General features: G+C 43.7%; 2 protein-coding genes across 5 annotated transcripts; one reads left to right on the top strand and one right to left on the bottom strand.

Moving 5' to 3' along the window:
- Positions 1-26,728: 26,728 nt before the first annotated feature.
- Positions 26,729-45,612, top strand: LOC147442119 (nucleic acid-binding protein). Of its 2 annotated transcripts, XM_086528411.1 has the most exons (8): positions 26,732-27,372; positions 42,468-42,513; positions 43,477-43,526; positions 43,616-43,654; positions 44,024-44,134; positions 44,829-44,907; positions 44,991-45,062; positions 45,142-45,612. In XM_086528411.1, the coding sequence occupies exons 1-8, from the start codon at positions 26,801-26,803 to the stop codon at positions 45,199-45,201; spliced, it is 1,029 nt and encodes a 342-aa protein (XP_086384537.1). In that variant the 5' UTR covers positions 26,732-26,800; the 3' UTR covers positions 45,202-45,612. The 2 variants fall into 2 exon arrangements, with proteins under 2 accessions (XP_086384538.1, XP_086384537.1); XM_086528412.1 differs by lacking the exons at positions 42,468-42,513; positions 43,477-43,526; positions 43,616-43,654 and having other exon boundaries at positions 26,729-27,372.
- Positions 45,613-48,608: 2,996 nt separating this feature from the next.
- On the bottom strand, positions 48,609-105,326 carry EMB1644 (Small nuclear ribonucleoprotein family protein). 3 transcript variants are annotated; one of them, XM_086528408.1, is made up of 9 exons: positions 105,165-105,326; positions 77,246-77,287; positions 77,053-77,151; positions 76,878-76,955; positions 76,729-76,768; positions 76,487-76,654; positions 50,983-51,158; positions 50,784-50,925; positions 48,609-48,979 (listed from the first exon to the last, which is right to left on the bottom strand). In XM_086528408.1, the coding sequence occupies exons 1-8, from the start codon at positions 105,165-105,167 to the stop codon at positions 50,848-50,850; spliced, it is 684 nt and encodes a 227-aa protein (XP_086384534.1). In that variant the 5' UTR covers positions 105,168-105,326; the 3' UTR covers positions 48,609-48,979; positions 50,784-50,847. The 3 variants fall into 3 exon arrangements, with proteins under 3 accessions (XP_086384534.1, XP_086384536.1, XP_086384535.1); XM_086528410.1 differs by lacking the exons at positions 50,784-50,925; positions 50,983-51,158 and adding an exon at positions 49,068-49,135 and having other exon boundaries at positions 105,165-105,322; XM_086528409.1 differs by lacking the exons at positions 50,784-50,925; positions 50,983-51,158 and having other exon boundaries at positions 105,165-105,321.
- Between the last annotated feature and the right edge of the window lie 38,853 nt (positions 105,327-144,179).

Raw genomic sequence — 144,179 nt, 5'->3', positions numbered from 1 at the left:
TTCTTTAAGGAGGGTCCCAAATGTAATTCACCATCCATACATGAATTATATTATTGATGTTTTTTGTACGACATCCAACTTTAGTACTTTTTTTGTTTCCTCTTATCATGAGTACATTCTTGGCAACCATAAATCATGGTGTTGTTATAGTCTACAAGAAATCATGGAACTTGCAGTTTTCAATCTGTTATATCTTGTACAAGAGAAGCAAAAAGTAGCCTTATAAGGTGAAGGATGTAGCTTAATAAGGCCTATTTCAATAGATATCAAACAACTTGAACTATGGAGGAAAATTTCAAGTGAGATAAAGCTTATAAATTTCAACTAAGAATAAATTTTAAAGAAAAAGAAGAGAGATAAGAATACCTTTGATCTTCTTCTCTTCGCCTTTGTCTTCTTCTTCTTGTAATTTACGGAGACTGTGGAAAAATTTGAGATTGGTGTAGTCGCTAGGGATGAAGAAGTAGTGGAATCTCAAGGCAAGCGAGTAGTGGTCACAAATTCTTAGATAACTTTTATTTGTAATAGTTGCTTGTATACCCACAAAAGCTACTACTATAGATAAGTGTTGGAGGGTTATCCCAAGCATTTAGCCAACGTTTTTCATTGTCCAAAACTTGCAAGAATTAAGAAATAAAGAGATAGCAAAGATCAATAGCAATAAATATTTGTATAGATTCTTTTTCTCATGAGAAATGCATGCCCTCAAAAACACAAAAAACCATATGTGTGTATGGTAGTGAAGAGGCACCATCCTCACCAAGATTTAAAAACTATAGGGAACATGCCCTTCCTTTTCTCCTTAAGTCTTGAAGGGCAATGATATTTTCCTCCTCTAGCATTGGAGGGTCATTATATTCAGTTCACCCAATATTGGGGGTCTCTATTGTTTGGGATCTAGGGGATTAAGAGTCATTAATTGTATGTTTACAAAGCCCCTCTGAGTGGTTTCTCATCGATCACAAGTGCATTTTTCAACTAGCAGCTCAAGCATGAGCTGTCACACTTGTAATCTGTCACACTCTAGTTTTGCCAAATTGTCTTTGTAGGCCCTCTTTTCCTTTTCATCATGTATAGGCTCCACATAGAATATGTATTGATCCATGGGTCAACAGTACGGCATAACTCAAATTTTGTACCAAGGTCTTATTTTTTGAGAGTTATGAAATGATGTAGATTATGGTTAAAAACATCATTTGTAATGAGTAGCTATTCTAGTTGCAGAAGCTGGGGTGCGATGGCACTTCCAAATTGCAAATACAAAGCCATTTGACCCATTGTGCTCTATTTTTGGTTAAACCTATGGTAGCCTTAGTATATAAGGTACCTAGGTCATTTTGTAAAGAGAACTTAATCATAATCAAATTTTGAGCTGCCATTGACTGTGTGTGAGAGAGGAAGAGAGAGAACATGAGCTTCATCCTGACGCAACTCCCTATTCGCTCATCATATTGGAGATCCGACTGCACCATTGTGATAGGCTCGAAGAGAGCTACACAACAACGCCAAGCATTCCACACAAAATGGAGCACACATGCTAACACATCACATGCTATTTGTGGTTATAAGTGTATCAAATGATGTTTATTTTTTGCATGTAAGTAGTCGTTAGAATCGTGGTGACATAAGCTATACATGGGTACTCATAAATTTTGCTTTTGGGCACTTTCAAATTTCTGCTTTGACTTCATACACCTTTTTTTTGCAGATGGGTTTGGAGTGAGGATTTTGAGTGTAGAGGCTTTGGGGAAGGTGTATCCTAGTGAGGGGATGGTGTTCCTTAAGTTTTATACGATTTTGGTATGGTTTGGTGAGTTTCCTTCCGTTTGTGTGTATGTGGGTTGGGTGGTGTAGTTGAGAGCAATGAGATTCTTGATTGTGGTTTAGTTGGCCTTCCAAAGTGTTGTATGTGTGGGATGGTCTTAGCTTGACAAGATAAAGAGATTGCCTCTGTGCACCTATCATGTCATCTGTGTCCTCAGTTGACATTATGTTGATCTAAGTAGTGTTGCATGCACTTTATAGGTGGTGTGATTCACTCCCGCAACATTGGCACCGCTGTCGGGGACACAAGGACTTGAGTAGCTAATCCTACTAGCACTCATGTGATAGTTGTTTGCTTTAGTTTTGACTAAACAAAGCATTTTTCTTAAGTGGCGGAAGAGGATATTTCGAGATCAAGTGGACAGCTAGGAAGTGTGTGTCTTACTGAGGGTCTGCGACTAGATAGATTTAGGATTTGTAGTATTAGTTGCAAATTATAATAGTCGTTGGTGGTTGAGTGATTAGTGAGGTGATAAAAGCGTTTGCTAGTCCGTGTGTGGCAGTGAAACATTTTTCTACTCATAAATGCAAAACCCCATATGATGTGTAGGAGTAGTTTTAGGTAGGTTATGCTTATGATCTAAAGCTATAAATCACCAAATTATTTGCTGAAGTGCTTGTTTGCATTCACGATCTTTGAAAACTTGATTTTGAGGGTAAAGATGCAATAAACAGGTTTCTGTTGACATTTTTTCATGACTGATTGATGTTGTGCATATAAGAGGGCATTTGTAAGAGTTCTGTGTAGAAAAATTGAAATTCTATAAACTTGGACATTATACGTGTATGATATCTCAAGAGGCATCTGGAAACCAAATATGACAAATCTAACTACACCACAGTGTTCAAGAGGGGTGTTTTACCCTAAGTACACCTTGAGACTAGAGTTTTGACCTCCTCTTGGTACCCAAAAGACAAAACTCGGAGTGTCAAAAACGAAAAAATAGGGAACTTGTGATTTTGAGCATATTTTTGCATGAAAATTGGTAAAAGTGCTTGAAAACCAATCCTGGAAACTTATGGATGATTGTGAAATTTATCAGCAGAATGTTGGAATTAGGGTTACAGGATAACACACACAACTTAGAGAAGACGAAGGAAGCTAAAGGCACACAACAAAGTGTATTACTTAGTGTGCAATGGAAAGATAAGTTAGCCCTAGAGTGATGGACGTGTATACAATGCATGGGGGAAAAAACCTCCTAGTGAGGGGAAAAAATGCCCCAAAAGTGCTAAGTGTGTTCACACACATCACTACCACACGTATAGGTAACAAATCCCCCATGGGAGTGATGCGGTGAATGAGACCTGACACATAGAGTATAGGGAAGTGTCAAGCCTTGAGGACATGATTAGTCCACAAAGGGGAGTAAGCCCAAAGATTTGCAGAAAGCTTCAAGCTTCTCACGAGACAATGCCTTTGTGAAAATATATGCAAGGTTGTCCTGTGTTGGTACATAAGCCAAGTTGATCTCTCCTGTTGAGAGCCTCTCCCTAACATAGTGGTAATGCACCTCAATGTGCAATGTGCGAGCATGAAAACTGGGTTTCTTGCAATGGCAATTGTGCTCTGACTAACAATGTAGATAGTGTTGGCAGTGTCCTGTCCACCAACACCCAAATTAGCCATAAGGCATCTGAGCCATACACACTCAACCGTAACTGTGAAGACTGCCATGTACTCAGTCTCACAACTGGAAATGGCCACAATAGGTTTCTTCTTGCTCAACCATGATATGGATGAGTTGCCAAGCATGAAACAAAAAACACTTGTGGACACATGTATCAAAACAACCAACCCAAGTTGAGTCCGAAAAAGCATGTAAGTCTATCGGCAATCCCCCTTGGGATAAACCAAGCCAAGATGTAAAGTGCGACTACAAATTCAATATCCGTCCTCGTGTTGCATACATAAATGAGGCAACCAATAGCAGTTTGGTAAAGAGTGACATTGGCAGGATCATCAAAATCATGAAGACTCAATTTCAAACCTGCTTCCATGGGAGTGGCAATAGGTTTGCAATCCTCAAGTCCAAACTTACATAGTGATGTCTCTATGTAACTTTTCTAACACGAGGCAATACCACAATCACACTGCTTAAACTGTATACCCAAGTAATGATGCAACAACCCCAAATCTTTAATCTTGAAAGTAGCATTCAAATGAGCCTTAAAATTAGCAATATGTCTCTCATTTGGTCTAGTGATTAGCAAATAATTCACATAGAGAACGACAATGAGAAGTACATCACCCTCATGCTTTACATACAATGTGCTTTCTATTGGACTGTTACGAAAGCCTCGTTTGACCAAATGAGTGTCAGCCTTCTCATACTAAGCATGAAGAGATTGCTTTAACCCATACAAAGCTTTCGTACATCATTTGCGCACTTTATCTTCCTGTCCTTTTAATGACAAAACCGCGAGGCTACGTTACATAAACTTCTTCAAATATGTCACCATTCAAGAAAGAAGTAACAATGTCTGAATGGTGTACATCCCAACCAAAATGAGATGCCAATGCACATAGAAAATGCACAATAGTCATATGACAAGTGGGAGCAAAAGTCTCTTCATAATCTATGCCTTTTTGTTGGGCAAAACCTTTTACAACAAGTCAAGCCTTATAGCAATCAATCCCACCATCCGGCTTGCGTTTCAACTTGTAAACCCACTTTGTACCATGTGGACTTTTTTCTAGGAGGCAAATCACATAAAGTCCATGTGTTATTTTCTGTAAGTGAATCATATTCTAATTGCATGGCAACCATCCACTTTTCTAAATTTTGTGCTTCATCAAAAGACAGAGGTTCCTCAACATCATGTAAGCTAGACACAACCAAAGTATAACAATCCGATGCATAAGATGCATGGCAAGAACCTAAATGAGTACAACTAGACAAAGGTGCATCCAATATACTATCACATAAAGTATGCACCATCCATTTTGGCATACCTCTAGCCTGCTCATTGTCAACCCTCTTCTCATTAAGTACATCATGTACATTTGCATCAGTAATAGGCTGATCTGTAACATTTTCAGAAACCCCCATAGGATATACATTTGCCTCATTGGAATTTACATTCGAACTTCAAGCATTGAAAAGAGGCAACAAAGTCCCGTGAGCTTACATTATTGTCTCTAGTACATGACAGCAAGGGTTGAACAGAATCTTCCACAAACACAACATCCCGTGAGACTAAGATACACCTTGTTTGTGGATGATACAACATGTAACCTTCGCTTTCAGCACTATAACCAATAAAAATACATTTGATAGCCTTATGATCCAATTTCCTGCGCTGCGTTTGTGGCACCAAAGCATATGCCAACCAACCAAAAACACGCATGTGCTCAATAGAGGACTTTTTATCATGCCATGATTCATATGGAGTCACAGACTGCAAAGATTTCGTAGGAAACTTGTTGTAATGGAAATGGCCTATTAACTTTGAGAGTAGCGGAAATTAGAGAAGTACTTGTATGAAATTACTTTGTGAGCGTAGCGGGTGAACTTAATTGATGGTAGCAACATAAACATAGCATTTAGTGAACTTGGCATGAACAATAATTTTGCAAGAGAGAGAGTTTAGAGAACATGACAACAATTGAGGACCGGATTTATGTGGAGCCGGTCCCCCCTCCAATAGGCATTTGTATTATAGTTTCTCCCATCAAGAGAGACTTGTTACAAAACAATCTTTGTGTTCCTTGTGACCTAGGTGATGCAATGAAGATGGAAAGCTTCATGCATCATGAGCATAACATAAACTTTGTGGAAAGCATTAACTATCCCAAGCCTCAGTTCCAAGACCTCAAATATCTTCAAATGTGGAGAGAGCTAGCAGGGAATGAGGGTAGGGAAGAGGAAAAAGAAACATTTCATAAGAGAAATACCCCTCAAGAAACCCCCTAGCACGCTTTGGTCGACCCCCTCTTGTAGCTCATGCTTGAAGCGCGTTGGACCCCTCCTGGCCTAGCCTTGGGACAAGTGTCCCCCCTTCCCCTTTGAGAGAGAGGACTTGATAAATGCTAAAGCAATTAATTAAATTCACTAAATTATCATTGGACTCCTTGGAAGGACAACCAATAGGCTTTAGGCACACCATGAGGGTAACCTAGCTAGGGGAGTGACATGTGTCCTACTCGCCTCTTGGGCAAGGGGTGCCCTTTGGGAGAGAGAGTGGTCAAACAACCATCTCCCCTTCTTGCATGGCTCACCCCCTCCTTGTAGATTTGGTTTGACTTTTACGACACCTCAAGCCCCTCAACCTTGGACCTAGTTCTCACCACAAGCTTGACCTAGCATCTCAAGCATGGCAAGCACCTCAAGCATCTCAATCATCAAGCACTTCAAGCATCTCAGTCATCAGGCATGACAAGCACCTCAAGCTTGGGCCGGGTTCCCACCTCAAGTACAACCCTAGCTTAACTAAGGTCAAAGGACTTTTAACACTGACTATTGGAGGTCTTCAATGAAGTTAACCCTAAGGTCTTTAAGATCCATTGGTTAGCCTTGCTCTTTGATAGACCACCTCTCATTTGGGCCCCTTTACCATTGGCCCCGAGTTGAGATAGATCTATAAGAACATGTCTATTTCCTAACCCTTGTTCTCGTTTGGGCCCCTTTACCATTGGCCCCGAGTTGAGATAGATCTATAAGAACATGTCTATATCCTAACCCTTTTTCTCGTTTATTCTCCCACATTAAATGATCAATTTAATGTGAGAAAATCGTTTGGGTTGGTTAGATATTAGATTTTATGACATTACCTCTCTCTTGAAATCAGAGTCGTCCTCGACTTTGAGGTAGAAGAGATAAATCCTTAGTCATTAGTCACTCTTGCATAGCGGGTAGAGGATCCCTTTTTACCCTATGCCATCTTTCCAAGATGGGTGACTAATCCAGTTGGTGCTTGGGAGACATAGCTCCTGCAAGCATGTCTGCTCTTTAGTCCATTTCATTCTCCCAAGTAGAGTGACAAATTCTACTTGGTGTTTGAGAGACGTCATCATCACAAACATGATTCTAAGCATGAACTATTAAATTTGTGCACAATGAAAAGAGAACTAGTTTTATAGACAAAAACATTGGTCATTTAAAAAAAATATTGTACGTTTGCTTACTCTAATGTAGCATTGTAAGCATTGACAAGGTTCATACTATCCTTAAGTTGTATTCCTTGCATCCATCTAGCATCTTCAAAAGGATAATTTCTGAACTTAATAAGATATTGTCTTTCAACAAGCCCTGGGCAATCCATCCCTCCAAGGTGAAGTGCTACAACAATTGGCACCCATGGTATTCTCCAAAATCCCCACCAAGAAGAGAGAGTACCTAGGAAGGCTCTTGGTAAGACTTCCAAAAGAGGACTCTCTCCGATAAGGGAAGAAGAGGAGGATCTGTAGAAAGGGCTCAAAAACTTACTACTCAATGACGCATCTCCCTCTCAAAGGAGAACCCAAGCTTCAACGTTAGAGCCTCCATCGAAAGAACGAGAAAGAAGCATGTCTCTTGCTACCTCGGCGGAGATGGCTCCACGAAGACGACGGGCAAACACTCTCCAACACCCCCTGAAAAACGAAGAAGACCATCACATACTTCTCTTCACCATAATTCAAAGAGGAAAGAGAGAAAACAAGAGAAGAAAAAGGCAAGAAAGAGGTCACCCTCTTCTCCATCTTCCTCATCCTTTTCCTCTTCTGAAGAAAGTGATGGTGCAAAAAAGGAGGAACAAGGGAAGAAAAAGGCGAGAAATAGGTCTCCCTCTTCTCCATCCTCCTCATCCTCTTCCTCTTCTGAAGAAAGTGATGGTGCAGCTCTTGAACCGCCCAAGAGAAGAGGCCATAAGAAATCCTATGCTGCTTAGAAAAGGTCATCCAAGCTCAAAAAGTTCAAAGAGGGAGGAAAGAACATCTCTTTCCTTACCTACAATGGCACCTTGGTACTACCGACAAAGTCTTGGCCTTTATCCAACAATTCGCTGCGGTGTTTGGAGATGAGGGCTTCACGGAGTCCTCTAGCTACGTCATGTAGCTATGCATTTTCAAAAATCCATCAGGCAATGGTGGTCTAGCCTACGAGCAAAAGATGAAGCTCCACGAACATGGAAAGCTTTAAGAACTTCCATCATGAAGCAATTTTTGGCTAGCAACACCAAAGACAAAGTACTCATCAAATGGTGAAGCTTGAAGCTCTCTCCCAACGAATCTATTCACAAATATGTAGACAAGTTTTGGGATTTACATATCTCAAAGCCACTGTCTACAAAAAGATGGATTTTGGAGAGCAAAAACAACAATTTTGTGCGGGGTTATCTAAGGATATGGCGGAGTATGTTAACTCCCAAATGCCTCGCACCATATCCGCAGTCATACACCATACTGTGGTGGTTTCAAGAATCAACTTTCAACAAGGGGCTAAGAGAAATCTTAAGCCCATGGAAAACAAGGATCGTAATGAGCCTAAGGGGAAGGACAACATCCAAAAGTCTCCCAAAGGCAACTCCCAACAACAACAAAGCCAAGGAGAAGGGAGTTTATAAAGGCAAAAATAAACTCTCTCTTGAAGAGCTAGAGCGTTATTGACGAAAAGATAACCGTTGTTTCAAGTGCGGGGAGCAAGGGCATGCCTATCGTGCTTGCAAGAATACACGTAATGAGCCTCCTAGAGCTACCTTGGTTGAAATTCAAGAAGAGACACAAAGGATCTCCTCTATGTCATGCTTGGGGAAAGGTAAGAGAACATGATGCTTTCATTCTCTTTGACCCTAGTTCTACTCACAATTTCATATCCACAGACTTGGCCACCGAGCTAGGCATCCAAGCCTATGAGATGGGAGATGTCCTACCTGTCGATGGTGCTTTCAAGGGACAAGAAGCCTCAGTCACTCCCTTAATTGGGAAATTGAGGCTCCATGTCCAAAGCTATGTGGACAAGGAGGATTTCTTCATCTCTCCTCTCAAACATGAGGATGTAATCCTAGGGACACCATGGTTTGATTGCATGGCTGCCAATGTTAAATTCCCTAAAAGACAAATCTACTTTAGGTACAGGGAAAAAGATATGTACATAGATGCTAAGGAGTTGGGTAGCACCATATCCATTGTACATAAGCAAGCTTTCAATAAGTCAATAAAGAGCTCTATTTCCGTGTATGTGATTTTGTTAAATATTTTCAAAATGAACCTAATTTATAGCAAAAGAAGATATAAGCAATCAAAAGGAATTAGAGTTATCCAATTTCCTCAAGGGATTCCAAGATGTTTTTATCGACGACGTCCCTTGTGAGTTACCTCCCAAACGAGGGGATGTTGACCATGCAATTGAACTTCTTCCAAGAAGCTCACCACCTAATAAACCTCCTTATCGAGTTTGTGAAGCTCAACAAGAGGAGATTATGCGGCAAGTGCATGAGTTGGTTGAGAAAGGCATGGTTAGGCCTACCTCATCTCCATTTTGTTCACCAATGTTATTAGTGCAAAAGAAAGATGGCACATATCGTATGTGTGTCAACTATAGAGCACTAAATAGGATCACTATGAAGAATAGGTTTCCCGTTCCACAGGTAGAAGACCTATTTGATAAGCTACAAGGGTCGACCTACTTCAGTAGGATTGACCTAAAAAGTGGCTACCATCAAATAAGGATAGTTGATCAAGACATTGTGAAGACCGCATTTCGCACTATGTTTGGTCTTTACGAGTATATTGTTTGGCTTGACCAATGCAGCAGCTACATTTAACCGTCTGATGGAGAAGCTATTCAGGCCTCACCGAAGCTTTACTAGAGTGTTCTTTGATGATATAACCATCTACTCTGATTCATTAGACGAACACAAGCAACACCTCCGGGTAATATTTCAAGTTTTACAAGAGAATAGACTTTATATTAATTGAAAGAAAAGTGAATTTCTTACAAGAGATTCAGTATTTGGGTCACATTATCTCTCAAGATGGCATCCAAATGGATCCATCAAAGCTAGAGGTAATAAAAGGATGGCCTAATCCAAGGAATCAGCATGAGCTAAGAAGCTTTATAGGTATGTGTGCATACTATAGACGCTTCATAGAAAAGTTCTCACAAATCACGGGACTACATGACCTAACAAAGAAAAACGTTAGGTATTGTTGGGGTATAGGCGCCTGTGCCTTGCCCGGCCGCCCAGAGTCTGGGCGCCCACTGACTTGTATACCTTATACATAGCATAAGTGTATAGGGGGCTGCTCACTCTTTGAGTCTCCCCACCCACATAGTGTGTGTCTCCTTCTCTCTCTCTCTCTCACTCTCTGTCTGTGGTGCTCCCCAATCCCCTTCAATTGGTATCAGAGCTATGGTGACCGCGGAGAGCACGACGGCTTTGAGAGCTTCGAGGCGATAGCTCGCTCGCTCTCGACGGTGGAGTTCGATCGCGGAGTTTTACGGAGAGCGATTTTAGCTTGAGGAGCATTGTCTTTGGAGCTTAGGAGCTTGGTGTGGTCAAGCTTGGTCGAGGAGGCGGTTGCGGCTTCCTTGGTGAGAGGAGCTTTTGAGCTCAGTGGAGCTCGTTAGAGAAGTGCTCGGCGGAGGAGAGCTTGACATTCGAGTGCTTGGATGCTGTTGTGGCAGAGCTCTTGTGTTGGAGCTTGCATTGAGAGGACATTGCATCACGCAGAGTGGAGCAGGAGCAGGTTCAAGACTGTGTGCAGCTCGTTTTTGCCATTTTCGGGCTCTAAAACGCAATTTTTTGCGTAGCTCCGTCATACAGAGTCAGATCTACATGATCCAGGAGTCTAGGTCAGGGTTTTGGCACGCTCCGGACGCGATGGTGATGTCTATTTGCCGAAATTATGCTTTGAATTACAGCAGGTACAGCAGCAAGTTTATTTGTGCACTTTCGGGTCCCAAAAACACTGTTTTTGGCATAGCTTTCACACCCGGACTCGGATACATGTGATCCAGGAGTCTACCTTGGGGTTTTGGCACGCTCCGGACGCGCTCGTCATATCAGAATTTTAAAATTCTGAACGCTGAATTTTTTGTAGCAGCAGCAGTTGTTTATTGTGTGTCGAGGATTCCACACATGGTTTGCTCTCAGATGTGAGAGTGATATTTGCTGCAAGTTTCCTCACAGGTGGGAGGATACGATGTATGCCTTATGTGGTTTGATGCTCAGGGAGACTAATGTGATTGCATTTTGAGCTCGGCAATGTATGCCTCGAGCATGTTTTTTGGCAGTCAAAGGTAGAGCAGATATTTGTGTACTAGATTTGCAGGTGTTTGCAATGATGTATGCAAAGTGTGGAGATTGGTGCATGCATTTGGAGTGCGGTTTGATGCGCTTTGGTTGCTCATGGTATTGAGCGTGCAGTCAGTTTGGTTACAGGTTTTGTGGCCGTTTTACTGACGAAACTCTGGCGAAATTTTCCCAAGAGTTTTATGCGCATCATTTATGCGATCTAGGTAGAGATCGCGGGTTGCACTCAGCATTTGCGTGCGGTGTTCTCTGCAGGTGGGAGATTTGTGCGTGTGTATGCATCGATACCGCACAATGTGGGCTTGGTGATTAGCTCACAGATTGCAGTGTGATACTAGAGCAGGCGAGGCTTGTATTGACGTTGCGGGAGCTCTATTTTGGAGTGTGTCTCACAGGTTTTACATTGTGTTTCTAGCCATATTGGTAGACAGTTTCCAGGTGTTGTTGGTGAGGTGGTTTTGCTTTCTAGTTTGCTACATTGTGCTCATGGCAGAGACAGGTGATCGATCAGATTGTGACCTCTCACAGATGCGCGTGTTTGATGGGTCAGACTTTGCGGCATGGAGAGAGTGTATGCTTGATGCATTGACACAGCGAGGGTTGCATCGACCATTGAGTGGTGATGCAGGTAGACCTTCAAACATGTCTGACGATCAGTGGCAGGAGCTAGAGGAGATGGCACTATCTACGCTCTCTTTGCACCTTGCCGAATCTGTATATGCTCTTGTTATGTATGAGACTACTTTGAGAGCACTTTGGCACAGATTGCATGATATGTATGATAGATCTGAGTCATCACGGACTCGTGTGAGACATGTACATTCACGAGCACGCCGACAGATGACATGTTGGTATTGTGGTCATTCTGGACACGTTAGACGGCGCTGTTTTCGTCGTATGCGACATCGTAGGAGACATGGCAGTCTCAGAGATGTATGTAGTGATGCCATGGACTCAGTTGCTTTGACAGTTGAGGCACATGTAGTGTCGGAGTATACTAGTGACGGGGATGTCACTTTTACCTCGAGCTATGCACGAGATGTTATACATGTGGATAGTGCACTCCCTTCGTAGTGGTTGCTAGACGCAGATGCTATGTTTCATGTCACGCCGCATCGTGCATGGTTTTGTAGCTATTCTAGCGGGATGCTTGGCAGTGTACGTTTGACCGATGGATCGGTGCATGCGATAGCAGGTGCAGGAGATGTGAGACTGTCATTACCGAGTGGTGCATCTTACTTGTTACGACATGTGCGCTATGTACCAGATTTGACAGTGAGTTTGATCTCGATTGGTCAGCTTAGAGATTGTGGATGTCAGATTTCGCTACGAGAGCGAGATTTTGTGATGCATTTGGGTTCGCTAGTGATTGCGAGAGGTGCCAGGAGTGGTACACGTTACCCATTGCATGTGGATCACACGAGAGACGGTATTGTCTCTGTGATCACGCAGCCAGGTAGAGAGCGAGAGAGCAGGCGAGTCTCTTTTGCTTGTGGGTTGCAGGATGCTTTGCATGGAGTGCAGAGTAGTGAGCTCATTGTGCACACAGTTGGGGCACGACTTGAGCAGTCACACAGAGAGGTGACATAGTCAAACATGCATGCTTTGCTAGTGACTGAGCAAAGCAGAGAGTCAGTTGTGCGAGATACTTCTATGCAGGATAGATAGGTAGAGCGGTCTTGCTCTAGTGAGTCACGACAGGAGGACGTTGTGCAAGAGTCTATGCATACGGAGTTAGAGCATGAGAGCTCTAGTGAGTCACAGCAGATTGAGTGGTCATGTTTGCAATGGATGATTGCAGAGGAGGCTGAGATGTCAGCGATTATGCAGTCATTCCTTTCTATGCTCGACAGTGAGCATGGGGATATAGTTGTGCAGGATATGTCTTCCAGCAGACACCTAGAGCAGCTGGTTTGCTCTGAGGTTGCACGACAGGTTGATGCGTCTTTTGCGGACAGTCAGGAGATGCATGTGGCTGACACGCCTTGTCAGTCAGAGATGCCTATTGCCAGGGACATATATGTTGATGCATGCTCCGTAGAGCTAGCAGGGCCCACTAGCATTGCGTCGGCATTCGGTGGTCTCATGTATGAGATGCTGATCTTGAGACCGGATATCGCAGCTACAGTGGGAGCATATGTAGTTGGGGTTGTCAGTCGTTTGTTGACTGATGATGGCATAGTGCACGAGGGAGATATGCAGGTATTGTGTACATACTTGCAGTACGTGTGCTGTACGTCTGGTGGTGTATGGACTTACACGGGAGCAGGACAGCCGGATGCACACGATCACAGCCAGCCAGTGGGCATCGGTTGAGAGCGGTTTTCTCTCACCTTTTTTAGTCTTTAGACTAGGTTCCCTTGCTTAAAGGCACAGTCGCATTTAAGTGGGAGGTTGTTGGGGTATAGGCGCCTGTGCCTTGCCCGGCCGCCCAGAGTCTGGGCGCCCACTGACTTGTATACCTTATACATAGCATAAGTGTATAGGGGGCTGCTCACTCTTTGAGTCTCCCCACCCACATAGTGTGTGTCTCCTTCTCTCTCTCTCTCTCACTCTCTGTCTGTGGTGCTCCCCGATCCCCTTCAGGTATATATGGTCCACCAAGGAGAACAATGCTTTCAAAAATCTTATCTCTCAACCTGTGCTTTCACTGTCGGATCTCTCAAAGCCATTTGAGGTCCAATGCAACACCTGTGGTGATTGCCTTGGAGCTGTTTTGCTCCAAGAAGGGCACGCCATAGCCTATGAAAGTCGAAGGCTGGACCCTGTTGAGCAAGCTCTAGGTATATTTGAAAAAGAACTCTTAGCGGTTCTACATGCTCTAGATTCGTGGAAGCACTATTTATTGGGGACTCCTTTCATTCTACGAATGGATCACCAAAGCCTTAAGTACTTCATGACGCAGACTAAGCTCTCTGACAAACAAATGAGGTTGGCAAATTTTGTTTCGCAATTTCATTTTCATATTGCTCACATTGCTGATAAGCATAATCAAGTAGCCGATGCACTCTCAAGAAGATCGAGATTGAATGCGGTATCCATAGCAACTCACAATGATCTATTTTCTATGATAGATGAGTACGCTATCGATCTTGATTTCAGCCCTTACACTAGGGAAGAAAGAAGGACCATTTACCTTACAAGATGGTTATCTTCTCTATGGCAACATACTGTGCATTACTAACTCACTACGTGAGAAAGTAATGTATGAATCCCATGCTCCTCCGTATGCGGGGCATAGAGGGATTTAGTCTACCCTAAAAGGGATAGAAACATACTTCTATTGGCTTGCCATGAAAGCAAACATACAAAAGTATGTTTCAAAATGTGTGGTATGCCAAAAGACGAAGTTTGATAGAGGGAAGCAACCTGGATTTCTTCAACCTTTGCCAATCCCTAATTCACCATGGGAGAGCAAATCCATGGACTTTATGTTTGGATTGCCCAAGTCTATCCATGGGAATACAGGAATATGGATGATAGTAGACAGGTTTAGCAAACAAGCACATTTTATACCTATCAAAAAGACTATCAAGGCCCATCAAATGGCAACCCTCTTTATATGAAAAATCCTATGTACCACGGCTTGTCAATATACATAGTGTCGGATAGAGATCCTAGAATGACCGGTAATTTCTAGAAGGGTCTCTTTGAGAATTTAGAAACAAGGCTAAACTTCTCTTCGGCCTATCACCGGCAAACGGATGGCCAAAGTGAATTAGCTAACCTAACAATTCTTGATCTACTAAAAACTTATGTCACAGAAGTAGATCAAAAGTCCCAATGGGAGAAGTACTTACCTTTAGTGGAGTATGCTTACAATAACACTGTACATACTTCCATGGGAAAAACACCTTTTGAGGCAATAGAGGGAAGATAAAAAAGTCCCCTGCTACTCAAGGTACGTAGGAAGATCTTTGCTGCAGATGAATATAGCCAAGACCTACAAGAATCTTTCCAAAAGATTAAGGATGCTATTTCCATCTCTCAGCAAAGGCAAAAAGTTTTTGTTGATAAGCACAGCAGAGCTCTAGCTTTAAACAAAATGATTGGGTCTTGCTTAAGTTTCCCAAGGCTCGATTAAGGCACACAACGGGCAAGAATCCTAGGGGACATCAAAAATACTATGCTAAGTTAGCAAAAAGGTACTATGGTCCCTTTTAGGTTCTTAGGCCAATCAATGAGATGACCTATCAACTCAAGTTGCCCAACCATTGGCTCATACACAATGCTTTCCACGTGAGCCTACTAAAGCCTTACAAAGGAGAGCCACCTCAGGAAGCAACTATTGAAGACCCACCAGAGATTGAGGACCAAGAAGAGGTGTTGCAGCCCGAGTCCATCCTCCAACACAAAGACAAGGTATTGAGAGGCGGTAAGACTATCCGATGATATTTTATCAAGTTTAAACATTATCCTTTTGAAGATGTTAGATGGATGCAATGCATACAATTCAAAGATAACCTAAACCGTGTCAATGCTTACAATGATTCCCTAGAGTAAGCAAGTGTAAATATGTATAAATGAAAAAAGTTTGTCTTATAAGACTCTCTTTTTCTTTATTGTGCACAAATGTTAAAAACTATGCATGTTTAGGATCATGTTTGTGGAGATGACCTCTCCCGAACACCAAGTAGAGCTTGTCACTCTACTATGGAAGATAGATACGGACTAATGTGCAGACATGCTTGCAGAAGCTAAGGCTCTCAAGCACCAAATGGACTATTCATCCATTATGGAACAATGTCGTAGGGTAAAATAGGGATCCTCTACCCACTAGCAAACAGACTAATGACTAGGCTTTATCTTCTCTACCTCATAGTCAAGGACGAGTATGATTTCAAGAGAGAGATAATGTCATAAAAACTAATATCTAATTCTCCCAAATGATTTTCTCATGTTAAAATGATCATTTAATATGGGGAGGTACCAGGGGAGTAAAAGCTAGAATATTGGTAAGGCTGCTAGACCAATCTCAACAGAGATCCAAAGGAGAGAAAATAGGGATCCAAAGGGGGACAGTCTGCAAAAGAGCAATGTGCATCAGTGGAGCTTAAAAGACCTAGTTTCAACTCCATTAAGACTTCCATAGGCTAAAGTTTCTAAATTTAATTAAAAAGTCCAATGGACAAAGGTGGGAAAATTGGATGTTATGGGAAGACTAAAAAGTTCCCACATCCCTAGGAAGGAGGGGGCGAGCCCTAATGATAGGGGATGAGAGACAAACACACACACACACACACACACACACACACACACTCCCAAGCTCTCCCCAAAGGAAAGAATGGACACATGGCAAGCTCCTAGCTTAGTTGCCCCCAATTTCCCCTCAAATCTTATTGGATGGCCATAGAGGTGGACCAATGAAAATTAGGCTAGAGTAAAATTATTCTATCAATTCAAAAATTCTTGATAAAAGAACCAATAGAAATTAAGCTCCCTAGAAGACTATTGGACAGTCTACCAAGGGGTCCAATGAGCATCCAGCGCCCAATGGCTTGCTTGATTCCTATTGACCACAAGACTAAAAGGTCCAATGAGAGTTTAAATAAATTATTTAATTACCTTAAGCTCTCACAAAAGGGGAAAGGGGGATACATGTCAAAAGGCTATCAATTATGCTTCTAAATTGTTATTGACAAGCTCTGTAGGAGCCAATGGGAAGCCATCAAGAGCTTTTTGGAAGTCTAGAGGTGTCGACCAAGTAGAGAGGGAGTTTGCATTTTTAGTCTGACCAACTTTGCTACACACACACACACACACACACACACACACACACACACACACACACACACACACACACACACACAACCAATGTGTTGAGCAAGAACTCCATCTCCTTCTTCAAGCATTGAGAAATAGAGGCCTACACCAACAACGGAATGCAAATCCAACCAAGAGCCAAGCTTCAATGGCATGCTCATCTCCTCTTGTTGCTAATTACTATGCTATTAGAGTGATTATGTGAGGAGAATACTTCTTTCTCGTAAGATACATCTTCTTCCTCAATATTTCCTCATTCCTTGCTAGCTCTCACCATTTTTTGAAGGTGTGTGAGGTCTTGGGACTGAGGCTAGAGACACAAGGTGTGTTTTCAAGCATAATTTGGTGCATGAAGCTTCCATCTTCATTGCACCAACGATTTTTGTCAAGGAACACAAAGTTTTTATTGTGCAAAATTCTCCTTTGATGGGAGAAGCTATAATACAAAGCCTTTTTGGAGGGGGGACCAGCTCAATGTAAATCCCGTCCCCAACTGTTGTAAATTGTTCTATTTCTCTCTCTTTTCAAGTATTGCCTATGCCAAACTAGCTAGGTGTAAATTGCTATGTTGCTTTCCCAAACTAAGTACTCTCTCTATGCTCATTAGGAACTTGTTCTTGATGAAATACTCACTGTGTTATCATTTTCCGCTACACACAAGTTACTAGTGCATTAAATGTTACAACTTTTACGGTCGATCCTACTGAAGTAGGTAGAGTCTTTTAGCTTATCAAATAGATGTTCTACCCGAGGCACGGGAAATTTGTTTTTGATAGTGATATGGTTTAGTGCTTGATAGTCCACACACCAAACAAATCTTCTACCTGAGGCACAAGAAATCATTTTTTAATAGTGATACGGTCTACTTCTCGATAGTCCACACACATACGATATCTACCATCTTTCTTTTGCACTAAAAGGACTGGAGAACAAAAGGGAGAGGAGCTAGGCCTCACCATCCCTTTGTCAACCAATTCTTGTACTTGCCTCGTGATCTCCTCTTGTTGAGCTTGAGAAACTCAATAAGGAGGCTTGTTAGGGGGTGAGCTTCCTGGTAGGAGCTCAATTCGATGGTCATCATCCCCTCGCTTTGGAGGTAATTCCATAGGGATATCATCGATGAACACATCTTGGAATCCTTTTAGAAAATTAGACAAGTCTAACTCTTCTTGATTCCTATCATTTACATTTGATGAAACATTAGGATCTTTTAGGGACTCTTGACAAAAATCATGTACACAGAAACTGAGCTCTTCATTGATTTATCAAAAGCAAGAGGATTTACAAGTGGTATAGTATGACCACACTCACTAGCATCTATATACATGTTCTTTCCCCTGTACGTGAATTAGATTCTCCTTTCAGGGAACTTCATGTTGGCAGCCATGTGATCAAACCATGGCGCCCCTAGGATAGCATCCTCATGTTGGAGAGGGGAGATGAAAAAGTCTTCTTTGTCGTCGACATAGCTTTGGACATGAAGCCTCAACTTCCCAATCAAGGGAGTAACGGAGGCTTGCTGTCCCTTGAAAGCTGTGTCATCCATTACAATATCTCCCATCTTGAAATCTTGAATTCCCAACTTAGTGGCCAACTCCGTTGATATGAAGTTGTAAGTAGAGCTAGGGTCAAACAGGATGAAGGCATCATGCTCCCTTACCTTTTCCCAAGCATAGGAGAGAGATGATCCTTTGCAACAATGAGCATCCTCTTTTGGAGCTTTGATGGTGGAAGCCCTAGGAGTCTCATTGCGAGCATTTTTCTTGGGGCAAGAATGATAGCCATGTCCTTGCTCCCCACTTTAAAACACTTATGGTCCTTGCGAAAAGCTTCAAGCTCTTAAGGAGAGAGTTTGTTTTGGCCTTTGTAAACTCCCTTCTCCTTGGACCGATTGTTGTTGTTGTTACTGTTGGAAGTGCCTTCGAAAGGATTTTGGACATTGGTTTTTCCCTTTGCATCACATTTGTCTTTGTTTTCCATGGGCTTGACATTCCGTCTAGCCCCTTGTTGGAAATTGATGCGTGAAGGAACCATGGTGTGATGGATTACTTCGGTGATAGAACCAAGCCGTTGAGAGTTGACGTATTCAACCATCTCTAAGGTATCCCACACATAATTGTTGCTTTTGCTCGACAAAGTCTATCTTTTGGAAGACAGTAGCCTCGAGATGTAAATCCCAAAACTTATCTACATATTTGTGGATAGACTCATGAGAGAGAAGCTTCAAGCTGCGCCATTCGGTGATCACTTTGTCCTTTGCATCGCTTGCAAGGAATTGCTTCATGATGGAAACTCGTAGAGTTTTCCATGTCTTTGAGGCTTCTTTATTGCCACGAAGGCTAGCCCACCATTGACGAGCCGATTTCTGGAAGTGCATAGTTAAATGGTGTAGTTTGGAGGACTCCCTAAAGCCCTTGTCTCCAAAGGCCGCATCAAATTGTTGGATGAAGGCCTACACTTTGTTGGTAGCACCAAAGGTGCCATCATAGGTGAGAAAAAAGATACTCTTTCCTCCCTCTTTGAACTTCTTTAACTTTTGTGACCTTTGCTATGCAGGGTATGATTTACGATGTCCTCCCCTCTTGTATTCTCTAGGAGAATAGCCATAGCTTTCGTCGGAAGAGGAGGAAGGTGAAGAAGAAGGAGAAAAGGGTGACCTCTTTCTTGCCCTTTTCTTCCTATGTTTCCTCTCTTCCCTTTTAGAATGTTGAGGAGAAGGACTGTGTGTTGATCTTTTCCTCTTGGGAGTAGTTGGCGATCATTTAGACTGCCGTTTACGTGGAGCCACATCTTTAGAGGAACTTAAAGTTTCATTGCTTTCTTGCTCTTTGGATTCCTCTTCTCGTATGGGAGAGAGACTTCTTTTGGGGGTCTCTTCAAGAGGCCTCCTAAGCTTTCTCTCCTCTTGCAGAGGAAGGGAAATCCCATAAGCGGGAAGTTGTTGAGTAACTTCGGCTTGCAAAGCAGGGTTGCCCATAGCTTGCTGCAACCTAGTAACGAGATAATTGACAAACATGGGGGCATCATCATTAGCACCTTCATGTGAAAAATCAAAGCGATCAATGTTCATTCTACTCTCTTGGTTATTGTCAGCCATGTTAACAAAATTTGTGTACTTACTTAGTGTATGCTTTGGCAATTCAAAACCTTAGTTGCTACTCCTCTTAACCTTTGAAAATTGGAATTTAAGTATCTAACCCCGCGGCTCAAAGTGGTTAATTATAGAGAGTAGTGGAGTGGGTCTAATATTGCAAAATTGATGAGGGCTAGCTCCTTTCGGACTTCTTATGGCTCAATAATGTTAAAGCCGTAGGAAAGTTTTAAAAGACCCCATTATTAAGTCCAAAGCTCCCGAGGTGTGCACCATATCCCACATAGTGGGCTCAACAAAACCGATAATAGATCCCAGTCCCACTTACCCTAATATAATTAACAAAATCAACTTTATAGGCTACTTAAGGTCCTCTCTTCTTGAGCAAGAAAAGAGAAACCAAATTCTCTGATACCAATGTAATGGAAATGGCCTATTAACTTTGAGAGTAGCAAAAATTAGAGAAGTACTTTTATGAAATTACTTTGTGAGCATAGCGGGTAAACTTAATTGATGGTAGCAACATAAACATAGCATTTGGTTAACTTGGCATGAACAATACTTTCGCAAGAGACATAATTTAGAGAACATGACAACAATTGAGGACCGGATTTATGTGGAGCCGGTTCCCCCTCCAATAGACATTTGTATTATAGTTTCTTCCATCAAGAGAGACTTGTTACAATACGATCTTTGTGTTCCTTGTGACCTAGGTGGTGATGCAATGAAGATGGAAAGATTCATGCATCACGAGCATAACAAAAACTTTGTGGAAAGCATTAACTATCCCAAGCCTCAGTCCCAAGACCTCAAACACCTTCGAAGGTGGAGAGAGCTAGCAGGGAATGAGGGTAGGGAAGAGGAAGAAGAAACATTTCATAGGAGAAAGAATTAGTTCCTCACTTATCATCACTCTTTTTGCTAGCATACTAATGAAGATAGAGAAGATGGCAAGCTTAAGCATTGAAGCATGGCTCTTGGTTGGATTTGCATTCCATAGCCAAGAGTGTTGGAGTAGGCTCTCAACCTCTCTACTTGCTTGGAGAAGAAGAGGGAGCTCTTGCACTTTGCACAATACACAATGAGAGAGAGAGAGAGAGAGAGAGAGAGAGAGTTGGGGGGGGGGGGGAGTATACCCCTCAAGAAACCCCCTAGCATGCTTTGATCGCCCCCCCTTGTAGATCATGCTTGAAGTTCGTTGGACTCCTCCTGGCCTAGCCAATCACAAGCAAGGGTATATTAAGCAACAAGGTAGCCTTGGGACAAGTGTCCTCCCTTCCCTTTGAGAGAGAGGACTTGATAAATGCTAAAACAATTAATTAAATTCACTAAATTATCATCGTACTCCTCGAAAGGCCAACCAACAGGCTTTAGGCACACCATGAGGGTAACCTAGCTAGGGGCTTGACATGTGTCCTACTTGCCTCTTGGGCAAGGGGTGCCCTTTGGGAGAGAGAGTGGTCAAGCAACCACCTCCCCTTCTTGCATGGCTCGCCCCCTCCTTGTAGGGATTTGGTTTGACTTTTGTGACACCTTAAGCTCCTCAACCTTGAGCCTAGTTCTCACCACAAGCTTGGCCCTTAAGCCCCCAAGGACCTAGCATCTCAAGCATGGCAAGCACCTGAAGCATCTCAATCATCAAGCACTTCAAGCATCTCAGTCATCAGGCATGACAAGCACCTCAAGCTTGGGCCGGGTTCCCACCTCAAGCACAGCCCTAGCTTACCTAAGGTCAAAGGACTTTTAACACTAACTATTGGAGGTCTTCAATGAAGCTAACCCTAAGGTATTTAAGCTCCATTGGTTAGCCTTGCTCTTTGACAAACCATCTCTCATTTGGGCCCCTTTACCATTGGCCCTGTGTTGATAGATCTGTAAGCACATGTCTATATCCTAACTATTGGAGGTCTTCAATGAAGCTAACCCTAAGGTCTTTAAGCTCCATTGGTTAGCCTTGCTCTTTGACATACCATGTCTCATTTGGGCCCCTTTACCATTTGCCCCGTGTTGAGATAGATCTATAAGCACATGTCTATACCCTAACCCTTGTTCCCGTTTATTCTCCCACATTAAATGATCAGTTTAATATGAGAAAATCATTTGGGTTGGTTAGATATTAAATTTTATGAAACCTATTCAATACATAAGTGGCACACATGATGACCTCAAGCCAAAATAAATGCAGCAAAGCTTGACTTTTGACCATACATCATGCCATTTCCATAAGCGACCTGATCTTCCTCTCAACAACACCATTTTGGTGAGGTGTATAAGGCATTGTACATTGGTGTTTTATCCCAGGAGTAGAAAAAAAATGCATTTAAATTATGAGATGTATACCCCCCCCCCCCCCCCCCCCCCCCCTGTCGATCGGAATGGAGGGTGCTCATAGTACATTTTGAGACATTTTCAACCATAGCTAGAAATTGTTTGAAGCACATAAATACTTTGAACTTTGCTTTAAGCAGTTATACCTATGCATGCCTGGAGTAATCATCAATGAAAGTCACAAAGTAAAGGTAATTGCCCAATGATGGAGTTTGCATGGGCCCACAAACATCACTATGCACAAGCTACAACCTGCATGTGGCCCTAACTGAACCATCCTTTGGAAACTTTGAACGTTGCATCTTACCCAAAATACAACCTTTACAAACATGTTTGGCAGGTGCTTCAAGAGGCGGCAAAGAAGCAACCATATCATATTTTTGCAAATGCAGCAAACTGGAAAAATTTAGATGTCCAGAACGTGCATGCCAAAGTTTTGCATCTAAAATAGCCTTAGAATTCACAACTGCATTTGCAAAATTTTGCCCACACTTGTCATACAAAGTGAGCGTATACAGCCCATGACATGATATGCCAGATGCAACAATCTCATCACCGAAACTGATATCATGTATTGTACATATGTCATCCACAAATTTGACAACAAGACCAAGTCTAGCAAGTGCAGATACAAACAAAGGTTCTTTTTTATTCCAGGTACATACAATGTATCAACAAGTGTGAAAGAACTGCCAATTGCAGCAGTAAGCACAATCTTTCCAACTCCCTTGACAAGATAAGAGGCATTGTTGGCACAAGTGACAGAATTCCCATGAGGGACATCCTCCAGAGAGGTAAACAAGTCACACTGAGAGGTAATGTACTTTCAAGAACCACTGCAAAGTACCATACTTGAGCATCTGCAACAACTGACAAACATGCATCATGAACAGAAGGATCATAAGTGCACTCTGCACTAAAAGCCCATTATGCATCAACATCAGCGTCACAATCTCCTTTCACAAAAGATTCAACAATAGCTACATTAGTAGTGGAACCACTCTTAGTCTCTTTTGCCTTCAACTTAGGATACTGCTTGATCAAGTAATCGTTATCTTTACAATAATGGCAACGCATCTTCTTTTTGCCCTTATCACCAGAATTCCCAGATGACTTACTGCTAGCACAAGCATTGAGAACATGTGATTTTCCACTCGCAGAAGAACCATGAGAAGTGGCTACATTGTTGTTACCACCTTTTCTTTGAGCAGCAATAAAGGGATGTTGAACTACACGCTGTCTAGTCCTGTTTTTTCTGGAAAGAGATTCTTGCAACAAAAATGTGCATAATGCATCAAACTTGACAACTTCAGGATTTCCTTGGGTTATAAGTCTCCAAGTACTAGCAAAAGTCTAGTAAGAATCTAGCAAGGCATCAAGAATAACTGCACAAGGGAATTTTTTGAAATGACCTCACCTGCAGAAATAAGTTGCTCATTGATATCCTTGACACTAGCAAGGAAAGTACTTGTCCATATCATCTTCCTCATGCATAATCTTCGACTCCAGCTCTTTACGTAGCAATGCAATTTTTGCCTCATTGCGGCTTGCATAAAGACCAACTAGAATATCCCGAGCCTGTTTGCAGATTTCGCTAAACGAATGTGAGGAGTAATAGTGCGCTTCACAGACAATGCAATTAATGCACCTCAGCCTACACATCTTTTACATCCTAAGGAACTTTCTCAAGCGTAGGCAAAACAACTCTGGCAGCAGCAACCCTGCCACCAAAACCTACAACATCCACAACATCGCCTACATCCTCAGAATCAGGATGTACATCAATGCCCTGCACAATCTTCTAGACACCCTTTGACACAATGACATGTTGCATCATATAAGCCGACATAGGGTAATTGTCCCCATCTAATCTATCCTCAGCAACAAGCATCTTGAACACATTTGTGTTGTTGTCAGCCATACCGAATGCTGCACCTGATGTGAAAACTGCCCAAAAAGAGGAGAAACAATGCGGGAACAACACGTGCTATATAACATGAACCGTAGAAGACTATAAGGAACCTGTTATGCAAAAAACCGCACTAACAAAAAATTTGCACAAAATGACAAAATTACGTGCACAACAATGCTTGAGGCCAAAACAGAGGCCGAAATTTGTCGACCTACAAACGCTCGCCAAAACTCACAAAAATCAGAGAAATGGAGCTGTTGGCGACTAAGCCCAGGAGGACGCAACCTACTCTGATACCAATTGTTGGAATTAGGGTTGCATGATAACACACACATCTTGGAGAAGACGAAGGAAGCTCAAGGCACACAACAGAGAGTGTATTACTTAGTGTGCAATGGAAAGATAAGTTAGCCCTAGAGTGATGGATGTATATACAATGCACGGGGAAAAAAACCTCCTAGTAAGGGAAAAAAATGCCCCGACGGTCCTAAGTGTGTTCACACACATCACTACCACATGTATATGGTAACATAGACATCATACGTGTATGATGTCCGAAGGATAATTTTGGCAACAAAATTGAATTTTTGACTTTACACCCCTATTTTGCATGTTGTATTGAGCACATACACCAAAATTCATTTCATTTGGACATATAGATTGAATAATGAGGGGAATTTACTCTTTCGGGGAATTTTCTTGTCAAAAAGTGATGATGTTGTGCAATTTGACATCCAAAATTTATTGTGAGCACATGTGCATGTAGTACATACCAAGGAGCATATGAGGTAGAAATAGAATTCCATTCTGGCCAGTTATACGTCATACACATATGATGTCTAAAGGGAAATTTTAGGGACCAAAACTGCCATCAGAGCACACCAGGGTGTTAAGCACCACAAAACAAGCTTAGAGACCAAGTTTCATCCAATTTAGAGCACATTGACATAATACGCATATGAAGATTGGACATCATACATATATGAAGACTTTTAGGCCAGATCTGGGTCAAATCAGACATATGAGTATACCCTAGTGTCTTAAAGCAACATAAAAGAAGTCCCTAGCCAAAATTTCATTGCATTTGAAACATATTTGGGCTAAAAAGTACCAAAAGAGGAAAATTGGGCAAGGTTAATGCTTGTATTGACCATCACTTGCACAAAAAGTGTTGAAATTGAATTATGAAAGTTGTTCAGAGTTACTTGAGTGATAAAGAGTCTTTGGGATAAAATTCACTTCATTTTGCCACAAAAAACATTATACTCGTATGATGTCTCAAGTCCCAAATTAGAGGCCAAAACTTACATATGAGCTTACATAAGTGTTTGCCATCACAAAATAGGCCTAGAGACCAATTTCATTCAATTTGGATCACTTTTGGCTTAGTTAATTTCCCAGTGAAGTTATAATCAACCAAACAGAAAAAGGAGTGATAGACTTGACTAAAAGTGTCAGAATCACAAACTGAGACTTGTAATGGTTAGCGTACATGAAGGAGAGTCTACAGTTAAAGTTTGGAGCAATTCTGAGTCAAGAGACATCTTACTTGTATGAAGACTCCAGACACAGGTTGAGGCCAGACAAGAACTTTGACTAGTCAAAGGCCTTCCTATTGATCCTAGAATCCCCAAATACGATTCCGAAACAAAATTTGGACACTTGTAAGTGGACCAAAGCATGTATCTAGTGTTTACACTTTGAAATTGCCAAAATTGACCTACAAGAAGATTGCATGCGATAGAAGGTTGTTTTGGCCATAACTTGAGCTCTCGGTATAGGATTTAAAAACTTTTTTTTATCAAAATGAAGCTCAATAGTAGCTCTACAAGATTTATTGTAACCCCTGAACAACAATCAAAGACCCTTTTATTCATTCATTTTTGATCAGCATTCAAAAAACCGTCATTTAAGGCCTCAAAATGCATCCAAAAGTTAGGGGTGTTTAAAAGTGACAATTTGTTACCATATACATGCGGTAGTGATGTGTGTGAACACACGAGGACCTCCGGGGCATTTTTTCCCTCTTTAGGAGGTTTTTTCCCCCGAGCATTGTATATACGCAAGGTATCAGTTGGACTAGACAAGGAGAGTGAAAATGTCGATGTAACCACCAAGGAACAACTTGGGACCAAATACAGACAACACCCCCCCCCCCCCCCCCCAGGACTAAAGAACATGGGGTTTTGAATGAAGACCCCGTCATGGTATCCACGGAAGAGAACTCCATGCACAAAAGCAGAGGTGCGCGACACCGTTCGTTTTTTAAAAAGTAAACTCGGACAAATTTAGTAAATTCGGACATCCTCACCTTAAACTCTGACAGGCATAAGTATATATGAACACGCATTCTTTTCAGTGAAATGCATACATGTGTCCAATTAGAGCACGAGGCTACCACAACACCCGTCTGAGTTCAAGTCCGAGACCCGTCACCTGTCACCAAATTTTTTCTGGCCGTTGGTTGTCCTCGAGATGCCCGCCCTCAATCCCTCGGTGTGATCCCATGGCTGGGGGGTCATTTAAACAACCTGTGCCATTTAATAGTCGTCCCCCCGAGCGTTCCTATATTGGGGGGAGGGGCCTATAAACACCCTTAGCCGTCACACATTTCCGTTGTTGAAAATCTTTCCTTACTGGAGGAGATGGATGGCGAGGAATTGGAAGCCAGGAAAGTAGGCAGCGAGGACGCCAAGCGAAGCTCGAAGAGAAAGCACAGCAATAGAAGGAAGCATTCATCGTCCAAACGGAAGCACCTTCGCAGGTCTTCTGCGAAGAGCGACGAGGAGAATGCCATCTCAAGCACAAGCATCTCTGCAGATGATTCCAGTAGCAGCCCTAGCAGCTCCGATTCAGACTCTTCTCTCAGTGAGCATGCTCACAATAAAGAGAAGAAGCTCCACAGTAGAAAACGGCTTCATCACTCTAGCTCAGAGTCCACCTCCTCCCAAATAGACAGTGATTTACGGGAAACGAATAGAAAACATAGGCTTCGAAAAGGCTGCGAACGTGAGATTGATCGGCGAGAGAAGCGCCACAGCAAGAAGGATAGCAAGCGGAAAGGTCTAGAGAAGAGTCGAAGGGAGGAGGATGAAAAAAGAGCCAGGAGAAAAAGGAAGCTGAAAAAGAAGAAGCAGGAGAAGGATCAGAAAGGAAAAGCTGGTCCTGTAACAGATTCTTGGGGCAAATACGGCATCATCAAGGAGATTGACATGTGGTATGCTTTAGGTTTGCTAGTAGTTGCAAAGTAATCTCTTTCATCGTTTCTTTAAGTGTCATTTAAAGCGACCCAGCAACAACGTTTCAAGCTGTTAGAAATGAAATCTGGTCAAAGCATGAAGTACTAAGAGGTCTATAAGCTATTGTGAGGTCTTTCAGGTTTGAAGAGTGGTTGATCTGATTGTCTTGTCAAGGGATGCAGAGCGAAGTGGAAAAGCATGAAAACATCAAGGAAGGTGTTTTTGTTTGGGTCATGCCATGGCTCTTTCAGCTTCATGTTGCGTATCGTGGAAAGCAAATTAAACATTATCCAAGTCAGTTAAGAAGAAATGAGCAAGCTATGGTGCGAGAGAGAGAGAGAGAGAGAGAGAGAGAGAGAGAGAGAGAGAGAGAGAGAGAGAGAATCGTTCACATCTTGAAGCCCTAACCTTATCTTGCCATGAGACCCTAATCCTCAAAGCACTTACCCCTATCACACAAGCTCTGCCCTCTTACGCTTGTTGCCAAACCCCGTCCTTGTTCCTGTGTTGTGAGCCCTTGCTTAACGTTATGTAATGGTTGCGGGTCTCTTGTCACACCCCTTCCAAAGTCTCAAGCGCTTTGATTGCGCCTTCAAGAAAATTGCTCCTCAAGTGGAGACCGGGTAGGCACCATGCTTCTCGCTGTGAGATGGATTTAAGCTAGTTAATGTAAAAACTAAAGACAGTATTTAGATATGATTTAACTTACTGTGGATGATCAGCGAGAAATAGAGATTATTAGGAATAGAAATAGGATCCCAAATTCAAGAATTCAATAAGCCAAACAAAACCAATTGACCGTATGCTCAAAATCTTGTCGGCAGACACCTTGATGAGTTCACCCTAAACAAATATCAAGACTAGAGCGCATGCATAGAAGCAATTAGAATCCAGAATCTCCCAACATGTGAGGATTTTCCCTCGAAATTCTTCAACAACAAGCCCAAGATGTAGACGACACCTCCCTAGATAGATGTCAAATCTAGAAGTTTGCAATCCGTTGCTGATGGCGAGAGGTTTTGGAGATTATTATTGATAAAGTGTCTGTGGTGTGTGGAAGAAGAGGAAAGGGAAGAGAAGGAAGAAAGAAAGGTTTTCCTTTTTTCTTTTTTATTTTAGCCAACTCGACAACTCAACACCCACTTGAAACATTCTCACTTTGTTCAGTTAAATAATCATAGCCATCGTTGCTGTTTCCCGCGTGCATAAAGCCCAATACATCAAATTTTTTCAAAATGATCTCCGGTTTCACAATTTCCACAACCAGCTCACAACCACTTCAATTACTAATTCAACCAAATCCAGTCCCAAGCATGATCTTTTGCTTTAAGGTGCAACGGAAGTGAATGTTGATCTTTGCTCAAGATGAGTGCTCCGAACTGTGCTCAAGGGTTCCTTTTATTTACGGAAGGGAGAGCCTTCCGTTCCTTTAGTGAGAGAGTGCAATGGACACAAACAAAGTGGATAAACACTGTGAATGAAGGTGCTGAGACTGAGAGATGGAGAGAGAAGAATACGACACCAAAATGTTGTTAAAAGCCCTCTTCCGAAGGCCCCACTCTCTATGGCGAGAGCGGTCTACTATTGATTGCACAAATCTCTACAATGCTTTGGACTTGCCGACGATATCGACAACGATGAGGATGACGACGAGACGGGCTGAAATCTGAAAACGCTAAGGGCTGAAATCTGCAAATCTTTATTTGCTGAATTTTGACTCTATGTCAGTGACAACGGCGATGACGACGATGACGTGCTGAAAACGTAGATGCAGAGATCTGCGTTTTCCAAGCTGAAACTCCAAACTTCGGCTGATCCATAGTAACAAGGAATGGCCGTTTTCAAGCCTCCGTTCCCCGTTCCCATTCCAAGTTCCCGTTCCGAATCCCCCTTCCGTGTTTCAAACATAAGTACCCGTAACAGAGAATGGCATTTTGTTCCGCGTTCCCATTCCGCGTTCCCGTTCCTGGTAACTATGGACTGATCTAACTGTGCGGCGAGGATCTGCTGCGGGAAGGTGAGATCTGCGAGGTTTGGGACTTGCGGTGCGGAATCTAAGTGCTGAAAACTGAATACGCTGATGCTTATGCTGGTTCTGTCGTGGTGGATTTGCAAAACGCTAGGTTGCCTGCTAGGGTTGAATCTGTGCCTGATGCAAAAACGCTAGTGATCTGCTATGTCCTGCTGTCGCCAGGCTGGTGCAAATGCAAAACACTGGGCTGATCTGCAAAACTGAAAACGATGGCTTGTTCTTTGGTTGAAAACGCTATGTGATCATGCCGGGGGGTCTTGCTGAGAAGTTGCATTGTCGGATGTCTGGTCCTTGCTGCCTCTTTTGCCAAAAAGTGCTAGCACTGGGTTTTCTTATATACTTGCTTGTCAAATTGCCCTACCTAGTTTCCCAACAAAAGTCACTTATTAATAATAAGTGAAAAATGGCTAAGAACAGGGAAAATAGGTCCTTGCACCGTCTTCCCCGTCGAAGAGTGTATCTTGTTATTGTAGGCAAATTCCACCAAAGGTAAGTTCTTTTCCCATTGAGTCTTCTGATCCGAGATATAAGACTTCAATAAATCTAAAACCACTGAATTGGCAATCTCATATTGCTCGTTAGTCTGCAAGTGGAACGATGACGAGAACTGCAACTGTGTGCCAATGTTCTCCCAAATTGCCTTCCAAAACAAACTCATAAATCTGGGGTCTCTGTCGGAGACAATCGTCTCAGACGTGCCATGTAATCGGAAAATCATCGTGATCATTCTGTGTTCTCGGGAGATAAAAAATGAAATCCATTTCAATATTTTCCCAGAGCGGGTGGGTATGGGTAAAGGCTGTAACAATTCCTGTGCCTTATGCCTGTCAAACGTGACCTTCTGGCATACCAAGCAACTGCGCACAAAGTCTACCACATCCTTCTTGAGTCTCGGCCAAAAGAAGTATCTCTCTACCCCTTTCATGGGGGTAGCAATGCCGCGGTGACCCGTAAAAGGTGGACAGTGGCATTCAGTCATAACCTTTTCCCTCAACTGCTGTGTAACGCACAACATAGTCTTTGTCATCAAGTAGCCTTCCCGAAGGGAGTATCCAGCTACTGTCTCCCTATCTCGTATCCGTGTGAAAATATCTGCAAAATCTGTATCTGTGGCATACTGATCGACCATATCCTCGAAGCTCCTATGATGTATCGTGGAAATAGCCAGAACCAACGGTTTTCGAGACAAAGCATCTGCCACCACATTCTTCTGTCTTTGCACATGGACAATCTGGAAGTGGAACTGTGACAAGATGTTCGCCCACCGCATCTTCTTTTCCGAAAGCTTCTTCTGTGACAAGAAGTAGCGCAAACTCTGATGGTCTGTAAAGACAGTGAAATCCGCTCCGAGTAGGTAATGCCGCCATTGAGTAAGAGCATGGATAACCGCCAAAAGCTCTTTCTCATAAATCTGTGCTGTCATCTCCGGCCTAGAGAACAAACGGCTCTCGTAAGCTATGACATGGCCTTCTTGCATCAAGACCGCACCCAGACTACAACCACAAGCATCACAATATACTTCAAATGACTTATACAAGTCCGGCAAAGTCAAAATAGGTCCTGTAGTCAATTTCTCTTTCAATGTCTGAAAGGCAGTCACCTCTGTGGGTCCCCACGAGAAAGGTACTCCTTTCTGTGTCAAGATATGCAAAGGGGAAGCAACCTCTGCAAACTTTCGTATGAACCGCCTGTAGTACGAACACAGTCCCAAGAAGCTTCTAACTTCATGGACATTCCTCAAGTTGGGCCAATCACGGATAGTCTCTATCTTGGCCGGATCCATTTGCACTCCTGCTGCTGACACAATGTGTCCCAAAAAGTGTATCTCTGGTAGGAAAAATTCACTTTTCTTTGCATTAATCACTAACTTGTGATCTCGTAATGCCTGAAAGACCTGAAGCAGATGATCTCTGTGTTCAGCCTCATTCTTGGAGAAAACAATGATGTGGTCAAAGAAAGTGCCAACAAATAGCCTGTACTCTCGAAAAATCCTGTCCATCATCCGGTTAAATGTCGCAGGAGCATTGGTTAAGCCAAAAGGCATCACCAAAAACTCAAATAACCCAAAAGTCGTCCGAAAAGCTGTCTTGTAGACGTCTCCCGACGCTATCTTGATCTGATGATATCCACTCTTCAAGTCAATCCTGCTGAAGCACGAGGATCCCTGTAACCTGTCGAGTATATCATCGATCCTAGGGATCGGAAATCTGTTCTTGATGTGGTGATTTTGTTGAGAGCTCTATAATCGATGCACATTCTCCAAGATCCGTCTTTCTTCAAAACCAACAACACTGGAGAGCAATACAGTGAAGTACTAGGCTGGACATGACCCTTTTCCAAGAGGTCTTTCACTTGGTTTATAATCTCTTCATTCTGTGCTCGGCTCACACGGTAGGGTGGCCAGTTCGGTGGTGTACTACCAGGTACTAGATCAATGGTATGATCTTCAGGACGAGCAGTGGTAACTCTCCTGGCAGGCCTTCTGAGAAGCAATCGGCGTGAGAGTGTAGAAAATCTTGGCGTTCTTTTGATCAGGTCAAAACATATTCAACCTTTATCCATCGTTCAGTTCTCTCCCAAAAGAATGAGTAAGAAATTGAAGTTCATCAAGTACAATCTCTAAGCCCTTCATTTATCAAAGTCGCTTTCTCGGCCCGGTAGTCAACCACGGCGTAGCTCTTGTGGTACCAAGGGATCCTGAGTAGAACGTCATTCGCGTGCCCTGAACACCCTTGTCATTGCAAACGAAGTTTGCCAATGCTCGGTGTAATGGCAACATCCCATCCGGGTGCCAATCGAACTATCTCCGCCTGTGGCATCAGTCTGTCGGGCGTAATTCCAAATCGAGCCGCCAATTCCAAGTGAAAAGAAGTTGGCCTTGGCTCCTTCAAAAGAGCTTCTTGATCCTTCACTTTGCCCCAAAAGCGGCAAAGTTTGTACTCTCATTCATTAGATTCGGTGCAGGTCCCACGCCATGTGGTACCCGTTTTGCTTTTCTATCTGCCTTTTCTGCCACTTTCCTCAGCTGCTCTCGAACTCTCAGGCCTGTTCGCGTCTTTATCATTCTGTTCTTTCTTTGCCTTTTTAGGGCACTTCGCGGAGATATATCCATGTTCCTCGCATCCAAAGCACTTCCCCTCTCTAATGAAGCTAGCTCTCTCCTCAGGAGTCAGATTGGGTCGTGCATTCTTTTTCTCTGGGTTGCTCTTTTTCTTTCTACTTTCATTCCCAGAAGTGTGTTCGGCTCGTTGTGTCATGGCCTCATCTGTGGGGTAGGTCAGACTGCGAGAGTGAATGGCAAAGCCCTGCTTCGCATGACTCATCAACTCGAAGCTGACTTCTGTTCCAAACAATGATCTCGGATCTCTGTAGGTAGACCCAAGGTAAACCGCTCAATTTGTTCTCTGAACGAGATCTTCTTGAATGTAGAGGCGGGTAGAAAAGAGCTCCAGAATCTTTCACAGTAAGCATTGAAAGATTCTGGAGCATATGTTTGTACCTAGTTCTACACCCACTATTGGGCACTGACGACGTTAGTGGGGATGTCGTGGTATTTAGTCAATACTATGCATGATGGAGCTGATGGTTATATTGTCTCGTGGGTGACTACCATGAGTCTATACCTTGCACTTTCCTTCAAGGGTAAATCTGGGTATATCCTGGATTCATCTAGGTATATTTTTTAGTTGTATAGCGGACATGCAGACCTCACATTGTGAAGTTTTCGTCCGAGTTACGACCAGTTGATATTGTGCTAATTCTTTCTATCTTTTGTGGTGCGTATGCCCTATCAACTACCTTTTCTTTTGTGCTAATTTTTCCAATTTAACGCTTCTCTTAGTGCTAGGCTTCATTATGGCTGAGTCTGCCCTTGATCTCCGGAGTCATGACAGAAACTCAGCACGTTGGCGCAGTCTTGTTTAAAAGAAGCGTGGACCACCAAGTACGAGCATTCCCCTTAAAATAAGAGGCAGCTCTCCAAATCTTGGAGTGCTCTGAATAGGTCCTCCCGCGAAAGCGATGTCAAACTGCTGTATAATAGACAAAGCCTTCGAAGCATCGGAGTATCCCGAAAAAGTATCAAACTTGATCGAGTGGCCACCTTCCTTAAACTCTCGGACTTTCTTGCTTTTATCTTCGAGAAAGTCATACTGGTTGGCTTTGTAAAAATTCTTCTTGTTCGCATAGAAGTTTCCATCATCAGAATCTGAGCTATCTGTAGACGAGTCCTCAGTAGAACTGTCAGTCTCTAGGCGAGATTTAGCCTTCTTTGCCTTTTTCTTGCCCTTTCCGAAGCTTTGTATTTTGCTTCGCTTTTTGCTTTTTCTGTCTTCTTCGCTCGAGTCTGAAGAGCTAGAAGAATTGTGAGAAGAAGAACTGGGTAAGCCTTCAAACTTGACACGCTTCTTCAGTTTCTTTGCCTTGTCGAATGTCGACCGACGACCCAAATATCCCGGGAAGTTAGTGCCTTTCTTCTGCTTTTTGCCGTGCTTTCTTTCTTTTGCACGTCGAAAAGTTGAGCAATCCGTGCATCAACCACGTTCTCCAGTTCCTTCTCCGTATATTTCTTGGAGGCAGAAGGTTTCTTGAGAGCGGGTTTCGGGAGTGGTGTCGTGGTTCTCTGCCACTCTGTCTGTACCTCTTCCAAAGAGGTCTGGTTCATATATTTTGCTATCTTCGGGTCCTTGGCAAAATTGAGAATCATCTTCGTTGCATCGCCGATCAACTGGCGACGCTCCATCTCTCGCCGCTCTGCCTGAGTAGGCCGAGGCGGGCCATACTCTCTGCCGGAATCTTCGTTGTGATCCCTGCCCGCATCTCCAGATGCAGAGGGAGTCGACTGATCCTTGCATGAAGCCATAGGTGCCGCGGAAAAAAAATTTGGGGATCTGATTTCCCGTAGAAGAGAAATCGGCCGTGCTCTGATACCACTCTAACAGACTTGGACACTCCAAGTCAAGAATCAACCGCGACAACACCAAATAACCACTTCAAAACAAGTCACAGATCACAATAGATTTACACTGGCCCAACGGAGTTCCGTGCCTAGAGATATTGGCCCCAAAGACTGGCGCCCCTTTCGGTATTTTTTTATATATTAATCAGATCAAAGTACAAGAGAGTGACTAGGGTTTCACTCTCAGACTCTGCGTCCAGATGCTCTCTCTTTCTCATTGTGTAGAGTCCAAAAAGCAACAAGAAGCTACCAGTGCAAATTCCGCCGCAATTTTCGGAATTTCGTACTGCTGTTGCCACGTGGCACCCTTGGCAGAATTAGGGTCTTAGCCTGAAATTAGGGTTTGCTGCAAATTAGGGTTTCTGGCAGATTTTAGGGTTTGCAGGAATTTTAGGGTTTCAGTCAGAAGTTAGGGTTTCTGCTGTCCGCCACGTCATCACTCTGTGACAATACCCATACCTAGTCCTTTTCTACCGAACTTACGGTACAATCTCCTTTGCGATGCTCTATGTCACCCATCCTATGACGCATCAGAGATGTCCGTTCCCGGATGGTCGGATACTTCTTCCCGATGCTCCCTGTCACCCATCCGATGTGACGCATCAGAAGTACCCGTTCCTGGTGGCCTTACAAATATTCCCGTTCTCAGTGCTTCCGTCATTACTTTGAACGACGTACCAGGAATACTCTGTACTCGGATGTCTCCAGTGAGAAAAACCCTCTCACTTAAAATTCCAATAATTCATTTAGAATTATTTTTCCTTGGTGTTCCAAGCGAGAAAACCCTCTCACTTATAAATCCAATAATTCATTTAGAATTATTTTTTTGTCAAATAAAGCCAATTTAGCAACATCCCTCTCACTTATAAACAGTTGTCCTCAATTGTAGAGGTCCAACTGAACTGCCCAAAGAGAAACCGGAAAAATTTAAAATCTTGCTCAATGGTGAGTTGAGCTGGTCCTTTCTCAGAAGAGAACTTGAAAATTAAATTAAACAAGAATTCAAGAATTCAATACTTACCTTACCGGTTCATGTCCTTCCTCTAGTACCTCGAGGATATCCTTCACCAATCATCAAAGTTACGAGCCATGTAAGAACTAGTCATTCGTGTCTTTCCAACAGATTGGAAGTTTCCTCATCCGAGAATCTTCTCAACCTCGAGAAGAATAATCCTCCTAGAAATCAATCTAGGTATTTGTCCTTGCGCATAATCGTGCGTTGTTAGTCTAGAGGGTATTAAACCTCTTGTGTCCTCCCACATAGGGAGTGCCCAAGTCATAGAGCATTAATCTCGATGTCTTTCTTTAACAAATAGAGGCTGCGATCACCTTAAAGTAGGTTCTTGTTTCGGGCCGTCGCTCAACATAGGCAGACGGTTTCAGTTCGAAGATTCCTTATGTACGGTGAGACTTCTTCTCAATTTTTTTCTCCTACAAGTTATTACTACCAGCAATGTTTTCCTGACGCGCATTAGCATCTCTCCCATTCTGTGAACATAAGTTCAAACTCGGCCCATTGAAGGGCGAACCCACTTTAGATTTCAATGATGTTCTCCCATATGTGGTTAAGGTAATTCTTACCATTTTAAAGTGTTGGCGAATTATATTCTTACGAACATAATTGTTCGAATTTATTCCATCAGCGTGTAAATGCGACTTGACCTGCTCATGGAGAAACATATACCGCAACAGAAGTTGCTACTGTAATGGTAAAAGCACATAACGTACTCAATGATCAACGACCATCAGAAAACCTCTTCTCCGTAGAGAAACTCAAATTTCTTCTATTGAACACACCTCAAATAGAGATTCTCGTGCCGGAATATCCTTGCGCGCAAAAAGGCGCTCAAGAGAGTATAACAAACTCCTGTCCAGTTCCTTGGCATAGGTTTGCATCTTCGTGTGTTATCCATGTACCCAAAGGTGTACATAATTCTTAAGTTGTGTTAGAGGCTCGGTGAACCTATTACCTTCCCTTCATAAGATCCTTAGAGCGAAGACACTCAACAGTATGATTCCTTGACTTGGTTCTAGAGCAAACCTGCTCATCAGAGAAACTGGGATTTCAAATCCCGAATTCCACAGGCACATGTCGTAGTCGGCTCTTGCTCCTTCCCTCATAAAGAGAGTGTTCATTCACTTGTGCGAAAAGCACTCCCATATCTTCCCTTACCGGGTAGGGGGTGTGGGCTTAAAGAGTACTCAAGCTTAATGAAAGCTTTTCTTTGCTTGAAAGCTGAGAATGGTTCCTTCACAATTTCCTACCCGCAGTAGGAGGTAATCTGTTTGAGAATTACCGGATGCCAGATCAATAGTTGACCTTCTGGCTAGTTGAGCAAACCAATTCATCTGAGAAAACAATGTTTCAGTTTGATCCTGCTCTCATAAACACTCGAGAGTGAGTAGTCCCGGTTAGACATAACCATACTTCGTGCAAAAGAGCAAACAAGCACAATGCACTTTATGATTTCCTCAAAGATGTAACTTTGATAAAAAACCCGCCCTCTCGCTTAAAGTTCAAGGGTCTTCTATTCAAGAACTCAGGAGTTAGATTGAATTCCCTTACTCCAAACTTTTTCCGGATAGCAACGTATCCTTCGAGAAGAAATAACAAAAATTCGTTGTTTCTGTGTTCAATGGTTCCCGTCCCAGTGCGGGGATTAAGTTCTATGTACACTAAGGTGTACACTTTGAGCTCTTATTGCTGACTCCACCATCTGCTGCAAAGTATTTTGTAGATGCATCTACAAAATTCGGGCAAAAGTCCTTCATTGAATTTCTTCATCTTTCTTTCCTCAGAGAGGATCAAGAGTGGAGCTACCTTCGCAAGAGTGAACCACTACTTGCTTTGACTCGCTCGTGTTCCTATTGGGCAAATCGATCCCAATTTTCTTGGATGTCTTCCTCAAAGCGTATAGGAAAAAAATTTGTCGAAATGTTCAGCCTTGAATTGAATCCAAGTCTTGTTGTAAGTTCCTTGCAGAGTTTTGGTATACCACCAAGTACTTGCAATTCCCCTTGAGGCGTTTGGTCACATGCCTCTCCTTCGACGCTTCTGAGAAATTGCCATTTGCAAAGGCATCTTCAAACTACCAAATCAAAGCGGTAGCTTTCGGGGCATCTTCCCTTCTGTCGAAAGTATCAAACTTGATCAGAGTGTTCTGAGGTCTAAAGACCTTCTTCATATCCTTCTCAAAATGATGGGATTTCTTGGCTATGGTTCTGGATTGATGTTCATGGATATCTTCTGGGTTCTGAAGGATCTTGAGCATTCTACTCCTTGGATTCTCTAGGTTCTTGAGCATCATGCTCTTGTCGACTTCTGAGAGGATCCCAAGTCTTGTGTCGACTTCTTACAGAGAGAGAATTTTTCCTAACTCTGCGAGCTTTTCCTGCAGGGCTTAGGGTTCCGCCTGCTTGCTTCTCTCTTGGCTTGTCATGGCTTCTTCCCTTATCTTCCCAGAGTCGTCCTCCATTACAAAGAAAGAGAGGAGACCATGCTCTGATACCACTGTCACAAACAAGAGCGTATAGCAATATAGAATATACTTGGATAAATAGAATTTATCACTTAATACTGAAGCCAGAGGATATAAAGAGAAATATATATATATATATATATATATATATATATACACTGATCACCCCCCGTAATAGTATCTTTATTACTGAGGAGAAGTCTATACAAGCACTTGAACCGAACGTATTACCACGTTCGTTCTAGAATAAGACTTAATGGTTCCTGGAAGCCTTGGCTTCCTATTCCTAGGGCAAAACCCTATTCCAAGGAACTTCCTCTCCTTATTCCAAATCCTCGAGAATCAAGGTTCTCGCCTCTGGATCTCACCTTCCAGACTTGGGGCATTACATCCTGCAACTCTTTTTCCAGAGTCCTCTTCCTGTAGAATAACTCTGCTTTCTCGGACATGAAGTCCTTCCCTTGGGAATTTCTACTTCCGGATCACATCTTGAGAGTCTTACCACTCTCGGATCCGTGGATCTACTTCCCAAACTCGGTTACGAAACCCTTGGGCTGATCTTGCTCTAGTTCCTCAGAGCGCTTTTATCCTGCAGAGGCTCGTGCCTTCCTCTGCTCCTACTCCCTCACGAAGAGGAAGTACACCTGCAATCAAATACTCAGAGATCATAACATGAAAATCGTTACCTTAAAAGTCTCGACGCTCGAAACGCAACTGGGTTCTCGAAAAGCAATTCCCCGGAAGAGATCTCTACAAAGAAAATCCTCTCTTCAATCCTACACACAAAAGAGGTGTGTTCTCAGGTTCCTTCTCGTAAATCAGCCCCATCTACGACGTTTATGGGCTGAACAGAGAGAAAAACAGCAACTTGTCGCGATGGAAACACGCTCCGTAGGCACTTCTTCGCGAGGGAACTCGCGCATTGGGTCTTGGCGACATCTGGTACACTTGGGGCAGCCATGGGTGTCACCGGCAACGTCTTCTTTGCGGATGAAATCTGCAGCAACATCTTCTTCTTGTAAGAACTGATCTCCTCCTTTGAGTGAGGCCATGTGATGCTTTTATAGCTCCTAGTTATGGCACGAATAGCTGCTCACGTAGAGATCGCGGCCGTTTTTTTTTTTTTTTTTTCGGGGCTTTGTTCTGCCTGAAAAAGAGAGAGAAAACGTTGGCTGATCTGTTGCCTTATTTATCAGATGGCTGCCCACTTATTAAGTGGGCGGCCGGCATATTTTAAAAAATAGTCTGAATCTGCCCAAAAACTCAATAAAACCTTATAAGTTAAAAACAATGCTTTCACAGCACTTCCCAGGCGCGTCGTGGATGCAATCACATGCACAGTTGCAATGCAGACATAGACTTCCTCGCGGGAAAGCATCTGTTTTCCCGAAAAGCAATCCTGCTTTCTCAGCAAGCATCCCGTTTTCCTCAAAGTTTTCTATGAACCCATCTTCATTCAAGTGCTTGCTTTTCCTTGTGCACAAGTCTAACACAGTTCGGAATTTCCTCCTGACTATGGATATTTCCTTTCCGATGCACCCGTTACCCACCTTGTGACTCATCCGGAATACCCATCACCTAGTCCTTTCCTACCGAACTTACGGTACAATCTCCTTTGCGATGCTCTATGTCACCCATCCTATGATGCATCAGAGATGTCCGTTCCCGGATGGTCGGATACTTCTTCCCGATGCTCCCTGTCACCCATCCGATGTGACGCATCAGAAGTACCCGTTCTTGGTGGCCTTACAGATATTCCCGTTCTCAGTGCTCCCGTCATTACTTTGAACGACGTACTAGGAATACTCTATACTCGGATGTCTCCGGTGAGAAAAACCCTCTCACTTAAAATTTCAATAATTCATCTAGAATTATTTTTCCTTGGTGTTCCAAGCGAGAAAACCCTCTCACTTATAAATCCAATAATTCATTTAGAATTATTTTTCTGTCGGATAAAGCCAATTTAGCAACACCATACATGCCTCCAAACCCAGTCCCAAAAGGATACCCCTACACACTAGGCATCATATGCTTCATGCCCTTCATACCACCCATATAACCCGGCATGGAAGCCCAAAACAAAAGCCCCATACCCCCCCCGTGTGTGATCAACGTGGATTTGGCATGCGACTCATCTCCATATTATAAAGGAAGCGCTCTCCCATTATGCCTTGGGTAGTTGGGAATCTCCGAGCCACCTGCTGCTGTTTCGTTTGCGTCACGTGTACTTTTAACCCTATGTGTACGTGGACAAGCTACTTCATGGCAAGGGTTCATTTCAGTTCAGTCAGCCCAACTTAGGAAGTGTTCTGGCACTTTTGTGAGTCTGTTCGCAGACCGTGCATGTCCAGATACTTAAGAGTAGATGCATATTCTCTGATTGCACATCCAAAGCATGACATGACCCATCTAGCTCCCCAAGCATAGCATCAGAACCCTAGCCAAGCAGTTTTGACTTTTAGTGTGGGAACCACCTCTTATGAGGTTAACTTTTCAAAGTCACTTAATAAACTTTAATTAACCCCATTGTGAGAAACCAGCAAATCGTGGAAGGCTGCTCGACCCACCTATTTGGGAGTACTTAGGAAAAGCCCAGCGATCAGCAAATAGGCCAGATCGCAAGAGGATTGTGAAGACCTGCTAGCGTTCTCAAGCACTGCTATCCTGGCATTTCTGGAGACCCCAGCCTTGCCAACGATTTCAGCCCAGACCAAGAGCAGCCAGCGTTTTTGGTTCAGCCATTCACGCCAGCCTGTAGAAGATCAGCCTCAGTAGTTGCGATCTCTATTGCTGCAGATTCTGCCACTTTGTTGCATCGCAAAGAATAGCCTGAAATCAGCCTAGCATTTGCATTCACTTGCAGGACTGCTGGCGTTTTCAGTTTCAGCATTAGCATCTACAAACCTGCCAAGAACCCATATCAGATCCTCGCCGCGACCCAGATCGTCAACGGACAGTTTTCAGCCATACGAAAGTCCATCCATTTTCAGATTTAGTCTCATTTCAGCCCGGGACATTTGCATGCATTTACCGCCTTGGCGTCGGCAGCAGACCAGCCCCGTCACCGTCGACAGTTGTAGATTTGCAAAGCATTCAGTTTTCAGCCCTAGTCTCGTCATTATCGGCACCATCGTCGACCTCGACATAGCATCATTTAGTACTCACAGCATTCAGACCTTGTATCAGATTGTGCAATCAATAGCAATGGACTGCTCTCGCCATAGAGAGTGGGGGCCTTCGGAGGAGGGTTTTGACAACATTTTGGTGGTGTATTCTTCTCTCTCTATCTCTCAATCTCAGCACCTTCATTCACAGTGTTTATCCACTTTGTTTGTGATCACTTGCACACTCTCATTAAAGGAACGGAAGGCTCTCCCTTCCGTAAGTAAAAGGAACCTTGAGCACGATTCGGAGCACTCATCTTGAGCAAAGTTCAACTTTCACTTCCGCTGCACCTTACAATTTGCTTTCGCCAAAGAGATGTGATATCTTTGGAATGGGAAGTTTTGGTGCCCTTAATGTGGCTTTGATCGGAGCCTCCTAATGATGATCTCCTACAGTCTGCCCCCCTCCTTACTCCATCTTTGACCTCTTCTTGAATCTAAAAGTCACTTCCACTCTTCATACTCCTCTTCCTTCCGGTTGTTGACGGGAAAAACCAATGTCATGATGTAATCTGCATCTGCAGCTGGATTGGATTGTCCGCAGAATAGCAATCATCCAAACTTTGACACCACTGAAACTGATTGCTATGGAGACGCAAGCGGTGATGCCACATACTTAAAGCTGCGAGTTGCTAAAGGCAACTTGGCCACAAATTTCCCACATAAGGTTTCTGAAATACAATGAGCGTGGTGGCTGCCATGTTAGCATCAGTATGTGGTGCCACATCATCAATTTGTACGCTGGCACATCAGCATGCATTTGCAATGCCACATCGGCAGTCCACAATCTCTTTCATTTTTTCTGTGTTTTCCATACCATAAGTCTGTCATGTCATCATTCTGGACAACCATACACACATTCTGACCTAAGCTCATGCATCCACTCACAGGATAGTACAACAGCAGCAGCTCGCTCAGCGCTGTGAGACTGGGCCAGGCTTTCGTTAGAGTGTGGTGGCCAGGACCTTTCTTCACAGTAGTGCATGGCCTCCAGTGGCACTATAGGCCTTCTGTTTGGCCTACCATTATTAATGTAGTAATCAATATGTTATGTCCTTTGTTTTGGGAGAGTCTTCCATCTTTGTACAGTTTTCCCTCATGCTACAGGTGAGGTAGTAGCCCATTGGACAGTTTCAAAAATAGTAAGGATCTTTTTCCACAAGAAAAGGGGTAAAACACTCAAGAGATGATAAAAAGTCCTGCTTGTGAAAGGATAAGATGACAATATATTTATTCTGCAATTGAAAAGAATGTAAAAATGGAAATGCATGAGCTTGAAGAATATTGCCTGTTTACTTTCACAATATTGTCCCTATTTTGCAGTAAATTGGCTATTTCTATGTTTCTGACTTCTTTCTCACAGGTTAAGGTTCATTGTTTTTTCTAATTGTGCGCTTTCCATATACAAAATGGTAAATTATTACTTTTAATTTTGTCACAGGATAAAGAGGCCAGAATTCAGTGCATGGTTGGCAGAAGTTAAAAAGGTGTGAGGCTTGCTTTGTGTATGTAGATTTCCTTTTTCAGTTAGCAAAGTGAGGAAATACTGACTTTTGCATACAGTGGTAGGCCAATAAAGGCAAGTACGGTGCGGTAAGCTGTTTGCTTTGCTGATGCAAAAATTCAGGGTATAGGGTAGAGCACTCAATTATAGCTTGCAAAAGCAAGTTTTGAGCCTTATGACTGTTTTACAGGCGTCGCATTCAACACAGCTGTTTCAGACCTGCCTAGAACGGCCTGAATATCTGTTTTCAAAGGATCATAAAAAGAGATGGAATGAATTTAAATGTAGACCCTGGAGTTTAAATGGAAGTCTAGCTTCTAGGGATAGTGGTCTTTGGAATAAATATGAACAAGTGTGGATTCATCTTGTGATAGTGATTGGGTATAAAGCTTCTTAGTGCGTTGGCTACAGAATATACCCCTCCCCAAAAAAAGCCTTGTGGAATATTATGAGAGGATACATTGCTATTTTGTTCTTAGTACTGCCTTAACAGCCTATCTCAAACAATTAAGCACCTGACTGAAGATTTGAATGAAAGATACTGATAGCAGACATGTTGATGCATGCATGCATGCACTTGTAGATGTTGGCAATTATACATGTTTGTATAGTTACATTTTTACACAATCAAACGGACATTCTTCCGCACATTTATATCCTTGTTGTGTTTATATGCACACGTATTTGCATACCGTGTGCGCAAGCATGTCGATGTATGCCTCTTCTTTCCATAAATCTGCTTAAGACTCATAGGTAATTGTCATGACTAAGCATCAGCTTCAAGCATAAACACATACGAATATACTATACACATGGTAAGAGTTGTTGGGAAAGAGCTTTCATTTGGTGTGTTGAGAATCTTATGATAAGAGGAAAAAGGTTATGAAAGAAATTATGTTTACTCTGGTCTCAAAGTTGTTCATCTTTGTAGTTTCTGTTATTTTAGGTCAATCTAGAAACGATGCCAGCGTGGGAAGAGAAACAAATGTTTAAAGAGTACGTCTCTAAAATTTCTGTGTTTGTGTAGCTCATTTCTTCTGTACAAAATTGCGATCGGCCTTCTTAATTATTCTTGTGGTACTTAGGTACATGGAGGATTTTAACACTGCGACTTTAGCAAAAAAGTATGTATTTCAGAAAGCTTATATTGTATTTGTGTTTCAGTTTTTGTAATAGGGTGATATTTGGCACACAAATATCAACCAATCCTTAAGGGGTATTTATTTGAAAATCCTCATTCTTTCAGCATGTTTGCTTTGTATCTCAGCTTTTTTTTAACCTCAAAAGTCCATTTCTCGTGGCTTGAATATATTAATTGTTAGTAGCTCAGTGCCTCCAGGGTTGCATGTGTTAATTCATCTTGTTACCTCTTGAAGTTGTGGTCTGTGAAGTGCGCCGTTGCGCCAAGAGTAGCATCTTTGGCGTTGAAATTTATGGTAAATTAGCGCAATCATTGTCGTCAGTTTCTGAACAGAATATATTGTCGTGTGTAGGTACTATGATCTGGATGCCTACCACCGCAGGAAGTTCATGAAAGCCATAAAGAGAGGGGTCAGTAAGCAACCATCGGAGCGAACTGAATTCAATGATGAGGAACAAAGACGGTAAATATTGGTTCAAATTTTTGTATGTATAGGGGACCAAAATACCATGTTTTTGTAAGGTATGTAAAGTTGCACGTCTCAAATGTAAAATTTTTGGCCATGTTGAGCCAATGAGTGCATACTCGTGTTTCCGGCTCTTGGATTTCTCTTTCCAAAATTCCTAACAAGATAAACACCAATAGCAGTTTAGTAAATGTAGATTTTAAGACTACAGGACGAGTATCCATAAATTACCAAGTTGGCCGGCTAGAAATCCACGTAGTTTTATTGATAATTGTACACGAGTGAAGCCCTTGACAAGGTGCTAGAAGCTCTCATAATCAGCCATAATCCTGGTGATGTTTATCAAAGCGTGGTGCATGAGAATATTCGCGACAAATTTTTACCAGAATTTTAAATTTTCTGTCACTTCTTTTGACAAACTCCAATCATTTTCGGCTCCCAAATTGTGTTTAGGAAACAATTGATTGGACACTAAAATGTTTCGCTTTAAAAATCTTTTGTTCCATCATGCCTGGACCCAATAACATTCATTTTATTTTTCCTTGAATGTATGTTAATCTGTCCACTTAGCCATTTTTTTGGTAGTATATTAACTTCACTCTGAGCACAGTGCATGGTAGAGATATCTTATATAAGTTGTTATTTATTTCTCTCTTATTTATGCGTCACACTTAGGTATATGGTCTTGCAGGCTTGAATTAAAGAAAGAGCGAGAGATAAGGAAGGAAGCGGAGGTTGAAGCATTGAAACGTTCAATGCAGAGTGGAATGGTAAAGTTTCTTTGAGCATCTGAGTATGGTCAATAAATGTACTCTTCATGCTCAGGTCTGATCTCCAAGCACTGTTGAATCAGGCACAAGCAATGAAAGAGCAGGCCCAGCTAAGAGAGGAGATGCAGTATCAATATCGGCTCGGAAATTTCGAGGTCGAGGACTTAAAAGTGCTAAAAGCTGAGTGATTTTCTTTTCTTGTGATACTTATCTTTGTGGTTTTCTTTAAAATAGGCTGCGAGTGCTATTCAAAGGCGGCTGGATCCTGCTGCTTCGGGAGCACCATTGAAGTGAATGCAGAGCTGGGAGGAGCATTCACTTTGCTTGTTTTTGTTTGCAGGCAGAAAATGTGATTAACAGCATACTTACAAAAGCTTTTACAGCAGGGAAAAGCGAGTGTGGCCGTACAGCGATCATGAAAGCAGAGCTAACAAACAGGCGCCGATGCTTTTCAAAGGAAGCTTTTTTGTTTTGAGTAGTCGCTTTTCAACTTGACAGTTTTAGTGGTCAAATTGCTCGATGCTGAGATAAACTTACACTTGGGAAAGAGGGAAGCACAGAAGGCCTTTTCCACCATTAACTGATTATGCTTATTCGAGTAGTGTTACGGGCTTCAAGAGCTGTAAAGCTGTAAATAGTTTTTTTTTACTGCAGTGGCATTGTCTCTCCGTGGTTTTGATGAAACCTGTAAATAGTTTTCTGGCATTGTCTCTCCATGGTTTTGATGATCGAGTGGATGGCATAACACTCATATATTAGCCCCTAGGGCCACTTATACCCTTGGGTATGTTTTAGTGCATTGGTGTAAGGGGTTTTCTCTAGTAAGCTGTACTTTGACTGTTTTAAGGCCTGGAGCAATTGTGGACCATTAGATTAAGTTTGTCAATTAGTGCCACATGACTAGTTAACACTAGGTAACTCTTGACATAATAATAGAGTCCTTTCAAGGTTATGAATTACTCTTAATAGGCTTGTCAATTATAAAGGTCCTTCATTAAGCTTCGAGATGAAACCTATCTTATTGTAAGTTAGCATTTTGTGTCAAATCTTTATTACTTCTGGTAATCTCCCAAATTTTATGCAATGGTACATTTTGCAAAAAACAAGGGCTCTAAACACCATATGTTTTTGGACCTTGAGAGAATTTTTTCCATACACTCTTATTAAATGTTTGTGACAAGATATAGTTCATAGAGCTCATAATTTTTAATTTGGAAGAGTCTTTGGAGTTTTATACAAAAGAATCACATTTTTTGCAATACCAGCCTGTTATCGACGTTTTCATGGCTATTCTTAAAGTTGGTCCTGAAGATATGTTTTAACAATAAGATTTGATATTCTTATTGAAAGTTCTCATAATCCAAGAAGAACCTACAGAAGAGCATAATTTGGCTTCAATGATTTCGCCTTTACGATCCTTTGGTATTGATCAACACAAGGTCAAGCTAGAAATTATCATGAAAGTTGGATAAATCTATAGTTTTAGCGTCATTCTCATCCCCAGCTGCACCTATTCAAGAGAACATATCCTCCTGTTAAAATTGCCATAATTTTGGTGTAACTGCGAAATAATGTCTATGTTGTTTTTATTATGTGTACATGATAGTCGGTGCCATACAAAAGGATCATGCTGTAGCAAGTCCGTGAGTACGAGTAGATTTTCATATCACTAAAGGTTTGAATTTTCTTTTAGAACAACAGAAAATTTAAGGAAATAACATTATCCCTTAAAAACTTGCTGATACTAGACCTAAAAATGCTTTTAAAGTGATAAATTGTAAATTTGGCAAAAAACATAACTCATTTTTAAGGCTCAAAAATCCTTTTGAAGTAGAGGGTTGAAGGTGAAATCCATAGCTCGTCAAGGATTTTGTCATTGTCATTTATATATATTAGGCTGCCTAAAGAGAGTTGATAATTGTTTTCCTTTCTCTATGAAGAGGGGCATTGGGTGTTGGGTGTGTTAATGGGTGTGGATGGATCCCAACTTAAATCGCTTGGTGTGTGTGGAGGGGTGCTGGAGGGGGTGTGGAGATGAAATATAAATATGGGGTTGCTACACCTTCAACTAACTAGACCATAGTGTGGGTGTACAAATATTTTTTATGTAACCTGAAGTAACGGTTTTATTTTTTATTTTTTATTTTCGGGGGGGGGGGGAGGGATTTACACCATGAGACCAAAAAGATCCACACACAGAGAGAGAGAGGCGCTCATGATTTATTTGGAACACTTTCGTCACCATAACTTTGTTACATACTAATATCAACAAATAGTGAACATATTGAAATAAGAAAACTTGTCTAACGAGCAAAACCCCCAGACAAGTGCTACATTAATTTGGTCATGGGATGTGACTGATCTCGCGCATCAAGCTTGGGATGGCGATGACGGATTCAAGATAATGACCGCGCGAGTTGAGCACATCATATAGAGCTCACATGTCTAGTACTGCATGCAAAACATGCATTCTACCAATTGAACTTTAGAGTTGAAATTTCAAAACCAAACCCCTCTAGTAGAAAATATCAACTAGGAAAAGAGAAAAGGAAATACACATGGTAGCATTTGCTGGACAAATTTGTAGATTTTCTTTTGCGCACTGTGGGCCCTGGCTCCCCAAGATCACTTTCTATACGTGAGCCTTTCGCAACTCACAAGCCTCTCTCTCTCTCTCTCTCTCTCTCTCACACACACACACACACACACACATGCCCATTTTACACACATGGCCATGCATGACCTTCGCTTCTTGTTACTCTGTAACGATGTGCACACTACTTTGTTTGTAGTGAACATGATTTTGTGTTTGTTACAAAAACAATTGTTTCACAAAAAGAAAACACTATCACAAAAACAACACATATACCTCCATCGACAAAACATATACTGGTGATGGGTGCCATAGACTAACACATCGTTTTTGTTGTTCTTGAGTGAATTTTGAATTAAGAACACCTTTTACTTTCTTTCAGGCCATTAGGAATATCAATCACTTGACCTTCCAATGTCATGAGGCTTTCATTCCTTCACTACCATCCTTCACTTTTGCATTTTGAATGTTTTGAAAGGTATTTTGGCTTTCTGAAATTGTAGAGACCTACCTTCCTAAACTCTTTTAACATTTCAAAGCGACTTCATTCAGCCCAGCTGGACTAAGCATTCAAGGGCTGTGGTTCTTCAAGCTTTTCTCCATTTTACTACAAGCCTTCAGTAAAATGGAGAAAAGCTCTCTCTAGACAAACTTTCTTGAGTAAACGGCATCCTCGACCTATGTTTACCTAGTACCAATCCTCTTTGTTATCCTTTTGTGCTGGGCTTTGTAGTCTGTATGCTCTTTCCATCACCGATGTACAATTGCAAGGGGTCCTTCCAAAGTACCATCTTCCCCAAATTGCAATGGCTTCATCCCTGGGTTTTCCGATAGTTAGGTTTGAGAGGCTTTCCATTTATCGTTCTCAGCCACCTTTAAGTGGGATCGTCTAGGCCTTCATACTTCCTTGCCAAGCACAATCCACACACACACACACACACACACACACACACACACACACACAGAGAGAGAGAGAGAGAGAGAGAGAGAGAGAGAGAGAGAGAGAGAGAGAGAGATCAACAAGTACAAAGTGATTGCAAAAGATCACTACTTGAATTCTAAAGGAATAAAAACCTCAAATTTGGCAAAACAGGCATTTCAAAAAGTATAGCTAAAATAAAGTACTTAAACTTTAAAGTCATTTTCAAATGTTACATTAAATTACATCGAAACCACATAATTCATTATAACATCTTTACGTTTATCTAAACACTGTGGTCACTAATGGCTTAAAGCGGGTAAAAAAAAAACTCAGCCATCCACTCAAAAACACACCTCTGATGTTCAACTACGCCACAAGGATAACTCCTTGTTGGAAATCCTGATCAAATATTTTGCCAAAAATTCTATGAAATTCTTTTATCTTTTGAATTGAACCATAAAGCATACATGTACAACTGCATCTTGCGCCATTGCCACCATCAAGATTTAAGCCGATGTTCCCATAGCACAAAAGTCACCCACGTCCTCTGCCACCACCTGGATACAAGAATACAGGTCAAAATCAAGCCCAAAAAAAATTGCCTGGCGGACTCAATGATTAACAATTTGAGACCCTTAAACATACTTTGTGTGTTTTGCATTTGTCAGCACAAGGACAAGCACAATGTGACACGCTAAAATTCTTTGGCTATGCTGCAAAGAATTAAAGTTCTAGTTAAATAAGCGAAGTCTTTAGCGTTGTACCTTCTCCAGAGATTATAAGCACAAGTAAAAGGTAACTACCTAAGTCCTTATACAAGATTTGTTCAAGCTGTGTTAGTTAGAAAAGGCTTCCAGGCTTGTTGTCGTGCTTTGCCAAACATGGTTCAAAATCTCTATCAAATTCTAGAATCCCCGACGCACACCCAGCACATACCTAGGATAAGAGATCAAAATCACAAACCAGCCCACTAAGACAATTCAGTGGCCAAAACAGTTATATATCAAGGCCAGGCAAACCCCAAAACAGCCCTCATACCCTACTATTCACTCTTGGGAAATATCGAAGCCCACATACAAAAGGTGAAATGGTGAAACTGACACCCTTAATTTTTGCAACAAAGCGGTGTTGCAATAAGGTAAAACAGGTTCTTAAGGAGTTCCAACTTGTAAGAGAAATGCAATGTAGAGAGATTTAAAAATCATTGATTACTAACCGACTTTGAAAATGTTATCAGCTTAGAAATTGAGATGGTCTAGAGGGAGTTATCTTCACACAAGTGACTCCTCCCGACAGTTGTACATGTGAAGAGCAATAATTAACATATACCGCAAGGGGCACCTAGCTAGGGGCCACTGCATCTGGGAGTGGAACTCCGCCACTCCGTGTCTCGGCTAGAGTGTGAAGTTCTCTTTTCGGTTCCCGAGCTGAAAGTGTTAAAATTTGTTCCAGTAGTCGTTTTTCATCGGCACCTGGTGTCCTGGTTACATTCTCCTTGGCGATGCTCCTTTGCTGCACCTGCAGCCTGACTCGCCACTACTGCCAGTGTTGCCTTGTTTACACACTAGCATTTAAGTGAATAACTGTCATCCAACTGCGCTGCTGGGACAGGAATCTTCTGCCACCGCCACCCCACCATGCACTGCACTGCTTCTCTACCTGCTGCGCATAGCAAGTAAATGTTGCCGCTCTTTTGTTAGTAAGGCTTTTGTTTTGATTTTGGATTGTTTTTGCTTTTCGGTATTGTTTTTCTTCTGTTGTGTTGCTTGTTTTCTGCTTTCCTCTTCTTTTGTTGTTTTTCCGTTGGGGTGTTCTCAGGTTGGGGGGGCGAGTGGCAGAGCACTATCTCTAGGTGGTATGGATGCACATCTTTATGCTCTCAGAAGTACAATCATGAAGTGCATCAAGCTGACTAGCTCCATCCTATGCAAAATGGGGGTGTAAGATCTCATACATGGGTGGGTGTGGAATAAGGGCTGTGCCAAATGGCAAGTGTGATGGGTTTTAAGGCTAGGGTTTTTGAATCGATGTCATAGATGCAATTGATCATTGCGTTCGAATGGCCAATCACAGACTCTCCACCTAAAAAGGTGGTCGAAGCCAATCTCTTTGTCAGACCCAGTGTTACAATCGGGAGCGCACACCAATAATCAATAAGCTGAAAATAAATAGAATATTGACCAAAAGAGAGGAGGGAGAAGATCGACACAGTATTGGGGACCAGAAGATGGGTTGGTTCCACCCCCCCCCCCCCCCCCCCCCCCGTTAAAGATGATTTTTATTCAAGGAGAATCTTTTTACAAGCACAAGAACCAAAGAAACCCCTTCGTTTAAATCTTAATCCTGATGGTCATTTCCTACCCGTTAGGGAAATCTGAGCGGCAATCTCTCAGCTCTTTTCCTGTCTTTACTCGAAGCAAAAAGCTCACAGATCGTTCCGGATTCTGTTCCCGGAATTCTCCAACGTAGGCCGAAGCCTCTTCGCTCCTCCACGATGGAGTACCTACAAAAAGCACAAATACGAAAGCAACTCCTTGTGGAGCGTATTCACAAGCTTTACCTGTCGCTCCAAGTACGGAAAAGCGACCTCCGTACTCCAAATTCTCGTGATCGCTTGCATCTTCTCGACAGCGGAGTCTCCTTCAAGTAGCACTGACAATTCTTGCGGGACTGGCAATTCTTTTATAGTAGGCTTTGGAGGCCCTACAAGAATATGGAGTGGCTGGTGCTTTTCCCCTGGCGTCCAAAATAGGGGTAGTGAGAGAAGATGGCTGGCGGCAGATTTTAGGGAGAAGAGAGAGAGATCGCTACTGCTTCAGCTGTTTTTAGCAGATTTGCGACGTTCCCTTCTTGACTTGCTTTTTTTTAATGATTGACTGCCCACTTATTAAGTGGGCAGCCATTCATCCTTTAAAAATAATGTGAACCTATTCAAAAACTCAAACAAGGACTTGTGAGCTGAAGACTAATGTACACTGCACCTTGGATGTAACCACATACACAGATGCAATGCAGTCATAGATTTCCTCGCGGGAAAGCACTTAAAAATGACCTACTTTTTGGGAAAAGCTTCTCAGAACCCATCTTTATTCTTGTGCCAACGTCTTTACACGTAATCCTTTATCCACTTCGGTTTTCCTCCTAGACCAATGGAATATTCCCTATCCGATGCTCCCATCACCCATCATGTGACGCATTGAGAATACCCACTTCCCGGTCTCTTCCGCTGAACTCACAGAACAACTCCTTTACGATGCTTAATGTCACCTATCATATGACACATCAGAGTCATCTGTTCCTGATGGCTTTTATTAGATTCAGTAGATCTACAATTTCTAACTTTTACAATTCAAGTGTACACACTTTAAAAATCTTAATTTCAGTAAATAGAAATTACTCCAAAAAAAAAGAAAAATAGTACATTTAGCAACATCCCTTTGGCTTCTGAACATTTGTCCTCAACTGTAGTGCTTGTACTGTAAGAGTTCAGGCATCTCTATGGATTCGTCCAATCGGTCCGAGTTTCTCCCAGGGATAAGTGTTAGGGAGTGAGGGCAGTATTGTGGTTGTGCCCGGCCAATGTGAAGTAGGTTTATCATGTCGGGTTGTGTTTAGCCATGTTTAGCTCAGGTTTTGGCTCGGTTCCATAGCCATACCGGCTCCTTTTGCCATAGGGTACTTCCCACCCCTTGGATTTCAACGCCCTCTAGAGCATCCTGCTCCTCTATGGTATTTTTTATATTTATGGGATTTATTGCATGGTCGTGGGGGCTGGGACAGCTGGGTCGGGCAGCATGGATATGGGCCTTTATAAGGGCCACTCGGGGTCCACTTCAGTGTGTGTTCTTAGCTTGCAGGCACCCAAGATTGGGGTCCTTTGGTAGCATTTCTGGCAGCCAGTAGGGGGGTGGATCTGCTTTTTCTATAGCCCCTCCCCTAGCATTTCTCCCAGGCAACCTGCTGGCGTTTTTGTTGGGCACTCATGGAGTACTTGCAAGCTCTCCTTCCATAGGGGCAATGGGCAGTAGATTCCCCCTTCATTTCTTCCCTTTAGGCCATCCCATTGAATGGGCATTGCGGTCAGAGGCATAGCACCGTCCTTGTGTGTCGGCCTAGGGGAGCAGAGATCCAATTCTCTCTCTCTCTCTCTCTCTCTCTCTCTCTCTCTCTCTCTCTCTCTCTCTCTCTCTCTCTCTCTCTCTCTCCATCCAGTAATGCTCATACAATGACTAAATGCTGAGATGCTGATGCTAATGGGTATTGATGCTACTGATGCTGGGTACTACTGAGATACTGAAGGGCTACTGCAAGTAGTGCGAAGTACTGATGGGTTTTGTGTCGAAAACGATAATGATGACGACAAGGTACTGGTGGGTACTGAGAACGACGACGATGAGGTATTGATATGTTCTATGATGACGACGACGAGGTATTGATGGGTTCTGTGTCGACGACGACGACAAGGTATTGCTGGGTTCTATGTCGACGACGACGATAACGAAGCTATGGCTGAATGCCGGAAACTGCTAGCGATGTCGATGGCTCAAATTTGCAACCATGACGAGGCTAAGGGCTGAATGCTATCGCCGCCGGGGACGACGACGGGCTGAAATCTGCTGGTTGTTCTGGCTGAAAACGCTGATGCTAAAGGCTGAAAACGCTAGTGGAGGAGAGGCTGAAAACGGCCCTGCAAACGCTGAGGCTGCAGGCCCTTCTTCTTCTTTTGCTGCCTCTTCTGCTTCTCCTAGCGCCCAAAGGGCCCCTTATGTAGGTGGAAAGGGCTGGGTCGAGCAGTCCCAAATCAGCCCTCACGATTGGGAATGCCAAGGGTCACTTATTAATAATTGAAATGCTAAGAGGTGGTTCACACGGTAAATTGCCACATGTGAGATATGGCAGTGTGCAAGAGGGTATGCAACTATGATTGGCCTGGACATGCACGCCTTGATAGAGGCTCACAAAGTGCCTGGCTAGGTCCTAAGCTAAGACTCATGCTAGACTGTAGCAAAAGCATGTCCACGTAGCGCAAGTAAAGTGCGCACGTGACATACGGTTATCGTGGACGATTACTCTTCTTTCAAGAAAGGGGGATGTCATAATCTGCTGACATATCAAGCCATTGAAGACCTCAGCCGACTTGCAGATATTGGCCTAGGGGCCTAAACCCTAATAAGAAGCAATGGAAGAAGCAGAAGCAGCAAAAGAGTTCCCACCAACTTATGGGACCCGGTCCGATGGGGCCCAAGTGACATAAAGGATATCAAAATAAAGCAAGAGCACACTCACAAAGGACTAGCGTAAAAGATGATGACGTGGTAGTTGTACGGACGCCTGCGAATTGCGCTGCAGGCTACTGATGTGGCAAGCATATTGAATTCCACATTTTACGTTGATGAGGTGGCAACTGTACGGATTCACGTGAAGCGCGCTAGTAGCTCTTAGCATCGGACCATATGCTTTTAGAACTTGAGGCTTTTCATGTAATGGCTTTTCATAGCCAAGGGCCTTTAAATATGTGCTATGGGCTTAGTCTCTGTCACATTTCCACGTGGGAGTGTAGAGAACAGAGTACTGGCTTTTGTACTTAGTTGAAGCAATACAAAGAAATACCGAAAGGGGTGCTAGGGTTTTGGTGTCAGTGCTCTCGCGGGGTGGAACTTTGTCACTGCTAGTCTCGTGTGTCGTGCATCTCTTTCAGTTCAGAAGTTATTTGAAGTGCTTAAAGTTGTTCAGTCTGTTTTTTTCCATTGGCACGTGGTGCCCGTCCCATTACAAAGTCCCGTATTCAAAATAAAATACGTATATTATAGCTACTTTGTCTGAAAGCCTATACTAAGCTACAGAGTCTTTCGATGAAAACTCTATTCTTTGACAAGTATATTATGGATTTCAAGGAGGCACTTACCTTTTGCAAGGTGGACTTTACACATGCTGTGCATATGTATCTGTTGGGTGTGCATGAAGATTATCGTTGGGCCTTGATTAAGGATAAAGCCCCGAATAATGTCGAGGATGCTTTGGCAAAGGCCGGAACGTTTCATTTGATAAATGGAGCTAATTATGAGAAGAAAAGGAGTTTTGATCACCAATCCCATGAGGGCACTTCGAGAAAGCGGCCCCGATTCTAGCAAAAGTCAAAATCACCATCGAGACCTTCTTGACACCACCTCACGTGGTGCTCAAGAGAAGAAAGCTAGGAATGTTGTCATTGTTGATACAATGACAAAGGGAGCTTGTTTTGGCTGTGGTGTGACGGGCCACCAAATTAAAGACTGCTGCCCCAAGAAGAAGACTAAGGATCCGCAAGGACGCCTTTCGGTTCAAATCCACGAGATCTATGATAACTCTGATGTTATTCAAGTTAAAATCCATCACTTAGCGCATAGTTCATGCACGAATCGTATGTTTAGTGTCACAAAGTAATGACGTGGCATGTCTGTTCGGACCCAATATTATAAGTTGTTCCAACTTATGGGGTCCCATCCGATGGGGCCTAGGAGACACCAACCCTTACAAATAAAGAAAGAGCCTATATCGCGAAGAACTGCTGACGTGGCAGCACTATACGGATTTTCGGAATTCACGGAAACATGCTGATACGGCACAACGTACGGAATCTTGCGATTTGCGGCGCATTTTACAAAGGGTAGTGTTGGCAGCTTTTGAGGACCAGATGCTTCTTGAGAACCTGAAGCTTTTCATGTAACTCCTTTTGGAAGTCCAAGAGCCTTTATAAGAATTTCCAGGGCCTCATTCTCTCTCAGATTGGCTTGGGAGCATTGAGCAAAGAGAGGAACCTCGGACATTGTACTTTGCCAATTATTAATATAAAAATAAATATAAAAAGGGGCGCTAGACTTTGGGGCCAATCTCTATGGGCACGGAACTAGGTTGGGCCTTGTCATCTCTCAATTGTGCTAAGTTATTTTCAGTTTCTCTCACGTGTGTTGTGGTAGATTCTTGACTTGAGGTGCCCAAGTTTGTTACAGTGGTATCAGAGCTCATAAAGATTCTTCTTCTACGGAGGATCCGATCTTTTTTTTTCAGCACAAGTAGGTTTAATCTTCGTGTCTCGACCCCGAACTTATTAGCCACTCCCACCCTTCATCGTAAACTACAAGTTGACGCGTGCTTGTGGCTCCTCCAGAGAGAGGTCGACCGTCGCCCACCTCCACCTATGGCTAGCGTTGCACCATCCTGAGCCCCTTGTGGGCCTTGAAGCAAGATCCGAATGCTACTGGTCCAAGCCCCACCGGCCTCAACTGCTACGTTTCCTACGCACCTCTAATGGTACACACACACGCTAGCGCTATGCCCACAAGCATCGCCCGCACACCCGCCATTGATATATGCTCTGTTACAATTGAGAATCAATTTTGCAGCAGCAACAACGTCGACGACGACTCCTTTCTTCAGTATTCCTCGAACTTGAGCCACTTGCTGCAAGAATTTATCTGGTGATTGAAAGCTTGGAATTTTGTAGGTGGACATGATTTCCTCTTGAGGACACAGTCCGAGAATCTCCTTCACTGGACCAACTGGATCATCCAAACTCTCAATTTGCTTGCTGTTCGTTAAAACTGCTGCTTGCTCACTCTCGTTGGCCTTGGCCATTAAAACGGCTTTGTCTGCAATCAGCCTAAGCCTTGCACCAAAATCTGATATGAAATCAAGATATATGTCCACACGAGACTTCAGCAAACAAACCAAAGCTTGTGCACACGTGATGAGGATGACCGACGCTCTGATACCAATTGTTGAGCTCCAAAGCAGAAGCGCACTGCTTCTCGAACCGACATAGTTGTGTAGAGAGAGAGAGAGAGAGAGAGAGAGAGAGAGAGAGAGAGAGAGACGCTTGTGTACAAATGTAAAGAGAGTTTGCATTAGATTTTGATGAGCCTTATAAAGGCATTTAGAAGAGTTCACACCCAAGTGACCGCCCAAGTTGGGCTGACCCCAACAAAAAACACATCCATAGAAACTTGCTCCAAAAGTGATGAAGAAGATCCTATTGCTATCCACACACTTGTCTCTGAAGAAGAAGCTGGAAATGAATAGCTCCCCCTCTAGATCCAACAATCGCATACTTGCTCCCCTTGTAGGAAGGCACAACAACATGACTCCATCTAGGAAAACCAAAGCAATCCAATATTGCCACACTTCCTGAGACCTCCATCGGGTTTCCCTCGGTGAAGATAGATCAGAGTAAACAAGGGTAAAGACGGGGAAGTCATAGACGAGGATCCAAGGCCTCCATATACCCAAACTTGGAGAAAACCAGGAAAAAACAGCAAGCTTCTTCTCTTTGTTATGTCCAAAACCGCACCGGATGAGCCAAAACCGAGCATCAAGGTGGTCGTATCACCATGGGGCTTTGATACCATGTCAAAGGTGGCAGCGGAAGATGCAATGAAGACAATAACTGGTTCGTGATCCGGTGGGCACCTCGACTCCTATCTAGAACACGTGCAATGCCAAACACATGAACAAGGCACACCTATGGAGAAGAAAGATCACTGAGGTAGAAACAGACAGGACATCTGAGAATGTGTGTGAGAGAGAGAGATCTAGGAAAGGCTCTCCATGCTGATAACAATCTGCTCATACAATTGACCAAGGGTGGTCCGGCATAGAATAGACATGCCAATTGGATAGACCCGAAATGCACGCAACTGCGACTGCTACTGCTATTGGCACCAGAGCAAGGGGGCCCTCGAGGGTTTGGGACCCGACATTCGGTGTCGTCTCTTTTCTCTCTCTCTCTCTCTCTCTCTCTCTCTCTCTCTCTCTCTCTTTCATTCACTTCACTTCTTTCTAGTAAAGTAAGTGTCCCTTGTGTTTGTGCGGAGTACTAGATCTGAGCTAAAACCTTTAACACTTCCGTTGCACTTGACATTGGTATCAGAGCTCTGTTCATGCTTTGGCTTCACGGACTCAAGGGAAGAACCAAGAACCCAAAGAACCTCTCTCAGTTTTTTTTCCCTCAAAGAATCTTCGAGTCCCGATCCCGAACTTATTAGCTCTTGTCTTCATCGCCATGTCTTTGAAGGAAGCTTGCCATCAGATACACAAAAATCAAGATCTTGAGTACCAAGATCTACTTGCCTCGTATGCGGATATGGAAGGAGTTGGAGAAAGTATCCCTAACCCTTTTCTGCATTTGCATTCGCATGTAGCGTGCATCCACTTCCGTCGACAAGCGCCCATTGGAAATACCTCCGAGCAACCTTATCTTTCAAGTTCACCCGCAATGTATTCACGAGAGGACTATTTAAGTGGTAGTACTTGCTTGCAAGACAGAGTCTGCACCAAGGCTCGTATTTTGCAACAGTAGTAAGGCTACCTAGTAACTAGTATGGTCGGTGGTTACATCGCAACACTCTCTACATCCATAGTATCCACAAGTTTGGAGGAGTTTTCATCGGCTTCTGCATCCACAAGCATCAAAAGCAGTCAGCATCAGAAGTCCAGAAAGAATCCATAGATAGAAGTTCGGCAGTTGTGCCTCACCTTTAATAGGGAGGGATGTCACGTGCGCACATCACTTGCAGTACGTGGACGTGCTTCTGCTACAGTCTAGCATGAGTCTTAGCTTAGGACCTAGCCTGGCACTTTGTGAGCCTCTAGCAGGACGTGCATGTCCAAGCCGGTCATAGTTGTATACCCTCTGTTGCAGAGTACCACATTTCAGCATGTAGGCAATTTACCGCGTGAACCACCTTAATTATTAATAAGTGACCGTTGGCATTCCCAATCATGAGGGCTGATTTGGGACTGCTCGACCCAGCCCTTTCCACCTATATAAGGGGCCCTTTGGGCACTAGGAGAAGCAGAAGAGGCAGCAGAAGAAGAAGGGCCTGTAGCCTCAGCATTTGCAGGGCCAGAACAGCCAGCATTTTCAACCTTTAGCATCAGCGTTTTCAGCCAGAACAGCCAGCACATTTCTGCCCGTCGTCGTCCTCGGCGATAGCATTCAGCCCTTAGCCTCGTCATGGTTGCACATTTGAGCCATCAACATCGCTAGCAGTTTCCGGCATTCAGCCATAGCTTTATCACGGTCGTTGACATAGAAACATGTAAATCCCATTGCATACCTGCATCATTAAATTTCTCCAAAATTGAGTGTAAGTAATTGAGACATTTCTTGTCGCCCGTATATAGCAATGCACATGTTGTGGATGCAGGTGAAAAGAGAAAGGAACCATTTGTTGATTGCAACTGCAACAGTCTTTTCCAATCCACAACTCTATGGAGGCCCCAACAATACCTTGTCGTCGTCGTCGACACAGAACCCATCAATACCTCGTCGTCGTCGACATAAAACCCATCAGTACCCCTCAGTAACCACCAGTACCTCCTCGTCGTCGTTATCGTCGTTGACACAGAACCCATCACTGCCCCGCAGTACCCCAGTACCCACAATACCCTTCTGTGTCTCAGTAGTACCCAACGTCAATAGCATTAGTACCCATTAGCATCAGCATCTCAGCATTTAGTCATTGTATAAGCATTTGTGCAAGAATAAAGAAAGTAATTGCCCTGGCATCACAGCAAGGGGGCCCTCGAGGGTTTGAGACTGGACATTCGGTGTCGTCTCTCTCTCTCTCTCTCTCTCTCTCTCTCTCTCTCTCTCTCTCTCTCTCTCTCTCTCTCTTTCATTCAGTTCAATTCTTTCTAGTAAAGTAAGTGTCCCTTGTGTTTGTGTGGAGTACTAGATCCGAGCTAAATCCTTAACACTTTCGCTGCACCTGACAATATATCTGCAAAACAACTCAAGTTAGCTCAAAAATTTCCAAGGGTCGTTCCGAGGGACAATCAGATTTCTCATTCCAAATTGGAGCTCTTGATATCCTCAATCGTTGACTTCCCAAAAAATCTCCTCCAATAAGGAGTATATATTCTCATTCCATATCGGAGCTCTTGATTTTCTGGCATAGCAGGATTAGCCATCACAGCCAAACCGCGTTGATCTCTAACGAGTGTCTCAATGCACTAAAATTACATACCCACGCAATCACACCCAATTAGGAGTATTTTTAGAGGTTGGCACATCACAATAATGCAACACAAATGCTCACATATACATGTTACAAGCCACAACGAACAGTACAGCTAAGCACTGCCCCGAGACAGACGGTCTGAGGTATGAAGCTACTCAACGACTACTCATCACCATACAACCAAACACTCCCCAAACATACGGTCTGCGTCATTCGGAGGTTTTCCAGCATACAACGAGACGCTCCTAAAGCCATCCCATCTGCGTCGTTCCAAGGTTTTCAAGCATACAAGGAAACGCTCTCTAGACATCTCGTCTGTGTCGTTCTAAGGTTCAGGCAATACCAAAACAACATTTTTCACCACTACACTCGGAAGTAAATCATCAAGCATTGAAACCAATATTAAAACGAGAGTCAAAAAATTCAACTCGGCACCAAGACGAGTTTAAAACAAATACCATCCATTTCAAACAAATTCAAAGGTACTTTCTCACCAGAGTTCAAAAGTATCTAAATCAACTAGATAATTCATTCAACTTTTTCTTTGGATAGCCAAACTTTGAGGTCGATTGGCTTGTCCTTCTGTATCAGTGTAATGGTAAGGTTCCGGATCGGAAGGGTCACATCATTCTTGTCATGCCAAGGCATGCCCAAGAGAACGTCACAATTGCCCAACTTCATAATGTGGAAATCGCCTTTTCCATGATAGCCTTGGATAGTCACTGGAAGAGCACCAATTAGCGGTACCACTTTCTGAGTTTGCCCCCTGCTAGCTTGGCTTCAAGTTCATAATCAAGTGCATCTGCTTCAGGAATTCTGGATGGATGTTCTCTGTAGCTCCTTGGGTCAAAGAACATCAGGGCTTTCAAGCCATATGCTCTGCACAATTCATTTGAACTTTCCAAATTTATGCCATAAATGTCAGGTACTAGTTCAACACCAGGTCGAGCTCTCTTAGACGTAGGTGGCCCCGGGGATCTTTCTATCGTAGGAGCAAAAGGTTGCTTTGAAGATGTCGAGGCTCGCTGGGAACATGTAGTGAATGAATGTCCTGTTTGAAAACATTCGAAGCATCGGCCTTCTTGTAAAAGGGTTTCTCGTTGAAGTTGGGTCAGATGACCCCGAGGTTGGATTTGACTCCCGAGAATTTGTTTGTTGTTGACGAGAGTCCTGGTTAGTGACCGGAGTTGCTTTTGTGGTAAACTCTAGCTTTCCTTTCATCGGTTTGTAGTCGACCACAGCATGGTCCATAAGCTCTTGCATGGTTGAGACTTGCTTGGACAGACAACCTGCAATGGTGATGGCAGTTCAATGGTGTATCGCTCGCACTAATCCTCCAAGTTAATGAACTTAAAGAAGGACACCGGGAGGTAGAAACCATTGGTTATTAGTCTCACTGGCAAGCATTTTCAAGTTGCCCCATTCTAACAAGATCTGAACTTCAAAGAGAGAAGTCATATAATTGCATGCAAGATCTGGAGCATGCCGTTGTGTCGCGATTGAACTCCACCACTGCATAGCATTATCTTTAAGAAATCCCGTTGCTCAACATATCTTGGATTCTTTAGTATAGTTCCCCAAAGCATATATGTTGTCGAATTGTTGTAGGAACTGCAATGCCTTCTTCCCTTCTTTCACCCGAGAAAAGGTCAAAATTTTGATTGTCGTGCCGCCATCCTTAAAATCTTTCGATCGATTAAGTACGTATCCTGGGTACGGATAATAAGGGTATCCATTCGGGCTCCAACCATTGTAGCCTAGTGGCAGTGGTAAAGGCGGATGCGCTGGATCTAGGTCAAATGGCTGCACCATATTCCTAAAGACTCCCCTGATCGGAACAGACGGCTGGGAAGGTTGCAAGTTGGAAGCTCGCGTACTTTCTGGTGCCAAAGGAGGACCTAGGGCATTAGAGGGGGTAACATGTAATTCGTAAATTGTTGAAAACTTTGTAGCATTGAAAGATTCTGCTAAGGATGACGCGAAAGAAAGTCACGAAGCTCGTCGTGGAAAAACCGCACGTCCTCTGTCAAATCCATGAATGCCATGTGGTCTTGGGTTCATTATAGCTTATACCCCTTATGTCAGGTGCAACGGAAGTGTTTATGGATTTAGCTCGGATCTAGTACTCCGCACAAACACAAGGGATACTTTACTTCACTTGAAAGACTAAGCTCAACTGAAAGAAAGAGAGAGAAAAGAGACGACATCGAACCAATGTCGGGTCCCAAACCCTCAAGGGCTGCCTTGCTCTGTTGCCACAGCAAGTACTTTCTTTATTCATGCACAATGCTGATACAATGTCTAAATGTTGAGATGCTGATGCTAATGGTACTGATGCTACTGATGTTGGGTACTACTGGGTGTTGAGGTACTCAGAGGTTCTATCTGGACGACGATGTCGACGACGGGTACTGCTGGGTCTATGTTGACGACAACGAGGTGCTGATGGGTCTGTGGATCTGTGTCGACGATGGGTATTTCTGGGTCTATGTTGACGACGATGAGGTGCTGATGGGTCTGTGGATCTGTGGCGACGACGACGACGAGGTGCTAATGGGTCTGTGGATCCATGTCGACGACAATGACGAATGGCGACGAGGTTCTTGACGGGTCTATGGATCCTTATGCCGAGCCAAAGCACAAGGGGTACTAGGTGCTCGGGTACTGTGTCGACGATGGTGATGTCGACAACGACGACGACATTGCGGCTGAATGCCAGAATCTGCTAGCGTGTCGATGGTAAGGGGTCTGCAACCACGACGAGGCTAGGGCTGGGATTTGCAAGCGCTTCAAACTGGAAACACTGCCTGTCTTGGCTGAGAAAGGCTGATCTTCATGGGCTGAAAACGCTGGTCATGCTGCTTGAAAACGCTGGCTGTCTAGGCTGAAGCGTTGAGGACTACTATGAGGGAAAATGCTGGCTGTCTTCTCCTCCTGCTTCCTACCTTCCAAGTGCTGCCTCTGGCTCCATATAAAGGTGCAATTTGCTAGGTCGAGCAGACAAAAAGGCCAGCCCACAATCATTTAAATAATAGGGCTGAAATTGACTTATTAAATAATAAGGTCCTGAGGGGTGGTTCATGCGGTAAAATGCCTGCATGCAGAATATTGTTCTGTGCAAGAAGGGTATGCAAGTGTGACCGGTCTGGGCATGCACGTCTTGCTAGAGGCTCACAAAGGTGCCAGGCTCAGTCCTAAGCTAATGACTCATGCACTATAGCAGAAGCATGTCCACGTAGCGCAAGTGAAGTGCACACGTGACACCCGATGCACAGTTGACTAAGGGTGGGAATGGCTAGTAAGTCCGAGGCAGGGACACGAAGATTCTTGCTCTGTCTGCTCTTTGATAGGACCCGTATGCTTTTAGAAAAGCACACAACTGGAGCTCTGATACCACTGTAACAGGATGGGCACCACATGCCAATGAAAAAGAACAGACTTAACAACTTTAAGCACTTCAAATAACAACTGAACCGAAAGAGATGCATGACACACAAGACACGGAGTGGTGGAGTTCCATCCCAAGAGAGCACTGTCCCCAAACCCTGGCGCCCCTTTCGGTATTTCTTTGCTTCAACTCTGTACAAGCCGATACTTTGACCTTTGCAATCTCACGTGGAGACGTGCCAAAGACAGAGCCCATGGCACATATTTATAGGCCCTTGGCCATGAAAAGCAATTACATGAAAAGCTTCAAGTTCTAAAAGCATTTGGTCCCAAAAGCTAACGCTAAAAGCTGCCAGCGCATTTCATGCAAATCCGTACAGCTACCACGTCATCAGCATAAAACATGAAATTCCGTACGCTTGCCACGTCAGCAGCTTGCAACACAACTGCCACATCATCATCTTTCACGCTAGTCCTCCGTGAGTGTGCTCTTTTTTTGATATCCTTTGTGTCACTTGGGTCCCATCGGCGAACGGGGTTCCATAAGTTAGTGGGAACTCTTTTGCTGCTACTGCTGCTTCTTAGGGTTTAGGCCCCTTGGCCGGGATCTGCAAGTCGGCTCGTGTCTTCAGTGGCTTGACGTGACAGACGTCCCCTATTGAAATGTACAATACGTCTCATTACATATTCTATTCAGGTGTATTTTTGCTCAAACGTATTCTATTCTAATGTCTTTTGCTAGTTGATCAAGTGTGTCTTAGAGCTTCATGGTGCTTGTTTTAGTATGCTATGATCAAACATTGAAGAGTCATTGAGGAGGTGCATGACCTGCTTCATTTGTGTTACGTCCCCAGACATCAGGATGGGCGCCTGATCTATGTCCGGCCAATGTGAATCGACCCTGCATGTGCATGCACCCTTAGTTGAAGGGCGGTTAAGAAGTCCTATAAATAGGATTTTAGTCTCATTTGTGAGACATCTTGTGTGATCATCACACTTTGACTCTTGGTCCTTGGCAGCTCTGTCCGCACACCCGTACTGGTGTGGGTTCGGTGGTATGGGACACCAGCCCTTGTGGCAAAGGGCTGGTGTACCATACCCTTAGTTGAAGGGCGGTTAAGAAGTCCTATAAATAGGATTTTAGTCTCATTTGTGAGACATCTTGTGTGATCATCACACTTTGACTCTTGGTCCTTGGCAGCTCTGTCCGCACACCCGTACTGGTGTGGGTTCGGTGGTATGGGACACCAGCCCTTGTGGCAAAGGGCTGGTGTCCCATACAGCAGCCCTTCAGGCAAGGGCTGGGGTCCCATACACCAACTCTTCTGGCAAAGGGTGGTATGGTACGCTACTAGAGGGGAAGGGGGGCACATGCCAGCCGGTGGTGGGAATCTCGTGAATTCTTCACACGGATTCTCGTGCGTGGAATGTTGATTTGCAAGCTATTTCCGATTCTTGCGCGAAAACGTTAATCGGCGAGGCGGCCCTCGAGCGGCAACTCACGCTAACTTGCAATTAGCACTAAGGGTTTATTTTTTTTATGCCCTTTCCTACTAAGTGGCCGCCCTTCTTTAAGTGCGTGACCGCCCAAGCCTTTTTTTACTAGAGTGTGAATTGGCCACTTTTATAGAATGCATGGCCAATTGTGTCTACACTCTTTTACGATAAAAGGCCGGCCTAAGGGCGACTAACCCAACTTGCTCCTCTATATAAGGCACGCCGGCAAGTAGAGCGCGACGTCCGTGTCGCCGAAAGCTCTACATCGAGCGTGAGCAATTTCTTTCTTATTCTTTTACATCTTGGGCATCTTTCCCAAGCGATCTCCTGCTACATACTCCCGTATTTACTTGCACATCCAAGCGCCATGGCGTCACACGATGCCTCTCCGCACAAGAATGGCACTCCTAGCACATGGATGAGGTGCCTCTTTCTCCTCCCAATGTCACACACACGCATAGGCTTCGTCCCGAGGGTTCTTCTCTCCTGCCATCTGCCTTCAACGCATTTCTCGTCGCTATACTGCAGCAGCAATTAGCCAAGGTACAGAGGCAACTTGGGGAGTTACATGCCACGCAAGCCCCGTTTACGCCAGCGGCCATGAGCACTTTGCCTCTTCAGTTACGTCCCGACCCCTTCAAAAGGGAAAAGAAGGAATGTGAGGAGACCGCCTTTGACTCATGGCTAGCAAAATGGACGGCCTACTTTGATTTGTATCGTTTCACCGATGCCCAGTGCATTAATCAGATACAAATCATATACTCCCGGGCAAGGCTTATGCGTGGTGGGTTGGTTAGGACCTAAGCCAACGACACGACTTGGGCAGACTTCCAGACAGTCTTTTGCGCTCGCCTTGTACAAGCCGATAAGATCGAGTGCTTCAAGAAGCTGTTCGAGTTGGAATAGGCAAGAAAACCCTAGACGCTCACTCACAGGAATTCAAGGACTTCGTCCACAAGACGAAAGCCTTGGAAGACCCTGAGGTCATATTGCAAATGCTTCATCTGTTTGGATTGCCGTCGGCGTACCAGAATGAGGTACTGCGGAATCCCATTACTTCACTAGAGGACATCTATAAGTTCACCAAGAACTACGATAATACCTTGGCAACCTCTGGAGGTGGCCCGACGGATGGGGAGACTCCTCGCCGTGGTCCCTCCAAGTCAAAATACAACCGATCAAACGCTTCAGCAGCCACAGGTCAGTCATCGGACCTTCCACAGAAGAAACTGAAGCATGACGGAAAATCAAAGGTAGCTCGCATGGAGGATCAGAAGAAGAATCGTTGTTTCGACGGCCACTAGACCGATCACTTCCGCGGCGACAAGGCGTGTCTAAAGCAAAAGAGGAAGCCGTCCACCTCCGTACCGGCGACTACTTCAGTAACGTCGTCGACAATCCAAGTACTTTGTCTTTTACTGATTCAAAGATTTTTCATGTAAATGCATGTAGCTATCGGGGTTGTCGCGTTGATAAGGTTGTATTTGGCTCGCACGATCTCCTCCGTGTTAAAGGTCCGATCGATGGCCACGCTGTGACAATCTTATTCGACAACAGCTCTACTCATTATTTTATTTCTTCTTGTGTGGTACAAGCACTTAAGCTCGGCACGTCACCCGCAAACCATCGTCTGTGGTCCGTTATGCGGAGAGTTGGAGCAATCAAGGAACTGAGGTTGTGCCGCGATTGGGCCTCCGAATCCAGCGTTACCATGAAGTCTTGGACTTTCGTATCATGGGCCTTGCACATGTAAATGTTACTTTAGGCATGCCATGGTTTTATGATAAGACAACTTCTCTGTCTATCGATTATGCATCGCATACAATTTGGCAACCTTATAGGTTCAGCCTGAAAGAGGAGGACAAGAAAGCTAGGCAATTTCAAGCCTTTCTTGCAAAAGGTTTTATTGAACCTCGTAAGTCTCCGTGGGGCGCTCCGGTTCTTCCTGCTAAAAAGGACAAAGGGATGCACTTCTGCTTGGATTAAAAAGGTCTCAATAAGGTAACCGTCAAGAATAAGTATCCGTTACCTCGCATGGATGACCTTATGGATCAATTCTCGAGTGCTCGTTCTTTCACCAAGATCGATATCTATTTCAGGTACCATCAAATATGGATACAACCGCGAGGTCACGCCGTGGTGTCCCGACAACCGTGTTTCATACACGGTATGGACATTACCAATTTTTGGTTTTACCCTTTGGGTTAACCAACGCTCCTGCCACTTTCCAACAAATGATAAATAATCTCTTTCGTCCGTATTTAGGAAAGTGGGTTGTTGTGTTCCTCGACAATATTTTAATTTGTAGTAAAACGCTCGAGGAGCATCTGCAACACCTTCATCTATATGCGAAAGAAGCAAGTGCGAATTTTTTCGCACCGAATTGTTGTATCTCATTTCGACCGATGGCATTCGTATTGATCCCCAAAAGATACGCGAGTGCTAGAGTGGCCCATTCTTCCCACGATTAGGCAAGTAAATCCTTTTAGGTTTTACTGGCTTCTTTCGAAAATTTATTAAGGACTACGCTCGTACGGCCGAGCCCCTTACTCGTTTGTTAAAGGGTGTCCAAAGCAAAAAGCGTAGTGTTAGTCGATCAATTCAATGGACCAATGACCTCGATCAATGTTTCCAAACATTGAAGCGACTTGTTACCACTCCACCAATGTTGCAGATTGTGGATCCAAATAAACTATTTGTGGTGTAGACGGATGCCAGTGATTATGCTATTGGCGTTGTCCTATGCCAAGATGAGCGGCCTATTGCATTTGAGAGTCGCAGTCTTACAGATGTGCAGACACGTTACTCCACACAGGAGAAGGAATTGTTTGTGGTCATTCATGCCTTGAAAGTTTGGCGCCATTACCTCTTTCGTGTTCGCTTCGTGGTATGGACGAACCACCATTCTTTGAAATATCTCTGTGATCGTGGTCGAAGGCAAGGTGGGCCGAACTCATCCAAGAGTTCCGACTTCAAAATACGGTACCGTACCAATATGGTGGCCAATGCCCTTAGTAGAATTCCGAAGGTCAATACTCTTTCGTTTGCTAAAATTTCAACTACATCTCTCTCTCAAAGGGTGTTGCCAAAACAATCGTCTCTTTGGTGCAATCTAGCAACGAGTCCAAGAGGGAACGCGTAGCCCGGAAAGCTATGGCAGTTTGGACACCTCTGAGCTGGCTACCAAGAGAAAGGTAGCGGAGAAGTATTCCATTCGTAATGGATTGCTTTTCAAGCAAGGCAAAGTGTGTGTGTCCGTTGATGAGGATATCTGACGCAAATTTTGTTTGAATGTCATGATGCACCTAGTGAAGGACACCCTTGCATACATCGTACTTTGCCTTGGTTGGCCAGTATTTTTATTGGCCGCACATGAAGGCTTTCGTTGAAAAGTATGTGCAGGAATGCGTTGTTGGGTTAAAGGCCTAAATAACCCCTTTTTGTACATTTTTATACTTTGTCCAGGTTCATTATGAACCTGGACACATGTTTTAAAGGTCACTTATAATAAACATGGGAAAACCCAAAACTCACTTATTGAGTTTTTCCCAAAAACGTGAGTCCTCTCTCTTCTGCTAGCGCTTCCTCTCCTGCTGGCCTTCGCCTTCCCTCTCTACACACACACTGCACTTCCTCGCGTGCTCTTTCACTTGCCCACACCGTCGCGCGCTCATCAACTGGTATCAAAGCCCGATTAGGGTTTGCCCCCAAACCTGCAAACGCTGAATTTCAGCCAAGGTCAACTTTCACACGAGATTTTGCAATTTCGTCGCCAAAGGACTCGTCCCCAGACACTAGAGAGCTCCCGGCAACCAAAATTGACCTAAAACAGGCTGAAATTAGGTCAAAAACAGGAAATTACAGGTTATGACAGCAAAATACAGGTTTTGCAAATGATGTATTAAGGTGTGGGAATACTTTTGCTAAGTCCCCGCTACCCGAAAACCCTGAAATTGCCGAAAAACAAGCCCTAAAACAGGCGTTTTAAGCAAATTTCAGATTTACATAAGTTTTTGCAGTGTTTTTATGGTGCGATTACATTGGGGGAAGTGCAAATTGATGCAATCTACGCACATTTGATAAATTTTGTCGATGTATGACCATTTGTGGCTCAATTTTGATGCTACAAATGGGGGCTTTTGTGCTTACATGCTTCATAAGGCTGTGTATTAGCCTTATGTATGTTTTCTGAGGCTAAAAACAACTAAATTTGTTGTTTTCGAGCACAAATTTGCTCGCTGAAATTTCCTACGCAAAAATTTCAGAATTGAATTTTGTGCCCAAATCGTCCTATTTTGCCCCAAATTGCTCCTGTGACCATTTGGAGCTATAGTGCACATCTCTGTGAGACTATACTCCGATTTTTGCGCATTTTGCCCAAAAATTCAACGTATTATCCCTCTTATTTCGTGCAACTATGGCCTCATCTTCTTCGGATGTGAAGAACCTCTTCGAGATTAGGAGGTTCGATAGAACAGGTTTTGATCTTTGGAAAGATAGGCTATTCCTTAAGGATTGCGAACGGGCACTTGAACACGTGAAGCCACAGAATATGACGGATGAAGCATGGGTTAGCATGAACAGGAAGGCCGTTACATACATTAAAATGGCCATGACCGATGAGACCGTCATTGATGTAAAAGGTCTCATGATTGCTTTTGATGTGTGGGAGAAGTTAAAGGGAATGTATGAAAAGGAAAGGTCACAAGAAACCCGATTGCAGGTACTATAAAGCTGAGTTAGAAAGGAAAAAGAATGGCGGAGACAAAAAGAAAGAGAAGAAGAAAGTCAAGGCAGATGCACAGGATAGCTCAAAGGACAAAGAGAAGGCCAATGTGGCTTCTAGTGTCGTGATTGAGGAGTTGTCAGATGTAGAGGACATCTTGTGTGCCACTTTGTCAGATGATGATGCTTATGACTATGATGCCTCTCTTAATGTTCATTCACAGGACATGCAGATCACCAAGAGTGATCTTATTGATGCTTTGTTGAATGTCAATGATACATTGTCCCAGACTTGGATTGTTGATCCAGTGCTTCATTTCATGTGACTCCTATCAAGGAGTGTTTCTCTACTTTTGATGCGGGCAAGCGTGGCCATGTATACCTTGGAAACGATCATGCATGTTCCATTGAGGGTATTGGCATTGTGCATCTCTCCATAGATGGCACAAATGAGCTTGTCTTGCATGATGTTAGATATGTGTTGGGAATCAAGAAGAGTCTGCTTTCTGTTGGTCAGATGGATATGCATGGTTACAGCATCTTGTTTGAGAGAGGGTCATGGAAAATGACCAAAGCCTCAAGGTTGATTGTAAAGGGCACAAAGAAAGGGACACTTTACTGCATGCATGGAAAGGCTGTGTTTGGCAAGTTTATTGCATTGGCTGAAATTAACTCTCACATGGAGTTGTGGCACAAGAGGCTTGGCCATATGAGCCAAAAGGGCCTTTCTAAGCTTTGTACTTTGAACAAGCTTGATGCTAAAGGCACAAAGCTTGACTTTTGTAATGAATGTCAATATGGCAAGCAAGTAAAGCGTTCTTATTACTCTGGTGTCTCTCGTAAACCTTATGTGCTTGATCTTGTACATTCTGATCTATGTAGCATGCCTACTAAGTTTATGGGTGGTGCATGTTATTTTGTCTCCTTTGTTGATGATCATTCTAGGAAAATTTGGGTTTATTTGCTTAAGTCTAAGGATGAAGCCTTTGCTGTGTTTAAGAGATTTCATGTATTTGTGACCACCCAAACAGGTAGAAAGCTAAAATGCTTGTGTACAGACAATGGGGGGGAGTACACAAGTGCTGAATTTAACAAGTTTTGTGAAAATTTGGGCATTAAGAAGGAGCTTACTGTGCCCTACAGCCCCTCTTCTAATGGTGTGGCTGAAAGATTCAATAGGACACTTTGTGAGAGGGTGAGATGCATGCTATCCACAACTAATCTCTCTCATGGATTTTGGGGAGAAGCTTTGAAAACTGCAGTGCATATATGCAATCGATCCCCTCACATGTCTTTGAAAGGTGACATCCTTGAAGAGGTTTGGTCTGGCAAGCCTGCTTCATATGATCACTTACGCATTTTTGGTTGCGAAGCTTTTGTGTATGTTAGACCTGAGTTGAGGAGTAAACTAGATGCTAAGTCCATTAAAGGCCTCTTCATGGGATATGGTGAAGAAGGCGAAATGGGTTACAGGATTTGGTTACCTCAGCTCAAAAGGGTTGTACGCAGCCGGTACATTGTTTTTAATGAGGCAAGGCTGCTTCAAAACAATTGTGCCTCAAAGCATGACCATAAAAGGGTGAAATTTCAGCATGACCAGCCACCTGTTAGGCCTATTTTTGACCCTCAGGATGCACCATAAATGGCTGAAAATGTAGATGATCCAGTGGTGTTTGAGCTAGATGATGTTGGACAGCAAATTGAGGCTCCTGAAGGGCATTTGCAGCCAAGAAACAATGCTGAAAATGATGTATAGCAGCCCATTGTTGATGATTTTGTAATGCCACTTGATGTAAACCCATTGCCGGATCATGTGGATCATTGGGTGAGGTGGTCTACTCGTCAAAGACGGCCTGTGAGTCGATATGACCCCTCTTTGCATTACATTATGTTGACAAATGAGGGAGAGCCATAGTTACCCGGAACGCGGAACGGGAACGGCGACGGGATCCCTGCGGAACGGGGGAACGGCTAGGGGTCCGGAACGGGAACGGCGCGGAACGGGAGGTATAAAAAACACCCAAATAGTGCATTTTTAAGCTCCTTGTGTTTAAATACAAGGAGTATTAGAGTGCTTTGACTGTAATACTCACAAAAAACTCGTTTTGAAGACCATTCAACCTTGCTATGACTAGATGATGATGGAGAGAGAGAGAGAGAGAGAGAGAGAGAGAGAGAGAGAGAGAGAGAGAGAGAGAGATTTGAGAGAGTGGGAGAGAGAGGAAGAGAGCTTGAAGGCGTGAAGCCTTGAGCCTTGAGAGAGTGAGTCTTGAGAGGGAGAGATCTTGAGAGTGTGAGAGGGAGAGAGCTTGAGCCTTGAGGATTAGCTTGTGGAGAGAAAGGGGGAGGGGGGTGCATTTTATGAGTCCTTGAGACATTGCACATTTTTTCAATTTTTGCCAAATTTGTTTGTAGCCGTTGGCCGTTCCGTGGGCATTCCGGAACGGCCGTTCCGGTTTGCACTGGCCACCCGAAACGTCAAACGTTCCGGGACGCTTCGGAACGTTTGGGAAGGGAACTGTCCCTCGGAACGCCGGAACGGGGGCTAGGGGGCGTTCCCCGGTAACTCTGGGGAGAGCCTCTTACGTATAAAGAGGCAAAGACATGTGAGCTCAGAGACAAGTGGGAGCTTGCTATGCAGGAAGAAATTAAAGCTTTGCATATTAATCATACTTGGGATTTGGTTGAATTGCCCAAAGGAAGGAAGGCTATTCCTAACAAATGGGTGTATAAACCAAAATTGTTGATGCAAAACCCAAGTAAGGCAAGGCTTGTGGCAAAGGGATATGTTTAAACTAAGGGCATAGACTTTCAGGAATTGTTCTCTCCTGTTGTGAAGATGACCACTTTGCATGTATTGTTTGACATTGTGGCTGCTCTTGATTTGGAAATGGACCAAATGGATGTACATACCGCTTTCTTGCATGGTGATGTGGAAGAAGAGTTTTACATGAAGCAACCCGAGGGTTTTGTAATCCCTGGCAAGGAACATTTGGTATGTATGTTCAATAGAAGCTTGTATGGGCTGAAACAATCATGTAGACAGTGGTACAAGAAGTTTGATCGCTTCATGCTTAAACATGGTTACAAAAGAAGCCATGCAAACCATTGTTTGTATACCAAACGTGATGAGGATGGCAGCCCTATTATTCTTGTGCTCTATGTAGACGATATGTTGATAGCTGCAAAGAAAAGAAGCACTGTTGATGCTCTTAAAGGACAGCTGAAATCTGAGTTTTCAATGAAAGACCTTGGGGCAGCTGAACATATACTTGGAGTGCGTGTTACACGGCAAAGAGATAAGCGCCTATTGTATTTGTCGCAAGAAAAGTACATCAAAAAGGTGCTGGACAGATTTAACATGGCTGAAGCAAAGCCTCTTGGTGTGCCATTACAGCCATATGTCAAAATCTCCAAGGATGATTATCCCAAGTCAAAGGAAGAAGCCAATGACATGCAAAGTGTGCCTTATGCTTCAGCTTGTGGTTCACTTATGTATGCTATGGTTGCTACTAGGCCTGACATAGCCCATGCAGTGGGAGTTGTGAGCCGGTTTATGGCTAATCCACGCAGGTTGCATTAGGATGCAATGAAGTCCATTATGAGGTACTTGAAAGGGACTAAAAACAAATGCCTCTGCTATGGTAAAGGACCAATGGAGTTGAAGGGATTTTGTGACTCTGACATGGCTAGTGATGTGGATACACGGAAATCCACAAGTGGCTATGTATTTACTCTTGCGGGAGGTGCTGTTTCATGGTGTTCTAGATTGCAAAAGATTGTTGCATTGTCTACTACAGAGGCTGAATATATTTCAGGCACTGAGGCTTCCAAAGAAGCTATTTGGTTAGCACGCCTATGCAATGAGTTTGGCTTGCCTGCAAAGGCACCTATGCTTGGTTGTGATAGCCAGAGTGCTATATGTCTGGCAAAGAATGCCATGTTTCATGCACGCACAAAGCATATTGATGTGCGGTATCACTTCATACGAGAAGTGCTTGAGGATGGCCTTATTACATTGGTTAAGGTCCATACATCACAAAATCCAGCCGATGCTCCACTAAGTGCTTACCCAAAGCACAACATCATCTATGCATAGAGATGGTGGGAGTCACGTAGCTTAAAGGCGCCATTTATGCCTTTAAGTGGGAGGTTGTTGGGTTAAAGGCCTAAATAACCCCTTTTTTTAAAGGTCACTTATAATAAAAGTGGGAAAACCCAAAACTCACTTATTGAGTTTTCCCCAAAAACGTGAGCCCTCTCTCTTCTGCTAGCGCTTCCTCTCCTGCTGGCCTTCGCCTCCCCTCTCTGCACACACACTGCACTTCCTCGCGTGCTCTTTCACTTGCACACACCGCCGCGCGCTCATCATGCGCGCAATGTCAATCAACAAAGCTGAACGTCAAAAACACGTCCGGTTATTACATCCTTTGCAAAGTATTGATAGTAAGTGGTCACGCATTTCTATGGATTTTGTAGTTGGATTACCCTGAAGTTCGAACTAACCGTAGACACGATGCCATTTGGGTCGTCGTCGATCGACTCACGAAAATGGCGTGATTTATCCCTACGCGTTCCACCGTAAAGAGCCATGAGTTTACATCAGCTCTTTGTGGAACACTTATACAAACTATATGGTTTGCCCGATAAAATTGTTGTCACAAACTGCTGATGTGTCAAGTCACTGAAGAACGGAGCCAACCTTCAGATCCCGACCGAGAAGCCTAAACCCTAGGAGCAGCAACAATAGAAGAAGTAACAGAAGAAGTTCCCACCAACATATGGGACCCCGTCCGATGGGGCCCAAGTGACCTAAAGGCATTAAAATAATGCAAGACCACACGCACACACTCATCTGCGTTTTTTTTTTTTTTTTTTTTTAAAGATGACGTGGCAGTTGCTGTACGGATTTTCGAATTCTGCGCTAACATTCTGACTTGGCAGACCAATACAGATTTCCACAATATGCGCTAACAATGCCACGTGGCAGTTTTATGGAATTCCGCAAAACGCGCTGCTTGCTTTTTGAGCGCCAGCTTTTGAGCCACTTGCTTTTGAGTTTCAAGCTTTTCATTATGTAAATTGCTTTTCCAAGGCCAAGGGCCTTTAAATGTGAGCCAAGGGCTCATTCTCTGGCATGCTTCCTGGAGAAGGTGCAAAGTCTAGAGTACTAGCGTCGTAATAAGTTCAAGCAATATAAAGAAATACCGAAAGGGGCGCCAAGGTTTGGGGCCGATGCTCTCTTGGGGTGGAACACCGCCACTCCCTGTCTCGTGTCGTCTATGTCTTTGAGTTCAATTGTTATTTGAAGTGCTTAAAGTTGTTCAGTTTGTTCTTTTCCGTTGGCACGTGGTGCTCGTCCCATGACAATTGTGAATGATCGTGACCCAAAATTCACAGCATGACCTCCACGAAGGTATGTGGGGTGTACCTTAGGGTACCGAAGGATTCCGAAACGATCCGAGCTGGCCAATGATCGAAATGGTCTGTCACCAGGAGGTGTATTTTTCCTGTTGCCTTCCGTAAATAAGTATTAGATATATTTATTTTATTTTCACTTGTTTGTCCCAAAACCCTTGAAAAGGTGCAAGTGGACATTGCATGGCCAGTGTGAAACGGCTGCAGCCAAATGGGTTTCTCACATCGGGGATTTAGGTCGGTCAGACAGGGACTGCCCGGGCCAGTTAGCACTGAATTCTGATGAGTATGGAAGCTCGTGTGCGCCAAACTGGAATTTGGGCCACTCGTCAAGTCACTGCAACTTTATAAGTTGAAAGGGGCCAGTAAATTAACCCACATTGTAGATGTTGGTCAAATGGTAGTCTTCAATGATGGTCAGGAGACCGATAGGGACGCCATGGAAGCATCTCCTAAAATTTAGGAAACTGCTATTTTTGACCGGAAAATGTGTTCGCGTCATTAGCTCTGGAATGACAAGGGGAACATTTTATTGCTCTGCTGCCAAGTCAACTGACGCACCAGTTGAGATATTTTTAGCAGGGAAAGCCCAAACTCAGAAACTGGGCGACGTGTCAGCCTGTGAGCGATTCTGCCACTCTGGGAGGCAAAAACGAGCTGCATATCAACAAAGGGGGCGCCATTTTCAGCCTCAGGTGGATTGTAGCAGGTACAGAAGCTATGGAATGCTTATCTTGCCCTCTATGCACAGTATGGTGACGGGAGTGATGCCCCGCACGCTACATACTGCTCTCTTTCTCCCCTACGTACAATATGTTATGCCCCACTAGTGGGCTTCTCATTTGACCTATGTACAGTTCTGGGGGTTTATGCGCGTTTGCCAAGGCAAGAGCCTTCTGAACAGGAACCGGATTAGCTAATTACCGGATTAGCAATTAGCTAATCCCCCACGGGTACGCACAGTTCCATCACGAAAGATTGCGAGTTTGGAGAGTTTTCTCGCGTGAAAACTCGTCCAATTCACAAGGGAACTGTCCCATTGCGTGCGGGAGCCCTTGGGACATGCGTAGGCGTGTTCGCTCCGCTAAAAACGATCCGAAACAGGGAATTACAGCCTGCTGTGTTTTTCTGCAGGTTTAGGGTTTTGCACCTAAACTGCAAGGGAACATCGGGGGAGCCTCGTGAGAGCCTTGGGATGCGTGTACAGGCTTTTGGGCTCCCCGCAGTGAAAAACAGAGAATTACAGCCCGCTGAAGTTCTGTGACAGCTCACCAGAAAGCTTCCAGATATCGAGGGAATCCGTCCTAGACAGGTGTTTTTGACCTATAGGGGTTTTTGTGCCGTTATGCTGTCGAAATCCGGTCGAAAACCTGCGTTTTCAGCCCTCGCCAAGTTTGGACAGCTTTGTGAAAGCTTGTGCGAAGTGGTCGGATCGTCTACCTTAATTTGAATAAAGAAATACCGAAAGGGGCGCCAGTCTTTGGGGCCTACAGGGTGTCGGTCTCGCGTGCGCAGTGACATTCTAGTCGCTGGACGCAGCTGTGTTCTCTTCCCTTCTCAACCTATTAATTGTTTTTGTGCACGCGCGCAGTGCGCACACGTGTGCTTGTGTGGTGTGTGTGGGGGGTCCCTTCTCTCTCTACTCGAGTCGGCTTCAGTTTCCTCTTTTGCCTTCCTAGTTGAGGTGTGCTTTAATCATGTGATTTCTTGAAGCCACCTTTAGTGAGTGGACTGGTCTCTTCAATGTCTTGAGAACTCCATTTGGTTTTTCCAGTTAGAGCTATATTCCATGTATCTAACAAGAGAGATACCTACTTCTATAGACATGCTCTCACTCGTTGGAAAATACTGGACTACAGTATTGCCTTAAAATTGGTTAACACCATTTTCACTATGTCAAGCATGTAGTCCATCATCCAGAGCAAAACAGAGAGAGAGAGAGAGAGAGAGAGAGAGAGAGAGAGGGACGGGAAGAGATGAAGCAATGTATGTAAATTGAAAAGAGTGGACGAACAATAGTACGGAAAAAGAAATCACCTCTGCCACCAGACCTGCCGCCTCGAAACCCACGACCACCGCCGCCCCTACCTCCAAACCCATCATCTTGATACCCTCCCCGTCCACCAGTGCGCCCACCACCTCTTCCACCCCCTTCATCTCCCCTTCCTCTACCGCGACCACGAGTTCCAACAGGAGGCTTCCTATCTGCAAAACAAAATACGGCTTAATAATGGGCCTTGCAGCCGAACAAACAAGGCAAAAATAATTAAAAAACCTACCAGATCTTCTTACAGACTCCTCCTGAACCTTGTCAATCACCTGCAGCACCAGCAAACAGAAAACATTAATTAGATACTTTTCACCAGCCTATCTTGAAAGTTTGGAATCATTTTTATGATTTTCATGGACTAATGTTAAAGAAACACACCTCATCAGGCACTCTCAGATACTTGATAGTATTACCACGTATATAGCACTCAGGCATACGCCAGAACCGATCTCCATCCTGCATAGTAAGCCTTCATTTCAGAGACAAGAATAATCAGGCAAGAAATGATAAGAAGACCGAACCAGCACAAAGTCATCAGCATGACTACTGATACCTTTGATGTGCAAATGACCTCTCTCAAATGTATGTTCATCCATGTATCACAATTTACAAGGTGGCCATTGTATGTCTCCCCATTCTTCAATTCTACCAGCTGGAAATTAAAATAGCAAAAGTTAAAATCCAAAAATAATAAAAAATATTTTTCCTCATAAAACCAAACTAATGTGTTGACTATGCATGTATACCATAGGATGTCCTTGTGCTGTCTTTAATAGCGATAATGGTAGCTGCAAAAGGCCAAAAGATATTTGTTACTGTTTTCTCTAGACAACTACTTTCATTAGTTTACAAAAGACCAGGAAAACGTTATCGCTTTGACATAATGCATTTGTGAGTATGAAAGAAAGCAAATTGCGAAAACCCTCTTCCTTAGGAATGAATCCTCCAAACTCTCGCAAAAAATGAGGGGTGTCCTTGTCCTGTGGAAATGAGAAGGCCAAAATCACTTCATGGCATATAGAAAACGTAGAATCCATGTCACAAATACCTAGCACGAAATAAAGCATAGTCTGCATAGATTCCGAACTGAGTTAGAGTTGCATGCGAGAGGCAAGCACTTGAATGAAGATGGGTTCTCAGTAGCTTTGAGGAAATGCAGTTGCTTTCTGAAAAAGCAAGCTGCTTTTTCGTCGTTTTCCAGAAAAGCAGGAGCTTTTCCGCGAGGAATCCATGTCGACATTGCATCTGTGTGTGTGATTGTATCCGAGGACGCCTAGAATGTGTGTGAGCAAGCATTTAAAAGTAAATTTCAAATTTACTAAGGTTAGTGAATTTTTTAAGAATTAAGTTGTCTGGCCACCCACATTTAGTGGGCAGCCCACTGTTACAAGGACACCCAAAAACAGGGCAACCCCTGTAACAAGAGGCACCACGTGCCAACTGAAGAATAGACTGGAGTCTGGAACAGACTTTTAGCACTTCAAAACGATTGAATTGAAAAGAGATAGAATCCACGTGATGTGAAAGTTCAAAGTGCGAAGCAGAATGTACCGGTAGGTGCGCATTGCGATGTAGTGCAGGATTGGGGCAAGAAGCAAGAGGCGGAGTGCAACAGAGAGGAAGCGCTAGGGATCGAAGCAAGAAGAGAGAGAGCTCGTACGTTTTTGGGGAAAACTCAATAATTGAGTTTTGGTTTTATTAGAAGTGATTTTAAAAAAATGTGTACATTGAACCTGGACAAAGTAAAAAAATGTACCAAAAAGGGTTATTTAGGCCTTTAACCCAACAACCTCCCACTTAAAGACATAATGACGCCTTTAAGTTAACCAACTCCCACCAGCTGTATGCAATGCTTATGTTAAGCCTTAGCAAGACTCTTGGTGAGAACATCTGCAGGGTTATCCTGTGTATGGATCTTAGTCAAGGTGACTAGACCATCCTCTAATAACTGTCGTATGAAGTGGTACCGCACATCTATGTGTTTGGTACGCGCATGAAACATAGCATTTTTTGCTAAATAGACAGCACCTGGCTATCACAACCCAACACGGGTATATGAGCAGGCATGCCAAGTTCTTTTGCAAGTCTGCCCAACCAAATGGCCTCCTTTAAAGCCTTTGTGGCTGAAATATATTCAGCCTCAGTAGTACTCAATGCCACAATTTTCTGCAACCTAGAACACCAAGAGACTGTACCACCAGCAATGGCAAATACATATCCATTGATAGGTATCCATGTCACTTGCCATGTCTGCATCACAATATCCTTGCAACTTTAAGTCACTTTTGCCATAACAAATACACTTTGATTGTGTACCTTTCAAATATCTCAAAATGCATTTGACAGCTTCCCAATGCGCTTTGCCAGGATTCGACATGTATCGACTAACAACTCCCACTGCATAAGCATGTCGGGACGAGTGGCAACCATAGCATACATAAGAGAACCACAAGCTGATGCATAAGGGATTCCCTTCATCGCTTTCACTGCCACCTCATCCTTTGGGCAATCTGCTTTGCTAAGCTTAGTGTATGGAGGTAAAGGCACCCCAAGAGACTTAGCATCAGCCATATTAAATCTGTCAAGTACCTTTCTTGAGATAAAAACAACAATTTCAGCTTTCTATCTCTTTTAATACGCATGCCCAAAACATGCTCTGCATCACCCAAATCCTTCATAGCAAATGCTGAGTTTTAGCTTACGTTTCAAAGCATCTGTCACAAAGTGATGACCTGGCGGACAGCAAAAACCCTAATTTCTGCCAGAAACCCTAAAATTCCTGCAAACCCTAAAAACTGCCAGAAACCCTAATTCGCAGCAAACCCTAATTTCTGGCGCCAGTGCCACGTGGAAGGGTTGTACGGATTTTTCGGAAATTGCGCCGCAATTTGCGCTGGCAGCTTTTGGGCGTTGCTTTTTGCATAAAAGAGAGAGAACTTGCTTTTTTTTAATATTAAAAAAAAAGAGACTCTCTCTAAGAGAGAGAACTGATGCTTTGATTTTTAAAGCTTTTGGGGCTCTGCTTTTGGGCATCCCTTGTAACCTTTAAATTAGTGGTGAGGGCCTCACTTCTCAGGGCATCTGGACGCAGAGTCTGAGAGTGAAACCCTAACCGCTCTTTTGTTCTTTGATGATTGATTAATATAAAAAGAAATACCGAAAGGGGCGCCAGTCTTTGGGGCCAATATCTCTAGGCACGGAACTCCGCCGGGCCAGTGCAAATCTATTGTGATCTGTGAATTGTTTTGAAGTGGTTATTTGGTGCTGTCGCGGTTGATTCTTGACTTGGAGTGTCCAAGTTTGTTACAGTGGTATCAGAGCACGGCCGATTTCTCTTCTACGGGAAATCCGATCCCCGATTTTTTTTTTCCGCGGCACCTATGGCTTCAGGCAATGATCAATCGACTCCTTCTGCATCTGGAGATGCGGGCTGGGATCACAACGAAGATTCAGACAGAGAGTATGGCCCGCCTCGGCCTACTCAAGCGGAGCAAAGAGAGATGGAGCGTCGTCAATTGATTGGCGATGCAACAAAGATGATGCTCAATTTTGCCAAGGACCCGAAGATGGCAAAATATATGAACCCGACCTATTTGGAAGAGGTACAGACGGAGTGGCAGAGAACCACAACACCACTCCCGAAACCCGTCTCAAGAAAACTTCTGCCTCCAAGAAATATACGGAGAAGGAACTGGAGAACGTGGTTGATGCACGGATTGCTCAGCTTTTTGACGCGCAAAAGAAAGCCAAAAAGTACGGCAAAAAGCAGAAGAAAAGCACTGACTTTCCACGGTTATTTGGGTCGTCAGTCGACTTTTGACAAGGCAAAGAAACAGAAGAAGCGTGTTCGATTTGAAGGAGTACCCAATTCTTCTTCTTCTTCTTCTTCTTCTTCCAGTTCTTCTAGCTCTTTAGATTTGAGCGAAGAAGACAGAAAAGGTAAAAAAAAAAAAGCGAAGCAAGAAACAAGGCTTCGGAAAGGCAAAGAAGGCTACATCTCGCCCAGAGACTGACAGTTCTACTGAGGACTTGTCTACAAACAGCTCAGATTCCGATGACGGAAAGTTTTATGCGAACAAGAAGAATTTTTTTACAAAGCTAACCAATATGACTTTCTCGAAGATAAAAGCAAGAAAGTCCGAGAGTTTAAGGAAGGTGGCCACTCGATCAAGTTTGATACTTTTCAGGATACTCAGATGCTTCGAAGGCTTTGTCTTTTATACAGCATTTTGACATCGCTTTCGCGGGAGGACGCTATTCAGAGCACTCCAAGATTCGGAGAGCTGCCTCTTACTTTAAGGGGAATGCTCGTACTTGGTGGTCCACACTTCTATTAAGCAAGACTGTGCCAGTTACATGGCTGAAATTCAAGAGGCTTTTTATTTCTTCTTGGTTGACTCAAGAGTTTGAGTGAGATATACGAGCTGCTTGGAACCATCTCCGGATGACCAAGAGCGATACAGTGAATTCTTATTGTGAAAGATTCTGGAGCTCTTTTCTACCCGCCTCTTCATTCAAGAAGATCTCGTTCAGAGAACAGATTGAGCGGTTTACCTTGGGTCTAGCTACAGAGATCCGAAATCACTGCTTGGAACAGAAGTCAGCTTCTGTTCAGGAGTTGTTGAGTCATGCGAAGCGGGGCTTTGCCATTCACTCTGGCAGTCTGACCTACCCCACAAATGAGGCCATGACACAACGAGTTGAACAGACTTCTGGGAATGAAAGTAGAAAGAAAAAGAGCAACCCAGAGAAAAAAGATGCACGACCCAAGCTTACTCCTGAGAAGAGAGCTCGCTTCATTAGAGAGGGGAAGTGCTTTGGATGCGGGGAACATGGACATATTTCCGCAAAGTGCCCAGATAAGGCACAAAAAGAATAGAATGATAAAGACGACGACAGGTCTGAGAGTTCGAGAGCAGCTGAGGAATGTGGCAAAAAAGGCAGATAGAAAAGCAAAACTGGTACCAAATGGCGTGGGACCTGCAACGAATCTAATGAATGAATATACAAACTTTGCCGCTTTCGGGGCAAAGTGAAGGATCAGGAAGCTCTTTTGAAGGAGCCAAGGCCAACTTCTTTTCACTTGGAATTGGCGGCTCGATTTGGAACTACGCCCGACAAACTGACGCCACAGGCGGAGGTAGTTCGACTGGCACCCGGATGGGATGTTGCCATTACATCGAGCATTGGCAAACTTCATTTGCAATGACAGGGGTGTTCAGGGCACGCGAGTGACGTTCTACTCAGGATCCCTTGGTATCACAAGAACTACGCCGTGGTTGACTACCGGGCCGAGAAAGCGACTTTGATAAATGAAGGGCTTAGAGATTGTACTTGATGAACTTCAGTTTTCTTACTCATTCTTTTGGGAGAACTGAACAATGGATAAAGGTTGAATATGTTTTGACCTGAAGAAAAGAACGCCAAGATTTTTTCTCCACGCTCATGCCGATTGCTTTTGAGAGGGCCTGAAGATCATACCATTGATCTGATATCTGGAAGCACGCCACCGAATCGGCCACCTTATCGTGTGAGCCGAGTACAGAATGAAAAGATTATGAACTCAGTGAAAGACCTCTTGGAAAAGGGTCTTGTCCAACCTAGTACTTCACCGTATTGCTCTCCAGTATTGTTGGTTTTGAAGAAAGACGGATCTTGGAGAATGTGCATCGATTATAGAGCTCTCAACAAAATCACCATCAAGAACAGATTTCCGATTCCTAGGATCGATGATATACTCGACAAGTTACAGGGATCCTCGTGCTTTAGCAGGATTGACTTGAAGAGTGGATATCATCAGATCAGGATAGCACCAGGAGATGTCTACAAGACAGCTTTTCGGACGACTTTTGGGTTATTTGAGTTTTTGGTGATGCCTTTTGGCTTAACCAATGCTCCTGCGACATTTAACCGGATGATGGATAGGATTTTTCGAGAGTACAGGCTATTTGTTGGCACTTTCTTTGACGACATCATTGTTTTCTCCAAGAATGAGGCAGAACAAAGAGATCATCTGCTTCAGGTCTTTCAGGCATTACGAGATCACAAGTTAGTGATTAATGCAAAGAAAAGTGAATTTTTCCTACCAGAGATACACTTTTTGGGACACATTGTGTCAGCCGCAGGAGTGCAAATGGATCCGGCCAAGATAGAGACTATCCGTAATTGGCCCGACTTGAAGAATGTCCATGAAGTTAAAAGCTTCTTGGGACTGTGTTCGTACTACAGGCGGTTCATACGAAAGTTTGCAGAGGTTGCTTCCCCTTTGCATACATTGACACAGAAAGGAGTACCTTTTTCATGGCGACCCACAGAGGTGACTGCCTTTCGGACATTGAAAGAGAAATTGACTACGGGACCTATTTTGACTTTGTCGGACTTGCAGAAGTCATTTGAAGTATATTGTGATGCTTGTGGTCGTAGTCTGGGTGCGGTCTTGATGCAAGAAGGCCGTGTCATAGCTTACGAGAGCCGTTTGTTCTCTAGGCCGGAGATGACAGCACAGATCTATGGGAAAGAGCTTTTGGCGGTTATCCACGCTCTTACTCAGTGGCGGCATTACCTACTTGGAGCGGATTTTACTGTCTTTACAGACCATCAGAGTTTGCGCTACTTCTTGTCACAGAAGCAGCTTTCGGAAAAGCAGATGCGGTGGGTGAACATCTTGTAACAGTTCCACTTCCAGATTGTCCATGTGCAGGGACAGAAGAATGTGGTGGCAGATGCTTTGTCTCGAAAACCGTTGGTTCTCGCTATTTCCGCGATACATCATAGGAGCTTCGAGGATATGGTCGATCAGTGTGCCACAGATACAGATTTTGCAGATATTTTCACACGGATACGGGATGGGGAGACAGTAGCTGGATACTCCCTTCGGGAAGGCTACTTGATGAAAAAGACTATGTTGTGCGTTACACAGCCGTTCAGGGAAAAGGTTATGACTAATTGCCACTGTCCACCTTTTACGGGTCACCGCGGCATTGCTACCACCATGAAAGGGGTAGAGAGAGGTTTCTTTTGGCGGAGACTGAAGAAGGATGTGGAAGAGTTTGTGCGCAGTTGCTTGGTATGCCAGAAGGTCAAGTTTGATAGGCATAAGGCACAGGGATTGTTACACCCTTTACCCATACCCACCCGCCCCTGGGAAAATATTGAAATGGATTTCATTTTTTTAATCTCCCGAGAATACAGAATGATCACGATGATTTTCCGATTACATGGCACGCCTGAGACGATTGTCTCCGACAGAGACCCCAGATTTATGAGTTTGTTTTGGAAGGCAATTTGGGAGAACATTGGCACGCGGTTGCAGTTCTTGTCATCGTTCCACTTGCAGACTGACGGGCAATCTGAGATTGCCAATTCAGTGATTTTAGATTTATTGAAGTCTTGTATCTCGCATCAGAAGACTCAATGGGAAAAGAACTTACTTTTGGTGAAATTTACCTACAATAACACGATACACTCTTCGACGGGGAAGACGCCATGTGAGATTGTTGAAACTGCTACGAAGGTTCCATCCTTCCTGAGCACGAAAGATTAGAAATTTGAAGCAGATGAATATTCGCGAGATTTGGATACGGCTTTTGCCAAGGTTCGCGAGACTTTGCAGGAGTCTCAAGAACGACAGAAAAAGGCAGCGGATCGCCATCGTCGCGACTGGAAACTGAAGGAGGATGATTGGGTGCTCTTACTTTTGAGAAGGCACGCCTAAGAAAGAAAAAGGGAAAGGAGAGGCTTTTTCCAAAGCTTAGTATGTGATACTACGGACCTTTCCAGATTACTGACAAGATAAATGATGTCTCCTTCCAATAAAAACTGCCAGATACTTCGAGGATTCACAATGCATTGCATGTGAGTCTCTTGAAACCTGTTAAGGGTGATGTGCCTGATGATGGGGAGCCTGATGAGCAACCCGAAGTGGAAGAAAACGAGAAGATCCTTGTTCCTGAACAGATTTTGGCACATAACGATACGAAGAAAGGTAAAGTCCGAAGGCGGTTCTTGGTTTAGTTCAAGAAATTTCCTGCATTTGATGCGAAGTGGATGGAGGAGGAGGACCTAGAAGATACTCCTCGGATTGTGAAACTTTACCTCGATGCTTTTGGTTTAGCATAGTCTACTCCAAATGGAACCCAGAATTCAGCTTGGCCAAAGATCTGGTGCAGTGGGATGCACAAGAGGGGAGTTACTCCACTCCTTTGTCAACAGATGCCTCGATTTTGATACTAAAGTCACTGATGTCTCTTTGAGCTTCAGGGATACTGAGACCTGACAGTATTCTGCTGGATGACTTTATGAAATGATATTCCTGATAATGATACTGATTTGTTTCTTCACTTCTTTTGAGTGCAGGAGCTGATAGCCGAAATGACTGTAGCATTTTGGTCTGATTGATCTCGAATAGACATGGTTGCAATAGGGGTTAGTCAATCGGACATCGATGAGGTCCCGATTGGACCCTAGATGTGATTGCTAGCTACATTGCCGATAAATCATGGTCTAAGATCCGAATGAATGTTGAATGTCATGTGATGTCCTGTGATGTCTGGTGATGTCCTGTGATGTCGTGTGATGTGACCGTCGATTTTGTACATGTGCTAGATGTGTGTTCCTAGTACGTAGGTACTAACAGTCAGTGTCTGCTAAGACGGTTTATGGCTTTTGTCGGTTTTGCAGGCGTAATCGCGGTCGATGACAATGCTTTCAAGAGGGGGGTATGTCACAAAGTGATGACGTGGCGGACAGTAGAAACCCTAATTTCTGCCAAAAACCCTAAAATTCCTGCAAACCCTAAAAACTGCCAAAAACCCTAATTCACAGCAAACCCTAATTTTTGGAAACCCTTACTGCTGGCTGAAACCCTAATTTCTGACACCAGTGCCACGTGGCAGGGTTGTACAGATTTTCCGGAAATTGCACCGCAATTTGCGCTGGCAGCTTTTGGGCGTTGCTTTTTGCATAAAAGAGAGAGAACTTGCTTTTTTTTAATTAAAAAAAAAAGAGACTCTCTAAGAGAGAGAACTGATGCTTTGATTTTTAAAGCTTTTGGGGCTCTGCTTTTGGGCATCCCTTGTAACCTTTAAATTAGTGGTGAGGGCCTCACTTCTCAGGGCATCTCGACGCAGAGTCTGAGAGTGAAACCCTAACCGCTCTTTTGTACTTTGATGATTGATTAAATATAAAGAGAAATACCGAAAGGGGCGCCAGTATTTGGGGCCAATATCTCTAGGCACGGAACTCCGCCGGGCCAGTGCAAATCTATTGTGATCTGTGAATTGTTTTGAAGTGGTTATTTGGTGCTGTCGCGGTTGATTCTTGACTTGGAGTGTCCAAGTTTGTTACACATCAAGACTAGTCTTATGTTTCCCGGCAAGCAGCATGTCATCAACATAGAGAACAAGTATGATGGGATTACCATCTTCATCCCCTATTGTATACAAACAATGATCTGCATGGTTGTGTTTAAATCCTTGAGACAGCATAAATGTCACGTGACACATCCAACCCTATGTGTCCGTGGACAAGCTACAACACGACAAGGGTTTAGTCAGTCCAGTCAGTCTAGATTAGAAGTGATCTGGCACTTTTGTGAGCCTATTCGTAGACTGTGCATGCCTAGTCACTTAGCAATAGATGCATATCCTCTGGTTGCACACAGCATGATCATCAGAATTCCCATCAGAATCCATTAGAATCAGCTAGGGGAATTTTCCAATGCATTTAGCCTATTTTTGGTATTTTTCACTTATTATTTTTAAGTGACTTCCCAACAAAAGTAGGTAGGGCAATTTTGCTAAGCTAATATATAAGCAAACCAAAGTTAGCACTAAATGGGAGAAGAGGCAGCAGGAGCTTCCCGCTCGACAGGCATTCTTCTTAGCAAGAACCCTCAAGTGCCAAGCGTTCCATAGCTTAGCGTTTTTCGACACCCTCAGCACTTCCCCATCCCAGGCGTTTCCACAGCAGTGCATCGCCAACAGTACCCTACAACCTAGCGTTTGCAGTGATCGCCATCCTTCCCAAGCCCTAGCGTTTGCAGTTGACCATCGCCAGCACATCAGATTTGCATAGCGTTTTCACTAACGCTAGGAAGGCAGCCAACGTTTTTGGTTTTCAGCCATAAATGCGTCAGATGGTCAGCGTTTTCAGCCCTATTGGACGACAGCAGATTCAGCCCTAGTTGGTTGCAAAAGACTCCCATTTTCAGCCCATAAAAACGCAGCCAAAACAGTCATTTTCAACCATCGAAACAATCCCGAAATTCAGCAAATAGAAGACCATAGATTTCAGCCCTAAAGTCGTCGTCGTCGTCACCGTGTCGTCATCGGCGTTGCATCAATCCATTGCATACGCATTGTACCACTTTGTGCAATCAATAGTAGACCACTCTCGCCGACGAGAGTGGGGCCTTCGGAGGAGGGTTTTACAACGTCTCTCGTGTCGTATCTCTCTTCTCTCTATCTCTCAGTCTCATTCACTTGCACGCACAATGTCCATTCACTTTGTTTGTGATCATAGCACTTTCCATTAAGAACGGAAGGCTCTCCCTTCCATAAGAATTAAAAGGAACCTTGAGCACAATTCGGAGCACTCATCTTGAGCAAAGCACAAACATCCATTCCGCTGCACCTAATAATAAAAGTGTCAAACTTCTTATACCACTGTGTGATGATTGTCTCAAACCATACAGAGCCCTTTTCAGTTTGCATACAAGTTCGTCACGTGTAGGAACTACAAAACCTTCAGGTTGTTTCATGTATATGTCCTCTTCAATGTCACCATGCCAAAACGTTGTCTTTACATCCATCTGATTCAATTCCAAATCAAGCACCGCAACGAAAGCAAAAAGGACACGTAAAGTTGTAAGCTTTACAACAGGGGAAAGGATTTCTTGAAAATCAATTCCTTCTTTCTGTGCATATCCTTTTGCAACCAATCTTGCCTTGTACTTGGGTTTTTTATCCACAATCTTAATCTTGTACACCCATTTGTTAAGAAGAGCCTTTCTCCCTTTAGGCAATGGCACAAGATCCAAGGATTTCATTTCCTCTTTGCATTGCAAACTCCCACTTACTGCTCGACTCACATGATTTGGCCTCTTTATATGTAAGAGGTTCACCCTCATCTGTTAACATTACATGATCCAAAGAGAGGTTAAATCTCTGCGGTTACCTTCTTAAACGAGTTGACTTGCGTACCCAATGATCTACATTCTCAGGCAACAGTTCTACTCATTTTCAGCTCTATCATACTACTGAAAATCATTTTCAGCCAAATTCAGGTGGCTGTCCATCCTCATTAGGAGCATCAATATCATGTCCTACCTCTTCTGGCTCAAGGTTAACCGGCTGATTATCAATTTCAACTTGCGGTGATGCATCATGAGGCTCTTTTTCAACATCAATGGGTGGTAAAGAAGGTTGAAATCTGATTGTTTTCTTGTCAGCATCAAATTTTGTAGCATTCTTAAGCACTTTTGCCTCATTGAACACTACATCTCGGCTGTGTATTTTTTTTTCCGAGAAAAAGATCCTTCTATTAGTTAATGAAAACTATCCGTAGGGCTACAACCACCTTTGCAAGAGAGGGCTACAACAAACATGATGGGGAGACTCTCCCAATGAAAGAACAACATATATACAATGAGGCTAAATCAAGAGATGGGAGGAGGGAAGAGCCACAGAGATGGTCGGTAGTGCCATCTAAGCACACCCTGGACACTGGTGAAGAAAGGCCCAGGGCTCCAGAGTCGAAGGAAAGCCTCGCGGCGCTCCCGCATGTGGTCGGAGCTGCCCTGTAGTCCCTCTAGCTGTCCTCTGAGAGTATGGATCAGCTCTGGCCAAAAGTCACGAACAGTCTCTGCTGGTGGCACAGAGCGAGCCTCAAAAATGCGGAAACAGCGGGCCTGCCAGATGAACCAAAGTGTCAAGCCATTGATGAGCTCCCAACACTCCTCTCTCTCACTGCACCACTCCTGTGGAGTAAGCTCTGTAGCAGGCTGGAGTGTAGGTCGCGCCCCCTGTATCACTATCATCCTGCTGGTGGAAGATAGCTCAAACTGAAGTGCCCGGCCCGTGAGAGTGGACCAAGCCGCTGCCCCCCAAGTGTACTGTCTAGCCGTGGAGAGAGTAGGCATCATCCGAAGAACTCGTAGCCACACCTGCTGGGCCGAGGGACAGTCCCAAAGACAATGACGCTGACTCTCCACCAACTGGTCACAGGCTGCACATGCAACCGAGAGACCACTATGCACAAGTCAGCTCCCTACTGCTGTAGCTCTGTGTGCAACCAACCACTGAAACAAAGTGACGCGCCTCGGCTGTCTGGAGTCCCACAGGCCACAGCCTCTGCCAAAAGGCTGCCAAGAACTCGACTGTGAGGCCCTCCTCTTGCCAATGACGTGCTGCAGCTAGGCGGGCCTCTCTGTGCTGCAAGTATATGACGTCCAAGCCGAACAGTGTACTGAAAGAAGGGGAATCCTGGGTGGTCTGTAGAAGAGAAGGGGTCCCTCCATAGCCACTCACCAGGATCCCGCTGTACTCGTGCCAGTCGACAACACTCCCAAGCCCATAGCCTCCAGTGTCCAGTCTCAAGAGTTGCTGGGTCAAGGTCTATGACGCAAGTCCTCCCACGGATGCCCACAACTCGGATCCTCTGGAAACAGTACTCTGCTACCTGCGGGGCCTCTACTGCAACTCGCTGTAATCGTCCCCCACCCTGAAGCTCGAAGAACAGGGCTGGGACAGTCTCTGAGCAGGCCCTGATTGAAATGAGAGCCTCCAATCGTGTGAAGGCTCCCATCCACCGGGGTGCTACTGGCTCGAGAGGCGTGAGCCACTCAACGGGAACTGACTCTGAGATGTCCTGACACATGCTTTGCACCCCTCTGGAAACCCTGCACCTCCTCTGACAAACCTATGAACTCTAGCCAGTCACCTAGAGAGCGCGCTGGACCTACTGCCATGGGACCCCAGGAAACATGAGGCTGACTACCAACCAAGTGGCCTCTCTGAGTGCTAACCATGGGGTTACAAACGAGGGGCTGCCATAGGCGCTCCTCCGTGCACGTCGGCTGTCTCTGCTCCCGGCCACGCCGTAAGAGCTCCCAAGATCGAAGCAAACTCACAGCGAAGCGATCCTCCAGTCTCCTGCTCAAACCAACTCGGCGCATCTCTGTAAAGATCCATCTGGTCAAAGGTTGCCAAGGGCCTCCTGACTAAGGCACCCTAGCACGAAGCCTCTGCAGCAAGAACTCCTTCCAGGGGTCCTCACCTGGAAGAAGTCCTCTGACTATGAACTTCCCAAGAAGGGCTCTACTCTGCTGTGCTGGATCAGTGATCCCAAGCCCTCCCTGAGAACAAGGAAGCGTGATGACCGACCAAGCCACCTTGGCTCGGGCTATCTGAGTGTCACGTCCTGACCAAAGGAAGTTCCTGATCAGCCTCTCTACCTGGCTGATACAAGAACTCGAGAAGATCCAGCAGGAAGTGATGTACCACATAGTCACCAACAGCACCTGGTTGGCAACTACTACTCTACCAGCCAGCGAAAGTCGTGCTGAGCTCCAATGCAACAGCTTTCTCCTGATGGACAGGAGAAGAGGAGCAATCTGCTGCTCGGGAGACAAGCCCAAACCAACCTGACAACCCAAGTACCGAACTGCAGTCCCTGGGGGAATCCACCTGAAACCCTCTCCTAGCATCCAATCTGGCACAGAAGCACTACCATTCGAGAAAGCCATTGTCTTTCTCCAGTTGATCAGTGCGCCCGATACACAACAGAAGGTCTCCAAAGCCTGCTCACATCTGTGAAGATTGGCCTCCTGGCCATCTAAGTACAAGGCTGAGTCATCGGCAAACTCAGCGTCCAGTAGCTCATCTCCCCGAATAGGGAGTGCTAAGCCCCGTAAACCAACCTGCTGAGACACCAAAAATCTGCTCATCGCCTCTGCATAGAACAGAAAGAGAAAGGGGGCAAGAGGACAACCCTGTCTGACCGAGCGTGTGAGCATGAAGCGCTCACCTCTCCCTCCTGCCAAAAGCACCTGACTGTGAGTCTGTCTGTACAAAGCTGACACCCCTCTGATCCAAGCATCTGAGAAGCCCATCCTACGTAGAGTACCCTCTAGAAAGTCCCAATCAACTCTGTTGTATGCATTCTCAAAATCGAGAAGAAGAATCACAAGGTCCTCACCACGGAGCCGTGCCAGGGCAGAAGCCTCCCAGAAAGTAAAGATGTTGTCAAGGATACTGCGTTCCTTGACAAAACCTATCTGAGTCCCATGTATAAGGCTCTCTAAAAGTGGCTGAATCCTCAAACTCAGAGCCTTGGCAAGAATTTTGTAGGCTGAGTTGAGGATGGTGATGGGGCGCCACTGTCGAATCTCATCCAAGGAGCCACCCTCCTTGGGAATGAGGTAGATCAGGCCAGCAACTGTAAATAAAAATCTGACTTCCGTCGGAAAGTCAATAAAAATCAGCAACACATCACCTGTACACAGACTTATGAGAAGAAAATAATTGATTATAACAGTTAATTCATCAAAAATTGCATGAAATGGTAATTATCCGACTCTAACCAACCCGTAGGTGTGCACACAGTCCTTCGTGCAGCCAAGCTGGCTCTGATAGCATGAAACAAACACGGAGAATGGATCTCTCGGCCCGACAGCTTCCCCGTGTTGGGCCAACGTCCGAGGACGTAGGCGTGCACTTGTAAGACCGAGCGTCCCATACCACCCGGCCTCACGTCCTCGAGGTGACCTCGCGCACTCCTAGCCTCGCAAGCTAACCATTGGCGCTCTGCCAGTGGGGGTCGATAACTATAAATGAGGCCTTGGCCTCCCTTTTATAATAATGGCCGGCCACACTGGCCATGTTCACACTACGTCCGCCCGGACACTGGACGCCCATCCCGACAGCATCTGGGTTAGATCCCCTCTCCTGTGAACGGGACATAACAGACTGTTATTGACATATTTAGCAAACAAGCTCATTTCATTCCAATGAAGAAAACAGTCAAGCCGGATCACTTAGCGAGACTGTTTGTGGCCCAGATCTTCAGATTACATGGCATGCCTGAGACGATTGTCTCCGACAGAGACCCCAGATTTACGAGTTTGTTTTGGAAGGCAATTTGGGAGAACATTGGCACGCGGTTGCAGTTCTCGTCATCATTCCACCCGCAGACTGATGGGCAATCTAAGATAGCAAATTCAATGGTTCTAGATTATTGAAGTCTTATATCTCAGATCAGAAGACTCAATGGGAAAAGTACTTATCTTTGGTGGAATTTGCCTACACTAACACGATACACTCTTCGACGGGGAACGCGCCATTTGAGATTGTTGAAGGTGCGCCATTTGAGATTGTTGAAGGTGCTGCAAAGGTTCCACCCTTTCTAAGCACGAAAGATAAGATCTTTGAAGCGGATGAATATACGCGAGATTTGGATACGGCTTTTGCCAAGGTTCGCGAGACTTAGCAGAAGTCTCAAGAACGACAGAAAAAGGCAACGGATCGCCATCGTTGCGACTTGAAATTGAAGGAGGATGATTGGGTGCTCTTACGTTTTAAGAAGGCACGCCTAAGAAAGACAAAGGGAAAAAGAGGCTTTTTCCAAAGCTTAGTATGCGATACTACGGACCTTTCCAGATCACTGAAAAGATAAATGATGTCTCGTTCCGATTGAAACTACCAGAAACTTGGAGGATTCACAATGCATTCCATGTGAGTCTCTTGAAACCTTTTAAGGGTGATGTGCCCGATAATGGGGAGCCTGATGAGCAACCCGAAGTGGAAGAAAACGAGGAGATCCTTGTTCCTAAACAGATTTTGGTACATAAGGATACGAAGAATAAGGGTAAAGTCCGAAGGCGGTTCTTGATTAAGTTCAAGAACTATCCTGCATTGGATGCGAAGTGGATGGAGGAGGAGGACCTAGCCGATACTTCTCAGATTGTGAAACTTTACCTCGATGCTTTTGGTTTAGCATAGTCTATTCCAAACGGAACCCAGAATTCAGCTTGGCCGGAGATCTGGTGCAGTGGGATGCACAAGAGGGGAGTCACTCCGCTCCTTTGTCAACAGATGCCTTGATTTAGATACTAGAGTCACTGATGTCTCTTTGAGCTTCAGGGATACTGAAAGCTGACAGTATTCTGCTGGATGACTTTAATGAAATGGAATTCCTGATTATGATACTGATTTGTTCTTGACTTCTCTTAAGTGCAGGAACTGATAGACGAAATGACAGCAGCATTTTGGTTTGATTGATCTCGAATAGTCATGGTTGCAATAGGGGTTAGTCAATCGGACATCGATGAGGTCCCGATTGGACCTAGATGTGATTGCTAGTTACATTGCCGATAGATCATGGTCTAAGATCCAAATGAATGTTGAATGTCATGTGATGTCTAATGATGTCCTGTGATGTCGTGTGATGTGACTGTCGATTGATACATGTGCTAGATGCGTGTTCCCAGTACGTAAGTACTAACAGTCAATGTCTGCTAAGACGGTTTATGGCTTCTGTCGGTTTTGCAGGCGTAATCACAATCGATTACAATGCTTTCAAGAGGGGGTTATGTCACAAAGTGATGACGTGGCTACCGACAGCAAAAATCCCAATTTCTGCCAAAAACCCTAAAATTCCTGCAAACCCTAATTTCTGCCCAAAAAAAAACCTAATTTGCAAAAAAAACCCTAATTTCTGGAAACCCTAACCCTAACTGTTGGCTGGAACCCTAAAGTGGCTGGAAACCCTAAAAGCAGGCGGCAAATGCCACGTGGCAGCAGTGTACGGTTTCTGGAATTTATGGGCTGCTTTTCTGGGCGACGCAATCCTTGATGCTTTTTCAAGGCCAAGTGTGTGAGAGGGAGCATGAGAGAGAGAGAGAGAGATTTTTGCTTTATTTTGAATGTAAAGCCTCAAGAGGGCTTGTGAGAGTATTGTGCTTTTGAATTGAAAGCTTTTGGGGCTCTGCTTTTGGGCATCCCTTGTAACCTTTAAATTAGTGGTTTAGGGCTCACTCTGCAGAGCATCTGCACACAGAGTCTGAGAGTGAAACCTTAGCTAACCGCTCTTTGTACTTTGACATTGATTTAATACATAAAGAAATACCGAAAGGGGCGCCAGTCTTTGGGGCCAATACCTCTATGCACGGAACTCCGCCGGGCCAGTGCAAATCTATTGTGATCTGTGAATTGTTTTGAAGTGGTTATTTGGTGCTGTCGCGATTGATTCTTGACTTGGAGTGTCCAAGTCTGTTACAGGGTCTGCATTCTTTACCTCTTATTTCTCATGTGCAGGCAAAGCGTGAATTGCGATGAGGAGCACAAGCGGCATTCATCTATGCCTCTCCAGTTACCCAGACCTTTAAGGCTCTAGACAGGTATTCAGCTTTGTTTACCAAGTATAAGCACCTCTTTTTGCAGAATGATCTTAGACTCAGGAAGAAGAGTTAGAGCGGCAACTCAGGGAGTTGGTGGCCAGAGGATTCATACATCCTAGTGTAAGTCCTTTTGCTGCTCCTATCTTATTTGTCAGCAAGAAGAATGGTTCGTTTCATTTGTGTATTGATTACAGGGCATTGAACAAGATGACCGTCAAGAACAAGTTTCTAATGCCTCCCATTAAGTATATCCTCGATAGGCTCAATGGGGCAAAGGTTTTCAGTAAGGTCGATCTCAAAAGTGGATACATTAGGTAAGGGTCTTCAAAGGTGACATCTACAAGACCGCTTTTCGCACAGAGCGAGGGCAATGGGAGTATGTGGTTATGCCTTTTGGATTGACACGTGTCGTAGGTACATTTAACCGTCTCATGGTAGGCCGTTTTGGCGATATGGTTGGCGTGTGTGTCTTGATGATATTCTCTTTTTTTTTGCATCGTGGAAACAACATTAAAAGGATGTAGAAAGGGTTTTAACCCGTTTGGAGGAGTGTCAACTGTACGTTATTCAGTTTATGACAAAGAACTTCTGTCTGTCATTCACTCTCTCAAGCATTAAAGGCATTTCCTGTATGGTAGAGAGTTCACAGTTCGCACAGATCACCAAGCCCTCAAGTGGCTCGAGTTTATGCCTAGTGCACATTGGAGTGATCGCCAAGCACGATGGTCACAATTTTTTGAGCAATTTGGAGGTTTCATTGAGTATGTGTCTGGTAAAGCTAACCCTGTTGAAGATGTGTTAAGTCGGAAAGGACAGATCCTGGCTCTTGAGTCAAGATCCACAGTTTCTCTTCAGGGTGTGTCTTTCAACAACATGAAGAACCAATATGCACATTCCGAGTTTCGTAAGTAATGGTTGCAGGCTCTTGCTTCCCAAGGGCCTAACTACTATCTCATTCGTGAAGGTTTGTTGTATTTTCGTCACCGTCTATGTGTGTTGCCCTCTCTCAGGACAAACATATTGCACGATGCTCATGACTTTCTCATGGGTGGGCACAGGGGAATGAACACCACTCTGGAAAGAATAGAAAGATTCTTCTAATGCGAAAGGATGTGTTTCGTTATGTCACACAGTGCACCATTTGTCAAAAGGTTAAAGCTCCTCGGGGTAAGTAGCAGGGCCTCTTGTTTCCGCTGCCTATTCCAAATGGCCCTTTTCACAATATTTCTATGGATTTTGTGACTAACCTTCCACCTAGTTTGCATTCAAGGAACACTCAATGTTTGACAATTATCGACCGTTTCAGCAAGTTTTGCATGTTGATTCCTTGTAAGTCCGCAGTCATTGCACAAGATGTAGCACGGTTGTTCATAAAGCATTGATACCCCCTCTGTGGTTTGCCAAAGTCAATTGTTTTAGATAGAGATGTTAAGTTCACGTCCAATTTTTGGCACGCACTCTTTGAAAATTTTGGCACTAAGTTGAATTTTTCATCGGCTTTTCATCCACAGTCAGATAGTCAAACAAAAATTTACAATCAGTTGGCTTTTGATGTTTTGAAGTCATATGTGCATAATCAACAGTCTCACTGGGAGCTCTATCTCCCTTTGGTTCAAGCAATTTTAAATGACTCTTATTCCTCTGCCATTGATAGAACTCCGTACGAGGCAGCTTTTGGACGTCCGTTCCAATCACTTTTGACTCGCTTGGTCAATCCAAAGCCTAATGACAATGCTGAAAGTCAGTCGTTAGATGAGATTTCTGAGAGTATGAAGCTTCGGCTAAGCAAGGCTCAGGAGTCTTACTCATCACAGGCAAACAAGCATCGTCAGGATGTTTCTATCAAGGAAGGAGATTGGGTTTATTTAAGGATCATGAAGCAACGTCTTAAGCAAGTCTTAAAGAAGTGTCCTAAGTTATCTTTCAGAATGTATGATCCATTTCCTGTCAATAAAAAGACCAATGAGGTTTCTATGAAATTGCAATTGCCGAACTCATGGTCAATGCACAACGTTTTCCATGTTTCTTGGTTGAAAGTGTTTCAGGGAACACCTCCGAAGGACATTTCCAAAGAAGAAGAACCCGAGATCATTGATGAAGCTGAAGTCATGGAGCCGGAGCAAGTGTTGTTGCATCGATTTCGCCATGGCTCAAAGAAGCAAGTCAGACAGTACCTTTTGAAGTTCAAGGATAGAGGAACCCACGAGGCAGTGTGGGTCGAAAAAGAGTTTTTCAGAGATTACCCAGAGTTGTTGGCGGACTACAAGGAAGCCATGCAGCTCGGTACCAGTAACTCACTTTGAAAAGGAGGGGATGTCACGTGCACACGTAACCCTATGTGCATGTGAACAAGCTACTTCCAGGTCTAGGATTCAGGTCCGCTTAGGAAGTGTTCTGGCACTTTGTGAGCATGTGAGCAAGCCGTGCATGTCCAAGCACTTAGAGTAGATGCATATCCTCTCATTGCACACCCAGTACTAACGAGCATATGCATTGTGCAAGCAGAAGGTCCAATTCCCGGCCAGTTTTGGGACAGTATATTTTCCAAGCATTTTGGGCATTTTTATTAATTAATTTACCAATTTCCCTGGGGTCGTGGGGCTGTAGGAGAACTACTCGACCTAGATTTTATCAGCTATATATGCAGACTTGGAGCGCCCAGTTTTAGCAGAAGAAGCAGTAGAAGTTCCAGCAACTTGCAGTGCTCCTTCTCAACAAGACCGGCAGAGATCCTAGCGTTTTCAACCAAACAAGATCCTCTAGCGTTTTCTATGGCAGACATACTCTAGCGTCTGCAGTTCCGTACCGCCAGATCAGCCAAGTGCATCAGCGTTTTTAGTTTTCAGCATTCAGTCATTGCAGATTTAGCCCCTAGCCTCGCAGATCTCACCTAACCACAGCAGATCCTCGCCGTACTAGCGAGTCAGCCAGTGTTTTCAAATTCAGCCTGCTGTCGGCAGATTTCAGCATCTGCGTATTCAACGCATCGTCGTCGCATCGTCGCCATCGTCGTCCTCGCCGACACAGTGTCATAGATAAGCAGAAAGTCATCGTTTTGCAGATTTCAGCAGTTCAGCCCTAGTGTTTTCAGATTTCAGACCTTCCTCGTCATCATCATTATTGTCGTCGACATCATCGGCAAGTCCATTGCATCTAGACCATCATACCAAATTTGTGCAATCAATAGCATAGACCTCTCGCCATAGAGACGGGGGCCCTTGGAGGAGGGTTTGAGAACCGTCTGGTGTCGTATTCTTTCTCTCTCTTGTCCCCAACCAGGGCGGACGGACAAAAGTGCAACCTATACATGTTGGCCAACTCGGAGACATACAAGCCGTACAAGTATGTCGTAGACCTTTGTGAAGCAACCGAGTGGTGTAAATCTAATACCCCCTCTCAGCACCTGATGTTGAACAAACCGGGTGAAGCCGAAGATGTGAGGCAAAGGATGAAGATGTTTGTTGCGATGTCCATTGATAGTGTCACGTGCACATGGCTCCATGTGCCACGTGGACATACTTCATCAACTTCCAAAGCCACTATTCCCCTTCTTCCTAGATAGGGATGTCTAGAATCCTAGGAGGATTAGTATCGGCAATTTTGTGAGCCTGTTCATAGGACCTGCAAGTCTGGACAAGTCCATTATATTAGGTTTTCTAGTTTGGGACCCTCTTGCATAAATGGTTTGTATACGCCTTTTGACAAACGTTATTACACAACGGTGGGCATCTGGCATGACGAGCATGTAGTTCTAGGTTAGAGGAATCCGACGTGCCGGACCGCGTGTCGATCAGATTCCCGGTTGGGCAGATGTGTGATAGTTGCACCCAGATCTAGACCCCCCTGGACCTATTTTTAATAAATCATTTTTATGATTTATTTGTTGGAAAACTTGGTGGACAGTTGCCCTACCTCAACCTAAATTAGTTCATAAGGCTTATACCTCACCTATAAAGGGGGCAAGAGAGCTCCCATTTTGGAGACAAGTTGCAGAAGATTGGGCGCTAGCAGAGTGCAGATTCCCCGCGCTTGAGCATCCGAGCCCAGTGTTTTTGCTCCCACAGCCCTAGCGTTTTTGGAGATGCTGACAGGCCCTCGCTTTTGACCAAATTCAGCCAGCGTTTTCTGAAAACAGCCCTCAGCCCTAGCGTTTTGCAGTTAGCTGCCTAGCGCCAGCTTGAGCTCAGCAAATCAGCCAGCGTTTTCAGTTTTCAGCCCTTATGTCGTGGAGGCGAGTGAGATCTGCAAGCGTTAGCGTGTCCCCGTTGCGGTCCGGTACTTCGGCAACCCATCGAGCCTCCCCTTGTCCACTTTTCCTCGCCGGCATCGAGTGCTCCATTGCTGTCCATCATCAACCTCGTCGAGGTCTGCGTTTTTAGCCCATCATACTTCTCACATCGGGAGTGCAAATCAGCCCGTCGTGGTCATCCGCAATTCCCACATTGAGAAGGATCCAAGGTACATCAAATCAGCCACGGAGCTGCCTCTTTCTGACGATTTACCGCACTGATATGTCGTCATCGAGTAAGTAGAGTCTGCATTGAGGTATTGTGTACACATTCCATTTACGCAATCTAAAGCAAATACCACATCGGTAACGATGTGGGGGGCCCTTGAGAGGGTTGGTTGGGACCCCATCGGGTGTCGCTCTTCTCTTCTCTCTCTTTCTCTCTCCCTCTACACATCTCTATTGCATTCTCTCAGCCCCTCTCTTCAGGGGAAAGTAAAAGGAACATTCAGAAAGCATTCACTAACGCAAGGAAAGAAGTTGCACGATTTGTGGAAGTGTAAAACTAGATCTTCACCATATTCAATTCCGCTACACCTGACAGAAAGATACTCCATGAGAGTAGCAGCAGTCTGGGGTCTCCCAACCTCCAAGAGATCTCCATGGTGTGATGTCGTCACAAGCCATGTAGCAAACTGTTGTACTCGCTAATGCAGTGTGAAGGTATTGCATGAAGGTCCCGAACTCAGTGTGAAAACAACTCCTTGTCATAAAAGAGGTGCCAATAGGCCTGCAAGTCCTGTCCAATAGGATATGTGGTGTCTGTAGTCAAACCGTCTGGAGAAAATGGGGAAGCCCAAGAACCGGCATGAGAATGACCGGAAGCCTGTCAATGCATGAACCTGCAACCGAGTGTGGCCAGGTGGCTAAGCTATGGAAAACTCCAAGAAGGCCAGATGTAGCAATCTGCGTCGTAACGTCCTCCGAAACAATGAAAGCCAAACTAAACAGTCTACACTGTAGAAGCTATCGTAAGCTACACAAGTCACTGAGAAACAGCAAGGACCACCACTAGATCGTGTCTTGTTAGTAGGTAGGGTAATCCAAGATGAGGGGAAAGCCAGACTCAACAGTTTGGGCTCTGAAAGGTCTCTGAGAAGAGGTGTAGTCAGACCAAGCCGTCTGCACCGTGATCATCCTGTACGAAGAAGGGAAGCCAGACTGAGAAGTCTACGTTGTGAATAATCACTGAGAAGAGGAAAGGCCAGACCAATCTGTCTGCGCCGTCTTGCCTGTTTCTCCCACCTCCAATCCTCCGGTGTCAACCAAAACATAATCCACGCCAACGCCACCAAACCGCATCTCGGTGTGGCTCTCAATGTAAATGAGTTGGGAGTGGCCTACTGCCCAGGTTGGGGGATAAGTCGATTGTAAGGTTACCGAGGGTGAGTGTAAGCAACTTCGAAGGTAGCAATCCAAATGATCAGGAGTATAGAGGAGCAACTACACTACCATCCAAGCCAAGCAGTGGCGGGATGCCTGATCTCCCGCATCTCGCGGGTAAACTCTCCAAGAGAGTCCAAAGCACTAAAGTCCTAGTCTATAGATCCAAGCAATGAACCTGTCAAAGAAGAGGTCCAAGATCCTCTCCCTAAGTCTGTGTAGATGCTCTTGTGTAAGCAAGTGATATGACGTGTCGAGGTCAAAACTTTCGTACAATCCTACCACGTCAGCATCCGTACAGTTCTGCTACATCATCATCTAGCACGTTTTACGAAAATCCGCAAGCAACCCTCACGCCTTTGAGTTTTAGGGTTTTAGGCCCCTCGGCTGGTGCTCCATAAGTTGGGTGGAAAATCCATTATTCTCTTCAGTATTAGGCCCTTCGGCCATTGTTTCCAAGTTCAAACCTTCTTTGTTCTTCCAATTCAGTTTCTCTTGTCCTCTCAGCCACTTCGTTCAAATTGGGTATGCCACATCATCGCTTTGTGATATTCCCCCCTCTTGAAAGAATTGTAATCGCCCTCGATTACGCCTGCAAAACAGCCATAGAACAGAACTTTCCTCAATAGACACTAACTCTATGTACTCATCCACGCATAAGGGCCAAAGAGTATCCTTGACCAAGGTATCTGATGGACCTAGCTTACCTTTCTGTTCTGTTCTTAACTTCTTGTGCCCTTTGACATGTTGGTAGCCTTGCTAGCCTCCCTGTCTTTGGCACCTCAATCTGGATCATTGGAATTCTATGATCTACCAGTTGATTCCCTTTATGTTCTTTTCTTGTGCCTTCGGACCTACTGATAGCCTCTCTGGCCTCCTCTATCTCAATCTTAATTGTCGAAATTCTGTTTGGAACCTTCAGCTCATTCCCCTACTTCGTCAACCCCACAAATGCACTCCTTTCTTCTCCGGAATCCTCTATAGAACTTGCATTTGGTTCCCTTAGTTCGTAAGGACCCTCCCCGGAATCATTGATGAACTTTCATCCGGTTCCCCTGATTCATTCTCTTCACTAGAAGACTCTTGCCCTGTAGAGGTGGACACTAGCTTGTTTGTAGGATAAGTCAATGCGCCCGCATTCATTCCAAAACCTTGCTTGGAATGTCCTATAAGTCTTTGAATAGAGTCAGACTTCTGTTGCAGACAATACTGTTGGATCTCTTTTGGCAAACCACAACAAATAGCTCAATTTGGTCCCTCAAAATGATCCTTCGAAACGAGAACTCTGGCAAAAAGGTATCCCAAAACCTCTGGTAGGAGTCATCCAATGTGTTTCTTAGAATTTTCAAATGATGCCAAGCCATGATAACATCTTCTTCATATTCTTCTGATATCCAAGTTGATGCAAAAATTTTCTTGATTTTGCCCACGTTGTAGGTGCTTCTCTATGTAACAACAGAGTAGACCACCATGTCTGTTCATTTCCTTTCAAGTAAGATGCCGCCCTTCGCACCTCGAAGCGTTCCAAGAACTGACCTCCCGAGAAGGCGACATCAAATTGTTGTATAAACTCAAGGGCTCGATGGGCGTCCTTGTAGCCTGAAAACGTGTCAAACCTAACGGCCTGACCCCCTTTCTTGAACTCCTTGGTCTTCTTGCTCATGTATTTATTGAACTACTAGATGGCCTCCCAAGTCCCATGCCTTCTACACTTTTTCAAAAATCTACTTTTCCTACTTTTTCTTTGCTTCTTCCGTCTTTTCTCATCCTCATCACTGGAACTAGAGGACGACGAACTGTCAGAACTCTTTGAGAACGAAGAAAAATTTGGGTTATCCTCAAAACGAACATGCTTCTTGGATTGCTTGCCACCTCAAAAGTCGACTTTCGGCCCAAATAACTGGGAAAATCCACCCATTTCCTCTTCTTCCAAGAGTGCATCAAGCCTTTCATTCACTGGTTCAACTTCTTTTCAAAAAATCTGTCCAGCTCTTTCTGCGAGTACAATTTCCACTTATTTACACTCGGCTTTTCTTTCAGATTCCTTTCCGACCTGAGAGAAGAATAGACGGCCTCTCGCCATCTCAAGTGAATCTCGTCAATCGCGTGATTGTTTAAATGCTTCGCATATTTCAGGTGTCTCGAGTACTTGATCAATCTTTTTACACACTCGTCAATTTGCAATTGACATTTGTACTCCGCCGAAAATTTGCCTAAATCTTCGTTGGTTTCTTCAAACTCCCGTGTTGGGTTTCCACTTTTAATCTCCCCACAGAGGGGTGTCGTCTCTGTTAGATTCTTCACAAGAACCCATTTGTGCTACACAAGGCATCGGATCCTCCGAAGAAGAAGAATCTTTTTGGGCTCTGAATGTCAAGTGACACATCTAACCCTATGTGTCCGTGGACAAGCTACAGCACGACAAGGGTTCAATCAGTCCAGTCAGTCTAGTATTCTGGCACTTTTGTGAGTGTTCGCAAACCGTGCATGCCCAGACACTTAGTGTAGATGCATATCCTCTGGTTGCACACAGCATGATCAAAGCATTCCCATCAGAATCCTTCAGGGGAATTTTCCAGTGCATTTAGCCTATTTTCCCTATTTTTGACATTTTTCACTTATTATTTTTAAGTGACTTTTGTTGGAAAGTAGGTGGGGCAAATTGAGTAAGTTTGTAGATAAGCAAACCTAGACTAGCACTAATTGGCAGAAGAGGCAGCAGGAGCCCAAGCTCAACAGGCAACTTCTCAGCAAGACCCTTGGTGGACTTTCCTCCAAGCAAAGACATCCCCACACCTAGCGTTTTTCCTCAAGCTCCATCGCCACAAATGTCCTCTTGGATAGCGTTTCCTCAGCAAGAAGTCATCGCCAGCAGACCCCAACATCTAGCGTTTTTCCAGATCTGCAGCCCTAGCGTTTTTGGCGTTTGTAGATTTTCAGCCTTTGTAGATTTTCAGCAAGTCATTTTCAGCGAGTTTTCATAGCCATTTCAGCCCCACAGTAGATGCAGATTTTCAGCCATAAAGACGAGCAACATCAGTGTTTTCCATAGCGTTTTCGGCAGCAGCAGATTTCAGCCTTGAGCGTTTTTGGACAGCAGATAAAGACCATCAGATTACAGCCCGTAGATCGGTCTCGCCATCACTGTCGTCGTCATCGATCTAGCCTAGACTTGCATCAGTCACATGCATTTAGTTTGTGCAATCAATAGTAGACCGCTCTCACCGACGAGAGTGGGGCCTTCGGAGGAGGGTTTTGCATCATCCTTGGTGTCGTATTTCTCTTCTCTCTATCTCTCAGTCTCGTACACTTGCACGCACAGTGTCCATTCACTTTGTTTATGATCATTGCACTCTCTCATTAAGAACGGAAGGCTCTCCCTTCCATAAGAACAAAAAGGAACCTTGAGCACATTATGGAGCACTCATCTTGAGAAAGAAGAACATTCATTCCGCTGCACCTTAAACTGAAACCGCTATTACAGGCTTGGACAGTCCAAGCGAGAATTCAATAGCAAGTTGCAACACACAAACAAAAATTGCAAAATCGTTGAACTTTGAGAGAGAGAGAGAGAGAGAGAGAGAGAGAGAGAGAGAGAAGAGGAGAGCCGACACAGCACGACAGCAGAGTTCTGCGCCCAATCGCATGGCCCCAAAGACTGGCGCCCCTTCTGGTATTTCTTCATTCTTGAGACACAAGAGTAGAACTCCCGAGGGCCCTCTGCTCTTAAGACTCTGCGTCAGATGCTCTGCAGAGTTAGGCCCAAGGGTCCTTATAAACACTACAAGGGTTACCTAAAAGCAAAGTCCCAAAAGCACTAAACCCCAAAAGCTTCTACTCTCAAAAGCTGACGTGAAAAACTGCCCCAAAACAGCCAGCACATATTGCCAAAATCCGTACAGCCTGCCACATGGCAGGCCAGCACAAAACGCGGAACTTCTGTACAGTCCTGCCATATCAGCATCCGTACAATTCTACCACATCATCATCCAGCACGTTTTGCTGAAATCTGCAATCAGCCCTCACACCTTTGAGTTTTAGAGTTTTAGGCCCCTCGGCCGGTGCTCCATAAGCTGGGTGGGAACTAGGATTTAGAAATCCATAATTCTCTTCAGTTTTAGGCCTCTCTCTCTCTCTCTCTCTCTCTCTCTCTCTCTCTCTCTCTCTCATGTTCATGTATCTCTTTCGCTACACACTCATCATTCAAGACGATCATTGCCCACACTTACTTGCATCTTTCTTCGAAGTACTATAAGAGTATGCCCACTCTATTGCTTCACTATGGTCTAGGCATGCTTGTACGGCTAGTGTCTCCTGGGCCCAATGCACTGGCATTTTGGCTGCATTTGGTATGGCCATACATTTTCGGTCCAAGCGCCCATGTTTTGTCTTGCCATCCACATCTGGGCAGCAACTAGGATGAGGCATTTTTCCCGAGGGGATAGGGGCCAGGGCATTCAAGAAAGCACATATTTATATGCAGCCCCAGCCCTTGATGGAATATGGATTCATATGGATATCTGAGTCTACACGCATTTTGTTTCTTTATATCTATCGTTGTTCACTCCTCCAAAGCGGCAAGCTCCATTACAAATAGCCAATGTTTTCGACAATAAATCATTTTTTGTCTATCATTACATAATTCTAGTGACAACTTCTCTACAGTTTGGGCTGTTGTGTGTGAGTTTCTATCCCCACATTTATAGTTTCTATCCCCACATTTATCCTATAAATTCCCACTGATCTTTTGTGGTGGCTGCCTATGTACCAATAAAATTGGTGTTCTGACTATTTATGCAAAGTGTTGGCTGCTAGCATTGAGAGAGTGCATCTACGTTCCTGTCCTTCCCATGCATATTGCTCTACCACTTAGACATCCACATTTTTTGAGGCACATCGAGGGAAACTACCCCTCCCCAAGTCATGGTGATCTACTGACTTAACATCATTTTCTCGCTTAGAGACCTTCCATGACCTTGTTGAAAATGTAATTATTGGCATCTGCAAGGCATGTCACTCAGGACGTAAAGGTTGTGCATGATATATACTCTTCTATTGATCAATACTTTTGTTATCTTCCCAGTTCTTCACCTCTTGCCTAGTCATTTTGTCTTGATAATCCTTCCTTGCATTCATTCAACTCAATACAATTGCAGGTACTCTGTCGTCAATTTCAATTTGATCAATTAGTTCACACACAATAAGCCCCCTGCCCCCCCGCCCACCCCCCACACTCAATTATTGATATAAGGAGCCAAAAACAACAAGTACGTTTCCACACAAATGCACAAACACATAAAACTACCCAGCAATGTCGTATATCAGGTGATGTTATGTGGGTCAGTGTGTCCACCTGCAACCAGCAACGCCTGCAAAGAATTTGTGGGGCCAAGGGATATAAAGATACAAGCTCAAAGCGCTGTATGCTCCACAGGAAATATGCTACCCGGTATCAAGAACGTGAAAAGGAGACTGCGGGCAATATGTATTTCTATTCAGAAATCCAAGAAGGTTCCGATCCTCTCCTCCTTAACGACAGTGGACAAAAGTAGCTTCCTGAAACCCTAGAAATTACGGAGTTGTAAGAGAGGAAGCGTACCATTGTGATGTTCAGCGATAAGAGCTTCGGTGCGTCTCGGCGGGAGCTTCACAGACCGTGCGCTTCACCTGTATAAATTTGAAGCCTCGCTCGCTTGTAATGAAAATCGGAAGCCTAAACTTTACGTAAGACCGTGGCAAATACGAGTTCCCCATGGGATTAAAACTAGACTTGCTTGGTGGGCATTGCTATAGAGCCTAACGGACAACATCAAGCATCTAGTATTGAAGTAAACAAAGTACAAAGCGCATTGACACGACTTTCTAAAGAAGGATTGTGTATATGATGATTGATTACCTCTATAGCTGTCTATAAAATGGTCCAATCTCATGACATTGATGCTTTTGAAAAAGAATTGCATGTGTATTTATTACTCTAAATCAAGTGTAGTCGATTTTCTTTTATTTCTCATAGAATCTAAGGGAGAGAGAGAAAGAGTGTTACGTGTTGTCACAATGGAGGGAGCAAGGAGTCTTGGCTGTTGATCACAAAACCTAGTGCAAAACATATTTGAGGAGAAAAACATTGGGATGAAGAGTTGTCCTTGTGTTGCAGAGGAGAACACGTTGGGGTGCAATATATAAGATGCATTTCCAAACAAGGACATACATAGATTCACATCAACCACCTAAGAATAAAGTAAAAGTATGTACAGAGTGCAATTGTAATACATAACTTGAATTGCCGAACTATCAAAGATGAAGTGCGTGTCTATTTGATATATAGATTCAATGATCAAGATTGAGCATGCAATAGTGAGAAAAACATGCGGTTAAACTAAACTTAAGAAAGCATTGACAAGCTCAAAAAATAGAGAAAGCAACAATAGACTACAAATTGAACTGCACTATCGACCTGGTAATTGTGTACGGGTGTCATCCGATTATGCAAGCCGGAGGACTGTTTGAATCGAGCTACGTTAAAAAAATGTGAATAGTTAAACATTTTGTCTTGCAGCTAGGCACAATGTGAAAATGCTAAATATATAGTGCACGTCATGCAAAAGTGTCATACAAAAGTATGGTGGAGAGTTGGCATTGTGGTCTCTCCAGAAATAATAAGAAACGGAAGTCGTGCCCTGCCCCGTAGCATTTATGTGTTGTGCCAAGCAAACATAATAAACATGGAAATTGGACGCAAATAACAGACCTTGCAATGTTGTCGAGCTGGAGTCGTGCTTGTGTAGTCGAAAATTTCACTATTGTGAATATATGTCCTCTCTGTTAGAGACACAAAAGAGGAGCCAGGACAAATACAAAAGTTAAGATGCAGGATATTTTTTAAGCATAAAGAGAAGCAAAGCTAACTTTATGTTCTATGTTGCAAATCAAGGGGGAGTGCTTGGGGAGAAGCGAGTTGAAGAGGAGGGTGTGAGAGGGTAACCTAAGTGGAGGTTCAAGATGGGTATCCTCATCCTCGTCTTGATCATCATCATCATCATCAACATCGCTAGCAGCAACAGCGATGCCTTCTCTTGGATGGAAGATGGGAGTTGTCGTGCAAGCAGAGTTGCGACAAAAGGAGATGCAACACTTGGACAGAGAATAGTCGGTTGTGGAGAGGAGCGGATAGAGATAGGGCCAGCAGTAGACATGGCCGCATGCAGAGAGAATGACGGGATTTGACACTTGTGGCTTGCTATAACGTTGACACGAGAAGTTTGGCTTTGAAAGCGCTACTACTCCTTCAAACTTCACCGCCACTGATGTCGATGCCTGGACGGCCACGGGGATAAGGGAAACCAAGTGCACCGCTTGGCAGCATATTGGGCAATCCTCCATGACTTGATCCTCATCTAGCTACATTCACAAACACAATCAATAAAGAGATGTCTGCATGCTGTCATCATCGCCTCTCTTATGGTGCGCATACATACTAAAAGATCGATAATTATCAATATGTCCCTGCACTTATCTAAATGCTCTACCTTCGGAACAATGAAGTACACAAGTTGGACTACCTGATTCTCCTAGTAATTACAAAGAGTCTCATCTCCTAGTGATTACGAAGATTCTCTTCTTTGTGAGTCTCATCTCCTAGTAATTACAAAGAGTCCACATTTTTGATGCAAAGAAACTCTTGAGTCCCACATTTTGTTGCTTGTCAATCTCTTGAGAATGGCTGCATTGCTGATGGTGGGAGTTATGATCACATGCTAGTAGCCCTCTGCATCATCCTGATGTGCACGTTCCTCTATGTCCCTTGTATCTTTATCAAGATCGTGTCAGGTCATAAGACTGCATGCGCTCACTTTTTGGATCAATCAGTTGTGTTCATGCATGTGCACATTATGTCTCTCCACTGTCTTGCACCATATTTCATAAGGCTCCATCGTCCACTATACTCATTGTTGTCGTTGCTCTGAGCTGATACTTATGGAGCTCTAAGCTGATGCTATTCATCGATTCCCTTCAAAGGCCGCTTGTTCTCCTTCTGCTAGATTCTGTATAGCATATGCCTCTTTGCTCTCAGCATGCCAGTACGTCCCCTTTTAACTTAGAAGCCGCTCACATCAACGTCCCTCTTCTTTTGGTAGCGACCTTCGGATGTTTCTTGTCACCTCTCTCCTCCTCTAGTTGCCCGTCAATCCTCTGCGCTATTCCCTTGCATATGACGCTATTACCTCATTTATTTGCTTGCTACTAGCACTGTGCTTTTTCCTCACCAACCTGCTCCTACAGCTCGTAGTGGCCCTCTGTTTGGCTCCTCTCTACACCGTCGCCTTCTGCCCACACTAGTTCTTGTAGTACTCTTCTCATGGCCTCCCTACCAGCCTCGCCAAAATCCCTCTTTATAGTTGAAGCCTCACCAAAATCCCTCTAATTGATGCCGCTTCTCCTTCTCCAATTCAACTCTCTCTTGTGTGCTACTTGGTGGCTCTTGCTCGTCGTTGCTGCAGACTAAGTGTCATCGTCCGAGTCTTCTCTTAATGCACTCTCTCTCCTCCAATTGCTCACCCCCATTAATGCTTGTCTCTGCAGATGTCAAGGTTCATCGACCCTTCTTAAGCTCTCCCTGAGATGGGATTTATAGAATCCCGGTCAGAAAGATGGGCAGGAAAATATTTCTCGCCCATCTTGTTAAACTTTAAGGATGGTACTAAGTGTGAGATTCAAAAATGTCTTCGAGCATCTGAACAACAGCTGTCATGCTCAATTGCTCGAATCCACATGCACACAAGCAAGAGACATCATTAGCACAGGCAGGAAGCTACCACTCAGATTCTAGAAGTCAAACCAGTCCAGATCCGGTTACATCCCTTACATGCACTAGAGAAGTCAGTATCGAGAATGACGGTCATCCAAGGGAAATAAATGAAACAATCATACAAAGAATCTTGTCAATAATAATGAATCAAGCAAGCAAATGCATGCGTGACACGTCACAAATGGTGCACAAAAATCCAAGGTGGGTGGAGAGTGGAGCATTCATGGTGCATATATGTACTCACATCTCTCTGCAAAAAATGCATTGAGCTCGTAGCATCAAGCTCGTCTTTGCACACACCTCTTGCTTCGACTATTACTCTACATGAAGCACCACGTTACTCGCTCTATAGTTCGTTCCCCACAAGTAAGTCCTCTTCCACCCAAACCTGCTCAGCTGAGTCATGCATGGGTAGAAAGAAAGCTTCACAATACATGACAATCGAAGCCGAGACTTTGAAAGCCTCTGTAGCATAAGCCATGAGAGTTGTAGCCCACAGCAAAATTGTTAAGTACATTTTTCAAGAAAGAGAGTATGACCTACTAAAACTATGGGGTTTGGAAGTGGTAGTGGATGCTACAACATTACCATTCAATGTTGGAATCACTCAAAAAGTGCTAGCTACATACCAAGCTAACAAGAGCATAACGTTAGTAAATGGCATAACACAATATCTGATACCTAATGAATTGGCCCACGTGTTTAGAATCCGAGATGCATAAAAATCCACACTAGCTATAGTGGATGAAGTTAGTAGATTTGTGAAGGAAGATGAGCAGATTAGAAAGAAGAAAAAGGATGGCACTCAAGGCATCCCAATCGCAATGTTGGAATGCACTGCTATCTACAAATTGATCGCAGAGACCATTGACCTGAAAACAACCCTATTTACCTCTTAGAAAAGCTTTTTTCTATGTTATTGGCCAAGATTCAAAACCCAAAAGACAATATAAATATCATCCAATTTTTGTACACTAGCGTTGTGCAGCAGACTGCCAAGGCCAAGTCCACAAACTTGTTCAAGGCTTTTTATGTTTGGCAGTTCATGTATTGGGCAGATTTGACCCCAATACACATTAATGTGCAGACAATCTGGGATAGGGTGACTAAAGACATGGCACCTCAGATTACAGTAGTGTCTTTTGACGAAACCAAGAATGGAGGGGCTGACAAGACCAGCACATCATAGAAAAGGACATTGCTGGAGCAAAATACACATCACCCAGATAGGAACTGGGTCATCCAATAAGATACACAAAACAGAGGATTTATTGAATTCTTTCAAAGTCAGAGGCCAAAAGTCAGTAAGCACTAGAAAGGTCCTAGTAGACATGATGCAGGGCAAGGCTACTGAGTAGCAACAACAAGCACAACAAACACAGGACAAAGCTACCAACGCAAAGAAAAACCAAAGGATGTACTACATCCATCCAGTCTGGATGGAACATCATTGTTAATTCTATAGGCAAAATGATGGAGGCGCAAGCATTCGTGTCCAGCTTAGAAACGGACAAACTGAAAGAAGAGATGAAAATAATAAAAGAGGCACTAAAGAAGGTACACGGTAAAGAAATACAAGGCTAGCTGGACACAACAAATTCTTGAATTATATCTTCAACAGCAAAAACACGACAGAGAAGTGTAGGCCCTCCAGAAAAAAACTAGATAAGTTAACTGATGCAAATAAGGTGTTGGAGGAGGAGAAGGAAATTTCACAGCAAGACATTGAACGTGTTTAGTGAGACATGGACCGATTCAAGACGTTGTTGGAGGCAAAGAGAGTAGATTATAAGAAGTTGTACTAGAAACATCACCTAACAAAAGAGGCAATAATTGAAAAGTACATTTATCACTCTCTGGTACAGATAACAAACAAAGACGACGATTTGAATTTGAATGTGGATGATCTTGAAAATGCTATAGAGTCCATTGAGTCAGATCTCCAGGAGAAGGCTAGCACATATACTACATCATTGGTGAACAAAGCACTCAAAGAATATTTAGAGAATCAAAAGAATAAAGATAAGGATGATGAGGATGAGGACAGGGATGAAGATGATTAGAACTAGGACCAACGAACCGAAAAGGATGATGATGATAATGATGATGACAATCAAGGTGGACATAATGCACGAACAATTGTAGGTGGAGCTACACCAAATGGAGGTCAATCTTCAGACCATGCCAAGGATGGGCATTCTACCGATTAATCACCATCTGTTGAGAATAATCAGCAACAACAACAAAATCCACCAAGCTAGCAAACGGGGCAACTAGGAGCATAGTGTAAGAATAAAGCTTGTCAGTGCGGCAAAGCCATTATAGTTGAGACTGATTTTGAGGTTGACTAGCAATAATCTAATGAACTGGTAACCCTGAATAAAATCCTACAAAAGCAAAAACATCTCCAGATTCAATAGTACTTGGTTGTTGAAACAATCTATTCAAATCTGGAGAGGTTTCACGTATTATATGTGGGGGCCAAAGGGATGGTGGTAGACTGGAAATCGATAAATTATCATAATCAGATAATCGACCAACTTTCACCACATTTGAGCTACGTCCAAGTACTAGATAGGGTTTCAGAATGGTGCATGACAAATGATGATAAAGCCTAAACCCAACAATACAGGACTTAACCATTGCGGATCTCAAGTCCCTAGGAATATAGACATAACTATTATTGGGAACCAAACCAACCTAGCAATGTATGAAGGATATTTGGCTACAAATGAAAGATACTCATCCAAATGCAAAGTTCCTGGAGAGTTTTGGATCTATGGGTCAAAGCTTTACTAGAAGACAATGTTACTAGTAGTGGAGGACCCAAGATCAGAATGACTCTTTGTGAGCAAGAGACAAACTTGAAAAGATTATTTCATTTGGTTTGCATTTCCAAAAAGGTGATGCAACAGGATAATTAGATGATATTGATTTTTCTAGAGTGTGTACCTCATTCTCCAGCACTTTTCTATGCCATTCTAGCCAAAGAAGCTGAGTTACCTCGCTTCTTTCCATCCCTCTACCCACTTCACACTGAGACGATGGATGAGAAACGATATGTTCAGATAGCAGATGGGCTCAAGGTTTGCTATGAGGAAGCATCCATGGAATGGCTAACATGGAATCACGTGTTGTAGGAGGCAGTGCAAAAGATTGTGGTTAGTGAGCTCATTCCTGATTTACATAAGTGTTAACTCTTAATGGGGCAATGGAAAATAAAAATCAAAAGGCTCATTAAGATCATGAACCAACTTCTTCAGCTAACAGATGAAGCATCCAAGATTCTAAAAAAAGAATTGGCTAACAAGGCAAGTTTTGAACCATAGTTTAGAGAAATGGCTGAGATATTGTTCAAAGCTCGTATCAAATGTAACCATCCATTGCCTGAAGGATGGATGCACACTACATAACACTACCATAATTTGGCAAGGGCTAGATTGACAAGGGGGAAACACTCTCTATATGACCCCAACACCAACACTTGGAATCCCCTTACACCCTATGAAGTTGAAACAAAGACTGCCAAGAAGGACCAGTTGGAGAAAAAAGCACTGTTTAGATTAATTCAAAAATAAAATATTGGTCCCTCTAGAGGCATCCAAGGCACTACGTAAAAGGAAGAAGGCACCTGACAAGAAGAAGGTCCGTTGGATGGACATTGGTTAAACTACTAAAGTGTTCTAACACTAGCAAGACATTATTGGCCAAATAACACGGTTCTTTCAATTGTTGGCCTTTTGCAAGATGAAGTACATCCAATGGTTTCACTGATGAAGGTGGAGAAGGCACCTTTGGAGTCCTATGCTGACATTGGAGGGCTTGATGCTGAAACACAAGAGATAAACAAAGTAGTGGCACTTTCTAACAAATTTGGTACATACCAAGATTCAAGAAAGGGGAGGAGGAATGTAGAAGACACCCCTTAGCAGGTAGCTAGCGAGCACTAGGCTTCTAGAAGCAATAACCAGAGAGTTATCACAGTAACTGACAGTACACAATCAATCAAACACCAATCCGAAGGACTATAAATAGGATCTACTAATTCATTCTGAGCTCTTGAAGGGATTTCTCTTGCTCTCCCACTACATTGATCTCTACATCCCTAGATTTCCTATAACCCCAAGCCTTGTGATTGTATCTTGAGCCATTGATTGGTGTACTTTGTAATCTCATAAAGTTCAATCTCTTTTCAGTATTGTTTCTTGATGTACTTTGCTCATCTTCTGAGTAATGCAATTCCAGTTTTAGTCATTGTTTCTAGTGTCGGTTCGTTTCCAATTCCAATTTTGTCCTTCAATACTCTAAAGTCTGATTTGGAGTTTTTAAGTCTGACTAATTACCAACCTAGTATAGTTGTTTGAATACATCTAGCTCATTCCAAAGTTGTTTTGGGTGGACCTTTCCATCAGGTTTGAAGATTGCTGCTAGAGGGATTGTATTTGAAATATGTCCTAGCTGCAAAACGGGTAGCGAGGACCTCATTCACCTTTTCAAGGAGTGCCCAGCTATTGGTAGGCTGGCAGGGAAGATGTGCAAATGGGTTCAAAAGACCTGAAAGAGTTGGTTTCTTCAAGAATGACCCGATCTTTGGAGGGATGGGGATGAAAAGCCAAGTGTTACTAATTTGCACACAAATAGTTAGATTCTGCTACTTCAAGGAAATTTGGAAGCCCAAAAATTGTCGAGTCTTCGAGAATAGTCTCTCACATGTCATGTTCTCAAAGATCAAGCAAGAAAGCAAAGAATTGATCGTCTCATTTGGTAGAAAAAAGGACCCAAACAAATGGTATTGGACCATTTATGTTGTTTTGATAGGCTAGAGCTTACCTGAGTCTGTGGCACCTCTAGCTCCTGATTGTATCTCTATGATATTATGGATGCCCTGGCTCGGGTTGTGAGCATGGCTAACCTTGTATTTTTTTGATATCTGCCATATAACATTCACGCACTTTTGTGAGTTTTGCCAAAAAGAAAAAAAGGCTTGAGGATTGCGTGGGGCTTGAGATAGTAAGCAAGTATATGATGGATATAATGTTTCTAAGAGTAGTGCACATGGATAGAAAACTCTCATCATATTTTGGGTATAGGAATAACTTGTGTAATCTTGATTTTAGTTTGCATTGATCTTCACCATTTTGCTAAGAATATCTATTTGAATCATCTGCATGAACCCTAGCTCAAGATCTAATCAATAATGTATTGCAATCCACCATCCCAAATCTATGTAAAAACTGGCCCCACAATTGGAATCAAGAGTATCATGAGAAGACAATCCCATCACCTTTTCCCAATTGGAAACCAAAATCCTAATGTAAACTCAAATCTTGATTTGGAACCTCAAAGTTTGCAAAATTTGTCCCAAAGTCCAAACCATTGACCCAAATTTGCAAAGATCATGGCCAAGTGGCCTACTATTTATGTTGATCCAAACCTAACTTTCAAAAGTTGATTTGGCCAAAACTGTTGGGTTGCTATTTATAAGCCTCAAACTAGTTTTCACCTACCAACATTTACACTGGTTATAAGGATAGTTTAAGTCAATTGGTGAAGTTTGGTAAATTTTCTCAAGTTATGGTAATCAAAGAAGAGAAGATTTCAATCACTTAGATTGCCACTAGTTTGGATATTTATCACTAGAAAATATGCCTTGCAAGATGCCTTGATAAAAGAAGCCCAAATCACCTAATAACTGATGTACATCATGAATATCCAGCTTTTATGGAGAACAATGAAAAATGTTTAGACCAACAAGAACACACCAAGGCAAAATTAATCAAGGAAGGGATAGCAAGTTGTGATTTATATCAACCACAAATAATTTTTCAAGCTCTTCATCAAAAGAAAACCAACCCAAAGACTAGACTGCATATGGTCATGTCACCGGAGGACACAAACTAGAAAGGGGGGAGTGTTTGTAGATGTTCACTATGGATACCCCTTATAACTAATTTCTTTGTAATTTCAACTTTTTGCCTATGCATGCTAATTAGGGGAGTCCTTATTTTGTAATTCTATTTTGATTACATGGAAGATGGTAAATATAGATGGAGCTCACCAAGTTATGATGTAATTGGATTTGTCCCACCTAATTGTGATGTAGTTGTATATTGTCCTTGAAAATTGAGCTTAGAGGTCATTTTTTAGAATCCTTGTGTACAAAAACCAATTATTGAAAAAAAAAAGTTAACATTTTGTATGATGAAGCAACAAAGTGAACATAGCTATTTTGTAATAAATATTTCTTGCAACCTGGTGATCAAAATCAAGTTCCGTTAAGTGTATCGTGTTTCTCTTCTTTTGCTCTATCTCTTGAGTATATTCAATGTGAGTCTGTAAAAGGCTCATATCTATGATGTGAAAGTTTCAATCTCCTATTTTAGTGATGTATTCAAATTTAAATGCTAATCTTTTAATACAAGGCTAAAATTCTTTTGGGCAAAACTCACGAACATGAGTATATTATATTAGCAACACAAAAGAATTACAAATACTAGTCATGCTCATGAAGAGCCACGGAAGGGGTATCCAACAAACATTAGTACATCGGCTAATAGGGGGCCATCCCACGACAATGGTGAAAGATCTGTCTGGCTCAAAAACAAATTCTTACCCACACAGTTTTGACAATGATGCAGTCAACACCTTGTCCCACTCTTCACAATTTCTCCTTTTCCCAAAGGCAATAATCGCTACCTTGCTTTCTTGACTAATCTCTATAAACCTTGTTGTTTCAATGCAGTTCTCAAAAAGTTGATTGTTCTTGGCCTTCTAGGTGTGTTTAAAGTAACAAAACCTAAAAATTTGTGTACTGATGAGAAGTGGTTGGCTCATGACCGCCTTCTCCTCCAAAAAAAAAATCGTTCTTGTAGAATCCAATCTTCCATGTCTTTTGAATCCACTTGCAAATCTAACCTACCAAGCCACATATCCCTAGACAGTCCTTGAACAGGTGGGGGAGGTTCTCACTTGCAGATTTGCATTGTGGGCATCTATCTGGCCCAATACCTCTAGCTAGTACCTTCACCTCAGTCGGCAAGGCTCCCCAGAGCACTTTCCAAATAAAGACCTTCATCCTAAACGGCCATCTTGTGTACCAGATGTTCTCAACAATTGTCACCCATCATGCCTCTGGCCATTGCTTGCCCCATTGTCTGTTCAGGGGGTAGAACCAATCCAGCAAAGCTATGGGGGTGTTGTACACCTCCTTGGTGTGTGGTTTATGGAAGTTTCTATTTATAGACCATCGCCAAGCTTTCCAATCAAACCTAGATTTGCAGGATGGTAGGCAATAGTTGTTCAATCGTTCTAAAACTCTATTTACTAGCAATCTCTCCATCCCATTGATCATGAACTCAGAGGCTAGTTGGTCCAATCCTTTCCAATCGCAGCTACTGAAGTCCCAAAACTGGCCCGATTGATGGAGTCCTTTGTTGTTCATCTTTCTGGCCACCTCCCTCCAGGCAGGGTTCAACAAGATGCTTCCCGCCTTGGATAGCCAAGGGGACCAGTGAAACATTGAGTTGTGGAAGTATCTAGTTACCCCTCCCGAGTCTAAGGCCTCCCCCACTTTGTTGCACTTTTGAGCCAGCTTGTCAATTAAGCACCCAAGCTTTAGGTTAGATCACCGAGGGGCAAGTAACTTGTCATGTAGATCTAGCCCTTTCCATTGGCCACCTTGCAAGTACATTTTGGCATTGTCCATCATAGCCTTAGTCATCACAGCCCAGGTTTGATCTTGCTTCCTGATTGCAGCCGCAAACCTTGCATAGTAGGCCTCTGCGTGAGTATTAGGGTTTAGAATTTTGAGACCGCCTTGCCTCGCTATGGCCTCCCACCTTGCCCATTGCCAAGGCAGTGAGTCTTTATTGTTGTTTTTCTAGAGGAATCTCTTCACTGGTTTAAGGAACTTTTCAATTTGCTCTCAAAAGGGAGGAGTACATACTCCCACCTTCGCAACTTGCTCCTTATCTTATCCAACACCCATGAGAATCTTTGCTTGTGGGTTAAATCCACCCCAGTGGGGCTCCCAGGTGCCTAAACATCGTCCCCCTCTGGACACAATCTCCCCGAACCACATTGCCGGATTGAACGAGTCATCTTCTTAGAGGGAGACCAATCTAGATTTCTCAATATTGCACTTTGCTGACGCAATTACATACGTTTGCACAATCTCTAGAGCCTTCCCAATCACCTGAGAAAAAGCTTTGAAGAAGAATAGTGAATCATCCGCAAACAAGTTCGCCAGAAGTTGGTCATTATTGGGAAGGGATAGCCCTTGAATCTCCCCTCTTGCAGCACCATCTTCAAGCATCATCATTAGGGGATGATATCCAATAGCAAACAAAAGGGGAGCTAGTGGGCAGCCATGCTTAATAGATCTATTTACCTCAAAAGCCCCCACAATCCTTTCTTTAAATAATAGATGAGATTGGCTACCAGCACCCAATGCGGTAACCAATCGACACATCCTCTGCCCAAAGCCCAGTGATTTCATGACCTCTTTGATAAAAGACCATGTGATCCTATCATATCTTCATCTAAATCCAATCAAAGTAATATACACTTTTTCTTAGTGAAAGATGCAAAATCTATGCCGATCATTGCTGCCAAAATGTTGTCGTAGATAGACCTTCCTTTAATAAATCCATGGTGGTGGGGGGTGATGACCTTGTCAAGAAGAGGAGGAAGCCTGAGAGCAACAATTTTGGTGATTATTTTGTAGGCCACTCACATCATAGTTATTAGGCACCAGTGCTTCAGCTGGGAGCAACAAACTTGTTTAGGAATCCGTTTGATAAGGCCTCTTTTGACGCTCAAGTCTAGAGCACCGTTAACCAGATCTTGGTTAGCCATTTGCGTAATTGGGGACTTAAGCTCCTCCCAAAAGAATTTTGTAGTCATGTTGTCCCACCCTGGAGACTTCTCTTTGCCCAAAGCTTATAATGCGTGAGTGCATTCCTCCTTAGAGCACGCCTTCTTCAATATGTTGGTGTCAACAGGACTGTGATATCATTTTTTTTAACGCTTCCCAAAAGAACAGCTCTGGCTCCATCCACTTTCAGTGATTGAGCCTCACGCTGGCCAATAATCTGTTGCAAGTGGTTCAACATCATATGAGCTATTTTATTTGGGTCATTAATCTGCTTCCCTTCCCCGATGGATAAACAGTGTATTATGCCTCGATTTCTATTGACTTTGAGGGCTCTGAAGAAGTGAGATTGATTAGCCTGCTCCAGCTAGAGGAAAGTCTCTCTGGACAGAATTCTGGCCTTCTTCACCTCCTCGAGTTGTTGATCCATTAGGTTGCCTTTTGCTTTAAGCCACCTTTTGTGCTTGTCTTCAAAAGCCAATCCTTCTTGTTTTTTTGGTGTGGTTAACTGGTCTACTTCGTCTGTGCTTTGCTTAAATCGCTCCTCATAGTGTTTCTTCCTTCCAGGGCCTACCATCTTGATTGCACCTTAGGGATTCCTAGATCCACATCTTTCATAGTTTCCTTATACTTTTGTTACCAGGCTTCTGAAGAGAGGGTCTTTGAAGAGATGAGCCCCTGTTGTTAATAGCTACTTTGAGCCTTGAGGGCAATGACCTTCGATCTTGATTTGTTGGAATTTTGTGCTTAACGGTAGGTGATCCGACAGGCATTGTGATGTTACCACCTTCAAATCAAGCAATGCCGACAACCAGTCAGCTTGATGGGAACAATAGCATCTATCTAGATGAGATGTTGTGCCAACATACTGCAGGATGGTATACATGAATCCTGGCGTCCTATTCCACGGACCCACCTCCCACAAGTTTATTAAAGACCACTTCTCACACAATCTCTACCATCTAGATCTCTCTGAACCTGGAAACATGCTCAAGGAGCCTGTTTTATCCTTTCTCTTCTCCACCATATTAAAGTCTCCCATCATAAGTCATTCCCCTTCCACATGTACTTCATTCAAGTCATCCTAGAGCCTTGATATTTCCTTCACCATGCAGGGACCAAATAGTGAAATGTTTGTCCCCCCACTTGATCTTAACTCCCAAAGCTCTCCCAGATGGATGATTTAGCACCACCTTAGGTTCCAGGTCCCTATCCACAACCTTCATTACACCACTGTACCCATCCCCACCCTCTCCATGAAAAATAATCTTCTTTCCTAGTGCTTGTTTTCTTTTACTTACGACATCGAGGTGATGTTCTTGGATAGCCCAAAAGTTAACTTCATTTACTTTTTTAACTTCCTCCGAGAAGAGGGAGCTCTTCTTCTTGGTCTTGATCCCCTTAACATTCCATGTCTGGTAATCAGCTCATCCATTATTGAGAGAGGGGAACAAACTCCTCCACATCCTGAGACTCTTCTATGGAGCTCTCTTTCCTAGTGTCGTCCTCCATTGTTCCTTTTCCATTCCCCACCACGAAAAACATGAAGTTTCCCCGGGGATCCAAATTAGGGCCTTTCTTCTCTTGCAATACTGCAAAGGGATTGTGAAGAGGGACAATAGACGTCGTCCCTTTTGGCTGGGCGAGAGGTGGGGTGGAGCTTTTCTCTTTCCAAGCATTTGTATTCTCAAGTGACCTAGAATCCCTTTGCCACCACTTTCACCCTTTTGGCCCTCTTTGGGCCTGGGATTTGCACTGCTGACATAGTTTTCACTGTCATAAACTTAGGTGGCAAGATAATCTCACCGCTTGGTCCTTTGGCGATGTGCATAGTGATGCATTGCTTCTCCACCACCCTCTCTTGCTATTTGCTTACTTCTTTTTCACAGACCGTAGCCTCTTTTTCTTCACCTTCACCTGACTCTTTGCTATCCTTTACCTGTTTCTCACACACTTCTATAGTTGCTCAAATTTGTTGCACTCAAAGCATGCCTCAAAGTATGTTCCAAAGTGCACACGTGATTAGAGGCCCTACCAAGTCCTCTTTTGTTAGGAACAAACAATGGGGTGCCTAGTTGACTTGCCAACATCCTAATATTATCCCACAACCAACTTGGTAGCCCCGCGAACACGACCCAAACTGGATGTAACCCTTGGAGGGATTCTACCGAATCAAAGATGGGCATTCATGGTACTACAAAGACCGTTGTCTTGCTAAACAACATGGGCCCTTATCCAGGATCTTCACAATGTCTGAGTCATCCTTGAATCTGACTGAGCAAAATCCCTTAGCGAGGTATGCCTTACTTTCAACAACTCCTCCATGCCCTAGTATTTGAGGTCCCTAAATCCATTGTATTAGCTCAAATCTATTCGGGACTCTCCCACTAAAGACAAACACTAGTGTATGTTTAGTTTACATCGCAAGCTGATTTTTAATAAGCGCTGGTGGGATCGCCACCATAATGGCCTCCTCCATCTCCACCTGCTACCGAAGAAAGTTCTTTAGAGCACTAAAAGCTCGATCCACCATCCCATCTTCGAGAAGCCCCCCACTTTTCGTTTGTGATCAAGGTCTCTTATTACTACCACGACAAGTCTCCATCTGTCTGTTGACTTCTTTAAGTTCTTGTTCGAGATGAGACTTGACATTCTTTAGTTTCTCATGGCCTTCATCTCTAGATTCCTCAATCAATGTGGCTTTGTTGCAGACCGAAGGGGAAGGACCCTTCAAGATGCTCGCAAAAGAGATGCCAGGTCTGCGAGAACCAGAGCTGAAAGCCAACTTGATGGGGTTTGTACATATGGTTCCTTGGGGCTCCCTAGTCTTGAGCGTCTTGACCTCGAAATTGCCCCCTTTAATGTTAAGGTCGATCACACATTTTTTTTTGGGAGAGTCAACTCACACGATCATTCTTCAATACTCCCTAGGGATGGACTCTTTGTCATAAAATCTAATATCTAACCAACCCAAATGATTTTCTCATATAAAACTGATCATTTAATGTGGGATAATAAATGGGAACAAGGGTAAGAATATAGACATGTGCTTTACGGATCTATCTCAACACGAGGCCAAGGAAAAGGGGTCCAAATGAGAGATGGTATGTCAAAGAGCAAGGTTAACTAATGGAGCTTAAAATACCTTAGGGTTAGCTTCATTAAAGACCTCCAATGGTTAGTGTTAAAAGTCCTTTGACCTTAGGCAAGCTAGGGTTGAGCTTGAGGTGGGAACCCGACCTAAGCTTGAGGTGCTTGTCGTGCTTGATGACTAAGGTGCTTGAGGTTCTTGTTGTGCTTGATGACTAAGGTGCTTGAGGTGCTTGTCATGCTTGATGACTAAGGTACTTGAGGTGCTTGTCATACTTAATGATGAAGGTGCTTGAGAAGCTTCCCATGCATGGGGGGTAAGGTGCTTGAGTAAAAAAGACACCCTACAAACTTAATGAGGAAGGTGCTTGAGAAGCTTCCCATGCATGGGGGTAAGGTGCTTGAGTCGAAAAGAGACCCTACAAAGGAGGGGGAAAGTCCCAAAGTTAGGGGAATCTTTGACTTATCCTCTCACTCACCCAAAGGGCACCCCTTTTCTCAATGGGCACATGGGACACATGTCAGACTCTCCCTATGCTTAGCCACATGGTGTGCTTGAATGCTATTGGTTGGGCTAAAGAGGGGTCCAATGAGCTTCTAGTTCCATCCAACAAATATCTAGATATTTTCAAGCTCTCTCTCTCTGGGGAGAGGGGTCCAATGAGCTTTCAACATGTGGAAAGGCTCGAACTCGCCCCAAGCAAGCAAGGGGGTTGTTGGGGGGTATACACCACACACACACTCATTTTGTGAATCATTCTCACTTGGTGAAAGTTGAGGAAATCCACCTCCTTCTCCAAGCTTGTGAGAAGTGAGAGCCTACACCAACACTCTTGGCTATGGAATGTAAATCCAACCAAGAGCCATGCTTCAATGCTTAATCTTAAAATCTTCTCCATCTTCATTACTATGCTATTATGTATGCTAGCAAGAAGAGTGATGATAAGTGAGGAACTATGTCTCCTATGGAATGTTTCTTCTTCCTCTTCTCTATCCTCATTCTCCGCTAGCTCTCTCCACTTTCGAAGGTGTTTGAAGCCTTGGGACTGAGGCTTGGGATAGTTAATGCTTTCTACAAAGTTTATGTTATGCTTGTGATGCATGAAGCTTTCCATCTTCATTGCATCTCAATGTTAGATCATAGGGCTTAGAACTTTCCCCTAGCTGGAAGTCGGTGATGCCCAATTTCCGTCGTGGCCTGGATGGCCTCTTGCTAGTTTCTCCTCTCATGCTTCTCTCATCATCTGATTGTGTAGCTCTCTCCCTCCTAGCTCTTTTCACAGTCATGGCTTCAAGTGGTTCTAAAAAGGTTACCTTCTCCTTACCCTTGTCCCTCTCCTTTGCTCTAGGTGGATCCACTACTACGACTTTTCCTTTCTCTTCTAGCCTTATGATGTTTACAGGGCGATCAGGTGGTGGGGCTGGTGGAAGAGGTGGAATGGATGCTTGTAGTGGTGTCTGGGGTGGACGTAGAATTTGTGTTGGTGGGGGTGGTGCTCGGGGTGGGGGTGTTCTTTCTCTAGGGGGTGACAATTGGTTCCTCCTACCTCCTCTATTATAGTTTTTTCGTGGTTTGGGACAGTAGTACATACCGTGACCGTCTTCTCTGCAGTTGTAGCAATGATACTCCCTATTTTGTCATCGTGCTCTTCCAGGGTCTTGATCTCTTTCTTGACTCCTCCCTTGCTATATTAAGTGGACAGACAAATTCTGCAGTTGGTCAGTAATATGGGCCAACATATCTTGTTGGTCATCTCTTACCCCAAGAGCCGGTGGTGGTGGTATGGTGGTTGTCGTAGTTGCTGGTCGACGTGATGTTCCTGCTTCTGTTGACTCGGTTTCTTTGGCTTTCATTCGTAGCTTCTTGTCCTTAAGGCGAGCAATCTCAACGGCTAACTCGTACGTAGCCGGGAATCTACCTTTCACCTTCTCCTTGAGAAGCGGCCATAAGCCATGCGTGAACCGATCCTTTTTTAGGAAATCGGGTGCGGCTTCCCCCCTTGCCAGTGACTCAACCCACCGTTCCCACAAATCCACAAATTTGGACTCATAGGTGGCATATTCTAAAAGACCCTCCTGCTTCAAGTCTCTCAACTTGTCCCACAACTTTTCTAAAGTGGTACCTCCCCCAAAGCGCCTCTTAAAAGCGGTTTTTAAGGGTTCCCAATCATCCTTGGTTGCTTGTGGGAGTGCATTGTACCATGATCTAGCTTCTAGCTTCATGAGATGCTTAAAGATTCTAACCCGGGATTCATCCGTATCTTTGTTTCTCACTACACATGCTACTTCAAAGTCATCTAGGAAGTCTGTTACCAAATCCTCCCCCTTCTTTCCTTTAAATGTTGGAAATGCTACACTTGCCATGATTACTGAAAGAGTGCTAGAAAGACACACTGCTTAACTTGCAAAAGTTTTTTTCTTCTTTACAAGGAGGCGTGTATACCCTCTTATACTAGGAGATAGATTAAAACTTCAAACGGTACATTGCCTTGTACCAAAGGTAGAACAAATGGTTGATCTGATGCCAGAACCTCAAAAAATCGCTCCCCACCTAGCATGGTGTCAATGACGTGCTGGTAGTGAGCCTTCAAATCCAGTATTACCTTGATTGAGCGTACATGTGTTGGTATGTGTGATCTGTCTTGAGGTAGGTCGTACTGATTCATGTGAAGCTTAGAGGTGCTTAGTCACTGTCCAAGCTTGTGGGAGAGGGTGGTGTTCTTTCCTGAAACAAACTCAGTAGATCCCTAGTTTCTCTAGTGAGAGTGTGAGCCAATGATTCCGTTATCTGTGCTGCAGCATCACGTGCGACTTGAAAACTGACTGTGATAATTACCTCGGTTACTTGAGTTACCAGATTCTCAAAGTAGAATAGTGTTGATTCTCTATTGTGTAGAGCTCCTTCCATTTTGTTGTTGTGGGTTGGTTGTAGGTTGCGGACATGGTTTCGACCTTCTCCTTCTTCTTCTTGGCACTTGGCCTATGTATACCCACTGGGTTTGGCATGTTGGTTGACTCTCCCACTGCAAATCGATTACCGTTACGCCTGGCACTCGAGCTTCGATGGAGATGCGGAGTTTGTCTAGTTGTGGTTGGAGCTCTTCTTCTTCTATCGTCCAATTAGCAAATCTTGCTAGCCATTCATCCATTCACAATAGTTTAGGGGTTTCAGTCTTGTAAACTGAAGGGTTTCATGAAAAGATCCTCAGTGGGGGCACCAAATGACGAGAGCAAAGCGAACCCCGAACCCCGACGGCCTCTAAAACATCGGGGACCAAATAGCGCGCCTCGAGCCTGTCATGGTAAAGCAAACAGGGGGCACCACCTAGCTTCAACGGCTAGGACGCAAACAACACACCACCAAAACAAAGTTTTCATCCAAGAGAGATGGATGCTTGGGAGTAATGATGAAGAGGAAAGGGAATGAGATCGAGATCGAGAGAGAGAGAGAGAGAGAGAGAGAGAGAGAGAGAGAGAGAGACAGAGAGAGAGAGAGAGAGAGAGAGAGAGAGAGAGGGAGGGGGTATAGCGGCTTAGTACTTAGGTACCACAAAAGGATGGCGAATCCGCACATCCTTCACACATACACAAGCTCACTCCAAACACAAGACTAGGTGGCGATTCCGCACACCTCACATGGGCAAAACATTGCAAGAAAACATACTCACAAAACCTCAAGCTTTATTTAGAGAATAAGGCGATGAAATGGGGAGCATAGGGTAGGGGAATGAGAAGGGAGAGTGTGGTAGAGCACATGGCGGATAGGTGGGAGTTGATGGCGAAGACTCGCACGAGGGTTATGGCCATCATCCTTCATTTAGTTTCCCTTCATCTTCCATAGCCCAAGGGTGTAGAGGTCATGCTCAAGACGAGCATGGTGATTGCGGTGATGGTGATGGTGTGGGTGTGTGTGTGTGCACTAGGCACACACAGTGCATAGTGTATTCTTTGGTGATGTTGTGTGTGTGTTTAGTGTGATGGTGACCCCTCTTTATATAGGGGAGGAGGGGGGAGAAATTCTAGAATTTAGAAATGAAGAAATCATTATCTACATAGGCCATGTGACTGTGGGCCCCACTTGTCTGGCTGTGTGTATATGTGTCAGAACAGCAGTCTCATGAGAGAGAGACTAAGAGAGAGAGATGGGTTGATGAAAAAAAGTGAGAGGTGACATGGAGAATAAAGTAATTACAAGAGGGGAGAGAGGGGAGTGTGTTCAGAGGTGAATCTGTGTGCAGATGTGTGTGAACACAAGAAAAATCAGGTAACCACCGGGTGGGGATGGGTCTGTGGGCACCTTTTTCAGTGAAACTGAGTGTGTGTGAGTGTGGGGGAGGTTATTTAGCTACAAGACAAGAGACATGGCGCCCTTTAGAGAGAGAGGGGGGTATTTGGGTCATGGGATATGATAGGAGAGAGAAAGAGGGGGTGGGGTATACTATTTTGGAAGATAGGGTAAGTTGCATGTGAGTTAGGGTGCATTATTGGTGAGTTATAATGCATTATTGGTGAGAGGTGGGGTAGCTTGAGGGGAGAGAGAAAGGAGAAAGGACAAGGGGAAGAGAGAGGGGGTTGACCTTTTGAGTGGAGGAGAGGAAAAGGGACACCCGGCGGGGCAACAATGAAGAAAAAGGAGGCAAGGTGGGGATGGGCTACCCCGCAGGCATGAGGTGGCCTATTTTACCTTTCTTATATATTTACATAATCATAATTTATTTTTTTCTTACTTTTTTCCAATGCCTTTTATCACTCCCTCCCTAAGAGGGGGTTTTCATGGGGTGGGGACGAGAGAAGAGGGGTATGGGAGCTTGGCTTGTGAAAAGCCCCCATCACCGTCTTTTTTCTGTATCCTCTTGAAAGTTGTGATAGACTTTAGCCTCTTTCGATGTTGTTCTGTTGTATACCTACTTCTTATGTATTCTATGATATTGTCGAAGTTGATACCTTGTGGGCCTTCTTTCTTGGGAGGGACTTGAAGTTACTTCATATGACCTAACCTGTGGTTTTGGCACCCATATCTGTTTGTTACCTCCATAGTACTCTTGTTCCTTTAAGCTCCAGTGTGATGCTATCCATCCCATGTGTTTGTCTTTTTGTGTTGATTTTCCGTCTTTAACCCAAATTGGATCATTGATTTTGACTAAACTGCTCGGAACGAACACTTGCTTAACTTTTCTTTGCTTTCTTGAGTACTTTGGCTGATATACCTTTTGAGGTTTTAGTTGGATCAGCAATTGACTTGAAGTTTTGAAAGCCTGGCTTGCTTGAGGAAGCTGATCCATGAGGGTTCTTTGATGTAGAGGCATATGCTGTCACACCTTTTGTGTTAATCGGTGGAGGTTCCACTTTAGCTTTACCTTTGTCTGCAAGATTTGTCCTTGATTCCTGTGACTTTTGCAACTGTGAATCTAGCATTAACGTTACCTGTAATTGTTGCTTGCTACCTCCTGGAAAAGAGTATTAGCATTTTATCTTCTTTGTAGGCCTTGTGTTGACCTAACCACTGATGTCCAAGGATGACATCTGTAAGCATTTTCTTGGAAGCCTTCACCTGAAATTTTACATGCTCTTCAAGATTTTGGATGCTAAGGGTAGCAACCATCTCTTTTTGACTTGCAGCCTTACCCATGATTCCTCTGTTACTTGGCTTGCCCTGAGTAATATCTAGAATGCTCTGAATGTTTTCTGCAACCATATTGCACTTTGCTTCTTTATCTAGTAGAGCATTGCATCTGACACTTGCTGCTTTTGTATTGCTGAGAACTACAACTATTCTCATTGGAAGTTCTATTGAAGATCTCTGTCTTGATTTTGCCATGGTCTCATCTTGATCTAATTGTGTCTCTATGGAGGGTGACTTGAGACTGTGTCTTCCAATTTGACTTACATCCGCTAATTTAGCTAGCAATGTCTGGATCTTTGGACCTTTTTTGCAACCTCATATTTCTAAACTTCTAGCTTTGGTGGCATTCTCTGCTCAATAGCTATCGTGGTTGCTCTTCGTTCTGTTTGATCTGAACTTGCTATTGCGTGATTTGATTTAAGCTCTTCTGAAGTTATGTTCGATGGAGATGAGTCATCTTCAATAAGCTTTGCTTTGGCATCAGTCTCCATTTTAATTGTGCTTGAGGAGTTTGTGTTGTCGTCCGCGAGTGACCATTCTTGGTCTTCATTCTTAGTTGTCTCTGAAGACTACATCTTCATTGAACTCTGTATCTCTAGGACCTTTTGGGCCATTGGCATTCCCAATATGATGTTGTCTGGTAGATACTTTGCTGTGATCATCTGAAATTGATCTATGAACCTATTTGAATGGCGGTGAAGATGCTTCCCCACATTCTGCTCGCTTATTTCCTGATACGCTCACAAATTTAGGAGCATCTTCCAGTTGTGGTTGGCCACATCTTTTCCAAGTGCCAAAGGACATGAGGTTTTTGTCTAGTTGAAAATCTAGCTTTACTTCTCCTGACAGCTTTTCTTTGTTTTCACCAACAATGTTACACTTGATCTTCTCAGGATTTCTTTTTGTATTGAGTGCTTTTCTGGTGGCGGTGTCTGTGGGTTGAACTTTTTCTACATTGGCTTTGTCTTGATCACCTGCTTTCGTTGATGTTGGCTTGTTTTGTTGTAATATTGCATCTTTTTCTTGCAATTGTTGAGCATTGTGTGCCTGCATTTGAGTAACTTTTGATCTTAGAAGATCTACTGTACTTTTTGGCAGAATTTGTCTCTTCGGAGGGGTTTTGGTGGTGACCTTTGTGTAGCCTTTTGGACTTTAGCTTTCATTGATTTTGACTTTTCTATCACCTGTTCTGGTAGCTTGAGGCTTTGCATCATTTTCAAATAGTCCTTGACTTCAGGTTCAGCATTCGTAGGGGCTTGTACAAGGTCATGAACCTGCTGAGAATCGTTGCCATTTGCGTCTTGATATGCAGATGCGAGCTTAATCTCATGCAACTGTTTGAACACTATGGGATTTGTTGGCTTTTGACTTTGACTCGTGGAGATCAACTGAAACTTTTGCCTCGAATGATCTTCATAGAAGAGTTTTTGTGCACATTTTGATGGTTTCTGGGTCAATGGAAAACTTCCAACAACCATATGATCTTCCAATGGTTTTTGCTTCGAAGGGGCTTCTAACTGGTGTAGAATTTTTTGGTACTAGAGCCGAGCTTGATGAATTTGCAGCTCCCCCCTTCCTAGGGTGATCACTATAGCCTGCTTCATTGTGAGAGCTCAAAACTGTTTGGCTCTGGTTGAGTCTCACCTTTTGGGATTGTGAAGGTACACTTTGGGTAGCATTGTTGATGTTTGGCATCTGTAAACCTTCTGCATAGTTTCCTATGTATCTTTATGAAACATGACAAATTATTCCCCAAGTCAAGCTGTAGATAGCATTATCTTTGCCCTGATATTGTCTATCCCATGGGTCTCCTATGATATAAACTTCTATGGTTTCAGGACCCAAGGAATCATAGATGCTAGACTCTCGTCTATATCTACGACTGTTTTGGTCAAAGTATATGCTCGTTTGGTCACAACATCGAAGTTTGATTTTCGATGGAGGATAATTTGGCTCTAAACAGATTTTCGGGTTCACTCGAGTAATATCCTTCAGCTCAAGAGAGGATGGGCTATAATATATTCTTTCGTCTAAAATGAACCATCCTTTCTGATTTATCACTGGACACACTTCTATGAGCTGGTATGTGGGCCGTTCAAACATAGGTTGATCCTTTTTGTACAGTTTTCCTTTTTGGTCTACATAGTGTGCATATGAATTATCTGTACCATACAAAGCTAACATCATTTTGTTTGATGTGTCCCTTAGACTCGTGAATGATTGCACACTTGTGGCAGTGGATGCAGAATCATTTGCAAACCTAATAGTCTTTTCACCCGTTGGTGATATCTTGACACCTTTACTAAATTCATGCAAGAATTTGTTGTTCAAAGAATCAATCTTAAGCTTTTCAGGTGCCTTTGCATCTTTATTCTGATTTTGAACTTGCAGTGTTTTGAATTGTGCTTCTAATGGTAATGAAGAATCATCTAATTGCATTTAAAGCGACGAGTTAAATGCACTTACATCGAGATTTGCATTTTCAATTTTCTCTGTACCTTGCTTGGTGGTTGACGTGTCCTTGTTGTCTGGGTTTCATGGACAATCTTCAGAAAAATGTCCATCTTTTTGTCCACAATCTAGGCAATACACTATGACTGGTGGTATTTCATTTGGTTTTGTCATGTCAAACTCTAGTTGAGAAGTTTCTGCTTCTATGTTGGCCAAGTTGTCGGCATCTGTGCGCGTATGTCGCACGTGTCAATGCAAGAAACTTGCCGATACACCGTGTGCGAGCCACAAATGGCTCCAAGCACACAACAAGCCTAAACTAGTAAGCTCAAAGAAAGCGATGGTGTGTCACTCACCGCTCTACGCTTGCTTCGTGGAGGATTCCTCGCCGCGAAGAAGAAGGAGACGCCGCTACGCCGCACTCAACCGCTTCACCGCCGTCGTGCCTTCGTAATGCTCGATCGTCCACACACTCCCTCTCTCTCCCTCTCTCACTCTCTCTCTCTCTCTCTCACACACACACACACAAAGAGATGAAGAAGAAGAAGAAGGAGATGGAGCAAGAGCACTCTTCAATTGCACAAATGAGAGAATGAGTGAATTTTAGGTTTAGTTGACTTTTATATGAGCTCACCCCATTCACACTTGGGCGCCCATGCTTAGCCAACTAATCCCTTGAATGTTCCAGTTAGAGTGCGTCTCTCATCGGCGATCACTCTTACCCTTTTCCTATTGGACCGACAAGCCCGGTACCTGACTCTACCAAATAAATAATACAATGTTCGCCGTAGGTTACAACGTCCGTCGTAGGTGATAGGGTGTCCGTGAGCCGTGAGGGTTAACATGCCCCCCTTCCTGATGTAGATTCCATCCTCGGAAGCTATTGAGTTGAAGCTCATTCGTCAAGGTGGAAGAGCATTTGAGATGAATGTCCTTAGCCTTCTTCAGTCACTGTAAAATCAAACAACATTGGCACAGTAATTGCATTCTCATAAGCAATTAAAAATCATATGCAGTTTTAGGCAGATAAATTGATTGGTAACAGAATTTTAAACAATTTGTCAGCAATAAACATTAAATTGCAATATAATCAAATGCATAAACAGATGTAAAGGTAAAAAATTAAACAAGTCTGGGGTCGCTAATTTAACGGTCGAAAGGCACTAGAGATCGACTATTAATACCATGGGTAAGCTTCTTAATTTTCTCTGGTCAATTAAGTTGTTTAATCGCGAGAGCCAAGTATTTCATGTTCGAGGGCTGACTAGAGGCTATACCTAGAAGACCTTGTAGTTAAGCTACGATAAAAGGAATTTCTCATGAAATCATCGCCTGACGATTACCTTTTCTTTGACCCCCCAAAGTCTTTTCACAGTGATTCAATTTTGATGTGTGTGCTTATTTTGTATGCCTTGGGTTTTTTGCTTTTCAAGGAAAAGCGCCCACACTGGGAACCTCTAGGACTCTAGTACCATAGGTGATACATGTGAGTGAAGTACCCGATCAAGCTGAGATTTCTCTTCCAGCTTAAGATTTTACATTGTGGTACTTTGATTTGTTTTTGTTTGTTCGTTTTCAACATTTTAATTTTGTAACTTTGGGGGGTCATATAACACTGATACACCTCCCCAGGCTCATCACACTAGTAAACGCCCTTTATAATACTTAAGCTAAAGGTCAATAGGGTCAAGCCCACTAGAAAGCCCTAGTACATTTCACACAATGCTGCCTAAATCGGATTAAGAACCTAAGTAACCATTGATTATTAGGAAGGCATTCCCCATGGTATTAAGAGAAGATCTCTAACACCTAACTTGGTCAAACTAGCTTAGTCGGACTGCTTGATTTTTAAACCTAGACAAGTGATTATGACAAAAAATTACATTGAATTAAATGTTTGTTACTAAGCAAATGTGTTGGATATTATGCTACCAATCACAATCAAAGCAGACAATCATAGATGCAAAAAAGATAAGGGGCAATGCTAATGGACAAGAAACACCTGTTTGTGTCAATGGTCGCGCTTGATTTGAAGAGTGAGTCGAGATAAAGATTCCATGAAGGTCCAAATCCTAACAACAGCAACACGCTCCTGTACACACTAGGAAACAGAAGGAATACCTCTAGGAGGCACATCAGTGGGAAAAAAGAACTTTGCTAATCACTCAACTCTAAAACAGAAACACTCCTATTGTATTAATCCTACCTACCCTCCATCACTCGAGTGATGGGGATCAAAGGTATTTTATCACATAGGTTTCTGTTTCAGTGTACCGGATGTGAATGTGTAGGTTTGAGTCAATGTTTTGACTTTTATTGTGCATACTCGTTTGCTAATTACTCTTGCTCTTTATTATTTTTGTTTTTTGTGAGTATAAGGCTTTATATGTACATTCCCTAAGATTGGGAGATTGAGAGGTCAGGGAAAAAGGTTGAGAGGGAAGCAAGTGAATGATGGATGTCAGCAAACACTCCCCCCTTCCTTGGGTAGATCATATCGTTTGAAATGAGCTTGTCACCCTTTGAAACCAATTGTTCCAGTTGGTAATAGGTGAGGATTTTTGCCTGTAGTTTTCTATTACCTTAGGTGCCTCATTGAGTTGCAAGGGTGGTAAGGTACTCTCCCAGGATCGAACTTGAAGTGGTTCATCAGGTGATTCTTGAATACTGGGAGGTGTGGATTCCTTTGTAGCTTTATGGAGGTCCGCTATTGTAGGTGGAGGCTGTGGAGAAGCTTTTACCTCTATGGATGCATTACATGAGGAGCTAGAAGCTTCATGGGACTCCCCCCTTCCTGAGCTAGGTGGAACAAATCGTTCTTTCTTCAGTACCCAAACTAACTCTGGAGCGGGTGTATAGCATTCTGTGATTTTTTTCTTTCCACGATCATCAATTTGTTTTGGAGCTATAGGATTGGGTGCACATGGGTCAGGTGACAAGTAAGAACACAATCTACGTTTTGGCACCCAAATTTGATCATTTCCTTGATAGTAGCCTTGGGCTTCCAAAAGTCGTTTAGGAATCCAACGCCACGTTTTCTTACATTTCTTGGAGTGAGTGGAACGTTTCTTACAAGGCTTTTGTTTTTCAGCACTACCCTTGGTCGCTAAAGAAGCTTTAGGCACCCACTTGTATGTTTTCTTCGTTATATTAGGATGAGTCTTCTTAGAAGCTATATGCATTGCTTGTAGCATATTTAAGGGTACAGGCATTTCATCCCCCTCAGGTGTTACCCAGGTTGTCCCCCTATTTCCCCAAGTGTCTATGGTTGCTGCTAGGTGGACCCAATCCACATTGTCCGACTCAGTCATCCCAGGTAGTACATCCATATAAGGAGAATCTTCCCCAACATCAGTGTCCGCTTTACACGTGTAACAATACTGCAATGGGGCCGAGTGAATTGTGGTGTCAGATCTATGATCAAACCTATTTCCTAGGGGATGTGCTCGACCAGTTACAAGATCTACTCAAATAACAGAATCTTGGAACTGTAAGTAGACATGGTTTTTAGACGAGTCATGCACCATTTTTGCTTCCCTCATAAAAGGACGTCCTAAGATCATCTCCGATACCATAGTGTGTTTGGAGAAATCCATAACAACAAAGGTAATCCTTATTTTATGTCCAAAGACCTTGATCTTGAGATCTTCTAGCATCCCAATAGGTTTAACAATAGACCCATTGGCCATCTTCACTACTATGGTTGTGGTCGCAAGGTGAGGTCTTCCCATAGTTTCCCATCAATTTTTAGTCACAATGCTAACCCCAGCGCCACCATCAAGGATTCCCTTCACAGTTAATCCCTTCGTAGGGATTGGTATGGTTGCATTGGATTCATCACCCTCAAAGTATTGTCCCAACTTCTTAACAGGTATTTCTATAACAAGGTTCTCATCTAGGTTGGGTTGTGGATCTAAGTGTTCCTCCTCTATTGGCATCTCTCCAGCTCCATCCATCTGTGCAAATTGTGGTAGCCCAAACTTTAGTTCTCTATTGAGGAGGGCTTGAAGAGCTGAGACTAGCTCAGGGTCTTTATATAGTTTGGACATGATGGTGGTTCTAACTTCTGAAGACATGAAATCCATCAATTTCCAATGTTTAACGGCACCTTTTGGGCTTCAGTCCCTTGACGTGGGGAAGATGGGATCTCCATTTCTTCGATAGGATCAGGTAGTCCCTCTGTAAACATTCTTTCCATCAAGAAGTGAGTACGCCCACTTTCCCATGACTTTAACTCACTTTCTTCTTGGATGACACTAGGTATGTCCAAGGGTCTATGGACTTGGTGAGGTTGTTGTTGCGTAGGGAACACGGTGTCTGTAATCTGGATCTTCCTAGGTGCTGGTTCTAGATCCCTTTGGGTATCTTCTACCAAACTCCTTAATTGCTTGACTCGCTCAATCTCCTCTGTAGGGTTTGGGTAAGTTCCTATCTTCTTTTTGGATCCTCGCCATTGTGGCTCATGAAGATCTTCCTTGTTGGTTTCTATGTTAGTGGTCGTTTTGGTCTCCATGGTTTCACCTAAATCAGAATCTTCTTCAGCGTCGTTCATATATACGGGGTCATCACCAGTCCCTATGTTGGTCTTTGAACTGGGGTCTGACTTCGCTGTTTTTTGCGATCTCTTTCTTCGTGTTTTCTTCTTTTTTTGAGATTGGGCAATTGATGCCGTGTCTCTTTCCTCAAGAATATAATTTTGTTTTTGGAGCATCGATCGTGTGAGTACGTTTACTGGTACCACGGGTGTACTTGGTGATGGCTCCTCGGTAACTTCAATCAAGTTTAATGGCGTGATCTTCGGTGCATTTGGATTATTTGGACATTGGGCAATCAAATGATCTATGCCACATCGATTACACATGAGTATCGACATTGTAGACGTGCTCGCTTGATTGGTTTGCATTAGTGTGGCGTTCTTTTGTAGCCTAATAGGACACTCGGCTACACGATGTGAACCTCCACACTCATAGCATTGAAGAGGTGGTCTCTTAGCAGTGTAATTGATATTTTGGCCTCTTGCCGCAAGAGTAGCTACTTGATATACAGGTTTGACTTGTCCCCAATAGTCCTCCATGTAGTATTGTGGACTTTCTTCAAGCACATCCATCCCATAGGCGATATTAGGATCTATATCTTCCTCATTGCCTTCCAAACAAGAAATAGATGACTCACAACCCACTTGATTCACAGAAGTGATTCTCGGATGTGGTGGTTGCGGTCCTAGCACTGGAGGTGGTAAGGGTGTTGTTTGAACAACATTTTGGGCCCTAGGGACCATGTGTTGTACTGTTTGTTCAAGAGGTGGGGCCGGCATCAATGCAGGCACTCGAGGTGTGTCTGTCCATGCTAAGGTTGGTCTATTGGCCATCGCACGCTTAAATACTATGCAATCCTTAGCTTGATGACCATACCTCCCACATGCATTGCAGTTCCCATTGAATTTTACTCTAAAAGTAGGGCATTCACTGATACTATGCGGTCCATAGCATACTGAGCACCATTGCTGCTCCCTGCTTGGATACATATGATTGTTTTGCAGAGCACGATTGTCTGTAAGACTCTCTTGAATAGCCTTGGTGAGATCTTCTAAAGTCATCTCAGATATCTTTGGCTCCTTAGCCATAGGCTTTAGGGTCATTGGCTGATGCCCTGATGCTTGAGAGCTAATAGATTTAGGCTCAGTAGACACTCTTTCTCCTTGAATCATTAAATTATCCTCCAATTGGATCGCATTGGTGGTGACTGCTTCCCAAGTGGTGATACCTCTAATGACTAGGCCATTGTAGATATCCTCATGTCGTAATCCCCTAATGAATCTATCAAGCAATTGGTTATTTTTGAAGTGCTCATTTGGATTACAACGAGAATTCAAATGCTTCAAGCGACTTATAAAGTCTCTCACCGACTCTCCTTCCTCTCGTTGGGCTTTCTGAAGCTGAGAGGCTACACCCCAAAGCACTCCCTCTCGTATGTATTCTTTTAAGAACAGTCTCCTAAGGGTAGGGTAAATCGTTTTTTCTTCCATCCTTAGGGTTCTATACCAATCCCCAGCCTTTCCACTTAAGGTTAGGCTTAAAGCATTGCTCTTATGCAGGTCATTGTGTTCTCCTAGAGAATCGCATATTTGTTCAAACACTTCGATATGCTTTCTCACATTCCCGTCTCCACTAAATTTTTGTGTGAGGTTGTCTATTTGTACTGCCTTACTTCTAGGCTCTCTATCAGGCGTGTTACGCATATTCTCAGCAATAGATCGACCAATAGCTTGAGCAAATGTTGCCAAGTCACCTAAGTGAGCAGGCAACGTGGGTGAAGGTGCTCCAGAGACTACATGTGGAGTAGGTATTGGCATTGGGCTTGGTGCATAGGAAGCCCTTGGGTTCCACGTTGGGTACGATGTTGTGCCATGTGGTGGTCCATAGTTCATATGAGTGGCCCTAGGCATAACAGACGTCGGATGTGACATGCTAATGCTAGCCGGTATAGTCCCATGGAAATAAGAACTTGTGTATTGTGGTTGTGGAGCATAGGTAGTTGAAACAATGGGAGGGGTAGGGACTACATGAGTACGTGGACCCATAGGTGCATATGATTGGTTCGCACTTGTAGGTACTATTGCAGGCATTGAGCTACCATGTAGCGGTGCTTTACTAACAAACGAGGTCCATGGCGTGTTTCTTGGCATGCCCATCATTGGGGTAGGCATGGTAGTCATGGTGTCATCAGGGAAAGATGAGCTAGATCCCGACACTCACAGACACCCAAAAATTGTGCATATACCCAATAACCCACTATGCAATCATAACATCAAGCCTCAACCTTTTAGAGAGTCCATAGCTAGATACATGTAATCCAATGTTGACTGACACACTCAAAACTTGGAGACCCTTATGGGCACACGAATGAGATAGAAAATGATGATGTTCACCCGAACCACAAGAGTAAGAAGACAAGAAGCGGTTTGCTTAGCATAAACTAAAGCTATACATTAAAGAATCCTGCTAAAATTAACAACACTCTTGGTGGATTATGAGCGAGAGGGTATATGATGCTATCAAGGGTCATAGATCGGGATAATTTATTGCACGCTTTACAACCGGGTGTATACAGTTAGGGTTGGTTGGGTTCAGGCTTGGACATTGATTGTTTGTTGATTAGGAGTGTGTGTTTACTAGGGGATAGGGGTGCTGTGAAGTCATTAATTGGGCTATAGAGAGGCATTTAGATTGTGTGCTGGTGGTTTTCTCATTTTCCCCTTTCCATCTTGTGGTGCCCCCATTGAGGATCCACTGATTGCTTCTTGATCAAGTGTTCGTGAATCAAGATGAAGTAGGAATTTGGTCCAGTGTTCAAAGGAGATGAAGATGCAGACGATTGGATTGCGGGTTTTGAGCTATTTATTCTTACAGTACTGCGGATGCCAGGCAATGAAGCAAAGCTCCAAACTCTACCTTTGGTGTTGCGAGGTAAAGCAAAAGCTTGGTTCTATGGCTTAGAAGATGCACACAAGCAGAATTAGATTGGATTTCGCGAGTAATTTTTACAAAGGTATCAAAAGGTGGTGTCGGCTTCGGAAGCAGATGGAAAGATCAAAGGCTTGCAGCAGGACGTAAGTGCAAATTTCGATGCTTTTGTTGATAAATTTGAAGCTTATTGGGGGGATTTTGCGGCTGTTACCCAAGCAACCCATGTGGGATACTTTAAGCTGGAAAGGTTTCTATCTTTCTTGCATCCCTATGTTTGTGAAAGAGTGGATTATGAAGATCCCAAGGACCTTTGATGAAGCTGTCAGAGTCTCCAGAGTAAAGAGTCGAAAGATGAAGAAGAAGATGGAGGCAAGATTGTTGCAGTGTATACTCGTGACAGCCAGTGGACCTAGGCCCAAACAGATGGATGAGCATCAAGAGGTAAAAGCCCTTTCTTTTCTTTACATGCATTGTGATCAAAGCACATGAAGCTGATGCCAGGCTAGAAGAGGTAGAACCAGTGCCAACCAGGTCTCAAAAGATACAGAGAGGCATATTCAGAGTGCCACCCAATTTGCTTGCTCAAGAGGACGATGTTATAAAAGGCCCTGAAGAAGAAGTGTTGGTCCCAAAACAAGCAACGAGGAAGGTAGCAGTGGTCCAAGAATTGGCAAGTTCAAAAGAAGAGTCCGACAGCTCTCATAGATCCAACAACAGTTTGGATACAGATGCTACATGGGAGACAGAATCCCTCTCTTCTAGGTATGAGACTTATGATTTTTTTCATGTGGATGAAGTGATGAATGATGTATACGAGTTGCCTATCAACCAGCTGAAAATCTCGAGGAAGAATAGTGCAAGTGCGGATATGATTTGTGTGAACCGGCCAGTCGAGCAGCCTTCTCTTGTTTCTCGTGATGGTGAGTCCCTATTGGAGGAAGAGGTATGGTTTGATTGTGCATTCAACTTAATTGAAGAGAAGTTTTTTGAGGATGACTTGCAGAAGCTAGGAGCAATAGTAGAGGTATGTCAAAGTGATTTATCTATGTAGGGGGTGGGACAACCTTGCCTTAGTGAGCATATTGAGGTGTACTGTGAAGTTTCGGAGTTTGTGTGTGGCCGTGGAGAGCTAGCTCCGGCAAATGACTCTATGGAAACTGATACATGTGCAACCTATAAGAGTGAGGCTCCATGCAAAGAGGAAGGTCATACCAACCTTGCAGGTGATGAGTTGTTTGAAGAATAGGATGAAGCTCTAGCAGGTCGTACTCTTGAGTATGAAAAGTTGACCTTGGAGCACAGAGGGTTTGGATGCAGGTATGCAAGGCAAACATGTTTGCTTTGCTATGCAGCAGGTGGAGGCAAATGGCAGGATAGCTGCTTATGATACAAGTTTCTCAAGTGATGGCAAGTATGCTTATAGTGGACACGAAGACTTATGGATGCAGGGTGACAAAGCTCCATGCTATAAAGAGTTGTTAGAGTGGCCTGTCTATTGGCCTACAAGTGCAAAGGAAGGCTTGGATATACATGCTTTACAAGTGGATAGCCACAGCCAATTCTTCACATTTGATACAGGTGTACTATACATCATGTGTGGGGAAGCTTCGAGCTTTTTATTTGATCCTCTCTATATCTATCTATATAACCACTATTCCTTATGCAGTCTATGTAGCTATTTTATATCATTCTCTCTATACAGACTTATTTTACCTAAATAATATTGTGGTTGAGCATGAATGATTAACAAGGGGTGGGCATTGATGGTGCAACCAAACATTGTCGACCATGGAGAAAGCCTGAAGCAGGTACATGGAAGATACCAAGTGGATGGTACAGTGATTGGCCAACTTGATGCTAGATATGGCAAGCATTGTCGGGATGTGTATGCTAAATGTGGATTTTATAAGGTCAAGGACAAATTTTAGCACTACCGATTGGGGGAGTTTAGAAGGGCTCGAAGTGTTGAACTTTTTTCTATTTCGTACAGCTCTCAATGTCCTCAAGAGTTAGGTCCTTATCGCTTCACATTTGAGTCTATTGGAAAAGGCTATAACATAGAGAAGCTATGTATTGTAGATGGACGGCCTTGATGTAACCACGGTCGTGCTTCATTTCTGCTCAAGTTTTATATGAGCTGCCCTCAAGGTGAACATTGACACAAGGGGGCTTCAAAAGAAGCGAAGCACATGTTTTTTTAAAAAGGGGAGAAACTCGGGAGTTGAAGGGTGTGCAGATGGGGGACAACTATAAAACTTTCGACAAGCAGCAGTTGCGGGGCGTGTGTAGCAAGGCCAAGCTAGAGGTTTTTTTTGGCTAAAAAACCTTTTTAAAAAAATGAATCAAGGGTGGCGCTACTACAGCACACTGCAGAGTGCATGAGATGGCAACGCCATCTAGATGGTGGAGGGAATACAAGTCTACCGTCAGGGCTTATTATGGAGGTAGGGGCACCATTGCATGTAGGAGGGGGGCCAGTTGCAAGAGCACGGCCAGTTTGCGAGGGAGGCGACCAATAGCGAGGGCGCTATTGGCCAAAGAGAGGGAGAAAGGCTAGTGCATGGGCCGCATGAGGGGTGGTCAATAGATTGCTTTGAGGGCAGAGGTCGGGTACTACAAGGGGACGTGCAGGTTCCTGGATAGCGCAGGAAGGAGAGGGGCTTTGAGGGTTTGAGGAGAGTTGAAAGGAGGGGACCCGCCAATCGAATACAGAGGGAGGAGGGTGGTCCAAGAGGATGACGGTTGAAGGACTGCCAGAGGGTCGGTCGTGAGCAGGTTTGGTGAGCACTAAGCAGGGTCTAGGCCGCCATTAAGGGCATGAATGGAAGTTCTCAAAGGTGTTAGTGTTCAGGCATGGCCAAGAGGAGAACAGTGCCACGTATCACAGAGAAATCAATGGGGTGTAAAATCCAACTCACCATGTCATCAAAGACAACATCTTTGCTCACCCTAACTTGTAACAAAATCGTAACATTTATACCCTTAAGGAAATATCCAATGAACACACATTTTTTGGCTTTCAGATCGGGCTTACTTCTCACCTCATTCGACACGTACACATAAGCAATGCATCCGAACACTTTAAAATATGATACACCCAAATTTTCATTGTAACAAAATCATAACATTTATACCCTTTTAGGTCAAGGAAATATCTAATGAACACACATTTTCCTTCTTTCAAACCGGGATTACTTCTCACCTCATTTGACATGTGCACATAAGCAATGTATCCAAACACTTTAAAATATTATACAACCAATTTTTCATTAAAAAATTTCTCTTTTTGTGTCATATCATGTACTACAACAATAGGGGCCATGTTCATAATGTAAGCACCTAAAAAAGAAACCTCAGCCCAATAAGAATGAGGCATGTTCTTCTCATCCATTACCGATCTAGCAACATCTGCTGTGTGCTTGTTCTTTTGCTTAGCAACACCATTTTACTATGGAGTATACTTGAAGTGCAGGTTTGGAGCGAGATTTGCGAGTGAGCTATGGAGTGAGCTTTTGATTTTTCTTGTGCCCATTACCGATCCAGCAACATCTACTATGTGCTTGTTCTTTTGCTTAGCAACACCATTTTGCCATGGACTATACTTGAAGTGCAGGTTTGGAGCGAGCTTTTGATTTTTCTTGTACCCCATGCCAAGTTCTTCCCCAAAAAAGCTCACTCAAAAAAGCTCCTTTGAAAGTTCACTACAAATCTAAATAGATTACTAGTGTTCCAAACCGGCCTACCTGCTGGTCTGTCCCACTCTTTTGCCACACTGATGCAACCAAAGTATGTCGACCCTAGCAGATCACACATGCAGTGATGTGTATGCTTACATGTGCATGGTAGAGGTCTAGAGCATATGGGAAGAGCCTGGGCGGTAGATGACAGCGGATATGTATGCATTATGTGGTTTTTTTGGCCAAAAGGGCTCCAGAGAGGGCCTGACAGGCTGACAGGTGAAGTAATTCCAAAGTGCTGGTTTTCTGCTTGGATATGTAGCATTGAAGTGTTGAGTGAGCAAGTCCAAACGGCTCATCAAACAGAGCTACAGAGTGCAAGATATTGCAGTTTGAAGATGGAGATTGTTGCAGATCTTGGACGGATAGGATAGGTGATGCTAGGTGGTTAGAGCTGGTTTCAGCATATGAATGTGTAGAGCTCAAATTATGGAGCATGTCAATCATTTCAGATCTTCATTTGGAGTCTCGGATGCCAAGTTATTGCCAGATGAAGTTTTGTCGGGGACCAATTCTGTGCCAATTTGGTCGCCTCGATCTGGGTGGCGTCTGAGACTTTTTGAGCTTCTCCAGGATTTGTATGTGTTCTATGGGTCATATGAAGGCCACATGAAATGATAGCGTGGCAAACGGAGTCTGGATCGGTCAGATACCTTAGTCGGAATTTGGCGACGAATGCCGTTAGGATTGTACGAGATGAATTTTGGTGATTTTAGTCGCATCGGATTGTAGACCCAAAAAGTCAAAGTGGGTTGATTCTAGTGTAGATTGAAGTGGGGAACCCAAGGATTCCATGGAATTTTGCGGTTCGATGATTGGGGTGCCATGCGACAGTTGCCAAGGAGTTGAAGTCAATGGGGGGAAAAGCCAACTCACCATGTCATCAAAGACAACATCTTTGCTCACCTAACTTGTAACAAAATTGTAACATTTATATCATTTTGATTCAAAGAAATATCCAACGAACACACATTTTTTTGCTTTCAAACCAAGCTTACTTCTCACCTCATTCGGCACGTGCACATAAACAATGCATCCGAACACTTTAAAATATGATACACCTAAATTTTCACCACAAAACTTCTCTTTTGGTGTCATATCATGTACTACAACAATAGGGCCCCTATTCATAATGTAAGCACCTATAGAAGCAACCTCAACCCAATAACAATGAGGCATGTTCTTCTCATTCATTAACGCTAGCAACTTTTCCTATGTGCCTGTTCTTTTGCTCAGCAATACCATTTTTCTACGGAGTATACTTGAAGTGCAAGTTTGGAGTGAGCTTTGCGAGTGAGCTGTGGAGATGAAGTTTTTCCACGGACCAGTTCTCTGTGAATTTGGTCGCCTTGGTCTGGGTGCCATTTGAGATTTTTTTAGCTTCTCCACGATTTGTATGTGTTCTATGCAGCATATGAAGGCCACATGAAATGACGACATGGCAAACGGAGTCTGGATTGGCATTTTGAGGCTCGGTGATTGGGGTGCCATGCGACAGTTGCCAAGCAGGTTAAATCAATGGGGGAAAAAGCCAACTCACCATGTCATCAAAGACAACATCTTTGCTCACCCTAACTTGTAGCAAAATCGTAACATTTATACCCTTTCAATTCAGGGAAATATCCAATGAACACACATTTTTCTACTTTCAGACCAAGCTTATTTCTCACCTCATTCAACACATGCACATAAGCACGAATCCGAACACTTTAAAATGTGATAGACCCAAATTTTCACCACAAAACTTCTCTTTTGGTGTCATATCATGTACTACAACAATAGGGGCCCTATTCATAAGGTAAGCACCTATAGAAGCAACCTCAGCCCAATAACAATGAGGCATGCTCTTCTCATTCATTAAAGCTAGTAACTTCTGCTATGTGCCTGTTCTTTCGCTTAGCAACACCATTTTTTTTGCGGAGTATACTTTGAACTGCAGGTTTGTAGCGAGCTGTGCAAGTGAGCTGTGCAAGTGAGTTGTGGAGTGAGCTTTTGATTTTTCTTGTGCCCCATGCCAATTTCTTCCCTAAAAAAGCTCACTCAAAAAATCTCGCTTCCAAAGCTCCTTTGAAAGTTCACTACAAAACTAAATAGATTACTAGTGTTCCAAATCAGCCTACCTGCTGGTCTGTCCCACTCTTTTGCCACTGATGCAATCAAAGCGTGTCAACCCTAGCAGAGGGCACATGCAGTGATGTGTATGCTTACAAGTGCATGGCAGAGGGCTAGAGCAGATGGGAAGAGCCTAGGAAGGCAAGTGACAACGGATATGTATGCATTATGTGGTTTTTTTTGCCAAAAGGGCTCCATAGAGGCCCTGACAGGGTGACAGGTGAAGGATGTCCAAAGTGCTGGTTTTTTGCTTGGATATATAGATCTTGAGGTGCTGAGTGAGTAAGTCTAGATGGCTCAATGTGACAAAGACTTATAAGTTGTTCCAGCTTATAAGGTCCCATCCGATGGGGCCCTAGGGACACTAGAAACATTAAAAAGGGATGGTCAACATCAGTACGGATGCTACAATTTATGCTGGCTAACGTGGCAAGCCGTACGGGCGCTCCACGTTTTACGAGTTTTACGGACAATAGTACAAAAGTTCCATGTTTCGTGCGGAAGGGAGATGTTGCTTTTGAGTTTGAAAGCTTTTCATGTAATTGCTTTTCCATGGCCAAGGGCCTTTAAATAAAACCACGGGCCACTCTTTGCCTCAGAAGTGTTGACGAACCTCTTAGCAGAGAGGACCCCCCACCAACTGTACTTTGCTCAAGCAATAATATAAAAAGAAATAATGAAAGGGGCGCCAGCCTTTGGGACCAATCTCTCTGGGCACATAACTACGCCGAGCCGTGTCGACTCAATTGAACTCTGATTTAAGTGTGAAGTATTCTAAAGTGATTCTCTCTTGTGTCTCGTACCAGATTCTCGACCTGGGGTGCCCAAGTTTGTTACACACTGTACGCCATATTTTGGGGCCCAGATGCTTTTAGACTTGAATCTTTTCATGTAGTTGCTTTTGGAAGGCCTAGAGCCTATGGATAAAGTGTCAGGGCCTCTCTCTTTTGATAGTTGTACACTATGGAGCATAGCAGAGACGAGGACCCTCGAACATTGTACTTTGTGATGCATCAATAATAAAGAAATACCAAAAGGGGCATCAGTCTTTGGGCCAATCTCTTTGGGCGTGGAACTTTGTCGTGTCGTATCTCTTTCTCAGTTTGTTAAGTTTCTTTCAATTTTTCTCACATATGTTGCATCAAATCCTTCGCCTGGGGTGCCCAAGTCTATTATAGAGGTATTAGAGCTCAGATGATTTTTTCTTCTACAGAGAATTCAATCCCTTTATTCACAGCACGCATGGATTCAGTTGATGAATCCCGAAAGGAGAAAATTGTTGTACTTGACCACTTAGGTTCAAGGTACACAAAGTTTGAAGCTTTTGGGTTTGCGCTCTTATTATCGGCGGTTCATCAAAAATTATGCAGAGATAGCTTCTTCGTTGCATCTATTGACTCTAAAAGGAGATCCCTTTTCTTGGGGACCGTCAAAAATTGCAGCCTTTCGGACTCTCAAGGAAAAGTTGACAACGGTGGAGAGGGGGAATGGGGGAACACGCCCAACACACAACACAAGGCCTCTATATAGCTCAGGGCATTCACAAGACCCCTGTCCTCTTGAAAAATACATTCAAAACTTCACTCTCTCACAAGCAGACGATCATCTACACAAACACCAATGCACATACACACTCACCACGAGCAACTCACCACACACACTCACACTCGTCGAGATTGACTATCCACACATGTTTTATAGCTTTTTTTAGACCACCACTGTTGCCGCACACAACACCTCTCTCTCACTTCCATTCTACACACCAAAATGGCCGTGGGGGAACACCTACTCACACATGCCGGTACCACAACACAAAGCAAAAAAAAAAGTAGAGAAGGGGACATGGGAAATGACACTCAAGAAACGGCTATGAAAGCCCGATCATGCTCAAAAAAAACACCCTACATAGCTCATTTGCAACAAACGGCACACCCACTCGATCATCGAATAGAAAAACACACAATTTGGGCTTTGTAGGCACACAAATTTGCACAAAGAACCCCCAAAGAAGACACTAACCCACTGTGGCTCTCTTGCAAACTCAAAATGGCTCAAGGGCTTGGTAAAAAAGCATTTATATTATAAAATTTAACTCGCTCCCCATTTGACCTTTGCCTTTGACCACCTTGGGCTCACACCTCAACTCTCATGGCTGCCCCATGCACCATTAATATGCCATCAAAAGCGCCTGAAGCCATCTAGCAGCCGCATGCGGTGTTAACCATGCCTAGCGATGTGCGCTCGCTCGTGGAGCTCTCTCTCTCTCTCCCTTCTTGCAAAAATTGAAAGCACTCAATGTAGTATATGTACCCTTATTCCTTGCACACTTGCTTCACATGTGGGATTTATCTCCTAGCCACGTGGCATTTCCACGGTGGTCGAGTCCCCTCGGGCCCCAAAATTCACCACACAATGCCTTTTTTTTTCTTTTAAAAAAACCCTCTTGTTCCACTTTGG

The sequence above is a fragment of the Adiantum capillus-veneris genome, chromosome 14 (assembly GCF_014529385.1).
Source record: "Adiantum capillus-veneris isolate H3 chromosome 14, ASM1452938v2, whole genome shotgun sequence".
Taxonomy (NCBI): Eukaryota; Viridiplantae; Streptophyta; class Polypodiopsida; order Polypodiales; family Pteridaceae; genus Adiantum; species Adiantum capillus-veneris.
The sequence above is the reverse complement of the archived record's forward strand: the minus strand, read 5'-3'. Positions and strand labels throughout refer to the sequence as shown.

Bases quoted from the DNA above. Each gene is read 5' to 3' on its own strand.
- LOC147442119 (XM_086528411.1), top strand. From the start codon at position 26,801: ATGGATGGCGAGGAATTGGAAGCCAGGAAAGTAGGCAGCGAGGACGCC. The intron at 27,373-42,467 runs GTATGCTTTAGG...ATTTTGTCACAG, and splicing joins ATCAAGGAGATTGACATGTG to GATAAAGAGGCCAGAATTCA. The intron at 44,135-44,828 runs GTAAATATTGGT...ATGGTCTTGCAG, and splicing joins AATGATGAGGAACAAAGACG to GCTTGAATTAAAGAAAGAGC.
- EMB1644 (XM_086528408.1), bottom strand. The intron at 76,956-77,052 runs GTATCAGTAGTC...CTTACTATGCAG, and splicing joins AGGTCATTTGCACATCAAAG to GATGGAGATCGGTTCTGGCG. The intron at 76,655-76,728 runs GTAGGTTTTTTA...TTTGTTTTGCAG, and splicing joins GGAGTCTGTAAGAAGATCTG to ATAGGAAGCCTCCTGTTGGA.